The sequence below is a fragment of the Hemitrygon akajei genome, chromosome 12, assembly GCF_048418815.1.
Source record: "Hemitrygon akajei chromosome 12, sHemAka1.3, whole genome shotgun sequence".
NCBI classification, from domain to species: domain Eukaryota; kingdom Metazoa; phylum Chordata; class Chondrichthyes; order Myliobatiformes; family Dasyatidae; genus Hemitrygon; species Hemitrygon akajei.
In genome coordinates this window covers 20,161,347-20,297,435 of record NC_133135.1, presented here as the reverse complement: position 1 = coordinate 20,297,435, position 136,089 = coordinate 20,161,347, and the positions used below count along the sequence as shown (strand labels likewise).

At 40.2% G+C, this 136,089-nt stretch overlaps 2 protein-coding genes across 3 annotated transcripts in view; both read right to left on the bottom strand.

The window, feature by feature from the left end:
* Positions 1–39,034, bottom strand: part of ephx4 (epoxide hydrolase 4) — a 58,226-nt gene extending 19,192 nt beyond the window's left edge. For both annotated transcript variants that reach the window (XM_073062666.1, XM_073062667.1), the window contains exons 1-5: positions 38,535–39,034; positions 24,479–24,564; positions 14,454–14,611; positions 9,963–10,091; positions 848–951 (exon numbers count right to left, since the gene is read on the bottom strand). In XM_073062666.1, coding sequence (XP_072918767.1) covers positions 848–951; positions 9,963–10,091; positions 14,454–14,611; positions 24,479–24,564; positions 38,535–38,777 — 720 coding nt within the window. In that variant the 5' untranslated portion in view covers positions 38,778–39,034. The remainder of the gene's footprint in view (positions 1–847; positions 952–9,962; positions 10,092–14,453; positions 14,612–24,478; positions 24,565–38,534) is intronic.
* A 6,972-nt stretch (positions 39,035–46,006) lies between these two features.
* On the bottom strand, positions 46,007–132,521 carry LOC140736764 (bromodomain-containing protein 3-like). Its single transcript, XM_073062665.1, has 19 exons — positions 132,226–132,521; positions 127,325–127,462; positions 127,120–127,249; positions 116,810–116,955; positions 114,755–115,108; positions 97,953–98,081; positions 93,316–93,498; positions 90,619–90,806; positions 85,460–85,752; positions 85,240–85,359; positions 85,021–85,152; positions 73,203–73,264; positions 72,917–73,124; positions 69,282–69,373; positions 69,077–69,185; positions 60,316–60,404; positions 55,679–55,899; positions 49,972–50,128; positions 46,007–47,733 (listed from the first exon to the last, which is right to left on the bottom strand). The coding sequence occupies exons 1-19, from the start codon at positions 132,427–132,429 to the stop codon at positions 47,665–47,667; spliced, it is 3,024 nt and encodes a 1,007-aa protein (XP_072918766.1). The 5' UTR covers positions 132,430–132,521; the 3' UTR covers positions 46,007–47,664.
* Between the last annotated feature and the right edge of the window lie 3,568 nt (positions 132,522–136,089).

The following is a 136,089-nucleotide window of genomic DNA, read 5'->3' as shown; positions in this document are numbered from 1 at the left end:
ACCTATGGACTCATAGTCAAGATACTTCATCTCATGTTCTCAATATTTCTTGCTTATTACTATTAGTAGCAGTATTTCTTTCTGTATTTGCACATTTTGCTGCCTCTTACACACTGTCTCTTAGTGTAGTCTTTCATTGATTTTATTATAGTTAATGGATTTATTGAGTATGCCCACAAGAAAGTCAATCTCAGGGTTGTATATGGTGACCTATATGTACTTCGACAATAAAATGTACTTTGAATGTTGGAGTTTATCTAAGCATTTCAATGAAGTACATGTAATACATGCATGAACCAAGATCCAACAGATTCAAAATAACGTAAAGATATGCTCCATAGTCAGGCCTCATGGTTTGTATTGCAAACAATAGCAACAATTTACTCAGTGAGTTCATTACTTGTGCTAATATTATTTTGTGACTGTATGTGATGGATTGTAATTATATACTGTGTGGGACTACATGTACTGTGTTTTGCATCTAGGCCCCAAAGGAACGATGTTTCATTTAGCTGCATGCATGTGTATGGTTGAATGACAATGAACTTGGACTTGAAGAGCAAATCAAGATTAACAAGGGGTGACTTAACCCCAAATTTAAATGTGGGAGACAAACTCCCAACTATAATCTATTAGCAGAAAGTAAAGCAATGTTATAATTGCCCAGATAAACCTTTTCTATATCATCAACAAGGATACAAAACTCATACAATTTATTACTGGCCTAAAATAACTGTAAGTTCTTGGATTTAGAAATTAAAATTAATGAAATCATTAGTTTTGTTTACACGTTATAAATTTTAATGACCCTTCCAATCAATTCTCCTGTGTCTGAATCACAGCTCACCTTGAAGTCACTTATGGTTAGAGCAAATTCAGGAAGCCACGGCACTTGGCAAAAGAAAAAATAACTCGATTTCATCAGCTGGGAGGGATGTCGCACCAGATAATCTGAAAAACAATGTATCAATAGAATGCATTCAAATTTGGGGAGTTTCTTTAGGATGCTTTAACAATGAATATTTTAATGCAACGTACACTCAGTATTATTAGGTACACCTGTACTCCTGCTTGTTAATGCAAATATCTAATCAGTCAATCATGTGGCAGCAACTCAATGCATAAAAGCATGCAGACATGGTCAAGAGGTTCAGTTGTTCAGGCCAAACATCAGAATGGGGAAGAAATGTGATCTAAGTGATATTGACCGTGGAATGATTGTTGATGCCTGACAGGGTGGTTTGAGCATCTTTAACTGCTGATCTCCTGGGATTTTCACGCACAGTGTCTAGATTTTACAGGGAAATGATGTGAAAATTAAAAAGCACCCAGTGAACTGCAGCTCTGTGGGCAAAAATGCCTCGTTAATGACAGAGGTCGGAGGAGAATGGCCAGACTGGTTCAAGCTTCCAGGAAGGTGACAGTAACTCAAATAACCATGCAGTGGTGTGCAGAGAAGCATCCTTCAGTGCACAGCATGTTGAACCTTAAAGTGGATGGGCTACAGCAACAGAAGACAACACTGGGTTCTACTCCTGTATCTAATAAAATGGCCACCGAGTGAATAGCAACAGTGGTGACCGAAATAGATGAACTGCAGGCGGTGGTTGAAAATATCTATCTGGAGCAAATGTTTTGCTGATTAAAAAAAAAAATTCTATCAATACAACCTCTACTAAGAAAGGAGGAGGTAGCAATTTTAATACAGACCTGGAAGTTACATTGTGTTAATGTAATGACCCTTGTTTCTGACCCCAAAGAAAATTGCTCCCATGGATCCAGCTACCTAGCTTCTTACCTGTCAGTTATTTAGTGAAATCTATTACAGCAGGTTCAGAATTTTCTATCGACTTGAGCCAGTGCATAAATCCCGAAGTTGTGTTCAACTTCCTGTTACATTGAACGAAAACAGCTTCACGATGATAAGGATAAGAGCTAATCAGTGATTTAGTAATTATCTTTACTTTGTAAAAATCCAGTGATTAATTGTTCATTGTGTGATCGTCTGTGTGAGAAGGCTTCAATACTAACAAATTACTGGGCACCTTTGAAAGCTTCTGAACATCACGTGACGTACCAGTATCGGTTCGTTATTGTCACACGTACTGAGACACAATGAAAGCTTGCCTTGCATACTGTCCATACAGATCAGATCATTACACAGCGCACAGCTAGAGTAACATAAAACGATATCAATAAAGAGCAAACGCTACCAAAAAAAATGCATGTAAGATCATAATGAGGTAGATTGTGAGGCCAGAAGTCCATTTTATTATACAAGAGATTCGTGCAAAAATCACATAGCAGGGGGATTAAAGCTGTCCTTGAGCCTGGTGGTATGCACTTTCAGGCTTTGCATTGGGAGTCTGTAAATATTCCTAACTTGTGTAAAAAAAAATCCTCCTGGTGTGTTACACAGAATATTTGAATCTGGAGCCTCATTTAAGCCAGACTAGGTATAGGTCCTAGTGACCTTTATGAACGAATATTATGCGTCAGTTTGACCTCAGGCAGCCTGTCATGATAAGATTTGAAGTCCAACAGCAACTTCCATTTCATGGCACCTCTGATGTACAAAGTCCTCCAAGATGTTTTGCAAAAGCACCTTCAGACAAAACCTGATACCAAATCACACTTGGAGAATCCCGTTCAAATTTGGCTACCATCTGCAGTTAGTTAACGTTGCTAACCTGATCTTGTCCTCCAGACACTTTGGCACTTTGCAGACTAGGATCAGGCAAGGCTGTGTCATTACAGTAATCCTCCCCTCAATTGTGCTCATCAGAACGTTGTACCTCACCATCAATAAACTTCTGGCTGAAACTGAGCTAAAGTACACTAATACACTTATTGGATAGTCAGGACCAAAGGTTTAACTCAATGACAAATTAAATTTAAACACAGACAGTAAAAGAAAAAATACAGGAAGTGAAAGAAGGGAAGATCAAAAGTGAGTGGAGAGAAAAGATAAAAAGCAATTAAAAATGCAATTAATCTCAGTGTATAAATAAGTTATGATGTAAATGCAGAAGTGTATCTTCAAGCTTTCAATCATTCCCTTTCTAGGCTTCCATAAACCAGAAATATTAGAATCATTCTGTCACAGAAAATGGCCCTTTGACCTACCCAACTGCACCGACTAACAAGCAACCAATTACACGAATCATAATTTCCCCCCGTCAGCTCCCCCAAGATTCCAGCACTCACCTGCACGCTTGCTCTTCTTCTACCCAAGGTTCCAATGCATGAGACTCTGGCCTGGACTTACAGTACATCAGCTTGGCACTCAATGCAATTTGTATATGAAGCTTACAACCTGAATGCATGTAAAGTGTTTCTTCATATTATAGAACATAGAAATCTACAACACATTACAGGCCCTTCGGCCCACAATGTTGTACTGACCATGTAACCTACTCTAGAAACTGCCTAGAATTACCCTAGCGCATAGCCCTCTATTTTTCTAAGCTCCATGTACCTTTCTAAGAGGCTCTTAAAAGACCCTATTGTATCTGCTTCCACCACCGCCGCCGGCAGTGTATTCCACACACCCACCACTCCCTCTGTGAAAAACTTACCCCTGACAGCCCCTTGGTACTTATTTCTAAGCACCTTAAAACTGTACCCCGTCATGTTAGCCATTTCAGCCCTGGGAAAAAGCCTCTGGCTATCCACGATCAATGCCCTCATCATCTTATACACCTCTGTCAGGTCACCTCTCATCTTCCGTCACTCCAAGGAAAAAAGGCCAAGTACACTCAACCTATTCTCATAAGGCATGCTCTCCAGTCCAGGCAACATCCTTGTAAATCTCCTCTGCACTCTCTCTGTAGTATCTACATCCTTCCTGTAGTGAGGTGACCACAACTCCAAGTGGGGTCTGACTAAGGTCTTATATAGTTGCAACATTACCTCCTAGCTCTTGAACTCAGTGCCACAGTTGATGAATGCCAACACACCATACTACTTCTTAACAACACTGCCAACCTCCTAAGGACACAGACCCTGAGATCTCTCCACACTACCAAGAGTCTTACCATTAATATTATATTATATTCTGTCTTCAGAGTATTTTCTTCTAGAGATTGCTTAAACATAGTCATGACGTGTCCACATTAAATTTCAAGTGGTCTGAAAGTAGGAATAAGAAAATGCCATGCAGCCAATCTGTGCTACATGGCATATGAGTTTGTGCTTCAGACTAGATCCGACCTCTCCTTCAACTCCCTGCCTCCTTCCTTTGCACCGCACATCAAACTCTCTATGCCAGGAGGTCCCAACCTAGGGTCTCCGGACCACTTGGTTAATGGGAGGGGTCCATGGCATAAAAAGGTTGGGAACCTCTGATCTATACTAACGTCTGATCAGTGCTGCATTTAGAATAGTACTAATTTCATGTGACCAATTCTTGAACTTCCTTCATGATTTAAAACTCATCTTTCATATGTGGCTGTCAGTTAGTAAACTAATTATTCTTTCTGAAGGACCTTTAATGGATGCTATATAGCAGAAGTTTAAGGAGAGATCCCTGGAGAGTCCACTGATTAAAGGTATTCCATACAGAAAAATCAACAATGTCAATTATAATTTCCCTTTGTCATTGGACGAAGCAACAATCAAACTTAATAAGGTTTGACTTAGAAGTAGAAGTAATGAATTCATAGTTAATTTCTTACCTAATCTAATAATAAAAAACTATTTCAGAAATTAATCTCCTCCATGCATTGATTAATGAAATGGTGTTACATTTTTATCTGTGTTGTTTTAACACAACAGTTAATCTACTTAAAATAAACAGGCATTTTAACACAGTGTTGCAGGAAATCACTGTGGGCTGGCGAGAGGAAATCAAAGCCCCAACATTTTTTGCTTCGCATTCCTTTCATTACAGGGTAGGAAATATACACCTCCTGAGAATTTTCATTAAAAAAAACATTTAATATGATGTGCAGTTTAGTTCTGTACCTACGGGAGTTGGTAATCAGAAATCTCAGATTTAAGATAATTGACAAAAGAACTGCAGGGGAAATGAGGAGAAAGTTCTAAATGTAAAAAGGTTGAGTTAAGAGGGGGGAGGAATTAAATTGTTTTTATTAAAAGGAGCATTTAATTGGATGTGTCAATTAGTTCCCATCACACGGCACAAAGTGGAGCAAAGTAAATATGCTTCTCTAAGGCTGGCTTCATTTGATCTTTCTTGCCATGAATGCCTTACAATGACTCTTAGATTGATAGATTCATCTGGTTAATTTCAGAAATAAGTAGGTAAAAGGAACACTGTTTGACCTTAACAAAAATATCTTCCAACTTCCTCTGGGTATATGTATATATTGGAAGTGTGTTGCCATGATATAATCATATTTGACCTTGAGTATTAAAAATAGATGTGAAATAATCTGTTTTTGACACCAGGACTAATTTTCAATGGATAGGAAGGTCAACCCATATTTAGCAGAAAGAGAGCAAGACTTTATTCTATTTCTGTGACAAACTGCAACTTGCCTGATGTAGGAGCCCGGTGTATAATGTCCACTCATTTCCTTTACAAGTGAGCCATGGAGGATATACTAATGCAAATATTTCTCGTTGCCAACTAAAGTAGCGGCTTTTAACGTGGCAAACCTAAATTAACTGTTGGGTTAACGATGCCTCCTCCCTGCTCCCCACCATGCGTGAAGGTTAGGGTTTAACTGGTCAATGTTCTTTAGGTAACCAACACTTATGGACAGGTATCTACATGGATGATAGAAAAATGGAGGGCTATGTAGGAAGGAAAGGTTAGATTGATCTTCATCATTATGTGCCATGTCATATGATGTAGACAGTCATGGTCCCACGACCATGATTCTTCTTGGCAAACCTTTCTACGGAAGTGGCTTGCCATTGCTTTCTTCTGGGCAGTGCCTTTACAAGACAGGTGACCCCAGCCATTATCAATACTCTTCAGAGATTGTCTGTCTGGCATCAGTGGTCGCATAAACAGGACTTGTGATATATAACTGCTCGTATGACCATCCACCACCTGCTCCTGTGGCTCCACATTACCCCGATCGGGGGGCTAAGCAGGTGCTACACCCGGCCCAAGGTTGACCTGCAGGCTAGTGGAGGGAATGAACGCCTTACACCTCCTTTGGTAGAGATGCATCTCCACCCTGCCACCTGAGACTGATATCACAATAAGTTATAAGTTCGGCATAATGTTGGTAACTATTGGGTGCCAGGTGTATAGCTGCAAGTTCTAAATAACTACATTGATTTTCCATACTCATCAACTCTATTTTAGGTGCAGATCTCCTGCTATTTTTTCTAAATGTGCACTTTGCTCCTTTGAATCTATTCTATGGTGCAGGGTCAAAGAGCGGAGAAACAGATCCTGCAGCTCAACTCACCAAAAGCCCTCGAAACCCCTTCCATCCAGGTACGTACATGTTGCTGATTTGCTCACCACGATTATTACTTCTGGCAGCTCATTCCAAATACGCACCACGCTTTGCGTAAAGAAGTGGCTCCTGATGTCTCTTTTAAACCTTTGGCTTTGATTCTTAAACCTTGTTTTCAGCACCTCCTTCTGGGGGAAAAGATTATCTGTTTTTACCTTGTCTATGCCCCTCATGATCTTCTATACCTCAACCTTTTACATTCCAGGGAATAAAGTCCTAGTCTACAAAGCCTCTCCTTGAAAGTCAAGGCCCCAAGTTCAGGCACCATTCTAGTAAATCCTTTCTGCACTCTTTCTATTTTAAAAACACTCTTTCTTATAACAGGGTGACCAATACTGCACACAACACTCCACTCCACTTGTGGCCTCATCAATGACAGATATAACTGCATCATAGCTTCCAAAATGCCACACACAGTGCTCTGGCTGATGAAGGCCAGTGTGCCAAATGCCTTGTTTGGCACACTAGCTACCTTGACTACCTGTGACGCCACTTTCAACAAACTATGCACATGTTCCATCTGTTCTGTAATACTCCCCAGGAACCTACTATGCACTCTACAAGTCCTATCTCATTTTCATCTTCCAAAGTGCAAAACCTTACATTTATATTTGACAATCCTCAGCCCACATGCCAACCTGATCAAGATTCTCCCCCTGCAATTTATCATAATGTTCTACACTATCTACAACATTATCTATTTTAGTATCATCTGCAAACTTAATAACCATTCAATAATGTACTTTCACATTTGAACTATTTACATACATAACAAACAACAAAGGTCCAAGCATTGACCACTGAAGGTTTAACTTTGAAGCAGAGATCCAGATTTGTTAAGTAAAATCTCAGATCAGTGCTGTGATAGAACACAGAACATGGAAAAGTGCAGCACAGGAACAGGCCCTTTCATGTATTATGTCTGTGTCCTTGAAGAATCCTTGAAAGTGAATCCATAGGTTGTGGGAACAGTTTAGTGTTGGGGTGAGTGAAGATATCCCCTCTGGGTTCAGGAGCCTGATGGCTGAGGGGTAATAACTGTTCCTGAACATGGTGGTGTGAGTCCTGAGGCTCTTGTACCTTCGTCCTGATGGCAGCAGTGAAAAGAGAGCATGACCTGGGTGGTGGAGTTCTTGATGATCGATGCTGCTTTCCTGCAACAATGCTCCTTGTAGGTGTGTTCAACAGTGGGGAGGACTTTACTCGTGATAGACTGGACTGCATCCACTGCTTTTTGTAGGTATTCCCATTCAAGACCTTTGGTGTTTCCAGACCAGGCTGTGACGCAACCAGTCAGTGTACTTTCCACCGCACATCTATAGAAATACCTCCTCCAGTTGTTGGCATTTTCACCCTGGGAAAAAGACTTGACTCTTTACTCTATTTAAGCTCATAATTTTATAATCCTCTATCAGGAATAAAGGTATCAGGAATGTAGAATTCTATTCTGAATTATATTTCATATCACTTATTGCAGTAGTTTTTGCATTAGGTATAATTTAGTTACTCAGATTTAGCTATGAAATGTCATACAGGATACACGAATGAACCAAATGAATTTAAGGAAACAACCTTAAAAATAGAAATTAATTAACACCAATCAAATGAAAGCACCACAAGGAGGATGAGAAAGAGAGATGATTCATTTTCAGAAAGTCTGATTCCTAGGGCTGAAATGGTGATAACTAGAATCAAGGCATCTCCTCTATTAAAAAATAATCTCCATGATGGCAGGGCTTTATGACATGCAAATGGAACACACGTTGAGCTGATCACCCAAATGGAAAACAGGACATGCTTTCAAAGCTCTGATGGAAGATATGTCAATGCTTCTTCCCCCATTCCCAATGAAGAACCCTCCAGAGGACAATGTTTAGACCATAAGACTTTGGAACAGAATTGAGCCATTTTGCCCATTGTGTCTGCTCTGACATTCCACCATGGCTGATTTAATATCCCTCTCAACACCATCCTCCTGCCTCCTTCCCATAACCTTTGACACCCTTACTAATCAAGAACCTATCAACCTCTGCTGTAAATATACCCAACGGCTTGGCCTCCACAGCCATCTTTGATAATGGATTCCACAGAGTCATCATCTTCTGGTGAAAAAAATTCCTTTTCATCTGTTCTCTTTAGATTTCTTGCCTAATCAAATTACTGAATAAACAGATTAAACGAATGTTTAATATCGCTGGGTCTGTACTTGAAGGAGTTCAGAGGATGAGGTGGTATTTCATTGAAACCTACCAAAAGGCCTGGATAGAGTGGATCTAGACAGGATGTTTCCATTAGCAAGAGATTCTGAGGGCACACCCACAGAATAAACAGACGTCACTTTAAAACTGAGATGAGGTGAGGAATTTCTTCAGCTAGGAGACATCTTATACCATTGGGGATAACTTCAAAAGCTGATGCTGCAAAAAGACGGCATCCATCATTAAGGACACCCACAAGCCTGGACACATCCTCTTCTCATTAATACCATCAAAGAGGAAGCACAGGAGCCTGAAGACACACACTCAACATTTTAGGAACAGCTTCTTCCCCTCTGCCATCAGATTTCTAAACATAAAATGAACCCATGAACACTACCTCACTGCTTTTTCACTACTTATTTATTTTTTAATAGTTTTTATTACAATATATGGTATATTTTATATATATTTATACTTTATAAATATATTGTACTACTACTGCAAAAGTACAAATTTCACAAGTGTCAGTGTTAATAAACCTGATTCTGATACCTTTTATATCAAAAAATTGCTTAGCCTCATGCTCTTTTTTCAAAGACCATAAGACATACAGGAATAATAAGGCCATTCAGCCCATCAAGCCTGCTCCACCATTCTATCACATCTGATTTATTATCCACCTTAATCCCAATCTCTTGCCTCCTCCGTGCATTCTTTGACTCCCTTACTAATCACAGACCTATTAACCTCCACTTCAAATATACCCAATGACTTGGCCTCCACAGTTGTCCGTGGCAATAAATTCCACAGACTCACCACCCTCTGGCTGAAGAAATTCCTCCTCATCTCCATTCTAAATGGACGTTCCTCTATTCTGAGGCTGTGCCCTTTAGTCCTAGATTCCCCCACTATAGCAAACATACTCTCCACATCCTCTCTAGTCAGTGAGATTCCCCTTCATTCTTCTAAAATCCAGTGGGTACAGGTGCAGAGCCATCAAACACTCCTCATACATTAACCCATTCATTTCCAAGATCATTCTCCTGAATCTTCTCTGGACCATCTCCAATGCCAGCATATCCTTTCTTAGATAAGGGGCCCAAAACTGCTCACCGTATTCTGAGTGTGATCTGACCAATACCTTTCAATCATTTCAAAAATCCAGTGGAGGGACACAGCAACCACCTCCCACAGAGGTCAGCCATAGAGAAAGGACGTTAACCCCTTTGCACTGTTAAGCTTGGCTTTCACTGGATAAATCCATTAACCCTTCAAGGGCGTCAGTCCATCGACCATTTATCATTAGATTTGAAATGGAACTCACCACAAAGAACTGCAGGGTGTGGGCAGTTCAGAATAACAACCTTGTTCAGCATCTCTGGGTAATAGATGGCAAAACACCAGGCAAGCAGTCCACCCCAGCCGTGGCCAACCAGGACACACTTCTTGTAGCCTGCACAAAAGGTTAAAAAGCAACGGCTTAGTCTGTGCGTGAGAGAAAAGGAGTGTAAGAAATGTTGATTAAAACCAGAAGCGTGACAGTGCTTAATTATCGGCTCTGTAATATTGCATCCTTTCTACAGATGTTCCCGAGATCGGGTTACATTTGGCTGCAGGCTTTGTTCTTACTAATTCTGTCGGTCTCTGCAGTTGTTGTTGTGAAAGTGTCTCCATGTCCACATCCTGAAAGCCAAGTAAAACCAGATCATGAGTTGCTACAATCAGCTGGTTCCCACGGCCGATATGTTGACTGGCTTCTCAAAGGCTTGAGAATCTGAACCTTATTTTTCTGGGATTCTGTGGGATGAACACATTTAGAAATATATATCCTCAGATCGTTGGGTTTCAGCAGGGAGAAGCCACAAACATCCATTAATAATTGTACACATTTCACTGCCCAGATTTTTGGGTTAGTGGTGAACAAGCACCTAACAGCCACTCATCAGCTAAACACTTAAGCACAGTGAATTCTATGGGACCTTGAACACGAAATTGAGGGGTAACTTTTATTTAAGGAGAACTTATTCACTCAGAGGGTGGTGCAAGTGTGGAATGAGCTGCCAACAGAAGAGGTGGATGGGGGTTCAGTTGCCAAGTACATAGACGGGAGGGCTATGGAAGGCCATGTATCAGGTGTGGGTTGATGGGGCCAGGCAGAATAACCGAGAGGCCGAAGGACCTGCTGTAGTGATCTATAATTCAGTAACCAATCTTTAAAGAGCTATTTCATCCTGATATTTTCTGCAGGATTTATGGGACAGTGCGAACAGCCCAGGAATCTTTGGTACTAGTCTCACTGTAAGAAATATCCTCTCTGCAACCACTCCATCTGGGTCTTTCAACATTTCATAGGTTTCAATGAGATTCCCCCCCCTTCATCCTTCTAAACTCCAGCGAGTACTGACCCAGGGTCATCAAATAGTCCTCATATATTAACCCTTTCATTCCCAATCAATCTCCTCTAAACCCTCTCCACTGTCAGCACAATTTTCTTAGATAAGGGGCTTAAAACTGCTCACAATATTCCAAGTCAGGCATCATTAGTACCTTATAAAGCCTCAGCATTACATTTGTGCTTTTAAATTCTAGTCCTCTTGAAATGAGTGCTAACATTGCATTTGTTTTCCTCACCCCTGACTCAACATACAAGTTAGAGAATCTTGCACAAGGACGCCTGTTCTTTTACACGGTAGATTTTTGTATTTTTGCCCATTTAGAAAATAGTCTATGCTTTTGTTCCTTCTACCAAAGTGCATGGTCATACACTTCCCGACACTGAATTCCATCTGCCACTTCTTTGCCCATTCTCCTAATCTCTCTGTCCTTTTGTAACCTCTCTGCTTTCTCAACACTTCCTGCCCTTCTACCTGTCCACTCGGGATCAATAAAGTACTTATGATTATTATGGTCCACTAACTTGGCAACAAAGCTATCATTTCTGTCATTCAAATCATTGACATATAACATACAAAGAAGTGGTTAACACTAACCCCTGCAAAACACTACTGGTTGCCAGCATCCCACCAGAAAAGGCTCCCTTTATTCCCACTCTTTGCCTCCTGCCATTCACCCAATCCTCTATCTATACGAGTTTCCTTCCTGTAATACCATGGGCTCTAATCTTGCTAAGTAGCCTCATGTGCAGCACCTTGTCAAAGTCCTTCTTAAAATCCAAGTGCACAACACCCACCAATTCTCCTTGATTATCCAGTGATTATGTTGCTTATTATTTCCTCAAAGAATTCCAACAGATTTGGCAGGCAAGATTTTCGCTTAGGGAAACAATGCTGACTTTGGCCTATTTGATCACCTGCCTCCAGGTACCCTGAGAGCTCATCCTTAACAGTCATCTCCAACATCTTCCCAACCACTGAGGCCAAACTAACTGGCCTATCACTTCCTTTCTTCTGCCTTCTTGGAGTGACATTTGCAATTTTCCAGTCCTCCGGAACCATGTCAGAATCTAGTGATTCTTGAAAGATCATTACCAATGCCTCCACAATCTCCCCAGCCACCAGAAAACAAATAATATCACAGATGAAAATCCTGATGAGGGGTCTTACCCTGAAATATTGTCTCTCCATAGATGCTGCCTGATTGGCAGAGTTCCTCCAGAATTTGTGTTATATCACAGATGGACAACTGATAGATTGAGAAATCTATCTGAAGTTGTACAATTTAATATTGAAACCAGAAAGCTGCAAAGCACCCAGACAGAAGATGAAGTGCTTTTCCTCACCCATGCTGGTACCTTATTGCCACAGGGTACCTGAGTCAGAGGAGGACAGGGATGGAAATGTCAGGCAACAGGAAGCTTAGGATCTACGTTTGGCTTCTTTGATGTATTTTGTGTGTGTGTGTTATATCTGATACACACTGAGAACAAGGTTACCTGACTATTGATTTAACATTGAGATCTAAAAGCTGCAATGTGCCCAGACTTTTCAAAAGCAGCAGTAATCTTGCCCCACACCAATAAATGTGATTAAGAAGTTCAAAATGTTCAAACTGAATTAAATTGCAGCTTTATAAATGTATCATTGAACATTTAGTCTGCATATTGTAGATTCAGAATTACATGCAAGAATATGCATATAAGGGCCTTTCTCAAATTTAGTTTTATTAACAACTGCTTAATGGGGATTTTGGTACCAATGGTAATTGTGCCAACCAACAGATACATTGTATTTTCTTCAGGAATTTAATTAGGTTAAAGCAGAGGAATTTACTACAACAATTAAAGCAATTATTACCTCACTGAAGGATTAGGAAATTGACATACGAGGCACAGAAAGTAATGTACATGAACCTTGTATTCTTTGGAATAGTCACCCAAGGAAAATACCGAAGTTGTGAATTTTTCCACCTGATTGAAATTTTAAAATTGAAATATAATATTATATTAAAATAATATGCTGGACAGTTTCCCAATTTAGTAGAGTCATACAGCACTGAAATAGTGGTCCATGACAACTAAGATGCCCCATCCAAGCTCAACCCATTGTCAGAGTTTGACCCATATCCCCCTAAACCTTTCCAGTCCATGGATCTGTTTTTCAAAAACTTGTTTAAAAACTCTTCTTCTGGCAGCTTATTCCATGTACATAGCACCCTTTATGTAAAAAAAAAGTTACCCCTCAAGTTCTAATTAATTCTTTACCCTCTCACCTTAAACCTATGCTCTCTAGTTATTGATTCACCAACACTGGGAAAAAGTCTGAATGTGTTCATCCACTCTATACCTTTGATGATTTTATATACTGCATTTCCATCAGATCACCTCTTGGTCTTCTTTACTCTGTGGAACAAAGCACTCACCTGTCCAACCTTTTCCTGTAAGACAGCTCTTCAAGTCCTGACAACATCCTTGTAAATCTTTTCTATGTGCTTTGTAGTCCTATAGCATCTTTTCTACAGTTGGGCGACCAAAACTGAACACAATACTCCTCATGTGACCTCACCATTGTCTTGTAAAACTACCCCTTGAACTTCCAATGTTTATACTCAATGCCCTAACTTATGAAGGCCAGTATAACAAAAATCTTCTTCACCACACTATCTACCTGTGACACCAGGTAGTGTTTAGATTGAACGCTTCAGCAAAACTTTTCCTTAATCAGTTCTCCCAGTCTGCAAAGGACATTTTTTGACTTCCATGGTCTATATCAGGCATATTCCCCATATGATGCTGATGGAAGCGGTGTTCTAACACGTTGTAATTGTGGGAGCGCAGTTTCCTCATTACTGCCATTGAACTAGAATTGCATAAAACTACTTGATTGGGGTTAATTAAATTAATGAACTTTGAAAAATTAGTCCCTTTTAGAGAATACAGAACAATATAATTCTAATTGCTTGGAAGAAGCTCTTTGCCTGAAGCACGATTAGAAGTTTGCTCTTCAGTCTAACATAATTGTGAACATTTATCTACTTAAAGCAGAAAATGAAACTTTGCCTGCCCCCAGTTAATTCTAACTGTGAAACAATGTGAAGGTTCATAGATCCGCAGTTCTTCAGACTTCAATAAACTTTAAAAAAATCATCATTACAAATCAATGCCAAACTGTAAAGTGGTAACCATTGGCACTGTGTCTGCATTTTGCTGAAAGAGCGAGGGGGGAGAGGGAGAGAGAGAGGGGAAAAGGGGGAGAGGGGAAGAGAGAGAGATAGATAGAGAGAAAGAGAGAAGAAAGAAGAGGATAGAATTTAGCAGAAAGAAGGAAATGAGGGGAGAAAATGCTAAACCTTCTGGCGATTCAGCACAGGATTGTACGCCCCAGGGAAAGCAGATCAGACAGCCTGTTGAAGAACTCACCCAGGGAATCCACAATCTCCTTAATGTCGGTGATTAAACAATCCAGTTGGTAATTTTCACGACCGATGGGTGCATCGGATTCCCCGTATCCCCGTAAGTCAACTGCGATAACTCGGAATTCGCACTTAAACTCTTGAAGCTGATAGCGCCAGGAGAACCTGCATTGAAGAGTAGCGTTGTTATAGGGTTACTTGAATTGAGGCATGCTGATACATTTTCAGACCTTTAATCCACCTAGAATTTTAAACATATGACAATTTTCTTTTCCTGTACAAACCCTAGACTTTCTCATGTACTCGAGAGGAAACAGCTATATTTTTAAATAAGTAATCTGTATTTTGGAGGTCCACTAATGCAGCCTGGTGTTCAAAAGTAGCTGAATTCTAACCCCCTGACAGGTCCAGAGATTCTGTTCCACCTTGTTATGCGTCCAGTATTTGTTTTGCCATTTCCTTCTCTTATGGCATCTGAACAATTTGAAACCTGTAGGGGTAAACTCACGAGGACATGAACACAAAGTATTCTGCAGATGCTGGAAACCCAGAGCAGCACCCACATTCAGGTCCTGATGAAGGGTCTCGGCCCAAAGCATTGACTCCTTATTCCCCTCCGTAGATGCTGTGTAATCTGCTAAGTTTCTTCAGCATTTTGTGTTCATGAGGAATCCTTTAGAATGATACAATCATCAAGATGATTGTGGTTTGTGAACAGTCATTTAATTTAAAAACTTACTGATTGATTGGTTTCCTGTCATATCCAATTGATATGTCCAGTTGTTCTGTTGGGCAACCCTAAGAAACTTAGTGCGGGAGAGTTTTTCAATTGGCAAGCCATTGCACTGGGCAGTTCTACTCTCTCTACCTCGGAAGTCTGGGCCCAGTGGTGTGACTAGTCGTTACAACTGTGGTCTTCCTTGGTTGCAGTGAATAACCATCACTTCTTCTGTGCCTTGTCTTGCCCTTCACCTCCACGAAATGTTGCAGAGCCACCTTCCTGGCCATTGGATCTCACCTGCACAGTACACCAGAGATGATTTTGCGTGCTAGAACAGGTATTCCCCCTATCTCACTGAGGTATGAGGTCCGCCAGCTACCTTCACTTGGTGTAGCCCGCCTTTCAAAGTGATATTACCAACATTTTGTTGGATGTAAAATCATTCAAAATTAACTTCAGTTTCAAATTTACTGAATTATTGAGTAATTAAAATTACTCCCTCCTCCCCGCCGCTTCAAATCAATTGAAACACTGGGTATGGCTGCTGTTTAACTTAAGATCCACTCTCATTAGTAACTGTGGTGCACTACTATGATCAATCCCACAGTTCCAAGAAATGACTTTAACATCTGAGGTCCATCCATTGCAAACTTTTCCCTATGATGTTTGTAAAGAAAAATGTGTAACCTAGAAACAAGGTTGAGTCATGGGCATTGGTTGGATTAGTCATGGCATTTGAAAACTCAACCAGGGTTGGGCAAGGGGAGGTCAGACTAACCAATAAAGGATCAGAAGATTGAGACACTGGACTGTTGAGGTCCTTGTGTATCAGAGGATTATGGTTTCAAGGCATCGGAAGTTAGAAACCATCTGAGGGTCAGGACCACCTAATGATTGTGATGAGACTGTGGGACTGGATTGACCAGAGCCCAATGACTCAAAGAGAAATTATTTTAACTAGAGACACCACATTAACTTTAGATGTGGCCTAAATAAAAGAGGATAAAAAGGCTCGATTTTCACAAGGGATTTAAATTTTGGATTATAGGATAGAACCTGACTGAAAATCAAAGAAAAAACTTCAGATGCTGGAAAGGCGAAATAAATTCAGAAAAAGCTGGAAACACTCAGGCAGACAGCATCTGTGGAAAGTGAAACAAAGCTAACATTTAAAGTTGAAGCAAGCCCCTCAAAGGGTCTTTGACCTGAAATGTTAACTTGGTTCCTTTTCCCATGCACACACTGCCTGGCCTGCTGAGCATTTCCAGCATTTTCTAATGTCATAAACTCAATCTGACTGGTTGGGTCAAATACTTTATTTCAGTGTTTCAATTTACATATAAATTATGTGTAATTTTCCATATTCAATAGCTTATTTTGGATTGGAAAGTTTAATTGATTGCAGGATATACAAACATTTTTGTTAGGTAATTCTAATTCAAAAATTGCTAACGATTGTCACAAGTGGTATTCTGGAAAGCTCAACTCTATTCGAGTGAATATAATCAGCAACATAATAAATTGAACCGGAATTCTAATGTGCACAGTCTTGGGAACCAGGAATGTTTAATTTTATTTCAAGTTATTTAGAGATACAGAATGGTAACAGGCCCTTTTGGCCCAATGTGAGAGGAAACTGGAACTACCGGAGCAAATGTACATGGTCACAGGGAGAATGTATAAACTCCTTACAGAGGCATGAATTGATCCTAGGTCCCTGGATCTGTAATAGTGTTACGCTAACTGCTACACCAGCACGTCACCCTGTAATTTATATAAATATTCCTTTAAATGAACTTTAATCTCAAACTTACAAATAATTATAGCTAAGGCATTGACACAGTTGGCCACCCATTTCAATTCTGCTTGTCATTCCCATTCAGACATGTCAGTCCATGGCCTCCTCTACTGCCACGATGAGGCCACACTCAGGTTGGAGGAGCAATACCTTATATTCCGTCTGGGTAGCCTCTAACCTGATGGCGTGAACATTGATTCTTCGAACTTCCAGTAATTGTCCCTTTCCCTTCATCATCTCCCATTCTTGCTTCCCTCTCACGCCTTTACTTCTTACCTGCCCGTCACCTCCCTCTGGTGCTCCTCCCCCTTCCCTTTCTCCCGTGTTTTTCTGTCCTCTCCTATCAGATTCCCTCTTCTCCAGCCCTTTATCTCTTTCACCAGTCGACTTCCCAGCTCTTTACTTCACCCCCCTCCTCTCCCAGTTTCACCTCTCACCTACCACCTTGTATTTCTTCATCCTTAACCGCGCCTTCTTATTCTGACTTCTCCCCTTCCTTTCCAGTCCTGATAAAGGGTCTCATAAGAACATAATAAATAGGAGCAGGAGTCGGCCATCTGGCCCGTCGAGCCTGTTCCGCCATTCAAGAAGATCATGGCAGATTTGGCCATGGACTACCTGCCTTTTCCCCATAACTCTTAATTCCCCTACTATGCAAAACTCTATCCAACCTTGTCATAAATATATTTACTGAGGTAGCTCCCACTGCTTCATTGGGCAGAGAATTCCACAGATTCACCACTCTCTGGGAAAAGCAGTTCCTCCTTATCTCCATCCTAAATCTACTCCTCCAAATCTTGAGTCCATGTCCCGAAACATCGACTGTTGACTCTTTTCCATAGATGCTGCCTGGCCTGCTGAGTTCTTCCAGCATTTTGTGTGTGTTGCTTTGAAGCAGGCGTAGAGACCACTTAGTTACTGTTATGTTACTGTGAGTAAATTTTAAATTTTTATGCTGAATTTTACACACACATGATACAAGTTAGCTTATTCTTATTGACTATGATTGCGGTACATCTGAGTGCTACAGGATGTCATATATAGGTCACTTGACTTTAAATATAGAATGCCCTTGTATTACAGTATTTTATGTAGGACAACCCTTTGTAAATATATTGCAAAGGTCATTGCATTCTATCCAGATATGAAGGCCATCTTCACGTTAAATATAGATTGACTCACTATCAGAGTCTTGTGTCCCAGGTAGTAGCTTATCAGGGGACAGGCAGAGTAATAAAGACAGCTGCCTTATAAGACTAATTCACCTGTCTAAACTGGCAAGAATAGAGAAATTTTATTTAAACACACAATGAGCGAGAGATTTTCCAATATGTCTGTTCTAAGAATATAACTTCAACAGCTAATGTTGAACTGTGCATGCAAGAGAGAGCAGTCAGCTAATTAAACCGCTTGGAAAATGTCTTCATAGGCAGGGCAAGTGACGGCCACAGTTTTGTCTAACTAAAGCGTTCAGCTGATAAGGAGCAGAGAGACACAGCAATCTTTGTGTTTTCAGAACAATCACTGGCATATGTCCCTCAGCTCGGCAGGATTTCTTGGAGGCCACCCACTTCAATTGAACTTCTAATTCTGATGAGTGAGCCCATGGCCTCTTCTGCTCCGTGATGAAGCCACTCTCAGGTTTGAGGAGCAACACCTCACCTTTCGTCGGGGTTGCCTCCAACCTGATGGCATGAACATCGATTTCCCTAACTTCTGGTAATTTCTCCCCTTCCCTCTTCTCTCTTTTTATCTTTCCCCATTCCAGCTCCCCTATCACTTCTTTTCTTCTCATCACCTGCCCATCTCCTCCCTCTGGTGCCCTTCTTCCTCGTTCCCTTCCTTCCATGGTCTACTCTCCACTCCCATCAGATTCTTTCTTCTTCAGCCTTTACATCTTCCACCTATCCTCATTTCTCACCCCCTCACCTCATTTCACCTATCACCTTTGGGCTTTACTCCTTCCCCTCCTGCACCTTCTTATTTTGGTTTCTTCCACCTTCCTTTCCAGTCTTGATGAAAGATCTTGGTCCAAAATGGCGACTGTTTATTCCCCTTTATGGAGGTTGCCTGACCTGCTAAGTTCCTCCAACATTTTGTGAGTTTTGCTGTGGGCCATATTTATTTTGGGAACAGAGGAAGGTTCCGATAAGACATAAATCCTTCACCTCTAGTCCATTAGATTAAGTTCAGGGCTAAGAGATCTTGGCTATAAACTGCCAGATAGAGTTTTGTTATTTCACTGCTGGTCCAGTGCGGATATTTGCAATAGCAAACTGCAGGCCTTGATAACAATAACCAGGTGTTCCTGAGAACTTAGATTCTTTCCAGCTGCTAAACCTTTTGTTTGGCTCATTTAGTTTTGACCATTGAGCTCAGCAGAAAGTGCAGTTCAATGGACAGCTTGCAATGGGAAAGATGCTGCAACCCATAAAATAGATGTTGCTGGGAATCATCAATAACTGACTAGTATTTATTACTTAGGGATACAACACAGTAACAGACCCTTCCAGCCCAACAAGCCCATGCTGCCCAACTACACTCATGTGTCCAATTAACTTATTAAACCACACGTCTTTGGACTGTGGGAGGAAACTGGAGCACCTGGAGGAAACCCATGCAGTCACAGTGAGGAATGTGCAAACTCCTTACAGACTGCAGTGGAAATGAACTGGTCTAACTGGGTTACACAAACTGCTACGATACCATACTGCCCCTTTTTACCAAACAAATTGGAAAGGCCGATTTCACTACAGTGGTAAAGGATCATTTCCTGAGGGAGTAAAGTAAGCCCCACTCTATTGTTCATTATTATCAATAGCTTTGAAGAATTATACTCCCTTTGTGTTAGGGTTAGTGCTGGGGTTTAAATCAGGGCTCATCGTGGCAGAGAAATCCTTCATATAGCCACAATTCAATATCAGCTTTATTTGTCACATGAGCATCGAAACATACAGTTTCTTGCATTAACAATCAACATACTCAAGGGTGTGCTGGGGTAGCCTGCAAGTGTCACCACATATTCCAGTGCCTACACAGCATGTCCACAAAGTTACACGTGTACAACTTCAATATACATGTGATAAATAAATCTGAATCTGAATCAATTTTGTCTGCATTCACCATGTGCTTTTCCTCCAGCAAGCTTCACTACAGACCTCAGCGAAGTCTGGCCCAGTTCTCAACATAATTGATAAAAATGAGAGACAGTGAAACTGACCCAGGTTCACTGCTCTACATGAAAGGGGTATTGATATCGCTGTACAATGATCACTGCATAATCCATTTCAGGAAATGGTTAGATTCTCAATAAGATCAGAATACTAAACACTATCTAATTTCTTCAATAGTGGATAGAAAGTACCACTGGGTTAAAGGCTACTTCAAGTAAAGGATTTTCAATTTAAATAAAGTATAGGCACAATATTATGATTTGTACAAACATCAAGGATTGCGCCGCAGTTTTATCCTTCAGCAGCTTTTGGGATGGTGGATTATGGGGTTGGATTGGGGTGTAGAATTGCTAATTTTACTTGTACTTTAGCTTTCCTATACTTGCTTGTATTTTTATATAATCTCCTATATACATGTAATTCTTCAGTAATTACGGTACAATTGCTTCTGTATTTTTCTAGAAATTTCTTGGTTTTCTGTAGCAGGTGTCACGCCACTTGAATCTGGCCATGTTATAGGTTGATTGTTCTCACAGAAATTTGCTGTTATCTTTCGATTGATATGAGATGAACACAACTACTTTTTAGTTTGGTCTTTTCGCCGGATACTGCTACAATACAGAGATCGCCCAAAAACAAACCTTCATGAAGATCTGCTGGTTGGATTGCGCGACCTCGGCTTGCTGAGGGAATCGGGCCTGGAGTCCTCGGAGTCGCCTGATGCTGGTGGCCAGAGATGGAGACGTCGTAAGCGGTGTGCAAAGAGGCAGAAGCGAGGCGAGCGGGCAGGAGTCCGTGCCAGGAAAAAAGCAAACCCTAGCCAGCCGGATCTCCCATCCATTCTGCTCCCCAATGGACATTAAATTGGACTACATCTGTGGCAACGAAATACTCGGCAGGAGTACAGAAACGGACAGAATCCTGGATGCCGCCATTCAGCTGATTACTTATGTAACAGATTTTCCCCCAAGCCATCGGACTACCAACCTTCTGCCCTCTGCTGTGCCTATTGTCTTGTTTATTATTTATTGTCATGCCTGCACTGTTCTGTGTACTTTATTCAGTCCTGGGTAGGTCTGTAGTCTAGTGTAGTTTTTGTGTTGGTTTACATAGTTCAGTGTAGTTTTTGTACTGTTTCATGTAGCACCATGGTCCTGAAAAACATTGTCTTGTTTTTACTGTGTACTTTACCAGCAGTTATTATTGAAATGACAATAAAAAGTGACTTGACTTCTTTGTACTCTTGACTTTTCTTCTTATTCCTTTTTGCTCTTGTAACGTTAAAGGAGGAGGAGGAGCTTAGGAGGGTTAATGGCACCTAATGACGACTCCTTTGCTTGCATCTTCAGAAGCAGCTCTATTTCCATCTTTAATATCTCTATTTGTCCCTTTCAGGGTTCTTTTGAAGACCCTGACCTGGAGTTACATGCTGACTGCGGTTCTTTGTGGGAATGGGAACCGTTTTTGGGGTTTCATGAATGGCCGTTGTTTGGCACGTCAAGGGCTTGGCCTAAGAGCTTCGCTCATCTTCGGAGGACTGAGTTCTTGTGGCTCTGGAGACGGGGCGGGGGGGGGGGGGGGATCAGAGGTCGGCAGAAGACCGGTGTGTCATGGGAGATGGAAGATCCAAGGCTGTGTGCCCAGAGACCCGAGATCTTTGGGCACAGAACTCAGAAAAAGCGACGCAACAGACTTTTAACATCGTAAACCAGCGAGTTGTTTGTTATGTCTCCCCTCTCGCTGTGAAATGGAGACATCCCTTTCTCCCTTATTAGGGAGAGAGGGAGAGCCTGTGGTATGTCGAATACCGGGTGAATGAGTGGTCTCTGGGGTAACGCAAGTCTGTGTCTTTGCTGTTGCTTTGCTCATGCTTGAGAGCTCGGTGGTGGGTGCCGATGCTTTTTACGCTGGTGGGGGGAGGGGGATCGTTGTTTGCTGCTGCTTACGCATGGGAGGGAGTGAAGCTGGGGAGGACTTTGGGGTTCTAACATTTAATTGTCATGCATTCTTTGGGGGCACTCCTCTGTTTTTGTGGATGGTTCTGAAGAAAAAACATTTCAGGATGTATATTGTATACATTTCTCTGACATTAAATGTACCCATTGAAACTTTTGAAACATTTGAAATAAAATGGCCATAAGCAAGAAGTTTGATGCCTCATTCTTAACTTCAAAAGAGTCCATGGATCACAAAGGTATCAGGAAGCAAGAGTGGAGTAGTCCACAGTGGAAACAACCTTCTCATTATGATCTTGCACTGCACTTTTTCAGGAGCTTTTACACTCGATTCAGCATTGTTATTGTTTTACCTTATTCCAGCCCAATGCGCTGAGTAACGATTTGATCTGTAGGAGCATTATGCCACGCGAGCTTTTCATTGTGTCCTGGTACATATGACAATAATAAACCAATAGCAGGTTCTGGCCTGGTGGTCGGTGGAGTGAGTGAAAATGTTTCTGCCTCCTGAAAGAACAAGCCTACTGGATTTGAATTCATGGACCTCGTTGCAAGTGAGTTTACCACCGGATTCGTTTGCCTGGAAGGAGATCCTTTCAACACCATAATCAGAAGTCTACTAAAGCACAAAGTGCATCTCGACTCTACTCACATGTAGCAGGTCGACAATTGGAAAGGAAAGAGCAAGTCAGGATCCTGTTGGATGAGGATGGAGAGAGGGGAGAAGTTTACTTCCCTGCCAATGCTTGGAGAATACAAAAGCACCACGTTCTATGGGCATGATGTGACATGGCTGAGGCTGGTGGTACCTGGAATGCCTGCAACAGCTGGCTGTATTGCAAGAGGTCCTTTAATAAAGTTCCCAATTCTGATGTTTGGTCTGAACAACAACGGAATCTCTCAACCATGTCTGTATCCTTTTATGCACTGAGTTGCTTCCACACGATTGGCTGATTAGATCAGACCATAAGACATAGGAGCAGAATTATGCCATTAAGACCATCGAGTCTGCTCGGCCATTCCATCATGAAATTTGCAGTAATTAACATTGTACCTAGTAAAGTGGTCTAAGAGTAACAAGGGTGAGTGTAGCTCTTTATATCTGAGTCTTCTCTCAAATGGTGCATAGCACATAATACCACATTCTTCCAGGTCAAACATCATAATGGCTCTAGAAGCAAATATTGAATGAGCATTTAAGAATATGTTATTATATTTAAATATGAAAAATATACTGCTTTGGACCACAGCTATCACATTACATCATGAGCCACAGGTACAACCTAGAATGTAACAGCTGCTGTAACATGAACTTTGGAAAGGAAAGCAATCCGCATCTACACTGGGACTATCTGTGGGATCAGGTTAAGAAATCACATTATTTTAAGTGCACTGAAGAAATAACTTTACCGCATGATTCAAATTGCCATGCACAATAACAATAGTGGTTTCATAAGAGGTAAAAGCAAATGAACGGAAGTGTGGGTTTGTAAGTTTGCAGATGTCATGAAGGTTGGTGGAGTTGTGGATAGTGTGGAGGGTTGTTGTAGGTTGCAGTGGGAAATTGACTGGGAACAGAACTGGGCTGAAAAGTGGCAGATGGAGTTCAACCTTAAAACTGTGAAATGATTCATTTTGGAAGGTCAAATTTGAAGGCAGGCTATAGGGTCAATGGCAGGATTCTTAGCACTGTGGAGGAACAGAGAGATCTAGGGATTCACATCAATAGATCCCTCAAGGTTACTAAGAAGGCGCAAGGTTGTTGGAACTGAGATAATGTTGCAGCTCTATAAAATCCAGGTTAGACCACACTTGGAATAGTGTGCTCAGTTCTAGTTTCCTCACTAGAGGAAGGATGTGGAAATGTTAGAGAGAGTGCAGAGGAGATTCACCAGGGTGCTGCCTGGATGGGAGAGCGTGTCTTATGAGGATAGGTTAAGTGAGCTGGGGCTTTCCTCTTTTCAGCAAAGGAGGATGAGAGCTGACTTGATAAATGAGTAAGATAATGAGGGGCATAGATCGAGAGGACAGCCAGAGACTTTTTCACAGGGCGGAAATGGCTAATACAAGGGGGCATATTTTTAAGGTGATTGGAGGAAAGGACAGTATAGGGGAGATGTCAGAGGTAAGTTCTTTACACAGAGTGTGGTAGGTGTGTGGAACGGACTGCTAGCCGCGTTGGTAGAAGCAGATACATTAGGGACACCTAAGAGACGCCCCTTGAATAGGCACATGGATGATTGAAAAATAGAGGGCTATGGAGGAAGGAAGGGTTAGATTGATTGTAGAGTAGATTAAAAGGTGGCATAACATCATGGGCTGAAGGGCCTGTACTGTGCACAATGCTCTATGTTTTATGAATCAGAAAAGAAGAAAAATCATTACCAGAACTCCGGGAATCCATGCAGCAGTAGCATTAGTGGTTTGCCCCTTTCTCCTGCAGCAACATAGTGGAATCTTAATCCAGACTCCTGGAAATTCAGACGGAAGTTGGAAATCAATTAGAATAAGTCAACAATTTTGAAAGTGAGAGTGCTTTTTTTTAAAAACTGTTTCTGCACAGACAGGTATGACTTTATCCACTCCACTAGAGCGTGCAGTTACCAAAGTACACAAACTGCGTTGATAGATCAGGTCGCCAGGAGAGAATGAAAATGAGAAGCAAAGAATTTTTATTCTTCTTGATCTCTATGGGGTCAAAATGAAGGAAAGCTTTCAGTCAATTAACAACCACTCATTAACTGAGAGCATTAACAAGGTTTGTTTGGAGACACGTTTAGGAATGTATTCTATTTTACTTAGAGATACAGAATGGTCCAACGAGCCTGCACTACCTAATCATACCCATGTGAGCTACTAACCTACTAACCCAGATGCCTTTGGAACGTGGGAGGAAACCGCAGGAATACATTCGCATACAAACTCCTAAAGACAGTGGCAGGAATTGAACTTGAGTCATTGACACCGTAATAGCGTTACACTAACACTACACTATCATGCCAGCCCTGCCCTCTCCCCCAAGGCTTATTTGCCTTTAAGACCCAGGCAGTACTGGTAGGGCATAATTTATTGACCATCCTGTAAGATCAATAGAACAGGGCGAGATTAATGGTTTTCTTCCCTAAAAGACACAAATGGAATATCTGATTATAGTTTGCGATAGTCTGGTGGATCTCACAGTCCCTCTTTCCCACAAAGTTTGAAGGACACATAGATATTATATCAATCAAGGAATATGGAGATAGTGCAGGCAAGTGGCAGAGGCAAATTGTCAGCCATGATCTGACTGAATGATGGAGTTCTCATCTTCTCACTGATATTATGTTTCCTAGTGCTGCCCAATATCACATTGGTAAAACTACCTTATTCACAGGCCCTCATTGGAAGATTAGATGCTACTATTCTGACACAATGAGAAAACACTCACATCTGGCTGAGAATGAATTAAAATAGACTCCTTTCATGGACATGTAATCCTTCTCCTAGTCTCTAGGGGAACATTTAGTCTGGCAGTGGAAGTCCAGTCCATCATCTCGTCTGGCAAGCAACTCTGATGGTCCAACTTGTGGAATGCTGAAACCATAGAAAGGGTGCAGAGGAGATTTACAAGGATGTTGCCTGGATTCAGGAGCATGCCTTATGAGAATAGGTTGAGTGAACTCGGCCTTTTCTCCTTGGAGCGACGGAGGATGAGATGTGACCTGACAGAGGTGTATAAGATGATGAGAGGCATTGTTCGTGTGGATAGTCAGAGGGTTTTTCCCAGGGCTGAAATGGTTAGCACAAGAGGGCACAGTTTTAAAGTGCTTGGAAGTAGGTACAGAGATGTCAGGGGTAAGTTTGTTTGTTTGTTTGTTTTTTTTTTTAAACACACAGAGTGGTGAGTGCGTGGAATGGGCTGCCGGTGATGGTGGTGGAGGCGGAAACGATAGGGTCTTTTAAGAGACTCCTGGATAGATACATGGAGCTTAGAAAAAATAGAGGGCTATGGGTAACTCTAGGTAATTTCTACGGTAAGGACATGGTCAGCACAGCTTTGTGGACCAAAATACCTGTATTGTGCTATGTTTCTATGTTTCTAATTTTAGCCCTTTAGCTGTTTGGCATGGCATAGATTTTTACAGAAATTAGAGAGCACATTATGCTTATACTGGCCCATCTCTGTAAATAACTAGCGTATTAAGTCTCATTTCCCTGTCGTTTATATCATTATACCCACTAATTACTTTTAATATTTTTTATCTACATTCCTTTTAATGCTATTAGGGATTTCCCTTTATTCCTTTTTTATCTAACATAACTTCAATGCTTCAAATATACAACATTCTTCTAACATTTTCCTATTTGTTCTGTGATCATTTTAAACTTGTATTGTCCGATTAGGAATTCACCAAACATAGGAATGACTATTTTCCCCACTCAAAATGATTCATAATTTGAACACCTCTGCCAGGAATCCTTTTAACCACTTTTGCTCAAATAGTAAGAGCTTCAGTCTATAGCCAGCTTCCTGAATAAAGATCCTATATCTCTGGTATAATCCTAATTATTATCTTCTCTTTTTAGTCCGTGGTTTTGACATCTTTGCAGGGTGTTAAAAGTTGAAAGTTATTCCGTACAGTCCAAACCAAAGATTATTGCTATTTGGGGACACAAGAATGGAGTCAGAGGATCACAGAACACTACAGCACAAACATAGGCTTTTCACCCATCTAGTCCATGCTGAACAATTAATCTCACTGGTCCCATTGACCTCCATACTCCTCCCATCCATATGCCTATCCAAATTACTCTTCAAGTGTTGAAATCCAACCTCCATCCTCCACTTCCATTGGCAACTGTTTCAATTTTATTGATATCTTTCTGGTAGGTAGATGGCCAGAACTGCATACAATACTCCATGTTAGGCCTCACCAAAGCCGTATTCGATTTCAATATAACATTCCAGCTCCTGTACTCAATACTTCGATGTATGGCCAATATGTCAATAGCTATCTTTACGAACCTATCTACAGTACCTGTGATGCCACTTTCAAGGAATTATGTATGGATCTGTATTCCCAGGTCCCTCTATTCTATCGTACTCTTCAGTATCCAACCGTTCTCCATGTAGGTTCTACACTGGCTTGTCTGCCCAAAATGCAACATCTCACACTTATCTGCATTAAATTTCACCTGCCATTTTTCAGCTCATTTTTCCAGTTGGTCGAGATTCTATTTCAAGCTTTGACCACTACATCCTGCAGATCTGCTGGTCTGGTTTACTACATTATCATCCAGATCATTGACAGAGATGACAAACAGTGGACCCAGCACTGATTCCTGCGGCACACTAAAAGTCACAAGCCTCCAGTCAGAAAGGCAATCTCTGCTTTCTCCCATGGAGCCAATGTCTAATCCAATTTACTACTCATCCTGAATGCCAAGCAACTGAACCTTCTTGAGCAACCTCCCATGCAGGACCTTGTCAAATGCCTTGCTAAAGATTCCGGAATCTGGAGCAAAAGCAAACTGCTGGATGAACTTAATGAGTGAGGAATGGAACGTCAATGTTTCAGGTTGAGTCCCTTCGACTGGACTGAAAGATAGAGGGGAATAGCCTTGTTCAGAGGTGAGGGGAAGGGATAGAGCTGGCAAGTGATAGGTGATTCCAGGAGAGGAGTCATCTTAGGTGATGGAGGGAGGGAAAGTGGAAATATTAGAGGAACTCAGCAGATCCGGCAGCATCCGTGGAAATGAACAGTCAACGTTTCCACGGATGCTGCCCAGCCTGCTGAGTTCCTCCAGCATGTTGTTCGTGTTGCTTTGACCACAGCATTTGCAGTATGCTTTGTGTTAAAAGTGGAAGCATTGATAGCAACTGGGAGGTGATAATTGGAGGCAATGAAGGGCTGTAGATGATGGAAACTGGAGGTAAGGAAGGTGGAGCATGGGACCAAAGGAAGGAAGTTGGGTGGGGCGAGGGAAACGGTAGAGGAATGGAACCCAGTGGGAAGACAGTGAAAGTGATGGACAGATACAGTTGGTGGAGGAGGGCAAAGTATAATTGCCATTTTCCTTCCCTGCTTTACACTATTACTTATAAAGCTGAAGATCTCATATAATTTTTCAACTTAACAGCCATTTAAAAATGTGTTGCTCTGCCTGCAAGTCTTCCTGTAGATAAATAATATTAAAAATAATTTGTGTGTGTGCTGATACAGGGAAGCTCTAGGGGAACAAGACTCCAAGACTTAATTTGCAGGTTATTTAGAGAGATGGGCCAGAAAGACATTATGTCTCTTTAATTTATATAAAAATCTATGCCATCTTTATTCTATTTTTTCAGTTCAGAATGTGATGTTTTACAATCCCTCATGAAATTTCCTGTATCTGATATACTATCATACCTACTTGTTCCCATGGTTACTCTTCAGAGGTAACATTACTCTCTTTTTTTGGGTCATCACTTCAAGTCCATGTTATGTATATTTCGAGGGAAGTAAAGATGTCAGTGTTGATTCCAAGACTATCATTGTAGACATAATCTTCTCAATCCATTAAAGATTGGATGATTTTTTGTCCTTAAGTAACTATGCTGTTATATTCTCTTTAACAAAATGTTCTTCAATTTATCAGCCTATTCAAAGACAACTTCATAGATACACACCATTCACTGTGTTTCTTTTACTGATGCATTACTTTATTGGCTCAACCATCTGCTTGTCAGATATAATTTGCCATTAACAAATCTGTGTTGGCTTTTGTTAAACACTATTAATTAATCCTCTGCTAAATTTTATCAGAATTTTAACTTCCAGAAGTGAAACCACTTAGCCTCCAGTTTATTCCTTTCTCTTTTACAAACAGATTACATTACCATAATACCATGAAATAGGGGCAGAATTGGGCCATTCTGCCCATTGAGTCTGCTCCACCATTCCATCATGGCTGATCCATTTTCCATATCAACCCCGTTCTCTTGCCTTTTCTCCATTACCATTGATGCTCTGACTAATCAAAAACCTATGAAGCTCCACTTTACATGTATCTAATGACTAGGCCACCACAGACATTTGGGCAATGAATTCCACAGATTCATCATCCTCTGGCTAAAGAAATTCCTCCTCATTTCTGTTCTAAATGGACATCTCTCTATTCTGAGGCTGCACCCTCAGGTCCTAGATTCCCCCACTATAGGAAGCATCCGCTCCACATCCACTCTATCTAAGCCTTTCAACATTTGATAGGTTTCAAAGAGATTCCCCCCCTCCCCCAGCATTCTTCTAAACTCTAGTAAGTATAGGCCAGGAGCCATTAAATGTTCCTCATATGATAACCCTTGCTTCCCAGAATCATTCTTCTGAACTTCCTCTGTACTCTCTCCAATGCCAGCACATCTTTTCTGAGCTAAGGGGCACAAAATTGCTCACAATACTCCAATGCGGTCTGAACAAGGCCTTATAAAGGCTCAGCATTAATCATTGTTTTTATATTTGAGTCCTCTCAAAATGAACTCTAGCATTACTTCTGCCCTCCGAACCAGACTCATCCTGCAAGTTAACCGTTAGGGAATCCTGCACAAGGACTCACAAGTCCCTTTGCACCTCCAATTTTTAAAATGTTCTCCTTGTTTAAAAGATAGTCTAAGCTTTCATTCCTTCTACTAAAGTGCATGCCTATACTCTTCTCTACACTATATTCTATCCGCTACTTCTTTACTCATTCCCCCAATATCATTCTACAGGCTCCCTGCTTCCTCAAAGCTACCTGCCCCTCCAACCATCTTTGTAACAATTGCAAACTTGGCCACTAAGCCACCAATACTGTCATCCAAATCATTGAGATATAATGTGAAAAGAAGCCATCCAAACACCAGTCTCTGCAGAACAGAACCCCTTTCTTTATACTCTTTGCATCAGGCCAGTCAGCCAATCTTCTATCCATGCTAGTATCTTTCCTCAAAGAATTCCAACAGATTTGTCAGGCAACATTTCCCCTTAAGGAAATCATACTTATCTTGGCCTCTTTGATCCTATGCTTCCAAATACCCCAAAAATTCATCTTTATTAATGAATGCCAACACCTTCCCAGCCACTGAAGTCAGGATAACTGACATTTTTAAACTTCCTTTTTTCTGACTCCCTCCCTTTTTAAAGAGTGGAGTGACATCTTCTATTCTCCAGTCCTCCAGAACCATGCTAGAATCGAGTGATTCTTGAAAGGTCAATACTAATGCCTCCACAATCTCTTCAGCTATGGTGGTGCTAGAAAGTTTGAGAATCCTGAAGAATTTTCTCTATTTCTGCATATATATGAACTAAAATGTGATCAGATCTTCACATGTCCTAAAACTAGATAAAAAGAACCCAATCAGATAAATAACACTAAAACATTATACTTGTTTTTTTATTTCCTGAGATTACTACCTTTGAAGTCCTGCTTCTCAACTCCAAACAACATCCTTGTAAATCTCCTCTGCACCCTTTCTATAGTTCCTACATCCTTCCTACAGGCGACCAGATCTGAGCACAGTACTCCAAGTGGGGTCTGACCAGGGATCTATATTACCTCTCGGCTCTTAAACTCAATCCCACGGTTGATGAAGGCCAAAGCACCGGATACCTTCTTATCCACAGAGTCAACCTGCCAGCAGCTTTGAGTGTCCAATAGACTCGGAACCCAAGATCCCTCTGATCCTCCACACTGCCAAGAGTTTTACCTATATTCTGCCATCATATTTGACCTACCAAAATGAACCACTTCACACTTATCTGGGTTGAGCTCCATCTGCCACTTCTCAGCCCAGTTTTGCATCCTATCGATGTCCCGCTGTAACCTCTGACAGCCCTCCACACTATCCACAGCACCCCCAACCTTTGTGTCATCAGCAAATTTACTAACCCATCTCTCTACTTCCTCATTCAGGTCATTTATAAAAATCACAAAGAGAAGGGGTCCCAGAACAGATCCCTGAGGCACACCACTGGTTACCGGCCTCCATGCAGAATATGACCTGTCTACAACCACTCTTTGCCTTCCGTGGGCAAGCCAGTTCTGGATTCACAAAGCAAGGTCCCCTTGGATCCCATGCCTCCTTACTTTCTCACTAAGCCTGCATGGGGTACCTTATCAAATGCCTTGCTGAAATCCGTATACACTACATCTACTGCTCTACCTTCATCAACGTGTTTAGTCACATCCTCTAAAATTTCAATCAGGCTCTTAAAGCACGATCTGCCTTTGACAAAGCCATGCTGACTATTCCTAATCATATTATGCCTCTCCAAATGTTCATAAATCCTGCCTCTCAAGATCTTTTCCATCAACTTACCAACCACTGAAGTAAGGCTCACTGGTCTATAATTTACTGGGCCATCTCTACTCCCTTTCTTGAATAAGGGAACAACATCTGCAACCCTCCAATCCTCTGGTACCTCTCCCATCCCCATTGATGATGCAAAGACCATTGCCAGAGGCTCAGCAATCTCCTCCCTCGCCTCCCACGGTAGCCTAAGGTACATCTCGTCCAGTCCTGGAGACTTATCCAACTTGGTGCTTTCCAAAAGCTCCAGCACATCCTTTTTCTTAATGTCTATATGCTCAAGCTTTTCAGTCCTTACAATCACCAAGATCCTTTTTCGTAGTGAATACTGCAGCAAAGTATTCATTAAGTACCTCTGCTATCTCCTCCGGTTCCATACACACTTTCCCACCGTCACACTTGATTGGTCTTATTTGCTCATGTCTTATCCTCTTGCTCTTCACATACTTGTAGAATGCCTTGGGGTTTTCTTTAATCCTGCTCGCTAAGGTCTTCTCATGGCCCCTTCTGGCTCTCCTAATTTCATTCTTAAGCTCCTTCCTACTAGCCTTATAATTTTCTAGATCTCTATCATTACCCAGATTTTTGAACCTTTCGTAAGCTCTTCTTCTTAACTAGATTTTCAACACCCTTTGTACACCACTGTTTCTGTATCCTACCATCCTTTCCCTGTCTCATTGGAACGTACCTATGCAGAAAGCCACGCAAATATCCCCTGCACATTTCCCACATTTCTGCCGTACATTTCCCTGAGAACATCTGTTCCCAATTTATGCTTCCAAGTTTCTGCCTGATAGCTTCATATTTCCTCTTACTCCAATTAAATGCTTTCCTCACTTATCTGTTCCTATCTCTCTCCAATTCTATGGTAAAGTAGATAGAATTGTGATCGCTATCTCCAAAATGTTCTCCCACTGAGAGATCTGACAGCTGACCAGGTTAATTTCCCAATACCAAATCAAGTACAACCTCTCCTCTTGTAGGCTTATCTACGTATTGTGTCAAGAGACTTTCCTGAACACACCTAGCAAACTCCACCCTATCTAAACCCCTTGCTCTATGGAGATGCCAATCGATATTTGGGAAATTAAAATCTCTCACCACAACAACCCTGTTATTATTACAACACGTACAACAAGCTGGAGGAACTCAGCAGGTCGGGCAGCATCAATGGAAATGAGCAAGCTGAGTTCCTCCAGCTTGTTGTACGTGTTGCTTTGACCACAGCATCTGCAGTGTACTTAGTGTTTACGATCTGTTATTATTACACCTTTCCAAAATCTGTCTCCCTATCTGCTCCTCGATGTCCCTGTTATTATTGGGTGGTCTATAGAAAACACCCAGTCCAGTTATTGACCCTTTCCTGTATCTAACTTCCACCCAGAGACTTAGTAGACAATCTCTCCATGACCTTTCTGCAGCCGTAACACTATCTCTGATCAGCAGTGCCATGTCCTCACCCCTTTTGCCTCCCTCCCTGTCCTTCCTGACACATCTAAAGCCTGGCACTCTAAGTAACCATTCCTGCCCCTGAGCCATCCAAGTTTCTGTGATGGCCACAACATCATATCTCCAGGTACTAGTCCATGCTCTAAGCTCATCCACTTTGTTCATGAGGCTTCTTGCATTAAAATAGACATATCTTAAACCATTGGTCTAAGCATATCCCTTCTCCATCACCTGCCTATCCTCTCTCTTGCACTGTCTCCAAGCTTTCTCTATTTGTGAGCCAACCGCCCCTTCCTCCATCTCTTCGGTTTGGTTCCCACCTTCCAGCAATTCTAGTTTAAACTCTCCCCAGTAGCCTAAGCAAACCTATCTGACAGGATATTGGTCCCCCTCGGATTCAAGTGCAACCTGTCCTTTTTGTACAGGTCATGCCTGTCCCAAAAGAGGTCCCAATGATCCAGAAATCTGAATCCCTGCCCCCTGCTTCTCAGCTTCCTTCCTAACTCCCTGTAGTCTGTTTTCAGGACTTCCTCCCTTTTCTACCTATGTCATTGGTATCAATGTGTACCACAGCCTTGGGCTGTTCTCCTTCCCACTTCAGGATATGGTGGATATGATCAGAAATATCCCAGACCCTGACACCTGGGAGGCAAACTACCATCTGTATTTCTTTCCTGCGTCCACAGAATCACCTGTCTGACCCCCTAACTACAGAGTCCCCTATTACTGCTGCCTTCTTCCTTTCCCTACCCTTCTGAGTCACAGGGCCTGACTAAGTGCCACAGATGTGGCCACTGTTGCTTCTCCCAGGTTGCTGTTCTGCTGTTATCCCTGCTAGTGTCCCCTTCCAATCAACTTTGACCAGCTCCTCTCTCAAGCCTCTGTAATTTCCTTTGCTTCACTGTAGTACTGATATATCTGATTTTAGCTTTTCCCTCTCAAACTGCAGGTATTAGAATCACTACTCCTAGGGGTTCCTTTACCTTAAGCTCTCTAATCAAATGAAATGGTATTACATTGCACTTCCCTCATCTTATTCTGCACTACTCTGTCTTTTTGTCTCAATTCTCTCTTTATTCATCACCCCCTTCTCTCTTTTCTGCATTCCCCACGCAGACATCCTTCTTCCCCTTTCTCTTCTCTTCACCTGCCGATCACCTCCCTCTGGTGCCTCTCCCATGGTCACTCTGTTCTCCAATCAGATTCCTTCTTCTTCAGCCCTTTATCTCCTCCAAGAGGACCACGTCATTGGGTTTGAAGACTTGTGTACCTCAATGACCTAGAGAGCTCTGTTGGCTGGAGTCAAGTCATTATGCATCACCCATGCCAAAAAGGTTAAATGTTAGAGGTCAGACTGAATGGTCCACCTGTTCTCCAGGTTTGGGGGTTCAGCTCGGGGCTAACAACCCTGAATGGAAACAGCAATGAAGAATTCTTCTACATCTGTGTGTGATGGTATTCCTGTGTCTCTACCTGGGACTTGCATGACTGACAGTAGTGAAAACAGAGAAGAAGCTACTGACATGATGAAGGAAGCCTTGAACACTGCCAGAGAATGAAGGACTTTCATTGCTGTCTTAAGCGCCAGTGGCATAATGGGCAGTTAGTAAGCCTTTTATCTCTTCCACCTTTCCCCTCCCAGCTGCTTACTTCATTCACCTTCTCCTTCATCTGATCTCATCTATCACCTGCTTGCCTGTACTCCCGCCCCTCTGTTCCACCTTTTCATTCTGGCTCTTCCTCCTGCCTTTCCAGTCCTGATGAAGGTGCTTGGCTGAAACAACTACTGTTCATTTTCCTCCACAGATGCTGTCTGACCTGCTGAGTTCCTCCAGCATCTTACGTGTGTTGTTCCATATTTTTAAATTGTTTTGATTATCAACTGCTCTTCTTTTAAATTTGCTACATTAGCCCTGTTGGAGCAGATAGGATCTGTGTACCCTGAGATTACTTAAACATTCCAATACCTAAACTATCTTTTCTTTTAAGTTAACCTTTTATGTAAGTATTTCACAAATATAGGGTGGCATTGTAGCGTAGTGGTTAGCACAACACTTCAGTACAGGCGACCCAAATTCAGTTTCCACTGTTGCCTGTAAAGAGTTTGTATGTTCTCCCCTTGACTACGTGGGTCTCCTCCGGGTGCTCCTGTTTCTTCCCACAGTCCAAAGGTTGGTTGTAAACTGTCCAGCAATTAGGCTAGGATTCAATTGGAGGGATTGCTGGGTGGGTGGCTTGAAGGGCCTGTTACATGCTGTATCTCAATAAATAAACAAACTAATTAATAAATTAATAAATAAATGTCATCCAATGGTTGAAGACCAGGATAAATAAGATTTTAGCCTCCCATTCCACAAAACCTGTAACAATAATTTTTACTGCTGATTCACAATGAAACCTATTTGTACTGAAATTGGATCTACACATTTTGGACACATCACCAAATTAACATTATTCACCTTTAAAAAAGCTCTCACATTGCACGCTCTCATCTGTTTTAAGAGTTCAGAACACATTATATAATTCTACTTGCTACCAAACTAAAATCATTTATCAGAAATAAAGATTTAAAACAGATTACAGTGATAGCAGTGAATAAATTAGCAAAAACAATTCAAAAAGCCAGGAAGCACTCATACATTGTTAAGTACAGATTTAACAACTATTATGACTATTATGCACCATGGTAACCGATGAGGAACAGGAGATCCCAGTGGCTCCAGATTGCAGTATGTTCCTCCACTTCCTTCATCTTTTACACCCACATTCTCTCTCTACATATACACTCTTTATTAGTGGAGTGTGGGAAAGATGAGCTAGAAGATGATTATAGGTCATGGATGCTATACTTTACATAATAATATTATCAAGAACTGCTAATTTAAAAATTAATTTGGCCCTAGATAGCATGCTGCTTGATCTGTGTCACCTCTTATGCCCAATTTCTTCAAGATTCACATTGCTAGGCATTACAGGTATTCCCATCCACCTTCTCATCATATGCTCCCCTTTTCACATAGACATCACGATTTCGGTTTCTGCTTGCCACAAATTTCAAAATTCTGTTCCCTTTACACCTCTTATCTCTTCAGGTTCTCTCCAGCTAATCTCCGGTCACACTCTGTGTCCTTTGTATTCTCCATTTGTTCAGACTGTAGTATGTTCCTATCCTATTGGCTCACCTCCATAGTATGCTCCTATCCTATTGGCTCACCTCCAGTCCTATGGCATGCCTCTTTATAAGCCCCACCTATTGAACTTCCACTGCATCATTACACACCACTTTTGTCATTGGTGTTGTCAATTTTATCTAGAATCCCTTTACATCCCTCAAATGTGGCCTGAACTTGTCTACTAAATGAGTGACTCACATTCAATTGTGACGACTACAGACACTGGGATCAGTGTCCTTGTGGACTGTTCTGGAAATATGGCCCAATGAGGTTTTCTATTGCACACCCAGCTTACTTTGGAGTGGCATATCAAGCTGACTTCTCATGTCTTTCGAATCACTAGTGCCAAGGGGATCAGTTCATTTCTACACCATTTTTTATTGGAGGAACTCAAGGGATAAGTGACAGAGAAGGGTCGGCCAGCTACAACAGCTCTGAAGAAGGAAGGCCACCTGAAACCAGGGCTCACCACAGAAGAAACTTAAAGCAAAGATTAAGACACCTGACACAGATTGCTTTATCCATTACAGGTCAAAGGAAAACAGTAACTACTACTTCAGAAGTACCATGCAGCAAAATATATTCTTTAGCCAGAGAGTGGTGAATCTGTGGAATTTGTTGCCACCGGCAGCTGTGGAGGCCAAGTCTTTATGTATATTTAAGGCAGAGGTTGATAGATTCTTGATTGGTCAGGACATGAAGGGATATGGGGAGAAGGCAGGAAATTGGGGCTGAGAGGAAAAATGGATCAGCCATGATGAAATGGTGGAGCAGACTCGATGGGCCAAATGGCCTCATTCTGCTCCTATATCTTATGATCTTATATACAAGAAATATAACAAAATGTCAACAAGTTGACACAGACTCAGATTCAGTCTGCTTTCCAATATTCCTGTTGTGACATTAAATGCTCATCAGCATTCTGATGTCTATTAGGAACACCAAAAAAATGCCAGAGCTTAATCAGACTTGCGTTCAATTGACAAAATATGCTGCAACCTTCATTTCAACCATAACATAACAAGATGTTCAAAGGCAGTCTTTTGTAATAAATTATATATTTTTTCGTTTCTACTTGTATTTTCCTAATTCAACAATTAAATAATAAGAAATAAGACAGGAACTATTGGCACTCTTTGTCATCAATGATTTGGGCTGTTAGCCGTGTTACCAAATGTTGTAAGCACCGATCAGTACGAAACAGAGGTAAAATTTTACAAGATTTCAAAGCTGCTTTGTTTTACCGTCGAGGTGCAGGTTATACTGTATGGTGATTGGACCTTTCTGAACCTCAAGGCCATTATTGATCCAATTTCAAGCACCATAAGCAACAAATACCGTTACTTTGATGAGCCATAAAACACATGCTACCAAATGAGATACTGTATATCATTAACACGTCTATCAGAAAATCCAATCAAACACATACCCTGCGCAAAATGTCACATACACTGTTGGAATTTTGCATGCTCTCTTAATTAAAAAAAACAACATTAATAAATATTTATATTCAAGGTCTTCAACGTATTGGTTGGGTCCTCTGAACATTGCCCTTAGCACAGGAACAGGCCCTTCGGCCCATTATGATGTGCCAAACCAATTAAATTAGTAATCAAATGACCAAACTAATCCCTTCTGCCTACACGATGTCCATATCCTTTCATCCCCTCACATTCATGTGCCTATCTAAAGGTGTCTTAGAAATCCCTAACGTATCTGCCTCTACCACCACACCTGACGGCGCATTCCAGGCGCCCACCACTAACATCTCCTTTGAACGTAAACGTTGTTCCGAATAATAGAGGAGCGGAGTAAATAGGTTTCAGAATTCTGCGCCGTTAAAAGTCCCAAGGACTGTCTAACCCTCCACGAGATTTGGCTTTGAAACACTTTTGAAATTATTATTCCAGTAGCGTATGAACCAAAACACAGCCAGGCGTGACTTGCAGCGGGAGAACGGGTCTGCCAGGTAAAATCCTTCGACCTTTTTGTTTCTAAAGGTAGTTGTAAGTCGGGGATAACTGCTGTGAACTGGAACAACCAAATCACATTGAATATTTCATAGGTCGGTGGTTGGGGTGGGGAATTGACTGGGATTACAAATTCACCTTTTTTTAAAAAATCCTGCAGCCATTATTTAACGAATTAGTTCATATTATTAAAAGCCTGGTTGCCCGTACGTATGCCCGATTCTGAGTTCCAGGGGAGCTGTCCATCATTTCAGCATGGTTTTGTCGAGCCGGGATAAACATTGGACAGACACCCTTCTGCAACCGGCAGAAATATTAACGTGTCGCAAGGAACTGCAATGCACATAGTGCAGATTGAGGTCCGCAGGAACTCCTCTACTACCACCCCTACTGCCAAAAAAGAATCATTGTTTTGTTTACAGTTCAATTGCTCAGCCTCGACTTCCGATCTTACACGTAAACCGCCCTGTTCCGAGGGTGATCAATGCAGGCGTGGAGAAATTTGGGAAGAATGGTCCCTTGTTGCACCGATCACCGGCTCTTACCTTGATTCGTACGTAACAGTGAGTTCCCAAGGACGTGGCGTTCAGGCAAGCGGGGAGGGCTTCGCGTTCAGTCCGTTGGAAGGATTCTGCCGGGTTCCTGATGATGTGCCACAGAAGTTTTAACACAATCAGACAGGTACAGAGCCCGCAGAAACTGTAAGCAAGAGCCCAGAACAGGAGGTTCTTGATCTTCCCAATTACTCGGGTTATACACATCAGGAAATCGCAAAGAGCTTTCACCATAGTCCGGGTGGGAACGGGAGCTTCCCCCGGCACCGGCGCCTCCTCTCTCTACCTCTCTGAGCTGGTCAACGTCGTCTCATTCAGATCGGAACCTTCAGCTGTAGACTGTGCCGGCTGAGGAACATCCCTTAAACTGAACTCATGGAAACCACCAGAGATGCAAACGTAAAGAATTACGCCTACGTAAAACGCATTGAATTTTAAATAGACGTTTTCATTGGCCCGGAGCTTCCCAAAACACGTCAAACATCTGCACTGAGACGTCAACCGAAACATCCTGGCTGCGTGAAACAGGTAGATGGGCAGACGCAAATTCTGTCTCCAAAGCCCGTCATTACCGCGCGAACTGTCCCAGAGTGAGTCTGCACTACGGAGAAGCAATCCAATCAAACAATCATATTTAATCGTCACCTCCCGCATGGAATTTTCTATGGCTGCCCCTCAGGAAAATCACTCCGGGGGACCCGGGAATTGCCGGTGAGGGTTGTTGCCCGTCTCCCATCGCTTCACTGTTGCAGAACCACGTCCCTGGCTTGCTGCGTTTGTTACTGCAAGTGCTTCTACAGTGCAGTTGTAGGGAGTTCTAGAATTTGGTTCCAGCCAGATAGCAGAATTACAATTTATTTTGAGTTCAAACCTGTAAAGTGTGAAGTGATTCACTTTGCAAGCTGGAACTCGAAGGCAGAATACAGGATTAATGGCAGGATACTTAACAGTGTGGATGAACTGAGGGATCTTGTGGCTCGCGTCCACAGATCCCTCAAAATTGCCACACAAGTTTTTAGGGAGGTGAAGAAGGCATATCATTAGCCTTCATTAGCCTGGGATGAGTTCAAGAACCACGAGGTATTGAGTTCAGTTCTGGTCTTCTCAATATAGGAAGGACGTGGAAGCTTTAGAGGGTGCAGGGATGTACCAAGATGCTGTCTGGATGACAGAGCACGTCTTATGAGGACAGATGGAGCAAACTAGGGCTTTTCTCTTTGGAGAGGAGGAGGAAGAAAGGGGATTTGATAGAAGTGTACAAGATGATAAGGGCAAAGTTCAGGTGGACAGCCAGAGACTTTCCCCCCAGTGCACAAGTAGCTAAACCAAGAGGGCATAATTTTAAAGAAACTGGAGGAAAGTATAGAAGAAATGGCAGAGGTGGGTTTTGATACACAAAGTGGGTGCATGGATTACATTGGCCAGGATGGTGGTAGAGGTAGATACATTAGCAAAATTTATGAGCCTTAGATAGGCATATGGATGAAAGAAAATGGGAGACTATGGGGCAGGAAAGGATCTTGAAACAGGTTAAGGGTCATGGTGGGTCACAGGTGTACCCATTGACAGGAAAAACTTACGGCTGGAATCCCTAAAGGCAGTCCTACACTAAGTTCAATGTTGACAGGCAACTCATAAGACGCTGCTGTATTTCCTGAGGAGATTGAGGTCCTTTAACATCTGCTGGACGATGCTGAAGATGTACTACGAGGCTGTGGTGGCCAGTGCTATCATGTTTGCTGTTGTGTGCTGGGGCAGCAGGCTGAGGATAGCAGACACCAACAGAATCAACAAACTCATTCGTAAGGCCAGTGATGTAGTGGGGGTGGAACTGGACTCTTTGACAGTGGTGTCTGAAAAGAGGATACTGTCTAAGTTGCATGCCATCTTGGACAATGACTCCCATCCACTCCATAATGTACTGGTTAGGCACAGGAGTACATTCAGCCTGAGACTCATTCCACTGAGATGTACCACTGAGTGTCATAGGAAGTAATTCCTGCCTGTGGCCATCAAACACCCTGGGCCAATATGGTTATATTTTGCTATATTTCTACCCTATTCTTGGCTGGTGCAGCTGTAACAAAGCCCAACTTCCCTCAGGATCAACAATGTCTGTCTGGTACCAAACTGTATCAGTCTCTGCCACTCCTTTGGGTTCATCAGATGCCTGGAGAGGGGAAGCTTACTACATGGACAATAGCTTGCTCTCCACATCATATTGCCCAGGCATATCTAGATAGTTAGGACACAATACTCTGACTGACAGAGGCCCTCACTCGCATAGTGGGTTGAGGGGCCACTGTGCTGCACTGTCCTGTGTTCTATTTTCAATTAAGATGGTGTGAATCTTGGAGTTGAATAACCAGATTAGTCCTTGCCCTTTCAGGTGGTAGACCTCACAAATCTGAGGGATGTAATCCTTCATGAATTGGTTCAATGCATCTTGAAGATGTCACACTCTCCCAGCAGTGTGCCAGAGGTAAATGGGAAGTTACTCAAGTAGGGTCCATTTTTGGTGCTGCCTTATACAGTGTAGGAAAGGCCTTGAATCCACAATTAATACATGGCTAATCCATTTAGGTTTCTAGCCTAGACCTACAGGATGTTGATGGTGGGTAAGTCAGTAGTAAAAAAAACCATTGAAAATGAAGGCAATTAAACTGAATTGGATATGTCCTTTGTACTTGGGGAATATTTGATTGATGTAGAGATATTCAATGCAGAATCAGTGAAGTTATGAAACTAATCCAAGATCCCATTATCTTTAAACAATCTGCAGATGCTGGAAATCCAAAGCAACACACACAAAATGCTGGAGGAACTCAGCAGCATCTATGGAAAAAGAGTAAACAGTCGAGATTTTAGGCCAAGACCCTGCCTCCTTATCTATGCTGCATCCAGTACAGTCCAGCCATTTCTTGATATCATACTGGAATGAACTGAATTGGCTTTTGTATTGAAACTGAAATGGATCATCCACTTGGCATCTTTGGCTTAATGGGGCACAGATGCTATAGCCTTATCACCTGGGCTGAGCTACGCACGTTATACAGCACAGAAATAAATCCTTCAATATGTCATTTAATCCTATTTTCTGCATTTGGCCCATATCCTTCTCAACCAGTGGTTCCCAACCTGAGATCCATGGACCCCTTGCTTAATTGTATTGGTCCAAGGCATTTTAAAAAAAAGGAACCCCTGCTTATAAACCTTACCTAGTCATATACATACCCAACCAAATGTTTTTTTTAAACCACTTCCTCTAGCAGTCATTCTGTATACACACCTCCCTGTAATAGTATATACTTGCCTCTGGGGTTCCATTTAAATATTTTCCCACTCACCTTAAACGTGCCCTCTAATTTTACTTTTCCCTACCCTTGGGAAAAAAACTGATCTTATCTTTGTCCCTTATGATTTTATCAACCTCTATGAAGTAATTGCTCAACCTCCTTCAGACCAAGCTCCATCAGAAGGAGATTAGCGGATGAAGGAAGGAAAAAATTCACAGGTATGCTCAAAGACTCCTTGAAGAAATGCAATATCACCCCTAGCTCCTGGGCAACTGCTCTCTGATCCTCAGTGTGGAGCAGCCTACAGGTTAGCATTGGGAATCTCAAGTTCAGGCATCGATTGCACACAGAAGCCATGTGTCAGAGACCACCTCACTATCTATCAACTGACCTGCCCCCTCATGTCCATTTTTGTGGAAGGGTTCCCACAAGCCTCATGATCTACCTCAGAACTCGAGAGCAGAGTACAAGCAAACCTTAAGTGATGACTAAGAATCATCAGTAAACAGGCTCATTATGTTTTGTGCAGTTTTTGACAAAATTTCAAACTCTTCATTGAACCAGAACTGAGCTCCTGACTTGATGGTATTTTATTTTCTTTCACTTTAAGGATGCCCAATTATCTGTTCAAAATGTATCATATTCAGCAGTGGAGTACAGCCACACTGTGAAGATGGTTTCTCTTCACAAGGAGCCTCCTAAAACTCAGTTTTGACATTTGGTATATCACCAAACACACTAGCAAATTTCTACAAATGTACTGTGAGAGCATTCTAACTGGTTGCATCATCATCTGACTGGATAATGAACTCATGAACACTATTTCACTGTTTTTACTCTTTTTGCAGTACATTAAATATATAATATAAATAATAATTTATAGTTTGTGTATTGCCTTCTGTTGCCACAAAACAATAAATTTCACGACATATGTCAATGATAATGAACCTGATTCTGATTCCTATTAAAATTGTGAGAAATAGAGGTAGAGTGTAATACTGATAATGTGGCTAAAAAAAAATTATTACCCTTACTCTCTCACCTGTCGCACCTTGGCCAAGTCAAGCCAAGACTTGCTCGTTTTCATTCTTCAAGCTTCGTTCAAGCAGTACATCAATGTGGAGAAGTATTGATTTGTCCAGTAAAGCAATATAATTACTTCTAATTGGTCATATGATGCAACCCAAGTTTGCTTATTCATTTGTAGGATGTAGACAGCAGTGCCAAAGTTTTCATTTTTGTTGTCCATGCTTAATTACCCTGGAACTGAGACAACATTTAATAGTCAACCACACTGATGTCACATAATGGGAAGGAATGGTAAAAATATTTTGCTGATTGTTTTCCCCCCATAATAAGCCAGCTGCCAAGTGGGGTTTTAACTCGTGTGTTTGATCAATAGCTCAGAACTCTGGCTACTGGACTATGCAATTGTAGCCAAGTTCATTTATCCAAAGTAAACAAAACTGCCCTAATGCATGTACAGCAAACCTTTAGCAAAGGCAAAACAATTCCATTTTTAAAAATGCAGCACTATGCTAAATTCTGTTCGCAATGACTGAAGATCACAAAATAGGGAAAAGATTTGCAAAAGTTTTCCAATTTTTCATTAATTTAATTTTTATTCTCCCCATTAAATAGAAAACTTACTAATCTAGAACCAACTATTTCTCTAGATACAACTTGACCTATTGACCATTTCCATTGTTTTCTATTTTATTATAAGTAGATGAGGCTAAAGACTAGCTTGACAACATTCCTCATCAGGTTCAACATACACCTGCAGGGATTGTCATACAACCTTGCAATAAGACTGTCCCTGGTCACATGACACCACTTCATAGGATATCGATTACCTGGACTCCACGTGTCCAAGCGCAAGTGTTGCCTGCATCCTATCGTTCTAGGATTGAGATTGGTGTACAGTATATACAACAGGTTTTGGAATGGAATAAATTTAAGTTGTTGATTAGATTAGCTTTATTTGTCCAATGTAGATCAAAATATACAGTGAAATGCATCACTTGCATCGGGGATGTGCTGGGGCAGCCATCAAGTGTCATCAAGCTTCTGGCACCAACACAACTCTTCACAATTTACTCACCCTAACCCCGGGGATCCCAGCCTCTTTTTTGCCATAGATCATACCATTAAGCAAGAGGTCTGTGAACCCCAGGTTTGGAATGCCTGCCCAAACTTGTATGTCTTTGGAATGTGGGAGGAAACTAGAGCACCTGGAGGAAACCCACATGGAGAACATAGGCAACGGCAGACATTGAACACTGATCTTACAACTGGTGCACCGTAAAGCATTGTGCTAAGCACTACACCAGCATGCTGGCCAAATATAGTCATGTATGTTAGTTCCATTTCACTGGGAAGCTTGGTGAAGGTGAGGAGCAGCTTTGCAGTGAGAAAGCATGGAAATGTCAACACCAACCTTCCTCAGCACTGGTATGCACTGATATTGTTCCTGCTGTGGGCCATTGGTTAGGATCATGGCTTGCATGATGAATTTCTGTGGTTACCAAGTTTGAGCAGGGTATTCTATTGTACCTTCTGGCTAACAGTCAGAACATTTCATGAGCTTGAACATGGCCATGTATAGTGGTTGTTACTACTCTCTGTATTCTGCATTTCTCATCCCAGTTGTTGCTAAGTGAGCAGAATTCACACTGGCATACCACTTCCCATCTCCTAGTGGTCAAGAGTGCAAGGCTAGAGCAGGCAGGTTGCAGAGGGATGAAATCAAGCTCAAAATGAACAAAGGGAAGATTGAGGTCATTTTGTTTCTTCCAGCTGATGCTGAATGTCTTTTTGTCCTTGAGGATTTCAGTGTTTTTTTTTTAAAAAACCTACATATAGACATGAATAATGTCTTTATTATTCCTTGTGAAGTATTTGAGTCACTGCTTTGTATTCTACTTCATCTTCTATCCGTCAAGTCATTCCAATTCAAACTATACAGTGAGAAATCACTACTTCAAATTTCTCCTGCCTATTCTGCAATATTAACTTTACCACCTTGAATCAACTATTTTCAAACAAATCTCAACTTAGTGCAAAATAAATATTCTAGTTCTAACAGTTTTCAGAGTTATGTTAAATATCAGTCAAGTACCTGCTTTCAGAGTAAGACTACATTGACACTAACTACAAGCTAAAACTATACGGCAGCATGGTAGTATAGTGGCCTGCATAATGCTTTACAGCACCAGCAATCAGGGTCCAACTCCCACTTGTAAGGAGTTTGTGTGTTCTCCCTGTGACTGAGTGAATTTCCTCCAGTTTCCAAACAAGAGAAAGTCGCAGATGCTGGAAATCCAAGCAACACACAAAATGAAGTATATTTTATGTATTGCACTGTACTGCTGCCACAAAATAAAAAATTTCCCTGCATACGTCAGTGATAATAAACCTGATTCTGATGGGTTACCTAGTTGAGGGGGAGTGTGTTTCTACCCCAGAACAGACACTAGCGATGGAAGCCACACAAAAAGATATGTATAGTCAATGAGGAGTTTGAGCTTTGTAAACTTCAGCTATTGGTCTACAGAGCTGGACTCGAGAAAATATATCTTTAACATTTTTGTTAAATCAAAGAGTTATTGGTAGGTGGGGAGGGGAGAAAAGGAGTACAAGTTGGAGGATGATAGGTGAGGCCAGGTGAGGGGGAAGGTAGGTGAGTGGGTTGGGGGGGGGGGGAAGTGGAGAAGGAGGATGAGGTGAGAAGCTGGGAAGTCATTGGTGGAAAAGGTAAAGGGCTGAAGTAGAAAGAACCTAATAGGAGAGGAGAGTGAAGCATGAGAGAACAGGAAGGAGGGGGAGGGGCACCAGAGGGAGCTGACAGGTAGATGGGGAAAAGAGAACAGGTAAGAGGGAGTCAAAATATGGAATGGGAAAAGAGAAAAGGAGGAGTGGAGAGATATTACCAAAAGTTAGAAAAGAAAAATTGATACTCATGCTATCAGCTGGCTACTTAAATGGAATGAGGTGTTGCTCCTCCTCATGAGATTGAGTTCTTCCAGCACTTCTTGTGTGCCGTCTTAAATAATCTAACTTAAAGGCAGCAGCAAGGATTATATAATCAGGTAATAATCAAACATATTGAATGCAGAACTTCTAAGTTTTTGCTACTGTTTATTGCAAAGTAATTGTAACAAATAATTCAATAATGAAAATAGAAAAAAAATTCTGGAAATACTGAACAGATCAGGCAGCATCTGTGGGGGAGAGAAACAGAATTAACATTCCAAGAAAACGACCTTTAATCACGATGACTTCAGAACATCAACTTGTAATATTAACTCTTCCTTTTTCTACAGATTTGGTCTGAATCCCATATTTGCAGTATTTTGTTTTTCCAACTCCGTCATCTACAGTTGTTTAAAAACTTAATAATTGAGCAATAATTTACATTGCAAAAGAAAACTGGAACCCAATTGGAATGAAAGTAAAATTAACAAGTATACAATTACCCTTGCATTGGACTCATTAAAGAAACCTACTGGGAAATTTGAGACCAAACAAATGATCAGTTTATCTTTAAAGTTAACAGTGATGTTTTTGATGCTTGGTTTCTCAATGAAATACCAAAAAAATGCGATATTTTGTGAAATTATCAAATTTAGGAAGTTTTATTTACCTTGATCAAATTCAGAGCAAATCTGAGATCACAAAACATCAAACAGCACCAAGTACACCATGTTCTTACTAAATGAAAATGGTTAACTTGAAAAGACACAGCGGACCTGAAGCACATGAACTGACAGAATGACAAGAATCATTCAGTCATTGCAAAGATGATTACCAAAAAAAAATGACTTGAAGTTTGACTCATATTCTAAAATTATCCACACATATACAAAACTATAGCCCACTATTTTCACTGAAATGACAGGTGCAGACTAAATGCACCCACTTAACACAAATACTGCAAATTAGAAGTGATGCTGTTCAAGGATAATCAGACTTGGAAAGGGCATTGCAATGAAAGGGACATGGAGAAAAAAAAATATTATCATCTGTGGGAAAAAAAAACATACTGAAACACTGCACCTTGAACTGAGGTTCCGACCACATTACAGCACAGAATGTAATTAGCTCTTCAGTGGTCAAATATTCTTTGTGCAAGTGCTAGCAATTGCAAACAAGCTGTCAATAAAACTATGAAGTTACAAACTGGAAGCACAAAACTAATTACAGAAATATTTTGAACTGATTCATAGAAAGTTTAAACACATTTTAAATGTCAGATTTCAAGTATGAAACAAACCTTCATATTTACTAATTCTGGAAATGCCATCAAAATGTTTGGGTAGAGAAAAATTATACCATTACATCTTTGCACCAATATTTGGAAGAAGACTGATTTATCCTTAAGATAAATTTAATGTTATTCCTTTTCTTTACATTTTTCTTCCAATAGCAGTGAATGAAATCACGTTACTGCAGTAAACTGACTTCAGTATAGCTAAGTCTCAAAGGTTTTATTAGAGCAATAAGCTGTAGAGTTATTGATTATATTTTCATTTCAAAACTTATTGTCCAGTTATTTTTAAATTTACAACATATCACTTTAAAAATTCTGATTTACTAATGGAAGCTGCACAATTTATTTCATATATCTGAAAAATGTTGGCAACGTACAAGTTCTGTATCAATGCATATTCTTCAATCTCAGAACATTGATGTCGTGGGAGATCAAACTATAGCGGTTTGGTAATTATCAGTCTGGTGTCCATAATATACTTGAAGACTCAAAACTCTATAGTCAGTTCCAATCGTTTCAATCATGAAGAAAGATTAAATCATTGCCAAAATTTCTAATACAGATTTTCTTCAAATGTTGCCATTATATCACTCTGTAAATTCATGTCAATAGTTGTTGCCATCTGCAGAGAGATGGAAATGCACTTTTGAACAGCATTCATCTTCAACAAATCAAATTCCTAAATTCCCCAAGGTGAAAAAAAACTCTTCCGAGTAGAAAGTTGTTCACTTTAAAGCAAATAAACTCCTGGGGGTGGGGAGAGGGGTTGAACTAGATAAATGTGAAACTCCTGCAACAATACAAAATTCAGCTCGAATTTTCAAGCAATCATTTACATTTAAAACTCTTGAGAAAAGAAATATTTTGCATTCTGTTTCCAAAGTCACATATATTACGGCATTATTTTAATGACATTAGGGTTTTAATGATATTAGACTGACCAGATTTTAATCATATGCTTTCCTTCTGTAAAAATAAAATTGCTCTATGTTTTAAGTAGCAAAACCAGGATTAAACAAGATAGAATGGAAAACAATTTTTAAAAGGCATGTATTATTATATCCATTATCCCCAGAGAGTTAATCAGTTTGGTTTCATGGGACAGTTCCTGAAAGTTTATCTAAATGTTAAAGGTAGATAGATATTCAAAGTTATGAAGAGCTGAATGTGATCCATTATTATGGTTTAAAATTTGAGGGCTAACGCAGTGTGACAATGTCAAAAGACCATAAGGAGCTGGATTTGGCCATTCAGCCCATCAAGTCTGGGGCTCCATTCCATCATGGGTGAAAGTGGATCCCACTCAACCCCATATACTTACCTTCTCACCATATACTTAACTTCCTGATTGGTCAGGGCATCAATCGACTTCCCCCTTGGATATACTCACGTATTCCTCTGCTGCAGTCTGTGGCAGAACATTCCACAGATCTGCTATTGTCTGGCTAAAAAAATTCCTCCTCACCTCTGTTCTAAAGGGTCAACCCTCAATTTTGAGGCTGCGCTCTCTAGTTCTGGATACCCCCACCATAGGAAACATGCTCTCCACATCCACCCTATCTAGTTCTTTCAAAGTTCAGTAGGTTTCAATGAGATCCTCCTGCATTCTTCCAAATTCCAGTGAGTACAGGCCCAAAACTGCCAAAAGCTACTGATATGTCAACTCCTTCATTCTTGGAGTCATCCTTGTGAACCCCCTCTGGACTTTCTCCAATGACAACACATTCTTTTTGAGATATGGGGCCCCAAACTGTTGACAATACTCCAAGTGCAGCCTGACTAGCATCTTATAAAGGCTCAGCATTATCGCCTTGCTTTTATATTCTATTCCCTTTGAAATAAATGTTAACATTGCACTTGCTTTCTTTACCACAGACTCAACCTGTAAGTTAACCTTCCAGGAGTCTTTCACGAGGACTCTCCCCATTTACATAATAGCCCACACTATTGTTCCTTTTACCAAAATATATCATCATACATTTCTCACTGTATTCCATCTGCCACTTTTTTGTCCATTCTTCCAGTTTGCCCAAGTCCTGCTGCAATCACATTGCTTCCTCAGCACGACCTACCCCTCCACCTATCTTCATATCATCTGCAAAATTGCCACAAAGAGGTCTAAATTACTGACCAACAATGTGAAAAGCCCCAATACTGACTCCTGAGGAACATCACTAGTCTCTGGCAACCAACAAGGCCCCCTTAATTCCCACTTGCTCCCTCTGGCTTGTCAGCCATTCCGCTATCCAAGCCAGCATCTTTCCTGTAGAGCCATAGGATTTTATCTTGTTAAACAGCCTCATGTGTGGCACCTTATCAAACACCTTCTGAAAATCCAAGTAAATGACATTCACTGCCTCTTCTTTGTCCTATATATGTGTCATATATGAGGGGAAATTCATAGTTGATAGAAAGAATTCTGGTGGGTATGGAAGCCAATACATGGCAAAAAGTAACCATTCTTCAAGGAAACCAAGATGATTAGAGCAGTACAATTAATTTGAACCAAGTGATCCCTTGTAATTTTGTGTGAGCGACAAAATAAGCTACCAGAAATTGCCACTAGAGCAGAAAGGAAATATGGATGGTTTTACATAAAGTAAAGTGTTGGAAACATTCAGGTCAGGTAGCATCTGTGAAAATAGAAATAGATTTCAATGTTTCAGACTGAAGACTTAGCTCTGACAAATCCTAAAACATTTATGTTTCTCCTTCCACAGATGCTGTCAGATCCACCGAACATTTCCAGCATTTCCTTGGTTTTTAATTTTACATTTCCAACACCTGCAATTTTTATGACTTTCAAATTCAAGTTAATTTTGAAAGTGTTAGTTGGAATGAACGGTCTCATGCTACTCACTGCTTCCCTCCTCCTCCGTTCTTGCTCCAGCTTCCTGGCTAGCTTTCGGTCTTGCTGTGCTTTCTGCTCATCATGCGTTTTCTGTTCAGCCGCTTTCTCACAGAGCCCGCTTGGATCTCTTGGAGTGGATTCCAGAACAATTTCCTTCCCAGGTTCTCTGCAACACAAATGTCCCTTCGGTGTGATCGCATTAGAAACAGTTAAAGGTGACTCGGCCCTTCAAATCCGTTCAATTAATGTGCTCATAGACGACTCTCCATCACAAAATATTTTATTTTCCTGCTTTTAACTCACTCCCCCACCCACTTACTGGTTTTTGCATCTAGCAATCTATCCACCCCCTTCTTAAATATATCCATAAATTGACTTCCAAGCTCTTCTGAAATAGCACAGGGTTATTTTCCCTGTATTGTGAATGAGTAGGCCTCTCCTTATCTTAGTCATAAATGTCTTGCTTCTTATCCCAAGACTGTGACCTAATGGTTAGAATTGGCAGCCAGAGAAAACATCCTCCACACATCAAGTCTACCAGCCACATCATGATTCCCCCCCCCCACCCCCATTTCATAATTTTATTCTTCTGAACTCCAGATAACATTGGTTCAGTGAACCGAATCTTGAGTCATATGATAATTCTGCTATCCCAGGAATCTGTCTCTGGCTTGCCGAGGGAATCGGGCCTGCAGTCCTTGGAGTCGCGTGATGCCGGTGGCCGGAGTTGGGGACGTCTGAAGCGGTGTGCGAGGAAGTGGAAGTGAGGTGAGCGGGCAGGAGTCCGTGCCAGGAAAAAAGCAAGCCCTAGCCGGCCAGCTCTCCAGTGGACATTAAATTGGACTACACCTGGGGCAACGAAACACTTGGCGGGAGTACAGAAACGGACGGAATCCCGGACGCCACCATTCAGCTGTTTATTTATGTAACAGATTTTCCCCTAAGCCATCGGACTACCAACCTACTGCCCTCTGCTGTGCCTATTGTCATGTTTATTATTTATTGTAATGCCTGCACCGTTCTGTGTACTTTATGCAGTCCTGGGTAGGTCTGTAGTCTAGTGTAGTTTTTGTTTTCATTTACGTAGTTCAGTGTAGCTTTTGTATTGTTTCATGTAGCATCATGGTCCTGAAAAACATTGTCTCATTTTTACTGGGTACTGTACCAGTAGTTATGGTTGAAATAACAATAAAAATGACTTGACTTGTGAACCTTTCGCAGTATTCCCTCCAATAACAAGTATGTCCTTTCATATGCATGCAAACAGTACTGCAGGAGTGGTATCAGCAAAACTCTATTTTATTTTAAACCAAACCATCTTTGCTTCTGCCCTCCACACCTTTTGCATACACTAATCCTTTCTCTTCATGCTGCTTGCTACATTTGTAGATTTGTTTGCAGTGACTTGTGCCAGGGCACCTACGTCCCTTTGTGTATCAACATTTCCCAGTTAACTTATCACCAGCCTTTTTGCTTTTCATATTGATGTATATTGTGAGTAGATAGGCTTCAAGCGCCAATTTTTGCAGAACCCCATGACCTTCAGGAATTCCTGTTTATTCCTATTCCCTACATCCTATGCAGTTTTCAATCCACAGGAGCATGTTCTCCTCAACCATGCAGTTTAGTTTTGTATTCCAATCTCTCATGGAAACTTCTACACACATCTCATCTACTGGTTCTCTGTCAATTCTACAGAGATAAAAGCTTGTCTAACACAATTTCCATTTCATAAATCCCCGTTAATTGTCTCTACTTGACTGAAAGTTTTCTAGGTGTTCGGTTATTACTTTCTTGGAATAGACTCTGCCAAGGTAAAGCTAGATACAGATTAGAGAAACAGCACCTCCTATTCTTTCTTGATCATCTCCAACCTGACAGCATACAGCATCAATTTCTAACTTCCAGTAACCACTCCTGGCTGTTTGCATCACTCCCAATTCACTTCTCCCCCATCTACCTACCCTCCCCCTCTCACCTGGATTCATCTTCCACCCTTCTCATACTCCTCCCTTCTTCTGCCCTCTCTCTTTCCAGTCCTGATGGACAGTCTCAGCCTAAAACATTGACTCTTCATTCCCTCCATAGATGCTGCCCGACTTGCTGAGTTCCTCCAGCATTTTGTTTGTTGCTTGGAATAGACTCCAGCACTTTTCTGTTACTTGAGTCATGTCTGTCACTGCCCATTTTCTCTCTTCCTCGTTTTTTTTTCTTATACAATTAGAGGAATTAGTGTTGGCGCGTGGCCAAGCCATTAAGGTGTTCATCTAGTGACCTGAAGGTTGCTAGTTCGAGCCTTGGCTGAGGCTGCGTGTGTCCTTGAGCAAGGTACTTAATCACACATTGCTCTGCTACGACACCGGTGCCAAGCTATATGGGTCCTAATGCCATTCCCTTGGACAACATCGGTGACGTGGAGAGGGGAGACTTGCAGCTTTAGCAACTGCCAGTCTTCCATAAAAAAACCTCACCCAGGCTTGCGCCCTGGAAACTTTCCAAGGCGCAAATCCATGGTCTATCAAGACTAACAGAGGCCTACATACAGTGGAATTACATTTGACACCTTCCAATCTACAGGAAATCTCTATAGAGTTTTCTAAATTGATAACAAGCGTATGCACAATTGCCATAATTACTGAGGAAGCAGGTTCATGGGTTTGGCAAGTGAGACAGAAGACACTTGATTTCAAAAAAGCTCATGAACCATTTACTTACAGACTAACAGTAAAACATTCAACCAGATATCCAAGAGAAACAACTACTCATCTAAGCCACCCTACATTACAAAAACTACAGCACTGGACATTCAGTAATATTTTAAACTTAAGTACTTTGCTAAGTCTCCCCAGATTACACAACTATAAAACTAAACATTCAACAGATACCTAGCTAAGTGTACATGGGTGCTTCCTAAAACTGCAGCACACATTCCCAATGGTTCCTCAGCACTGGTTGTGACCTCAGAGCGAAGATGAGCGCCTGGAGACAAAGCAAAGCCAACAAGCCTCTTGCATGTGCTGTTCTTATACCCCTAAGGCAGCTGGAACCAGACAATGGTGTGGGGTCATGCAAGGCAACCAATGGGAAATACCTGATGCATCTCTCGAATGGGCCAATCAATGACTGGCATGGCAGAAGCAGCTTTTGACTGGCAAGAGAACTAACCCTTCACATTACATTACCTCATTTGGTATTCTGGGCTACAGATGATTGGGGACTTTTTAAGCTTTCTTTTCAATTAATCTCCAATACACTTATTGATGTTACTAATTCAATTATCTTATTCATTGAATTGTGTTCGCTGATATTAATTTCCTTTAATTCTTCTTTCCAGTACTAGGAATTTATCTGTGCCCTCTTTCTAGAAGCAGAAACAAACTAGTTGTTTAAGTATGCTATCATTTCTATGTTCCTATTGCAAATACTCCCATTTCTTACAACAGGGGACCAATATATGTGTTTATTAACCTTGCCTTTTTATCTACGCAGAAACTTTTACAATCCACTCAAGTTCTCTGCAAGTTTATTTTTGTTCTCTTCACCAAACTCTACATTAAAATATTGACTATTAGAATTGCTTGTAAAGTAACAAGCATTGCTCAGACACCAAATAACATCAATCTAATTTTGAAGACACTGTAATATCATAATCCTTTTTCCAAATAAAATGGATCTTAAATCTTGCATTATATTCACATAGTATTTCATACAGTGAGGGAAACACTATAAGAGAATCCAGTTGCTAAACCATGGCATTGCACAAAAATCTGCAGTCGAGACAGCAAGACCAGCTTTGCAAAAGTGCAATTAATATTATGCATGCTATGCGAATACGACCCTTCATATTTCCTTCTAACAGAGGTGGCCATTCTATCAATCAAGTTAGTGCTAATTTGCATTCCCCATTTATTTCCCTATAAAAACCCATTCTCACCAATACATCAACTTTCCTCCCTCCCACCATATTTTTACTACCCACCTACACAAGGAATAATTTACATTAGCCAATTAACATTAACATGACAATGACATATGGGAGGAACCTGGAGCACCCAGGGGAAATCCACATAATGAAAGGGAGAACAAGCTCCATACCCACAGCACCTGAGGTCAGAATCAAACCCAGTCACAGATAGCTCTGTAGTAAGCAGCACTAACTGCTGTACTAACAATTCTGAACAGAGCATGCAAAGACAATCATATTGTAGGAGCTTCAATTTATATATATATATAAAGAAAGCATGTGTGTCCCTTACAGATTGAGAAAGGAGAAATTATTTTCAGATAATAAAGAAATGGCAGTGGCATTAAACAAATACGTCACCTTTTTTCATTGAAGGGACAAAATTAGTGGAGGACAATCTTCAAAGAAAATTGAAATATGGTTCCAGAGCCACAGCAGTTGTCATCTTTAAAGATCGTATAGATTCTACAGTAGTTCTGAAGGTCTGTACACAGACTGAAGTGAAAGACATGATGACACTGGGGAGGGTGCAGAGCAGTTAGCAGGATGTGGCCTGGGATGTAGCATTACGAGAAGGCTAGTTAGGTTTTCATTGGTGTGGCCGAGGCAGAGGACTGGCTTGATGGACTGAAAGTCACAGATAGGATCTGTGCCTTTCCTCAAGGAGGTACCCAAGATAGAAATCGCTCCTCGATGAGGTATCCAAGATGAAAAGCGATTGGTTTTTGGCAAGGGATTTATCTGGTGAAACCGAGGAAGAATGTTATCACCCCAAGGTCAGTTGCAATCTGGAATGCATTGTTCAAATGGGTAGCGGAGTCAGGTACACTCAACATTTTCATATGAGGATCAGAGGGATCTTGGGGTCTGAGTCCATAGGATGCTCAAAGCAGCTGTGCAGGTTGACTGTGGTTAAGGCGGCATACGGTGTATTGACCTTCATCAATCATGGAATTGAATTTAGGAGCCAAGAGGTAATGTTGCAGCTATATAGGACCCTGGTCAGACCTCACTTGGAGTAATGTGCTCAGTTCTGAACGCCTCACTACAGGAAGGATGTGGAAACCATAGAAAGGGTGCAGAGGAGATATACAAGGATGTAGCCTGGATTGGGGAGCATGCCTTAGGAGAATAGGTTGCGTGAACTCAGCCTTTTCTTCTTGGAGTGACGGAGGATGAGAGGTGACCTGATAGAGGTGTATAAGATGATGAGAGGCATTGATCATGTGGATAGTCAGAGGTTTTTTCCCAGGGCTGAAATGGTTGCCACAAGAGGACACAAGTTTAAGGTGCTGGGGAGTAGGTACAGAGGAGATGTCAAGGGTAGGGTTTTTTTTTTTATTACACAGAGAGTGATGAGTGCGTGGAATGGGCTACCAGCAATGGTGGTGGAGGCGGATACGTTAGGGTCTTTTAAGAGACTTTTAGATAGGTACACAGAGCTTAGAAAAATAGAGGGCTATAGGTAAGCCTAGTAATTTCTACGGTAGGGAAGTGTTTGGCACAACTTTGTGGGCCGAAGGGCCTGTATTATGCTGTAGGTTTTCTGTTTCTATCTAGGTGAGCACATGACTTTCCAAGGCACAGGAAGTTACACACCAAGTGCTGCTAAATGCACATTTAGGTCAGGATGCACATGGTGGACTGAAGGGTCTGATGTGAAGATCATTCTAATCCATTTAACAGGACTATTCCGGATGGTATAAGGTGGCTACTCTTATCAATTTCTAATCCATTCACTTTGTACATTACCTGTGGTGCTCTGTCACCTTACTCCTTTCTCCACTCTCAGTTTGCTCAGGGTTGAGTCTTTTGATTTCTGCCCGAGCTTTTAAAGCTTTTTCATGTTCTTCCTTTTCAAGTGCTGCTTTCCGGAACAACTTGAAGCTTTCACTGCAAGATTTTATCGCTGATGTAGGTGTCACTATTTTGCCCAAATTTGTCCAGCAATTTACATTCTTGACCTCAATTTCCTAATTTATTGAAGCAAAATATTTTGTGAAATGAATGGCTTAAAGTATAGTAAATATTTTAATATGCTAATTAATCATTTATTATTCCAAGAGTAGCCAGCACATTTAATCATGCAACAAAATAAAAAATTTCTAGATTTAGCTTTGAGTTTGCAAGTCAACATAAAATGGGAACTTTAGAAAGACCGTGAGGAATTGACACATGGTAGGATGTGTCCAAAGGGAGTTACATCCATTAAATATTCAAAATCAGAGGGAATTGTAATAATTTGAAGAGCAGAATGACTAACAACTAGTTTTCAGAAGTCATAACTATATACTTGAAAGAAAAAAAACAGCATTTAGACCACAATACCATAAGACACAAGAGTAGAATCAGGCCATTCAGCCCATTGTCTGCTGCCCCATTTTAGCATGGCTGATCCCAGATCCCACTCAACCACATACACCTGCCTTCTCACCACATCCTTTGATGCATTGACCAATCAGGAACCTTATCAACTTCCATCTTTAATATACACAGACTTGGCCTCCACTGTAGTCTGAGGCAAAGCATTCCACAGATTCACTTTTGAGTTTAAAAAAAATTCCTCCTTACCTCTATTCTAAAAGGTTGCCCCTCTAGTTCTGGATACCCCCACCACAGGAAACATCCTCTCCACATCCACCCTATTTAGTCCTTTCAACATTCGGTAGGTTCCAATGAAATTCCCCCCACATTCTTCTAAGTTCCAGTGAGTACAGGCCCAAAGCTGCCAACGCTTCTCATATGTTAACCTCTTCATTCCTGGAATCATCCTCGTGAACCTCCTCTGAACTCCCTCCAATGACAACACATCGTTTCTGAGATATGAGAACTTTTTTAAAAAGCTATTATTAATGCTTTTTGAGAGAGTGATTTAGATGCATATCATATTTTTACTGAGTTAAGTATTGTATGTAATTAGTTTTGCTACAAGTGTATGGGACATTGGAAAAAATGTTGAATTTCCCCATTGGGGATGAATAAAGTATCTATCTATCTATCTAAAACTGTTGACGATACTCCAAGTGCGGACTGACTAGTGTCTTATAAACACACAGCATTAACTCCTTGCTTTTATATTCTATTCCCCTTGAAATAAATGCCAGCATTGCACTTGCCTTCTTTACCACAGACTCGACCTGTAAATTAACCTTCTGGGAGTCTTGCACGAGGATTCCCAAGTCCCTCTGCATTTCTTTTGTTTGAAACTTCTCTCCATTTAGATAATAGTCCGCACTATTGATCCTTTTTCCAAAATGCACCATCGTACATTCTCAACACTGTATTCCGTCTGCCATGTTTTTGCCCATTCTTCCAGTTTGTGTTAAGTCTTGCTGCAATCACATTGCTTCTTTAGCACTACCCACCCCTCCACCTATCTTTGTATCATCCACAATCTTTGCCACAAAGCCATCAATTCCATTGTCCAAATCATTAACAATGTGAAAAGTAGCAGTCCCAATATTGACCCTTGAGGAAAACCATTAGTCACTGACAGTCAACCAGAAAAGGCCCCTTTTATTCCCACATGCTGCCTCCTGCCTGTCAGCCATTCCTCTATCCATGTCAGTATATTTCCTGTAATACCATAGGATTTTATCTTGTTAAGTAGCCTCATGTGTGGCACCTTATCAAAAGCCTTCTGAAAATCCAAGTAAATGACATCCACTGCCTCTTCTTTGCCCACCCTGCTTGCTACTTCCTCAAGGAACTCTAACAGATTGGTCAGACAAGATCTCCCATGACAGAGACCATGCTGACTTTGACTTATTTTATCATTGGTCTCCAAGTACCTTGAAACCTCATCCTCAATAATAGACGCCAACCCTTTCCCAACCACAGGGGTTAAGCTAACTGGCCGATAATTTCCTTTCTTTTGCTTTCCTCCCTTCTTTAAGAGAGGATGATATTTGCAATTTTCTAGTCCTCCGGGACCATGCCAGAATCAAGTGATTTTGAGAGATCATGACCAATGCATCCGTTATCTCTTCAGCAATCTCTCTCAGGACTCTGGGATGTAGTCTATTGGTCCAGGTGTCTTATCCACCTTGTGCTTTCAGTTTGCCTTGCACTTTTTCCTTTGTAATAGCAATGGCCCTCACTCCTGTCCCCTGACACTCACGGACCTCTGGCACACTGTTGGTATCTTCCACAGTGAAGACTGATGCAAAGTACCCATTAAGTTCATCTGCCCTTTCTTTGTACCCCATTACTACCTCACTAGCATCATTTTCCAGAGGTCCAATATCAACTCTCAACTCCCTTTTACTTTTATATAACTGAAAAATCTTTTGGAGTCCTGCTTTATATTATTGGCTAAATTGCCCTCATATTTCATCTTTTCCCTTATAGTTTTTTTTGGTTACCTTTTGTTGGATTTTAAAAGCTCCCTAATCATCCAACTCCCCACTCACTTCTGCAACCTTATATGCCCTTTCCTTAGCTTTTATGCAGCCCTCAACTTCCCTTGTCAGTCATGGTTGCCTACTCCTGCCATTTGAGAACAACTCCTCTGTGGGACACATCCTGCGTCTTGTAAACTCTTCCCAGAAACTTCAGTCATCTCTGCTCTGTCATTGTCCCCGAAAGTATCCTCTTTCAATCCACCTGGGCAAGCTCCACTCACAGGTCTCTGGAATTCCCTTTATTCCATTGCAATACTGGTAAATCTGACTCGCACTTCTCCCTCTTAAATTGCAGTAAGAGTTCAATCATATTATGATCACTGTCTCCTAAGGCGTCCTTTACATTTAAGCTCCCTAATATCTCTGGGTTATTACACAACACCCAATCTAAGATAGCCTTTCCCGAGTATTCTCAAGCACAAGCTGCTCTAAGCAGCCATCTTGTAGGCATTCAGCAAATTGCCTTTCTTACAATCTGACACCAACCTGATTTTCCCCAATCTCCTTGCATGTTAAACTCCCCCATTACAATGACATCATTACCCTTATTACATGGTTTTTCCAGCTCCCTTTGCAATCTCAACCCTACAGCTTGGCTACTATTTGGAGGCCTATATTTGATTCCCATAATGGTTTTTTTTTACCCTTGCAGTTTCTTAGCTTCACACAAAGATTAACCATTGTCTGACCCCACATTACCTCTTTCTAAAGATGTAATTCCATGTGTTACCAACAGAGCTACACCACTGCCTACACCTTCCTGCCTGTCCTTTCAATACAAGGTATATCCTTTGACGTTAAGCTCCCAACTATGGCCTTCTTTCAGTCACAACTCAGAGATACCCACAACATCAAAATGGCCAGTTTCTAATTGCGCCACGTATTCGTCCACCTTATTCCGAATGCTATGCACATTTAAATACAGCACCTCAGTCCTGCATTCTTTACCCTTTCAAATTTTGCCTCTGAGCTACAATTTAACTCTTTGCTCTGTCTGCATTTATACCCAGTCATTGGTTTGTCCTTCCTTGCATTCATGTAACAGCCATCATCTACTTGTAAACCTGCTAGCTCATCCTCAGCTCTATCATACTGGTTCCTATTCCCTTGTCATATTTAGTTTAAGCCAGTCCCAACAGCTCTAGTAAATCTGCCCACAAAAATATTGGACCTCTCGGATTCAAGTGCAACCTGTCTCTTTTGTACAGGTCCCATCAGCCCCAGAAGTCGTCCCAATGATCCAGCAATCTGAATCCCTGCCCCTTGCTCCAACTCTTCAGCCACACATTTATCTGTCACTTTATTCTGTTCCTATCCTCACTGTTGCATGGCACAGGCAGCCATCCTGAGATTACTCCCCTTGAGATCCTGCTTCTCAGCTTCCTTCCTAACTCCCTACATTCTTTTATAAGGACCTCTTCCTTTTTTTAAAATCTATGTCACTGGTACCAATATGTACCACGACTTCTGGCTGCTCGCCTTCCCTTTTCGAGTATTGTGGATGTATTCAGAAACATCGCAGATCCTGGCACCTGGGAGGCGTCCACAGAATCGCTTATCTGTCTCCTAACTATAGAGTCCCCTATTACTGCTGCCATCCTTTTTAGTTTTCTACCCCTCTGAGCCACAAGGACAGACTTAATGCCAGAGGCACAGCCGCTGTTGCTTCCTGCAGTTACGTTCCCCCTCCGACCAACAGTAATCAAAATGGAGTACTTATTGTTGAGGGAAATGGCCATGGGGTGCTCTCCACTATCTGGCGTTCCCCCTTCCCTCTCCATGACAGTTACCCATTTAACTGTCTCCTGTAGCCTTAGGGTGACCACTGCCCTGTAGCTCCTTGTCTATCACTGCTTCACTTTCCCCAACAAGCTGAATGTCATCGAGCTGCAGCTCCAGTTCCCTAACACGGTCTCTAAGGAGCTGTATCTCGATGCACCTGGTGCACTTGTGTCTGAATCAATATTTCAGACCAGAGAGACTTACCTTCTTTGGGGTAAGTGAGGCTTTGGGCTCTGACAATAATTCCAAGTTACTATTTGTTTTTGTTTCTCTGGGATGGATATGCTCCATATCTGAAATATTTTAAAATGTTATAAAGATTAGCAATTTTAAAATAATAATGGGCAACTACCATAGAGTTATATTTGAACATTCATCTGAAATTTTGAAAATGGATATTACTCTTCAATGTCATTTAATACTTCATCAATCGTAGTGACTACAGATGGAAAATAGTCAGTTACAGTTTATGATCATCAACCTGCATTGAATACAAGGTAAAATGAAATTCCTATGACGTGTGCAAGATTGGATTCAGATTGTTAAATTTCAATCATAAGAGGTTGGCACTACTGCCAAATTTGCTTGTATTTGTTCATACCCACTCACACTTGAGGTGATGATGGTGAGAGGTGTTGGATTAAGGTGTAGAATTGTTATTTTTCTTGTAGTTTAACTTCCCTGTGCTTGCTTATACTTTTATATATTCACCTATATACATATAATTGTTTAGTGAATTTTCCAGCAATTATGGTAGAAGTGCTTCTGTATTTTCTAGATAGTTTATCTGTAGTACGTGTCACGACACTTTAATTTGGCTATTTAGTTAAAACACTGGAATTTTGTTCATCTCTAATCTGAGTATGAGGCAACCACAACTCTTTTTTTTGTTCTTCATTCTTGTAACACAACAGCCATAAGGAAGAAATTTTATGCCTCATTCTCAGCTTCCTAAACAGCATTGGATCACAAAACCATTCCAAATCCCATTCCTGTTCCGACATGTCGGTCTATGGCCTCCTCTTGTGCCAAGCTGTGGCCATCAGGGTGAAGGAGCAATGACTTGTATTCCATCTGGTTAGCCTCCAACCCGATGGCATTAGTATCGATTTCTCCTTCTGGTAAAGACATTTCACTCCGCCCCCCCCCCCCCCAACCATTCCCCACTCTTACCTTTCACTTCTCACCTGCCTCCTCCTCTTTCTCCTATTGCCTACTCTCCTCTCCTATCAGATTCTTCCTTCTCTAGCCCTTGACCTTTCCCACGCTCCTGGCTTCACCTATCACCTTCTAGCTAGCTTGTTTTCTCTACCTCTGCCTTTTTATTCTGGCATCTTCCCCCTTCCCTTTCGGTTTTGAAGAAGGGTCTTAGCCCAAAATGTCGATACTTACTCTTTTCCATAAATGCTGCCTGTCCTGCTGAGTTCCTCCTGCGTTGTCTATGTGTTGCTTAGGATGCAACAGTGGTTTTCTTCAAACACTGCAACCTCCCGGTGAGGCAATATTAATGGAACGGCAATACTCTGCCTGATCAGGATAGGACACAATGCAGGTGGAAACTTCCAGATGACACTGTACCGATGAGGCTGCTGCTCTAGTTTCTCTAGGTGCTAGAGATCACAAGATTTGGAATGCTGTGAAACCAGTCCAGGTTATTTGTTACAGTGTGATTTGTAGATGGTGCACACCGTGGATGTAGTTTGTTGGTACTGAATAGAACACATACTCATACTGCAGGGTGGGATGCCAACATGGATGGTGTGTAGTTTTATTTTTGACTGCAGTCAGGACTGTACTCAGCTAGGCTGTTACAATCCTTACCTAACTCTTTCCTGGTAAAGAATGGAAATAAGTGAATCCCTACAGAATACTAAATCTCTGAGCTTCATTAGTAACCATGGTATTTGTTTTCCTAACCCAGTAAAATTTCTGGTCAATAGCGACAACAGGACCTTGATGATATTCAGTGTTGGAAACCTCGAAGGCCTGGGATCTCACCAGTCCTCCGAGGATATTTGTTTCTGGCTGCAGAACATAAGCTCCATTTGTTTTCCTCAGATATAATGCTGCACCATTAACAGGGAAATAATCCTTTCATATTAGCACCATATATAATAACTAGTTATTGCATCACCCTTCAACCAGACTCCTGAAGCAGCATGGATAATTCTACTCACCTCAACACAAAACTGAGTCCACTATCTATAGAAGCAACACACGCAGAATGCCGGTGGAATGCAGCATCTATGCCCGGCCTGCTGCGTTTCACCAGCATTTTGTGTGTTGCTTGAATTTCCAGCATCTACAGATTTCCTCGTGTTTGCGTTTTTAAATCCACTACCTATAACTCACTTTCAAGGACTCTACAACTCATGTTCTCAGTTTTTAAAAAAACTTTAAATTACTTATTTATTATTTATAACCTATTTATTTGTATTCACACAGTTTGTCTTCTTTTGCATACTGGTTGTTTCAGTCTTTGTGCGTAGTATTTCATTGATTTAAATGTATTTCTTTGTGTAACTCTGAGTACCTGCAAGAAAATGAACCTCAGGGTAGTATATGGTGACATATACAGTGCCTACAAAAAAAAGTATTCACCCCCTTGGGAGCTTTCATGTTTTATTGTTTTACAACATTGAATCACAGTGGATTTAATTTTTTTTTAAACACTGATCAACAGAAAAAGACTTTCACGTCAAAGTGAAAACAGATCTCTACAAAGTGATCCAAATTAATTACAAATACAGAAACACAATTAATTGTATAAGTATTCACCACCTTTAATATGACACACCAAATCATCACTGGTGCAGCCAATTGGCTTTTGAAGTCACATAAATAGTTAAATGGAGATCTGTTTTTGGAGACCTGTGTGCAGTCAAGGTGTTTCATTGATTGTAGTAAAAATATACCCTCTTCTGGAAGGTGCAACTGCTGGTGAGTCGGTATCCTGGCTAAAACATTCCAGGCAACTCCACGAAAAGGTTATTGAAAAGCACAAGTCAGGGGATGGATACAAGAAAATTTCCAAGTCACTGAGTATCCCTTGGAGTACAGTTAAGTCGATCATCAAGGAATAGAAAGAATATGGCACAGTTGTAAATCTGCCTAGAGCAGGCCGTCCCATGCATGAAGGGAGGACATCTCAAGAGGCCCATGACAACTCTGGAGGAGTTACAGCTTCAATGGCTGAGATGGGAGACGGCATTGAATTGTTGCCCGGGTGCTTCAATGGTTGCAGTTTTATGGGAGAGTGGCAGAGAGAAAGCCACTTGAAAAAACCTCACCTGAAATCTCGGCTACAGTTTTCCAGAAGGCACATGGGAGACTCTGAAGTCAGATGGAAGAAGGTTCTATGGTCTGAGGAAACTAAAATTGAGTTTTTAAGCCATCATACTAAACTTCATGCTTGGCATAAGCATCATCATCAAAAATGCACCATCCCTACCGTGAAGCATGGTGGTGGCTGCATCATGCTGTGGGGATGCTTCACTGCAGCAGGCCCTGGAAGGTTTGTGAAGGAACAGGGCAAAATGAATGCAGCAAAAAAATACAAGGAAATGCTGGAGGAAAACCTGATGTAGTCTGCAAGAGAACTGCAACTTGAGAAGATTTGTTTTCCAGCAAAACAATGACCTCAAGCATAAAGCCAAAGCTACGTGGGAATGGCTTAAAAACAAAGCTAATGTCCTGGGGAGGCCAAGTCACGGTCAAGACCACAATCCAATTGAGATTTTGTGGCTGGGCTTGAAAAGAACTGTTCACTCATGATCCTCGGAGCTTGAGCAGTTTTGTAAAGAAGAATAGGGGGAAAATTGCAGTGTCCAGATGTACAAAGCTGATAGAGACCTACCTATCCACACAGACTCAAGGCTGTAATTGCTGTCAAAGGTGCATCTACTAAATACTGACTCAAAGGAGGTGAATACTTATACAATCAATTATTTTGTTTTATATTTATAATTAATTTAGATAACTTTGTTGAGATCTGTTTTCACTTTGACATGCAAGAGTTTTTTTCTGTTGATCAGTGGAAAAAAAATCAAATTAAATCTATTGTGATTCAATGCTGTAAAACATGAAAACTTCTGGGGGAGAGGTGGAGGGGTGAATACTTTTTATAGGCACCGTACGTATTCTGTTAATAAATTTACTTTGAATTTTTAGTTTCATGGTTTGAGTGACTTGGTCTTGAAATATTTTCAACAACCAGCAAGTAATTGTAAATTGATGTGCTTTCAATACCCAGTATAAAAGAAAATTCTATTTACGATATAGACATTGAGTTGACCGTTTGTACTTTTGATTCAGCTGGTCTGTTTTGTGTTGGGGGATTTAGAATTGATTCAACATAACCTGATAGCTGGTAAGCATTGCTAGGTAGAGCAGGTCATCACAGTGAAACTAGTTTTGAGTACATAAGTTTAGATTCCTGTGAACATTGGATTAATATAGTATTTTCAGGCCTGTGGTTATTCTCCTCAAAAACAATGGCATGTTTAATTAAGGTTTTTGGATTTATTGGTTTTTTTTCCCTGTTACTTTAGTAGTAGTCTGCAATATTGGATCGCCTTTATGCTAGAGTTGCCATCTCCTCAATGATAACTCTACCAGCACCACATTCTGCTGGTTTCATAGTATCAAGTTTGCTTTTTAATTCCAGAATTATTCTCCTTTTTCTCTGGTGTGGCTTTGCTACTATTTCTTTCCTCATACTGGATTTTTGTTATTTTGGGGGACTCAATCAAGAGACCACCCAACTGTCCAAGAGACTTAGAGGAACAAACTTGCAAAGAGATTGCAGATGGTTGCAAGAAACACAAGTTTGTTATAGTAGGTGATTTCAACTTTCCGCATATCGACTGGGAATCCCAAACTGTAAAAGGACTAGATGGGATAGAGCTTGTCAAATGTGTTTAGGCAAGTTTCCTTTATCAGTACGTAGAAGTCCCAACAAGAGAGCATGTGTTACTAGATCTGCTATTAGGCAATGAGACAGAGCAGGTGATAGAAGTTTGTGTGGACAACACTTTGCATTCAGTGACCACAATGCCTCTAAGTTTCAAAGTAAATATGCAAAAAGTCTGGTCCGTGGGATGTGATTCTAAATTAGAGAAAGGTCAATTTTGATGGTATCAGAAATGATTTGGCAAGTGTGGATTGGGACAGGCTGTTTTCTGGCAAAAGTGTTTTTTGGAAAGTGTGAGGCTTTCAAAAGCAAAATCTTGAGTGTACATAGCTTATACATGTATGTCAGAAGAAAAGTTAAAGTTAGCGAGTGTAGGGAACCTTGGTTTTCAAGAGATATCAAGGCCCTGGTTAAAAGAAAAAAGGAAGCACCTAGCAGGTATAGGCAGGTAGGAACAAATGAGGTGCTTATGGAGAAAACTTAAAATCAGGAAAGCTAAAAGGCGGTGTGAAGTTGTTCTCACAGACAAGGTGAAGGAGAATCCTACGGAAGTCTGCAGATATGTTAAGAGCAAAAGGATTACAAGGGACAAAATTGGTCCTCTAGAAGGCCAGAATGGTAATCCATGTGTGCAGCCAAAATAGATGGAGATCTTAATGAATTCTTTGTATCTGTTTCCTGAGTAAATAGAGATGGAAAGTCTGTAGAAGTAACGCAAAACAGCATCGACTGCATGGACCCCATACAGATTACAGAAGAGGTATTTGCCATCCAAGGAAAATCAGGGTGGATAAATCCCCCAGGGCCTGGCAAGGTGTTCCCTTAGACCCTATTGGAGGCAAGTGTAGACATTGCCAAGGCCTTAGCAGAAATATTTAAAACATCCTTGGCAACAGGAGGATTGGAGAATAGGCAATGTTGTTACACTGTTTAAAAAAAGGCTCTACACATAAACTAGGAATGTATGGACCAGTGAGTCTGACATGAGTTGTGGGAAAGTTATTGGAAGGTATTGTAAGGGACGGGATATACGAGTATTTGGACAGACATGGACAGATTAAAGATTGTCAGCATGGCTTCATGCGTGGTTGGTCACATCTAACCAGTGTTAAGACTTTTTCGAGAAAGTTACCAGGAAAGTTGATGAAGGCTAGGCAGTGGATGCTGTCTACATGGACTTTAGCAACTCGCATGAGAGGCTGGTCAAGAAGGTTCAGTCACTTGGCATTCAAGATGAAGAAGTGAACTGCATTAGACATTGGCTTTGTGGGAGAAGCCAGAAAAGTAGAGGGTTGCTTCTCTGACTGGAAGCTTGTGGCTAATGGTGTGCCATAGGGATCAATGCTGAGTCCTTCGTTGTTTGTCATCTCCATTAATGATCAGGATAATAATGTGGTTAACTGGATCAGCAAATTTGCAGATGACACAGAGATTGGGGGTGTAGTGGACAGTGAGGAAGACTATCATGGCTTGTAGAGGGATCTGCATCAATTGGAAAAATGGGCTAAAAATAGGGTATGGAATTTATTGTAGACAAGTGTGAGGTTTTGCACTTTGGTAGAATCAACCAGGTAGGTCTTACACAGTGAACGGTAGGCCACTGAGGAGTGTGATGGAACAAAGGGATCTGGAAATACAGGTCTATAATTCATTGAGAGTGGTGCCACAGGTAGATAGAGTCGTAAAGAGAGCTTTTGGCACATTGGCCTTCAAAAATCAATGTACTGAGTACAGGAGATGGGATGTTATGCTGAAGTTGTAGAAGATGTTGATGAGGCCTGATTTGGAGTATTGTGTGCAGTTTTGGTCACCTACCTCCAGGTCTGGGAGACCCGAGTTATAAGGAAAGACTGAATAGGTTAGGACTGTATTCTTTACAACATAAAAGAGCAGAGCAGATTTGATAGAGGTGTACAAAATTATGAGGGGTACAGATGGGGTAAATGCAATCAGGCTTTTTCCACTGAGTTTGGGTGGGACTACAACCAGAGGTCATGGGTTAAGTTGGGAAGGTGAGAAGTTTAAAGGGAACCAGAGGAGAAACTTCTTCACTCAGAGGGTCATGAGAGTGTAGAATGAGCTGCCAGCACAAGTGGTGCACGCAAGCTTGATTTCAACGGTTAAGGGAAGTTTGGATAGGTACACGGATAGTAGGGATATGGAGGGTTATGGTCCTGGAGCAGATTGATGAAAGTAGACAATTTAAAAGGTTTGAGCATGGACTAGATGGGCCAAAAGGTCTGTTTCTGTGCTGTACTTCTTTATGATTCTATAAACAATCCGAATGGCTGTTTGCTGATGAGTCGCTTATGCAATCTGTCATTTCAATTTTTCTATGAAACCCATTAAGTTCAAATTTGTTCTTTGTATCTGGCATGATGAGCAGAAAATTTTAAAAAGAGCACAAGAGCAGAGCCAGCGAGAGTGAATTGGGAAATGGTTATGGTATGCTTAGGTTAAACTGCTGCTTCCCTTGACTTCAAGCCTTTTAAATGCAAAGGTTACATCCAAATTTAATTAAAATATTGGCTATATTCTTTATTTATTGAATATTGTCAGGGCTGCAATTAACAGCTGATGGTTAGTCTATGTGCTTGTTTTTTTAAAAATGTACTAGTTTAACTCCTTTTGTGTTTCACTGAAATAGATCTTGGACACAAAAATTTGTACTTTTGGAAATTTACTTTCCCATTTCTGGCAGTAAATACAGTCGCTTAATTGCAGTCAGAGCACTCCACTTTCAGTGATCAATGTTTATTCAAAGTATTTTAATTACTGGACAAGATTCCAATTTACCCATTAGCTATTTGGCTCTCAAAAAACTGCCAATTCGCATGACTGGGTTCAGGCAGCTTTTTTAATTAGGGAGAGGTTAAAGTCCCAAATTATCAAAATATACTTGCTAACATGTAATTTCCAGATTGTGTTTGCTTATAGCCTTAATTAGTTTTGGATTGCAATTTTCTGGCTGGGTCTTTTGATAAAGACCTGGTTTGCCTTATTCAGAGATATACTTTTTTTGCTTCTTATTCATTCCCTCCCAACATCTCAACAACTTAAAGCAAACTAATTTTCTCTTTTCTCAGTTCTGAAGAAATCTTTGACCTGAAATTAACTCTGCTTATATTTCCAGAGATGTCATCTGGCCCATTGAAACTTTCCAGTGATTTCCTCTTTTATTTATGATTTTAACATAATTCTTTTGCATTCGGATGACTTCTGAACTACATTAGATCCTCATGATTAACCATGATGAACTGCAAGTACAATTTAAGCAATTGAAACAGGAATACTGAATGCCCAACAAAGAAGATAATCAACAGGTTGAGTGGAACAGTTAGAATTAGACACAATCTTGATGAGGGAGCACTTAATTACCCAACACTAGGTGCCCTTAAGTGCTGGTAAACTGCCTTTTTTAACCACTGAAGTCATATTGCACTGTATAAATGGATGTACTATTATAATTCAATGGCAAGTGATAACCATCTATGCTACAAAATGTCTCTGAAGAAATTCTTAGTTTCCTTCAATGTAGGTGTAGATTTCTAGCATACAATAGCTGCTGATACATCAAAAATACTGCAAGTGTAAACTGCTTTAAAAAAAGCTTAAATTTGGCAATCCTGCATTTAGGCTTCAATTTATTTTTAACAGCTTGCCTTGAGTGTTAGGCAAATACGTCACCTCAATGCTGAACTGACTCCACACCTATAGACTTACTTTCAAGGACTCGACAACTCAATTTCTCAGTACTATTATTTTTTTAAAATACTATTTGCATGATTTGTCTTCTTTTGCACATTGGCTGTTTGTCAGTATTTGTTGATGTGTAGTTTTTCATAAGCTCTGAATATCTGTAAGAACCTGAATCTCATGGTAGAATATGGTGACATATACATACTTTAATAATGAATTTACTTTGAGCCTTGAACTGAATTTGGCATAAACTCAACAACATCTCTACCCCGTATACTTCAAGGTTTCTTAACCTTTTAGCATTAACATGATTTTACATTCAAAACAAATGAATATCTAAAGCAGTAAACCTACTTTTTTGTAGTGTAATAGACTTCAGGTCACTGCTTGTTTCAGGAGTTGGCATGGTCAGATTCATTGGGAAGCATTTAACATCTTCTTCTATATTGTATGACCTCGATTCCTGGAAAACAACACTCAATGAACTACATTTAAGAATTAAGTGTTTCGAACTTGCATTTGTTTTTAATTTAAATTTCAGAAATGGTTTTTTTTTTACTTTTGGGTGACTGGATTGAAGAGAACAGTTCATTGATGGATGTGCAACTTTCAAAGGTGGTGACTGCAATGGCGATACAACTGGAGCAAGTCCTTAAAAATAAAACAAAAATAATTCAGATACAGCCAAAACATCTCTGGAAATGTTGGTGAAAGTAGACTAAAACTTTAACCGCAATACTTCAAAAATTTGTCAAATGATCTGAAGAGTTTGCTGCAGAATCTCTTGCTCCTATTGTTTATAATAGTACATTTCCTTACCTCATAAAACAACTATGTTTTATTACTCTTATTATATTATACATGCATAATATAAATTATGGCCAACTAAAAAAATACATTCTTTGGAAAATTATGGTGTATTTGCCCAAGAATACATCACAATCAGTATCGTCAGCAGTAAGTTCCATCTTCAAGATCACTGTTCCAGCCACAATTTAAATTGATAATTATCATTTGAGATATCTTGGACAAATCTAATTCCTGATAACGAATGGATAACAATATCCCCTTTCTGAGATTTACTCAAGGTATAGATTTCCTTTAAAGCAGAGAAAGCTGTCAATTTGCACTTAATATTTAGGCTCACTTGGACAGGTTTGCATTTCCTCTTCATTAAAGCACAACAAGACTGAAAAAAAACTTAAGAAGGTGTTGTGATGGAAAATAACTGGTTCTTTGAGTCTCAACAGTAGAGGCCTGGACACACACAGTTTTAATAATAATTAATTTATTTACAAGGGGAAGTCGGGTCAACACAAGCAACTACAATACACAGGAAGCGGTGTGGGGACAGGGTACGGTTACACAAACAAAGAACAAGGGAAAAGCACTACGACAGCTATCCCCCTTGACCTTGGATAGCTGCGGCTCCCTTACCAGGACAAACGATAGACCTTCCCAAACATAAATCAATGCAGTTACCTTCAATGAGGTGGTCTGTAAGAGAGGCCGATCCAGGGACAAGTCTCACCTTTTATAGGATGGGGCTGGGCGAGATAATCCAATTAAGGTGACCAATAATTTAGGTGTGCATTGATTAGTTGGGAGGGACCAAATGTTGATTGGCATGTGGTGTGTCCTCTGACCAGCCAGGTGGCAGTGCGTCTGTCACGTGGCCGGTATCTCTGGATACAGAAGGATACTCAGAACTAAAGGTGTGAAACATAGTTCCAACTCTGCAACTGCCAAATTGGAGCACAAGATAATAGTAATTGTAGTTGCATCAAAGGCCAATGTCACTTGCACGGTCACAGCATAGCTGGTTAGCGTATAACTTGACATTAGCCAGGTAGTGTGGTAGTGTGAAAAGCTAGAGACACCGAAAATCAAAAACATCCCTTACTGCAACATCACCTTGGTTCAGTATTTAAAGTATCCCAGGTATTCCATATGATGACACTTTAGTTTTGAATTTCTTCCTCAAAGAGTAGCTAATTCATCACAAAGGGGAGAAGAACACAAGCCATTACAAACTAAAGGTCCAAGGTTGCTGTGTAGATCCAAATATACCATATCATCCTCAAAGTCTTATAAAAAAAACCATCAAAATTAAAGTGAAATCAAAAACTATGAAGTACTGAATAATATTTACAATCAAAGTTACCAGATAAAAGCTGGAGTACTCTGCAGATCAGAACTTCTGTAGTTACTCCATTGAAATTCCAGCAGAGATTACTGATGGACAAAGGAACTACATGACAGACTCTCAACAAACTCAAAACATTGGACAATGCATGGCATCATCAGGACATTGATTAGTAGTATAATGGCAATATGGAGAGGTGCTACTGAGAAATAAAACTACAAATTATCAGTTTGACATAAAACACATTAATGGAAGAGAATCCACCATTTCTAACCAAACTTGTTGACTCTTAATGCAAATAAGAAAAACAATCAATTCTAGGTAAACAGGGTTAAATAAATGAGTCAATCTAGCTGTAAACAAATTCCAAAGAGAAATAATGAAACTCAAAATTTTTAATTGCAAACACTTGTGTATGACCCTTATTTTTAGCAGAGGAACAAGTCCTACTCCAAGTACTAGAAGAAGCTCTGAGAAATATTTAAAAGGTAATCTGAAATCAGTGCATCCAAACAACACATGGTGGCCACTTTATTAGGTACCCCTACTCGTTAATGCAAACATCTAATCAGCCAGTCATGTGTCAGTAATTTAAAAACATGCAGCTGTGGTCAAGAGCTTCAATTTCTGTTCAGACCAAATGTCAGAATGGGGGAAGAAATGTGATCTAGGTCACTTTGACCGTAGAATGATTATTAGTGCCAGACAGAATGGTTTGAGTATCTCAGAAACTCATTCTCACACACGACAGTCTCTAGAGTTCACAGAGAATGGTGTGAAAAACAAAAAGCATTCAGTGAGCAGCAATTCTGTGGGTGGAAACTCCTCGTCAATGAGGGAGATCAAAGGTCAGACTGGTTCAAGCTGACAGTAAGGCGACAGTAACTCAAATAACCATGCATTACAACAGTGGTGTGCAGAAGAGCAGCTCTGAAGCTACAACATAGGAGGTAACTAAAAAAGTTGTCTGTGTGTACATTTACTTTGTTAACTGGGATTGGGAGGGGAAGAGTGTGGGGAAATGCTGAAAAAAGTCCACAAGAATACAGTTTCTCACCAGTTACTAATAGAACAAAACAAAAAGTTGCTGAATAGCAATGATTTTCTGAATGCCCATCAGATATTGAAAAGACTAAGCTTTGATAATCTGAAATAAGATCTTAATATTAAGCAGCAGGGATGGAATTTTTAAAACCGTCTCCAAAGGTTTCTCTCTTGTGCAAAAGATGATAAATAATTCTTCCAAAGCAGTTTGGTGGGACAATTCTCTGTAATGTTTCAAAGGGCACCTACAGTACTTAGTACAGTGTGTAATGCCAACTGTGGTACCAGCTGTATGGGTAACAAAATCACCCATACAGAATTCACAAATCACTACCAAAAAAAAGTGATGAATAGAGTAAAAATTGTTTTACAGGATCTATGAGAAAAGTAACTAAATAAACACAAGAATAGATTGTTGAGGAATTGTATTGTGCATTATGGACAGTTTTCTCGGAACACAGCTCTCTGCAACAAAGGGATGTACTCTAACTGCAAGCCTCACTTATTTTAAGCAATCATTTCTCTCCCCCCCCCCCCCATTCCCATCTTCATCTCATTTTCACCATGCTTCTCCTTCCCCCATGCCACACCTGCAATTGCCCCAAGCAAACTGCAAGTAGCATCAGATGGCTGCGGAAATATGCATAGGCAGCAATATTCTTAGTTTATTAAACTACAATTCTTCTTTACTGTATCTATGGTATATGCTAATGATTTGAGAAATGTGGTTCCTTCCAATGACAAGGAAGTTGAAAACATTTAATCTTGATCCAGGAGTACCCACTGCTTAACAAAAAAAAAATGTCAGCCAAGTACTGTAGTGCTCACTGAGGAATAATCTATACTCTTTAAAACTTTGCATTCATTATTTATCTTCTGTCACCTTAACATGCAATAATATATTTGCATTGCAAAGTATACATCAATACAAATATACACTGTAACATCTTAAAATCTCATAAAAGTCCAGTTCAAAAAGATTCTTGAACAAGTAAAGTCATTACCTGGTGGTGAAATTATTATCTCTGCTGGAACAAATTGCTCTGGCTGAGAAGGTCGTATTTTTGTCTTTTGGCTATCAGATAAAATAGGATGACTATATGTTTTTGGTGATTCTGTTACTTCTCTGACATATAATGGCTGCACTTGAGGAAAATAATCCAATGCTGGCTGATACAAGGAATATTTCAACTTGTAATTTGGGTGACCAAGCTTTAGGAAGGGAAAAGACAAGTTTAGAAACCCAAAAGCATTTGACAATTCCAATGGCATTAATGTTCTTAAAGTTACCATTTCTTCCTCCTTAGTGAGAATATTGTTACTTTTGTTCCATTTCTTTTTTGAAATTGTCTCTGTAGAAATTAAACATTAAACACAACATTAAAGATCATGAAATGAATAAAATGAGTTAAAATCATAAGTTATAGTTTTTAAACATGGAAGGAAAAAATGGTCCAAAATGTCTTTTAGCTTAACTATGTACCACAATTGTTTGGAAATGATCTAGCCAAAGCAATTGTGTTTCATTACAGCCTCTTTGTCTGATAAGTACTGAAGACATTTGATGTGATCCTGGGTTTCATTCAGTTGGGGCTATAAACACAATTACCATGATATAAACACGATTCGGTCAGCTAATGCAACTGTGAAGGATATAGTAGGTCTACCAGTCAAGGCTAACATATCATGGCCAGTAAGGCTGATTAAACTGCTCAGTAAATTTGGAACTCTGAAGAGAAGTCAATGCACTTCAGAGATTAAATGGAGAAGCAAAAAATGAGTGAGGGAATAAAGATCTCTATGCCTTTTACAACCTGTTTAAACAGGGATGGTTGAGATGATGAGAAAACAAGGAGATGCTTTGATGCGATGTGCCAACATTTAGTATTTTGAATTAGCTCAATTGCATTATCATTAGAAAAAAAAATCTGGAATCCAACTGCTTTTCCACAGCGTTGGAGGCAGAAATAGCTTCAACTTAGTTGCTCTATTCATGTAAGAAATGTCTTTTAGATTCAGTCTATAAAAATATACAGACATATTGGAAATTAAACTATAAAGTTTATGGATAATTCCCCATTATGCAAATGAACACAAATGACAATAATATTCACTTGAACTATTTTCAATACCTTTTAGGTACCAAAACAGTTACTTGGATACAATACTACGAACATAACTGGAGTTCACACATTACAATTAGCCATTATTAACTTGTACCACAAGTTACCAAACCATCCCAACTTAAAAATGTATATTTAATATACCAAACATAATATCAAATATTTCCTGGCAATAACTATGAATCAATTAAGGCAGTCAGTTTTCAAATCTTATTATAGAATTTCTGGATCGAAACCAGAAAGTGGTAAGGGTATAGAGGACAGCCTTCTGAACTCTTAACAAAAATGAGAAGAGTCAGTCATACCACACAGAAAAACACCCTTCAACCAACAAGTGTCTCATCTACACACATCCCATTTACCAGCACTTGTTCTGGAGCCTTTGTGGCTTGTATAGTTAAGTGCTTGTCTTGCTCCCACTGAATATTCTGAGTACTCGCCTCCACCAGTCACACAGGCAGATCATTTGTTTCCAAACCCTAGGTGAAAAAAATATTCTTCTTCGGGTCCCCTTAAAAACATACTGCACACCTCAAGCTCGCGTGCATAGCCCAGAATTAGATATTACTGATATGCATTCAAGGTCCCTACCACCTTCCCCATCAATGTCCCTCAATTTAGTCCAACTACTACAACACTCAACCTCCTGTCCTCCAACAAAGACACCAAATGAAATGCTTCATCCTGGGCAACATCTCTCCAGTGTAATCACACTCTTACTGGCATGTGGCCATTTAAATTGGACACAGAATTCCAGCCTGGTCCAGCTCAATGTTATAAAATTGCACTATAACCTGCATGGCCCAGCTAATGAAAGCAAGTATCCTGCATGCCTTCTTTACTACCTTATTCCACTTGTGCCATCATCTTCAGTGATCCCCAGACTTGTATACTAAAGTCCTATTCCTATCCCGAATGGCTCTTCAAAAGTCCATCACCTCAAATGTATCCATCTCTTATTCCTCTGCCTATCTTATCAACAACATCCAAAAACCTAGTACCACACCACCAATGTTTACGTCATCTGCAAACTTACTAATTACACCCCCTGCATTCATTTCCATATTACTAATGTGTATAACAAACAGCAGGATCCAATTACACTCCCTGTGGTAGTCCACTGGTCACAGATTTTCAATCACAAAAACAACCCTTCACTATCACCCTGTAATGACTCTTATAGCCAGACCAATTTTGGATTAATTTGCAACTTGCTTTGCTCTCTAAAAGACCAATTTCCCATGTGAAACACAATTGGAGGCCTTAATGAACACTACATTAACCACGTTGACCTCATTACTGCATCTCAGTTACAAAAAAATCAAATTGTTCAGACAGAATTTGAGTTTTTGAGTTGCCCCTGCTTGTCCAAGTGCAGATTAATCCTGTCTCTCAGAATTTTCCATTAATTTCCCTACCACTGCCTTTTGTTGGCCCTGGGCCACTGTTGTTTGTGCAGAGACAATACTTTAGACTCATGGGTCTCTAATTACCTGGCTTATACATGATGCCATTCAATGACAAAAGACCATATTTCCTCTCCTCCAGTCCTCAATGGGCGGTGTAGATTTGCCAGCGACTGATAAGAGGTTATCTGTTACCCAAATGCATCTCATCAGACTGATTTAATTAGCTTTGACTTGCTAAGAAACCTAGTGTTTCCCTTTATGCATGCATTATGGGACCACTGCCTGAATTCTCCAGCTAAATTAACAATCCCTTGCCTTAGTAAATACTATAAGACATAGGAGCAGAATTAGGCCATTTGGCCCATCAATTTTGCTTTGCCATTTGATTATGGCTGATTTATTATCCCTCTCAACATCATTCATTTGCCTACTCCCTGTAATCTTTGACACCCGTGCTAATCAAGAGCCTATCAAATTCCATTTTAAATATACTAAATGACTTGGCTTCCACAGCCTTCTCTGGCCAGGAATTCCACAGATTCACCACACACTGCTGAAAGAAATTTCTCCTCATCTGTCTAAAGGGACATCCTTCTATTCTGACGCAGGCCCCTTTGGTCCCAGACTCACCATGTCCACATTATCTAGGCCTTTCAATATTCAGTAGGTTTCAATGAGATCCAACTCATTCTAAACTCTTATGAGTGCAGGCAAAGAACTACCAAATAGTTCCCATACATTAACCATTTCATTCCAGGGATCATTCTCATAAACCTTCTCTGAATCATCTCCAATGCCAGCACATCCTTTCCTAGATATGGAGTCTAAAACACCTCAATACTCCAGATGTGGTCTAACCAATGCCTTATAAAGCACCAACATCACATCCTTGCTTTTATATTCTAATTCTGTTGAAATGAATGCTAACATTGCATTTGCCTTTCTTACTACTGATTCAACCTGCACATTAATCTTTAGGGAATCTCGCACTAGGACTCCCAAGAGCCCTTCCATCTCTGATTTCAAGACCATAAGACATAGGAGCAGAATTGGGCCATTCGGTCCATCACATCTGCTCATGGGTGATTTAACAACTGACCACATTCTCTTGTTCTGCGGAGTTGCACCATTGCTTTCCTACAGGCTCCACTATTTCCCTAATTACCCTCTTCCCCTCAATACAATATACAAAATTCTTAAAAAATACAAACTTATAAAATGCTTTAAGGAATTCTTTTGTCATGTTCACCAGTGATATTTCATCTGCCCTGTTAACGTGAGTACTCCCACCCTCCTGTACTTCCTCTACTCAAGGGCCACACCTAGTTATTAAAATACTATGTGCAATAATTTGTACACTCCCTACAAAAGTGAAATTTTATGACATTGTTTCGAACCTTGTTTGCTTCAATCACATTTATAATGAAAAGAACAAAACACACATTAGCAACCTTGTGCCAGCTACATATCACAACAAAATGGTTCAGTGTTCACTGTGTCATTACAGCAGGTTGTGGGTCAAATCCCACACCAGATACTGCACTGCCAGGTGGCTGCCTTTCAGATCAGGTATTAAAATAAGAACCCACTTACCCATTCAGTTAGAGATTTAAAAACACTCAGATGTGTTGACAGAAGAGCAGGTTGTTCTGCTGGTCCTGGATGATGCCCGTCTGTTAACTAACACTCAAAACATGTAATCCGCTCATTAATGTCAGTGGGACTTCATGAGAGCTTGCTATGTACCAACAGGTTAACATTTTCTAAACTACAGCAATGATTGCACTAGTTATAAAGGTCATTTATCATCAAAAAATACCACATCAATGCATTTCTTTGTAATAACAAGCTAGCAATTGATGGACAAGGTAATTTTAAAATGCTCTGCAGTTTTTCTACAATACATTCAACTTAAGTGCAGGATACCATCCATACATTATCAAATTGCAGACAATCTGCAAATGCTGAAGATTTTGATCAAAACACAAGAAATGATAGAGGAATTCAGCAGGTCAGGCAGCATCTACAGCGGGAAATAAACAGTCAATTGCATTTTGGTTCTGTACAAGTTGAAGGCAAGGTATCAGTCAAAGGACAGAATAGATTCACAACTTGGTAGAAGGAAATAAAATACAAATCCATTTAAAAACTGAACTGTTTTTATTATAATGTGGGGAAAGCCACTTTATGAGATGCAGAATATTGGTTAAATGTGGAGGGCATTGACTACTGCTGTACACAGGAATCTGTACTTCCTTATATGAAATACAGAAAGCTGGGATTCAGACACAAGCAGCTATTATAGAAATTTACAGCACATTGCAGGTCCTTCGGCCCACAACCTTGTGCCAACCATGTAACCTACTCTAGAAACTACCTAGAATTACCCTAGCACAAAGCCCTCTATTTTTCTAAGCTACATTTACCCAAGAGTCTCTTAAAAGTCCCTATTGTATCCGCCTCCACGCACCCACCACTCTGTGTGGAAAAACTTACCCCTGACATCCCTTCAGAACCTACTTCCAAGCACCTTAAGACTATGCCTCTCTTGTTAGCCACTTCAGCCCCGAGAAGAAGCCTTTAGCCATCCACACAAACAATGTCTCAAATTGGGCAAACCTTCACCACAAAAGGGATAGAGTGTAAAAGCAGATATCTTGTAACTTTGTTTCCTAATTTGAGGGATACACTTGCGTTGGAGGCAATTCAGAAAGGTTTAAAAAAATGATTCCTGATAAGAAGTGATTGACTTAAGAGGATGGGTTGAGCAGGCTGTTCAAGTTTGAATGAAAGGTGATGAAAGATTTAAGTTAGATGGTACAAGATCTTCCCTTCAAGAAAGAACCTTGACCTGGGCAGCAGAGCTTCAGAATGAAGATTCACTCATTTAAAGGATAGATGGCAATGCCATTAGTGCCACTTTCATAACACAGCAAAGTATAATGGAGTAAATTGAAGAGCAACTTCTGGCAAGTTAAACATGGATACCTCTACCAGATGTGGCATTACAATGCAAGCAATGGAACCAGGTTGAAGATTTGACCACAATCTCCACAGAAGATGTCAGTAAAAGTTAGGGCTGCTGCTGCCAGGATTGTGTATTTTTAAAGATTCATTACTACAGAACCACCTCTTTGATTCTGAATATTTAAATTTACAGCTGTGGAATCTCAATCCTTTAGAAAAACATGTTTGTTTTTTTTTGTCTTTCAACTATTTCCTAATTAATTCATTCTAATTTTTATTTTCTGGTCTGTATTTGATTTGGATGTAATTTATGCTTTATACCGAGCCATTTTATGACTTAGTACCACTTCAAGTATTCTACAATCTAACTGGTTGATGATTGTTCCCTCAAAAAAAAAAGAAACTCTCCTTACAGGAACTGAGGGTGCTTCTGCATTAGATCAGAAGCTGTATTATGGAACACCACCAGTAAAACACATTATAATGTTTACAGCCAGCCGTATGCAAGGTGAAAAAACATCTACTGTAAACAAAATCTATGCCAGCTTCATGCTAACATCCAAGTGGCAAAAATATGAGTCATATAATGTAGACCTTGGTGCTCTGCTGCTTACAGCCATGCTCAATACATAAAGAAATCAAATTGAGCTAACTAACCACATTTGCTTCTCACAGACCGAGTGATTCTCCAGCATGATAGATGGATGAAATAGACAGCTTAACATCTTCAGTCAAGCTCACAACATTCTAAGGTGCCATTCTTATTGAGAACTTGACATGCAAGTTCGAAGATCTGCAAGGATCTGTTCTGGGTCCATTGTTGTCTGTCGTCAATATCAAAGATTTGGATGATAATGTGGTAAACTGGATCGGCAAATTTGCAGATGGCAATAAGATTGGAGGTATGGTGGACAGTGAGTAAGGCAATCAAAGCTTGCAAGCACATTATGGACCAGCTGGAAAAGTTGACTGAAAATGTCAGAATTCCCGGAAACCAAATTGGCAAAAAAGCCAGTAAGTAACTCAAGAAGGGAGTTAGGAAAGCCTGGAGGGCCATGAAAAGTCCTTGGCAAGTGGGATTAAGATAAATCTCGAGGTATTCTATATGAGCAAGAGGATAACTAGGGAGAGGGTATAACCACAAGTTTATGGGGGTAGGGGGGAACATTTGTTTGGATGCAGGAGGTGTGGGGAGATCCTTAATGAGTACATTACTTTGGTATTTACCAAGGACAAGGAGACAAAGGGCAGGGAGATCAGTGCTGAGTGTATTGACATGCTAGGGTGTCTTAAAGAGCATCAAGGTGGATAAGTGCCCAGGGCTTGATGGAATAAACCCCAGGTTATTGAGAAAGGCAAGACAGATTGCTGGAGCCTTGACCAACATCCTTGTGTCTTCTCCAGCCACAGGTGAGGTCAGGAGGACTGGTGGACAGCTGATGCTGTTCCATTAGTCAAGAAGGGAACCAGGGATCACAGTTCCCTCTGAACTGTGTGGGTGCATGGCCGCGGAGGAACTGAAATGCTCCCGTGCACATAGCCTTTGTTGCTGCACAGCTAGTATTTTCCTTTATACAATGTTTATATAATTTTGATGTTATGCTATTAGTTTGAAATGTTAAATTGTGTTAATGAATATAATCCATAAATTTTTAAAATAAACATACCACGTTTACTTTGAAACATTTTAGAGCTTCCATGTATTGACATTGACAGTGTTTCAAGTTACAACACTGTTACTAATTGTAACAAACAAGTCGGTAACTCAATATTAATAAATCACTAATCCATTGAACACTGACACAAAGTTTAAAAGTTTACGATACATGAAAGATTCTCTTTGTACTGTATTTCATTATATGCTTCAATAAATAATTTCAATTTGTATAGTGTGCATATTACAAAAATAAACATTAAGTGCCGAGCGGTTTTCTGGCCGTGTAAGAGTGTCCTGCTTAGAGCAATGGTTGGTCTGTGTGGGCAGTAAAAAAAAACTCAAGGGATCATTACTAGGGATAATCCTAGATAATCATAGGGCAGTGAATTTCACGTCAGTGGTAGGGAAGTTACTGGAGAGAATTCTTATGGATAGGATTTATCAGCATTTGGAAAAAGATGAGCTAATTAGGGAGAGCCAGCAAGTTGGGTCTTGCTGCTTTGATTGAGATTTTTGATGAGGTGACGAGAATGTTTGATGAAGGCAGAACTGTCAGTGTTGTCTACATGGATTTTAGTAATGTGTTTGACAAGTGACCTCATGGGAGGCTCATCCAGTGGATTAATATGCATGGGATCCATGGTGATTTGGCTGTTTGAATTCACAATTAGTTTGCCTATAGAAGACAGAGGGTTGTGCACAAAGGGACTTACTCTAGCTGAAAATCGGGAATTAATGGAGTTCCACAGGGATCTGTACTGGGATATCTGTTTGTGATGTATATAAATGATCTGGATGAAAATGTACTGTAGTTGGGTGGGTTAGTAAATTTCCAGATGATATGAAGATTGGTGGTGTTGTGGATAGTGTAGAAGACTGGCAAAGAATACAGTGGGGTACAGATTAGTTGTAGATATGGGTGGAGGAATGGCAGATTGAGTTTAACCCAGCCAGATGTATTGCACCTTGGTAGATCAAATTCCAAGAAACAATATACTGTTAAGGGCAAAATCCTTAACAGTGTTGATCAGCGGGATCTTGAGGTCCTAGTTTAAAGATCCCTGAAAGTGGGTAACAAGTTGATAAGGTGGTTAAGGCATGAAAGGTTGATTTATTATCGAAGTATTTATACAGTATACAACTCAGATTCATTTTCTCTAGATAGCCATGAAACAAAGAAAACCATGGAAGTCATTCAAAGAAAAACATCAACCCACCCCCTGCATTTAAAAAAAAATCACAAAACCACACCAAACGGCAACAAGAACATCAAACCACAAACCCACAACCCCTTCCCCTGCATAAAAAACAAATCGCACCAAACGACAACAAGAAAAAAAACTGGGTGAAACACAGAATGCAAAAAAAAATAGACTGAATCAAATCAATCTGAACAATTTGACAGTTCACAACCTAATTCATAACTTGCAGAACTTCAGAACATTCGACAACAGCATCAGGGGAATGAAAGAGACCACTTGAACGCAGAGGCTTTCCGAGGTCTGTCACAAACCGACACCTTATCCAGCAGCAGCGAGCAAGGAGCAGGTCGCCAGCACTGACCACTTGCTCACCTCCGCATTTGCCTTGATGCTTTAGTCACCCTCTTCGCCTTAATCGGTGAGAAATGGAGTCGATCATGGACTCGCATCCTCTCTGAGCTTCCTTGCCTCGAGTCCACTCGCAATCATCTCATGGAATTTTCTTAGAGGCAGGAAAGTGTTAGATCACTCAATCTCCATACTGCAAGCTGCAGGCTCCAACAGTTCCAGAAATACATTTAAGATTTTAAAAAATGTAGTAAAGTGAACTAAACAGTTCTGTGGATTATTTGGAAGATATTGCCTGAGGAAATGTTATTCGCTGGTGCATCTTGACTGGATCTTTATAGTCGAGGCACTGAGTTCAAAAGATAGGAAAATATGTTGCAGCTTTATAAAATTCTAGTTGCATACAGTTCCAATAACCCTATTATAGGAAGGATGTTAAGGCTTCAGAGAGGGTATAGAGAGGTTTACCAGGATGTTGCCTAGACTAGAGGGCATGTGCTATCAATGAGAGGTTGGACAAACATTGTTGTTTTTTTCTGGAGCAGTGGAAACAGAGGGGACATCTAACAGAGGTTTATAAGATTATGAGAGGCATAGATAGAGTTGACAGACAGTACCTTTTTCCCCCAAGGGTTGAAATGTCTAATACCACAGGGCATGCAGTTAAGATGAAAGGGGGCAATTTCTAAGGAGATTATAGGGTTAAGTTTTTATATACACACAGTGGAGAGTGCCTGGAATGTACTACCCTGGGGTGGTGGTAGAGGCAAAAACATTAAAGACTTCTAAGAGATGTTTAGATAGGCACATGAAAGTGAGAAAAATGGAAGCACATGGGCATTGGGTAGGCAGAAGAGATTAGTTTAGTTCGCCATTTGATTACTAATTTAATGGTTTAGCACAACATTGTGGGCCAAAGGGACAGTTCCGGTGCTGTACTGTCCATGTCCTACATAGACAAGTGAAGTGTTGCACTTTGGGAGGGCAAACCAGTGTAGTACTTACTGAGGAGTGCCGTAGAACAAAGGGATCTGGGACTACAGATCAAGAATTCCATGGAAGTGGTGACAAAGCTAGATAGAGTCGTAAAGTGAGCTTTTGGCACAATGGTTTTCATAAATCAAGAGTATTGAGTACAGGAGTTGAAGTTGTAGAAGATGTTGGTGAGGCCAAATTTGGAGTATTGTGCACAGTTTCCTATCAATAGGAAAGATATCAATAAGATTGAAAGAGTGCAAAGAAGGTTTACAAGGATGTTGCTGGGATTTAGGACCTGCGTTATAGGGAAATGTTGAATAGGTTTGGACTTTAGAATTAAAACATACATCTGGAACACATTATGGAAGTAATTGGTAAGATCGCTCAAACACTTACCTCTTCACTTAAGGGTGAGTGCATAACTTGCATATAAAATACTTGCAAATCCATGGCTTTTCTTTTATTTCCTTCAATTAAAAGGAAGCATAGTAAAAACTAACAAAAACCTTTCAAGGTTTCTTCTACTCTCCTTCAAATCAAGCAAGAATGTAGCTAATTGTATTTACACAATGCATTGTCACCCATGTCCTGAGTGACCATTTTTCCCTCAATGATTTTCAAATTTACATCAGATCTAACACAAGATAAATGATTTAAATCTATTTATTGCATGATCCATCAAATAGTGTAAACACTGAATGAGGAAAAGGTCTACATACTAAATTGCATTTTCACTAGACACATTTTAGAAAAAATTACCTCTGTAACATTTATATCTGTACAAGGTAAGTTTGTCTAACGGGTTAATTGGCTCCTTTGCTATCTGTAATTAAATCCTTAAATAATTTTGCAAAATCTCTTAAGAGGCAGAAAACAGGATAAAATTAAAAGCAGTGTTTCAATCAGTGCTTAAGTTCTCATTTAGTAGGATTTAGGTCACAGATTTTAGCTTCAGTAACCATACAAATGAAGTAACAATTACAATTTCCATCAATGTACTCAAGTTATAACTGTTCTTCTTGACAAAACAAGCTTATTGAAGATTTGCAAATACAGAATGCAAAAGGAAAATACTTGGAATCAGTCAAATGACGCCAGCAGAGGCCTAAACACAACAAAAAAACAGTTAGCGATGTTTTATCTGGAGAAAACACTACTTGCTGAATACTACAGTAATTTATAACTCTGACACATTAGTATCATAATATTGAATGACAAACTTATCATATTATAAAGATGATTATCTATCCATATTGCAGATCAGGTGTGATTAAGGAAGCTACAACACAGTTTGCCATCTACTAGAAACTCAAAATCTGTTAAAAGATTATTGTTAATATTTGTGCAGGTCTGAAAATAGAAAAGCAAATGCACTATCTTGTGATCTTTTTTTCTTAAAGAGATGATACAAATGCTCTGATCGTGTAGTCATCAAAATATTACAATCATTTAAATTATGTTCCTGTCATAGACTACTGCCTGAACCACTCGCTGTAGATTACTCACTATACATGGAGATCAGCTCTTCAATGTTCTGCCAGCCTATTTCCTTGCACCTAGCCATTCAAAAGGTTCATGAGTGTTATAATATTGTGCTGAAGGTGCACCGTAGAGAGCAAATAATAAAATATCACTTTCAAGTGACTTGTCACAATTTCCACATGGTTGACTGTCTTTTCATGTCATACTAGGCACTTTGCTACAAAAAGAAAATCACAAGTTACAAAAATGTAGATTGAACATAGAAGATTACAACAATGTTAATGGTGAACTCCAGTTATTTTTTTTTAAACAAGTCATAAGCATTTATATTTAAAGTTTTAGTCATTGCTTATTGATTGGTAGTAAAATGGGAAAAGGCAAGAAATGCTAAAAATACAAAGCTAGCCATCCTGAATTTCTGAAGAGATATGACAAAGTAATACATGATTTCATATGACAGGTGGAGATTTTAATCATGACTCAAGTTTCCCTTCAGAATTGCTGGCTTGATATGCATTTTCAGAATCTGTAGTTGTCTTTTTTGTTGCTTATTACAAAGTATACTACATTGCTCAAAATTCTCCTTCTGGGTGAAAACATTGACACATTTATTGGCTAAACATCAATTTTTAAAAAAAATACACATTTTGTTTTAAGATGGGGATATGACGGGCTTTTCCTCCCAATGTCTGAATGAAAGACATTGCAACGCCAGTACTGTATTGATGTGCACAAGAACATTTTCAATCCCCCCCCCCCCCACTCATTATGGAATCACTTTCAGCCTCCAATGTTGTGTCAAGCAGGACTGTAGTTAACCATTTCAGTTTTTCAGTAATGACTCCATGATAAACATTAAGAGTCACTATGAGCAACAGAGGTGGGATTGAAGTGATTAAACATCTGGCTGCATTTATTTGCACACAGAGGCTGACATCTAACCTGGTTCAGAATCACTGCTAGATGAGGAACTAGAGTCACTGCTGCTGCTGTCGCTTTCAGAGTCTGAGGAACTGCTGCTCTCACTTAATCTGGAAAATCCACCCGTTCCTTCTGCCGGATCATTCTTTTGAGCTGTTAAAAATAGTAAGAGGATACTGAATTCAAATATGAAAGGCCTGAGCAGAATAATATCACTGCATTTGTATACCAAGTACATACATATTTTTGCTTGCTTCTTTCCAGAATTCAGATGTCCGGTCATATCCTGTAATCTTTTCTCTAGCTCTTGTTTTCTTCCCAATTGAATTTCTTCCTTAGATCTTCCTGGTGCTTTCTTTGCTGCACAACACAACACAACACCATCAAAGAAATAAAAAGGAAAATAAACTACCCACCATTCTAAATAAGAAAATTACACACAAGAGAATTTAATACTCACAACCAAGATTTTTTTGTTTCTTTCTTAGACATGCCATAACATATCTTTCCAGTTCTCTTAGTGTTGATGGTTTTAAAGTTTCAAAGTCAATTTCTATTTCATCTGGATCAGAGTCTCTCAAGGATAGCTCCTTTGACTGTATTATGTGGACAACACGCCCCAGTCTGTCACCAGGAAGCTTATTTATGTCAAGACTCAGTTGCCTCTTTTCATCATAAGTCATTGGCTTAGCATTATCCTCTTCTTCTGAATCACACAAAACAGGAGCACTCTGCTTCGTTTTCTTTGACTGCCTGTATAATTAAGTACATTCACTAGCAAAGTTAGCAGCTTTAAATAGTCCTACTCAATATTTCAGCTAGAAATATTTAGTACATAGTGTAGTGGTTAGTACAACGCTTTACACTACAGGTGATCCAGGTTCAATTCCTACCGCTGTCTGGAAGGAGTTTGGATGTTTTCCCCTTGACTGTGTAGCTTCCTCCGTGTGTTCCAGATCCTGCTGGGTGCCCCAGTTTCCTCCCAGGTTCAAAAAAATGTACCAGTTGGTAGGTTAATCGGTCATTGTAAATTGTCCTCTGATTAGGCTAGGGTTAAAATTGGGGGATTGCTGGGTGGCATGGCTTGAGGAGCTTTAAAGGCCTATTCCATGCTGTATCTCAATAATAAAAGGAGGAAGAGAATTTTGTGCTATTATAGAAAAGATGTGGCTAAATTGGAAAAGATTAGAAAAGATTTATGATGTTGTGGTCAGGATTACAGGGCCTGCATTAGACAAATGAAGGGCAACCTTGAGAAATATTTGAAATTAGGAGAGGCAAAAAGTGGACAGTAACAATATTTTCTCTCCTGAGTGGGGAGTCCAAAACTAGGTAGCACAGCTTTAAAGTGAACATAGAACAGTATAGCCCAAGAAAAATAGAAGGTAATTGGCTGTGTACGAGGGCAGTATAGTCCTATTATTGCAGCTTCTACAACCAGCCCCAACAGCCAGTTCCAGGCATCCAGGCTGAGTTCAGTTCAACACTTAAAGTAAACTTATCAAAGTACACATAGGTCATCATATAGTTCCTTATCAGGTTGGCAGTGGCAACCTACAGCAAAGCTCTTGGGCAGCTCACAAAATTACTAGATACTTCATTACATACATTTCCTCTGAACTGCGATCATTGCAGTCTATAAGGGATGTACTTTTGAACAGTCTGAACAAACTGGTGATTTTGCGATTTCCTGGGAAATTTGGTGAACTAGACTCTTGAAAATGCATGTATGGCAGGGGCAGCCATCACTAGGGGTGGACACTGGATTGAGGCCTGACAGCAGAAGACAAACCTGTCCTCGGTTCCATTACTCTGCACCGATTAAAACATTGAGCAAGATTAAAGTCACCAGGCCGAAAGCAGAAGTTTTAAAATCTGCCTGCACTTGACTAGTCTCCCTCTTTTCTCGCTGCTACAACCAGATGGGAAATGCAGGTGCCATGGATCCCACACAGCCAGGTTCGGAAGCAGCTGTTGACCTGCATCCATCAGGCTCCTGGACCAGCTTCATGCGTCTCTGTGCTGAACTATCTCTACAGCCGTGGACTCACTTTCGGGGACACTGGAGTTTATGTTCTATGTGTTATTTTAGTTTTTTTAAAATTATTTGCATGACTTTTCCTCTTTTGCACATTGAATGTGTGGTGGTCTCTTGTGTGTTTTCTTGTGGATTGTATTTCTTTGTTTTCTGGCTGCCTGCAAGAAGATGAATCTGAAGATTTTATATGGTATATATACTTTGATAGTAAATGTACTTTGATACTTAAATGTTGAGCTTTGAGATTAATTTTCTTGCAGTCATCTACAGGGAAATTTTTTTTAAAAACACGAAAACTATATGTGAACAAAGACAAACAACCAATGAGCAAAAGAAGACAAACTGCACAAACAAAAATAATAGATAACGTGAGTTGTAAAGAGTTCTTGAAAGTGAGTCTGTCAATTGTAATATCAGTTCAGAGTAGTGGTGAGTGAAATTATCCGCACCGGTTCAGGAGCTTGATTGTAGTAGATAGATAGATAGATAGATAGATACTTTATTCATCCCCATGGGGAAATTCAACTTTTTTTCCAATGTCCCATACACTTGTTGTAGCAAAACTAATTACATACAATACTTAACTCAGTAAAAAATATGATATGCATCTAAATCACTATCTCAAAAAGCATTAATAATAGCTTTTAAAAAGTTCTTAAGTCCTGGCGGTTGAATTGTAAAGCCTAATGGCATTGGGGAGTATTGACCTCTTCATCCTGTCTGAGGAGCATTGCATCGATAGTAACCTGTCGCTGAAACTGCTTCTCTGTCTCTGGATGGTGCTATGTAGAGGATGTTCAGAGTTATCCATAATTGACCGTAGCCTACTCAGCGCCCTTCGCTCAGCTACCGATGTTAAACTCTCCAGTACTTTGCCCACGACAGAGCCCGCCTTCCTTACCAGCTTATTAAGACGTGAGGCGTCCCTCTTCTTAATGCTTCCTCCCCAACACGCCACCACGAAGAAGAGGGCGCTCTCCACAACTGACCTATAGAACATCTTCAGCATCTCACTACAGACATTGAATGACGCCAACCTTCTAAGGAAGTACAGTCGACTCTGTGCCTTCCTGCACAAGGCATCTGTGTTGGCAGTCCAGTCTAGCTTCTCGTCTAACTGTACTCCCAGATACTTGTAGGTCTTAACCTGCTCCACACATTCTCCATTAATGATCACTGGCTCCATATGAGGCCTAGATCTCCTAAAGTCCACCACCATCTCCTTGGTCTTGGTGATATTGAGATGCAGGTAGTTTGAGTTGCACCATATCACAAAGTCCTGTATCAGTTTCCTATACTCCTCCTCCTGTCCATTCCTGACACACCCCACTATGGCCGTGTCATCAGCGAACTTCTGCACATGGCAGGACTCCGAGTTATATTGGAAGTCCGATGTGTACAGGGTGAACAGGACCGGAGAGAGCACGGTCCCCTGCGGCGCTCCTGTGCTGCTGACCACCGTGTCAGACCTACAGTCTCCCAACCGCACATACTGAGGTCTATCTGTCAAGTAGGATAATAACTGCTCTCAGGAGGGGAAAATTTTAAGAGCACTGAGCGGCAGCATTTTCCCATACAGAGGGTGATGAGTATATGGAATAAGCTGCCCAAAGAAGTGGTTGAGACAGGTACAATAGTATTATTTAAGATACCCAAGACATGCCCTCTTCACACTATTACCATCAGAATGGAGGTACAGAAGCCTGAAGGCACACACTCAGTCGTTCAGGAACAGCTTCTTTCCCTCTGCCATCTGATTTCTGATGGACAACGAACCCTTGGACACTATCTCACTACCTTTTAAATTTTTTTGAACTGCTTTTTTAAAAAACTTAACCATTACATATATACAGTATATACACACTTAATGCAACTCCATTCTTTCCCTATTTATCATGTATTTCATTGTACTGTTGCTGTAAAGTTAACAAGTTTCACGACATACAATGATGACATTAAACCTGATTCTGAAGATCTATATTCTGCTGCGTTCTTTGGAAGTCCTACACAATTTTCACAACTCTACCAATCTTTGTGTTAACAAACTTACTAACCCACCCTTCTACATTTTCATTCCAGTCATTTTATACAGTATATCAAAAACTACAAAGGCCCCAAGTATTGTTTTCCTTTTGATTAAGATGCATAAACTTAAGATATAACGCTTCACATCTAAAGGATAATTAAATGCCTTTTGATAATCACTTAAAATATGACAGATGTAACCTGCTTAACAGTGCTCAAGATGACGAATGTTATATAGTCTGTAATTGAAAGCAATGTAATTTACAACAAAACTGCCAGTAGAATTCTTCCAGAAAAATATCTCAGTAACCATAACACTGAAATTAGAGCATTACAATTCAGATCTTTGTTCTTTTCCTTTTAACCAGTTTCAACAGTTACTGGAGCAGCAATGTAATGTCACTTCTTTGGCTTCATATATTTCTTGTACAACGGTTTAACTTCATGACAAAAAGAGGAAAAAATAGTGAACTTTTGCACAATAAACAAATTAAATGTAAATATAATCTGGATAGAAAATGGAATAAAGAAAATTGAAAATGGATTGAGAGGGAATAAGGGACAAAGGACAGAAAATGGCCAGGGTCCCTGCAGCTGTCACCCATCATAATCAACTCCCACCACCCAGGTAATGCTTTCTTCTCGCTGCTGCCATCAGAAAGGGGGTGCAGGAGCCCCAGGACTCTCACTACCAGGATCAGGAACAGTTATTACTGTGCAACCATCAGGGTCCTGAACCAGACGGAATAGCTTCACTTACCCCATTGACTGAACTGTTCCCACGTGTTCTTGATAATTAGTGCTTTTTTTAAAAAATTATTTCCTTTTCTCCCCCCTTTCTTTTTGCATTAGCACAGTTTGTCATCTTTTGTACACTGGCTGCCTGCCCTGTTGGTGCAGTCTTTCATTGATTCTATTATAGTTATCGGATTATTTACTTTGTAAATATACCCACAAGAAAATGAATCTCAGGGTTATACATGGTATCATATATGTACTTTGATAATACATTTACTTTGAACTTTTTCCAAAATGTTGCAAACTAACAAGAAGAGATCGTTGATATTTCAAGAGTCAGTGTTGGGGTGGGTTATAAGCAGCACAGATGTACTGGCCATCATATATTGTACTATAGAGCTCCAGATAAATGTGCTATAACATTTGTAATATTTGAAATACAGGACCAAGGTTTACATATTTTATGTTTACTGAAATTTTTTCTTTAATGATTTAAAAGAAGGTTGGTCAACATTTTCATTTTATCATCAAATATTAGTGAATGTTGAGTAAAGAATAATCTGCAGTCTCACCACAATAGAGTGGTTCCCAAGACTGTGGAGTACAAGAAAACCTCTGTTCATGTGAGATATATTTGTAATGCTACATTTCTCAGTCACCATATTCGGTGAGCTCTTAAATAATTCCAGCACTTCTGTCTGCACCAGTGCTTGGGAACTTTCCTATTCTGTATTAAATTAAAAAGCCCTGTTTCCTGGAATGGATGAGTGCAAGCAGAGGAACATAAGGGGGAAAAATGTATTAAAAGTTGACAGTACCGGCTTTCCAGAGTAGCTTTATTAGATTTCTTTTTCTGCGATTGCTTGGATTGTATTTTCTTCCATTCCAAATTTTTAGATTTATTTTTATCTTTTTTCTTCTTTTCCTTTCTGTCTTTGCTTTTTTTCTTCAACTTAGAGAGTGGAATCCGTGTTAATGCTGCAAGCTGCTCATGTACTGCTTTCAACTGGAAGAAATAATAGAATTACTCATAATATTGACAGACTCTTGATAAGGTGAATTTATATTCACAGGAGGGATTACTGAAGCTTTTTTGTAAACTTGCTTTAGTGTCTCTACTTAACTAACGTAGTTTCCTATAAATACATGCACTAATAAAACTTTACTTTGACGTGCCCAAGATGTTCCAGTGTGATACCCACAACCTCCATTCTTCAGGCATCAACCCCATATCTGAGTGGCCTTGGAAGTCTGAAACCAGAATTTGCATCATTTCTATTCTTACACACTTCAGGAACCCAGGATCGACCCCATCCAGACCAGGTGATATCTCGAACGTAACACAATCACCCCTTATAGTACTTTAGATATAGTCCTCCAAGTATTGTACCAGAGTTTTTAAATACATGTTGCTACCTTCCTCCATGTTTATTACTACTCACTTAAACACATTGTAAACAGAACTATTATGTCTTTTGTTTGAACCTGTTGTCTACTTTGCTATTTATTTCATGAGTATTGTATGCAGAAATAGAACAGGAAAATTGTAAAACTTTACAAATTCATTGCTGATATAGTCAATTATTACACTAAATTATTGCACTAAATTTATTTACATTTGCAGCTCAGTAATCAAATAATTCATGCATTGTACCAAATGTACACTAAACACATCCCAGCTGATAATGTCTCAAAATCTACACTACCACGTCTGATGCCTATGTTTCTAACTTATCAGTTCTAACACTACACAAACTTCAGTCCTCTGTATCTGTCCTTTAATGCTTAATCTAATTTGGTAGCACTTGGGAAACAAGATAAAATAGTCAGAAAAGGTAGAAGAGCTTCATATTTTAAAAGTGTACAAGAACTAGAACGCAGATTCAAGGCAGAAAATTACCAAGGAAGAAAAACAAATCTAATTATGAGTTTTTCCTTAACTATTAATTTTCACAGTAATATTATAGATCTATATTTGTAATGAGAGCAAATTGCTTTAGTAGATGATTTTATTTCCTCCATTTACCTTCATCCCAACTCTATTTATTATAATCAAGAATTGGTGCTCTAGGAAAACTCATGTCAAAATTCCTTAATAATTATTCTATCACCTTCTCAGTGCTGCTGTTTGTTTCATTAGGAGGCAGACAGCCATTAATCAAATCCTATGATAATACCCAAAAGACAATGTTAAAGAATCTAAATCTAATTCAAATAACTACAAGATTAATAGCTTATTTATTGGAAACAAAACATGGAAACAAAGTGGACAGTTTTAATTATCTGTTATTTAACTCTTGCCCATATTCAAAGTACAGTTATTATCAAAGTACGTACTGTATACAGTCCCGACATTTGTCTTCCCACAGACAGCCACAAAATAAAGAAACATCATGGAATCTGTTCAAAGAAAATGTTAAACATCCAACATGCGAAAAAAAACAAGTCACACTGACAGCAAAAAAAACTACAAAAGGAATTAGCTGTTGAAATCTGCATCATCAGCAAATCTCAAGAGAGCATGCCCTAAATCTCAAACCAAGGAAGTGGAGTACTGCATAGCTTACAAGCACATCATAGAGTAATGCATTATAGAAACAGGCCCTTCAGCACAACTGGTCCATGGTGACCAGGGTGCCTGTCTAAACCAGTCTCATTTGCCTACGCTTGGCCCTTATCCCACCAAACCTTTCTGCGGATCTGTCCAAGTCTCTCTTGCATGATGTTAATGTACCTGCCTCAAACACTTCATCTGGTAGCTCATTCCAAATCTCTCCCCTTTCACCTTAACCTATGCCTTCAAGTGCTCAATTCTCCAGCCTTGGGAAAGAATGTAATACAGTGCTGATTAACATAACACAAGAAATAGGAGCAGGAGTAGGCCATCTAGCCCGTGAAGCCTGCTCCATAAGATCATGGCTGATCTGGCCATGGACTCATCTCCACCTACCTGCCTTTTCCCCATAACCCTCAATTCCCCTACTATGTAAAAACCTATCCAACCTTGTCTTAAACATATTTACTGAGGTAGCCTCCACTGCTTCATTGGGCAGAGAATTCCACAGATTCACATCTCGCTAGGGAAAAGCAATTCCTCCTCATCTCTGTCCTAAATCTACTCCCCCAAATCTTGAGGCTATGGCCCCCAGTTCTAGTCTCACCTACCAGTGGAAACAACTTTCCTGCCTCTATCTTATCCCTTTCATAATTTTATGTTTCTATGAGATCTCCTGTCATTCTTTTGAATAAAGCCCCTTGGCTTAACTTGTCTATACTGACAACTAAGCTAGTCCCATTTGCCCCCAGCTAGCCAATAAGCTTTGAAATCAGGGGTTCCCAACTTCTTATGCAGTGGAGGTCAGTTAACCCCAGACTGTGAACCCTGGCTCTAAATCGTTCCAATCCAGTTGTTACAATATGCAAATGGGAAAAAGAATGAGTGAAATAAGTGGCACAAAGATGAGAAATTTTTAATTAAAACCTTCTAACAGTAGTCAAAGTACTTCTTTCCTTACCTGATCTTCAAGCTGAGCAAGGCGCCTCTTCTGTTCTTTAGCTGAGCTTTCAGAACTACTTTCAGAGGAACTCCCACTGCTACTTTCACTTGATGATTCAGCGATACGAGTTGTAGATTGTGCCAAAACTGTACTTTTTACAGGATTCTTACATACTTTTGCAAAAAGCATCTCAAAAACATCCTATATGAGAATGAATGGGTGGGGTAAGGGGAAGCAGGAGAGAGCGAGAGAGAGAGAGAGAGAGAGAGAGAGATAGAAAGAGGACATGACAAAGCTCTCTATGGCAGCTTATCTACTCATTCCACACAGTTCAGCAAATTTAAAGTAACCCCATTGATGAAATTAACAATTAGAACTCAAGCCTTTCACCAGACTAGTATTCTTCAGTACATAAATCTCAATTAAAGCACATTTTGTGGACATGATTATAAAGCAAAACAACCTGAGCACATAGTAATAATCAGATTGAAAGCTTCAGGTTCACGTGAACCAAAATCTTATCAGCAACTCAAGTAAGTGCATCTCTAGTGAAACAGTTGACCACAATTCACTCATATATAGAAATACTATGTTCTTGATATTAACTTATAATGCGTGGCTACACATTTTAAATCAAGTTTCTTAATTTGTTCAGCTTTAATACTGCAGTATTTTCAATTTACTGGTTGATCCTGTTACACAGAGGGGCCTTATGATGAAATTCAGTTGTAGATTGGGCTCAGCACATGGGGAGATGCCAAACTTTGCATCAAGAGATACAAAGAAGAGTGCAAGGACAATATAACATTCTCTCCCCCCCCCCCCCCTTTTGTCATGCCTTTATTTCCTCAGTTTAGAAACTTTTAATGAGGGGTTTTCCTTCTACAGAAAAGTAAGCACTTGGTTTGGATTTGCTTGTAAGGAAGGCAATTGGCAGCTGTTGGTCCATGATGTCTTCCTAGCTGGGTGGAATTGGAGTGCAGATAGCTTTACAGTGAGGAGAGAAAACAGCATGTGCATGTCTGTGGGTGCACAAGACTGAACATAGTAAAATGTGTATTACCTCCTACAACTTGATTATCAACAGCTTCTTCCTCTTTGTCATCAGATTTCTGAATAGAAAATGAATCCATGAACACTACCTCATTATATTTGCCTCTCTTTTTACACTACTTTATTTATGCACCCAAGTTCAAAGTAACTTCATTATCAAAGTATATATATGTCTCCCTGAGATTCATTTTCTTACGGGCATACTCAATAAATCCAATAACTATAATAGAATCAAAGAACGACTGCTCTAACAGGATGGACAGCCAGTGTGCAAAAGACAACAAATTGCAGATGAAAAAAGAAAAAAAATCCAAAAATAATAAAAAAAAACAAAAGTCGAGAACATGAGATGAAGAGTCTTTGAAAATGAGTCCATGGTTTGTGGGACCAGTTGTGATGGGGCAAGTGAAGTTGAGTGAAGTTAACCCCTCTGGTTCAAGAGTCTGGTGGTTGAGGGGTAATAACTGTTCCTGAACTTGATGGTGTGAGTTCCAAGGCTCCTGTACCTTCTTCCTGATGGCAGCAGTACAAAGACAGCACGTCCTGAATGGTGGGGATCTCTGATGATGGATGCTACTTTCCTGTGTCAATGCTCCATGTAGGTGTGTTCAATGATGGGCAGGCCTTTACTCTTGATGGACTGGGCCATATACACTACTTTTTGTAGGACATTGGTGTTTCCATACCAGTCAATGCGCTCTCCACCACACATCTATAGAAGTTTATCAAAGCTTTAGATGTCATGCTGAATCTTCACAGACTCCTAGGGAAGGTGCTGTTGTGCTTTATTCATAATTGCTCATGTGTGCTGGGCCCAGGACAAGTCCTCTGAAATGATAACACTGAGGGATTTAAAGTTGCTGACCCTTATCCACCTCTGACCCCCTGATGAGGACTGGCTCATGAACCTCTGGTTTCTTCCTCCTGAAGCCAATAATCACCTCCTTGATGCTGCTGACAATGAGTGAGTGGTTGCTGGTGTGTCACCGCTCAGCCAAATTTTCATTCTCCCTCCTATATGTTGATTTGTCACCACCTTTGTTTCTGCCAATGACAGTGGTGTCATCAGCAAACTTGAATTATGGCATCAGCACTGTGCTTAGCCACAGGACTAAGCACACAGCTTTGCAGTGCACCTGTGCTGGCGGAGATTGTGGAGATGTTGATAATCCAAACTGACTGGGGTCTGTAAGCGAGGAAATAGAGGGTCCAATTGCACAAGGAGGTATTGAGGCCAAGGTCTTGAAGCTTTTAAATTAATTTTGAAGGGATTGCCATCCAGATGTTCCAGGGTTGAGTGAAGAGCCAATAAAATGACATCTTTTGAGGACCTGTTGTGCTGGTAGGCAAATTGGAGCAGATCCAAGTTGCTTCTCAGGCAAGAGTTGATTAGGATTCATCACCAACCTCTCAAAAAACTTCATCCCTGTGGGTGCAAGTGCTGCTGGATGATAGCCATTGAGACAGGTTACCAAGTTCTTCTTGGGTACCAGCATAATTGAAGCCTGCTTAAAGCAGGTGGATACCTCAGAGTGCCAAAGTGAGAGGTTAAAGTGAACACTCCAGCCAGTTGATCAGCATGGGCTTTCTTTAATACTTGGTTAAGTACCCCAGACTGGCCAGATGCTTTCTGTGGGTTCACCCTCCTGAAGGATGTTCTCACATTGGTCTCAGAGACTGAAATCACAGTCATCGGGGACCGTGGGAGTTCGTGATAGTTCCTCCATGTTTTGATGGTCAAAGCCAGCATAGAATGCATTGAGCTCAACTGGAAGTAAAGCACTGTTGTCACCCATGTCACTTATTTTCACTTTATAAGAGGTGATGGCATTCAAGCCCTGTCACAGATATCAAGCATCCTTCATTGGTTCAACTTTAGTCTGGAATTATCACCTCCCCATGCGATTGCTTTCCTGAGATCGTACTTGGACCTCTTATAACTTTCGTGGTCACCAGACCCGAATGCCTCTGATTTGGATCTCAGCAGATTGTGGATCTCATGGTTCATCCAGAGCTTCTGGTTGGGGAAGACTCTGAATGATTTTGTGGGGACACACTCATCTATGACTATTTTTATAAAGTCAGTAATAACTGTGGTGTATTCATTGAGATCCAGAAACGAGTTTTTGAACATGGCCCAATCCACTGACCTGAAGCAGTCCTGTAGTCGATCCTTTGCCTCCTGTGACCGTGTCTTTGTTGTCCTAAACTCTAGAGCCTTGCTCTTCAGCCTCTGCTTGTGTACAGGCAGGACAGCCAAGTGATCTGATTTATCAAAATGCAGTCTGGGAATAGAACAGCAGGCATCCCTCATCATAATATAGCAGTGGTCTAGTGTGTTGGGACCTTTAGCGCTACAGGTTTTATGCTGAAGGCAATTACACAGGAATTTATTCAAATAAATCTGATTGAAATCCCCAACTATGATATGAAATGTGTCGGGGTGGGCTGTTTCTTGTTTGGTGACAGCATCATGCAGTATCTCAAGCGCTGAATTATAGTCACCCGGTGGTGGTATGCAAACTGCGGTGAAGATCAAGGAGAACTCCCTCGAGGGATAATTATCCCACTGCCAGCATAATTGCAATATTTCGTATTGTGTATTGCAGCTGCAAAACAAATTTCACAACATATGCCAGTGATACTAAACCCGATTCTAATTCTCAATTTGAGTACAGCGTGTCAATCCCAAGGGAAGATGAATCAAGACAACAGGTTGACTTTGACCAACATGTGTATGTCTCCTATCCCCACATATAGTGGATGAATATATGTCATCAGGCAGGGAAGTAGAAAACTGCAAGAAAATCCATAAGAGTTAAAATTCACTCCTTCTGTATCAGAAGAGCTGGAAATGGACACCAGAGATTGGATGAATTTTTAATAAAGTGATGGGCCTTGAACAAAGAAAGATCACACAGAAGAGGAACTACTTTCTAGTGAGGCGGTCATTTTCCAAGATTGAGATAAATACTACACTTTCCAAATCCCCAGGTAATAAATAGGTTCCGTTTCTACAGATGTTCATACGTTAGAAAATATCCAAAAATCACTCAATATGGCAATCATAAATCAATAGTATTTAATGAATGACATCAAAAGTGCCAGACAGATAAGAGAACGAGACAGCGTGAGTACTAATTACACTGGTCATAGGAATTAGTGAATGTACGTACTTTGGACATGAATGTTATAATATTATGGGAGCTTCTTTGTATATAGGGGTGTCCATATGTCTGACGTTCATAGCCCAGGAGTGGCCTGTAAATATTTCAGCTCTGAGATACTGGCATTAAACTTCAATTCATCTGCTGGTCAAAACAAAAGATCAAAAAGATGGAAAAAAACAAGTTAATATTTCAGGTTTAGTACTAGGAAATAAAGAAAAAGTTAGCTTTCAATAGCAGAGTTGGTAAGGGAAGTATATGAAGAAAAGAAATACCTTGAATGTGTGAGACCTAATGTATTATTAGTAGAATTTACCAGTTAGGATCAGATTATGCAACATTATCAATGTGATTTGCTGATAATAACAAGGCTGTGGAACATATCCAAATTATAGAATATAACTAAATTGTGTAATGGATACATTTCACTCTTACCTGAAGTTTTCGGGCCATAGCTACCACTTCATGGTCTGGTGGATTATACTTGTAACAATTCAAAAACATTAATCTCATGTCTGCTGCAAACTCTTCTCGATCTTTGTATTCTTGGTTGCCCAATTTTCTCTTAGAAGATGGAAAAACAAAACCATCAGAAAATCAAGTGTAGTAAAAGTTTAGTTACCAACATCCTAATTTAATCAGAATCATCACAGACTTGAATACACATTTATCATATGACTGAAGAACGCAATTCCACACCCACCTGACAGATTCGTGTGCGATGACTTGATGCAATGGAGTGTATGGCATTTACAGAAAGTGCAGATCACTACCCCTGTGAGTGAATATTTTGATGCATTTATAGGAATATTTTGGGCACATTTTTAAATCTATAGTTTTGAGTTCAAATCCAAATAATTCAAAAGGCCAAGAAATCGTGTACATGGATTGGGTAACTGAAATAATACAGCAGAAAAGGTCAATTAACAAGTGTAGATGTACACCCAGAGCATGATGGAAAAAACAAATACAAACCCTCGTAAATGACAGACCACAGAATAACAAGAAATGAACTCATCTGGACCTGAAAAAAAAATCTGCTGGAGGAATAGCAGGTCAAGCAGCAACTGTGGGGTGACAGCAATGGGGTAAGGAAGTTTTGGCTTTTCAGATTTTGTCCTGAATCAGGACTGAGTTTGAAGACAGAAGGGAGCGAACTTAAAGAACAGAGGTAAGACTGAAATAGAAGCCAGCAGGTGATTGGTGGGCTGAGGAGGGGTGAAGAGTAATGGGCAGATGAGGGAGTGGGAGAGGTGCAGTTGAGAGACTGAGCAGGCAAGTGACAAGTTTCTCTCATTTCTCTTGGTAAATTTGCATTATTGATTTCAGTTATCAACAGATAGTTAAACTCTTGGAAATACATTGTGGTATGTGAACACAGTAACTTTTCAAATTGCTTTGTTAATTTTTAATTGCTAGTATTTCTGGCAACTCTACAATTACCCTCCTCTATTATTGCCAAGGAGATGATAAACAGTCATACACATTGGTGGCTCTGGAGTCACCTACAGGGAAAACAAGGGAAACATGCCCAAAGGATCGGGTAAATTAGATGGATTTCAACAATAATCATTGCCAGGCTCAGGATGAGATTCCATGATATATATTTTTAAACTTCAAGTTAATTATTTATACAAATTTAAATTCCCAGTGATCATGGTGGGATTTTAACTGGCACTTCTGAATCAAGGGCCCTGAACTCTGGTTACCAGACCCATTACTTACCTGCTGCACAACTCAACAGTACAGGTGCTCCCAAGGTAACCGAAACTAAATCACGGCACAATCAAAAAAGGAGTTTATTGTCTGAAAAGACACTCAGACTACCTTTTAGTTAAATCTGAGTGGATTAGTAATACATTTCCTTTAATTCTTCTGACAGCAAAATCCAGTATTTACTTTTGATGTCTGACTGAATGCTTAATTCCAGCTTGAACACTCACATTGATCTGTGATTCAAAATGGATACATTAGGGGAACAAATCAATTTCAGAGATGGCTAGACACATCATTCAAACAAACAAACAAAACAAAAAGTTAGTTGGGATTTCAGTTTCCAGTTTTGGTTCAGATCTGGGATGTTTCATCAATTAATATTTGGCAAAATCAGATCATTTATTTGATAGCACAACAAAATCAAAATCCGTAATAGTCATAACATTAAACTTAATGTATTGTTTGCACACAGCATATTTCTCATAAACAATAAAACATACATGGATACAAACATGCACGTCATTTCTGCAAATGATGCCCAATATTTGAAAGTCAATCTGCAGATACCGATGCTATTTTCTTGACATTTCCTGACAACGCAAGTGAGAAAAAAGTATTTCAGATTTATGTAGATGCAATGCTCTGCCAATTCTAAAGGAAAATAAAACTTCTGCTAATTCTAGCCACCATGAACATCGAATTGAAGAGCATATTGGAGCTGCAACACACAGATTCACAGGGGCTGGGGTAAAAGAGATCTGAATGTATTACTTGTGCATCATCTCTTCATTGTCTTACCTTTCAAATACTGAACTGTAATCAAAGCTTTGACAAAGCTACTGTTAGCTATTAACCTTCTACACATTAACCGAAAAATGTCTCTTCACCAAAACATTGCAAATGCTTCATATCAGCATTGTCTTTGCAATATAATTTTTTTTATTTAAGCATAGCCTTAATTTACTCCAACCAAAAATTGTTCCAGCTGCCACCATCTGGGAAACTGTACCACAGCATAAAAGCCAGGACCAACAGGCTCTGGGACAGCTTCTTCTACCAGGCCATCAGTCTAGTTGGTTCACAATGACACAATTGTATTTCTAAGCTATATTGACTGTCCTGTTGTACATCTTACTGTACATACCATTTATCACAAATACTATAATTTGCACATTGCACACTCAGATAGAGATGTTACAAAGATTTTTACTCCTCATGCATGTGAAGGATGCAAGAAATAAAGTCAATTCAATTCAATTCTAAAACCAAGCATGACATAATCCTGTTGGACACTGATTTCTCCACATTCTGGATATGAAATCGAGGAATTGAGTCACAAATTCAAGATGTCAAAAATTATATCTTCAAAACTGATCTACATGCTCAGTCTGAAATATTTCACTCAAAGGAATATAAAACAGTACAGCATAGTACAGGTCCTTCAAGCTCACAATGCTGTGTCAACCTTTTAACCTGTTCTAAGGTCAATCTAACCCGTCCCTCCAACATTCTTTCATCCATGATACAGCAGATATTTTGCGAATGGTCATCGGTTGGTTAATTGGACATCGGGATTATTTTTTTTTTTAGTGCAAACCTCATTTGCCAGAAGATTGTAAAATAGGTTCCCTTCATCTCCAATGTTTATGTGAATAATGCAGCACCAGAAATGGTGGGGGGGGTGGGGGGAGTGGAAATCACCACTTCTGTAAAAGCAGAATTGTGGTCAGCTTTTTCATCATGTTGAATAAATGGCAGGGACCCACATGTACATTTAGTGGTCACTTTAGGCACAGGAGTGGAATCTGGTATGGTCTTCTGCTGCTAGAGCCCATCCACTTCAAGGTTCGATGTGTTGTGCATTCAGAGATGCTCTTCTGCCCACCACTGTTGTAACACGTGGTTATTTGAGTTACTGCCACCTTCCTGTCAGTTTTTACCACTCTGGCCATTCACCCACAGAACTGCTGCTCACTGGGTGTGTTCTGTTATTCGTACCATTCTCTGTAAACTCTAGAGACTGCTTTGCGTGAAAATCGCAGATCAGCCATCACTTGCATCTCATTTCTTTCCCCCATTCTGATGTTTGGTCCAAACAACAACTAAACCGTGACCATGCTTTTATGTACTGAGTTGCTGCCACGTGATTGGCTGATTAGACATTTGTATTAACAAGCAGGTATACCTAATAAAATGGCCACTGACTGTATATTCATCCAAACTCAGGCTAAGTAGGTTCTGAGTCACAGAGCAGCATACTACTTCCAGAATAAGTATACAGACATATCACATCATTTTTGAAACAAGTTCTGAACATTTCTGAGATATTTATCCAGAGGGGGAAGAATATTCTGACATGATTTTATGTCAGCCACTGGAGCATTTCTGCAACTTTTGTTCTTGTTATTGTAAAATATAAAAATACATTTGCAGGCGGATTGCCTCTGGGCTTTCAATGAGAATGATTATTTTTCTTACCAGCCATTTCAAGTTATTTTCCAAAACTTCTGGCAAATGCCCATTTTATGTGGTAGAATTTTGCTGCATTTTGTTCCCCGCGCCCCCCCCCCCCCCCCAAGTCCTCTTACTTGATTCAGTGTAGCCCCAATTTTACCAGAGCCCTAACAAATAAGTGGTCATCTTTCCCCATGCCTTCTTTTTCATAGTAGGTAGTTTCTGTAAACGAACAGATAGCACTCCAGAACCACAGGCTAGATTTTTAAATTATACAACTGTGAAGGTGAAGGTTTTATTTAAACTATACAAATGACAATTCTGCCTTATTTGTGGCCTAGTTCAATATTTTCCCATATTTTAAAATTTCAAACATAACACTTTTTCTTCTCCCAAGGTCAACAGGAAAACCTTTATTTTTCCAATTTTTTTTTGCAGATGCATAATATAAGCCTTTAGGACTTTAAAAAAAATCTTTTTCAAAGTACTCAAGCTCTAATTTATAACAATCTTCGTAACTAAAACAGTTCAACACAAGGACAAAAGAAAAATATGCCATTCAATGCTAGTCTCTTCCCCCAACCAAACCCCAATATTCAATAAGACCATGATGAACCACTCATCTTTTTGCAAATTTCCTGAACTAACTCCATATCCACCAATTCCATTAATAAATAAAAGAACCATCAGTCTCTGTTTTGAATATACTAAGAACCAGTCTCCACAATCTTAATGAGTAGAGAATTCTGAGTACTGTTTCTTCTAAGAAGGTAGTAGGGATATTCTGGGTAATTATAGACCAGTGAGCCTTACGTCTGTGGTGGGAAAGCTGTTGGAAAAGATTCTTAGAGATAGGATCTATGGGCATTTAGAGAATCATGGTCTGATCAGGGACAGTCAGCATGGCTTTGTGAAGGGCAGATTGTGTCTAACAAGCCTGTTAGAGTTCTTTGAGGAGGTGACCAGGCATACAGATGAGAGTAGTGCAGTGGATGTGATCTACATGGATTTTAGTAAGGCATTTGATAAGGTTCCACACAGTAGGCTTATTCAGAAAGTCAGAAGGCATGGGATCCAGGGAAGTTTGGCCAGGTGGATTCAGAATTGGCTTGCCGGCAGAAAGCAGAGGTGGAGAGAGTACATTCAGATTGGAGGGTTGTGACTAGTGGTGTCTCACAAGGATCGGTTCTGGGACCTCTACTTTTCGTGATTTTTATTAATGACCTGGATGTGGGGGTAGAAGGATGGGTTGGCAAGTTTGCAGATGACTCAAAGGTTGGTGATGTTGTGGATAGTGTAGAGGATTGTCAAAGATTGCAGAGAGACATTGATAGGATGCAGAAGTGGGCTGAGAAGTGGCAGATGGCATTCAACCTGGAGAAGTGTGAGGTGGTACACTTTGGAAGGACAAACTCCAAGGCAGAGTACAAAGTAAAAGGCAGGATACTTGGTAGTGTGGAGGAGCAGAGGGATCTGGGGGTACATGTCCACAGATCCCTGAAAGTTGCCTCACAGGTAGATAGGGTAGTTAAGAAAGCTTATGGGGTGTTAGCTTTCATAAGTCGAGGGACAGAGTTTAAGAGTCGCGATGTAATGATGCAGCTCTATAAAACTCTGGTTAGGCCACACTTGGAGTATTGTGTCCAGTTCTGGTCGCCTCACTATAGGAAGGATGTGGAAGCATTGGAAAGGGTACAGAGTTGATTTACCAGGATGCTGCCTGGTTTAGAGTGTATGGATTATGATCAGAGATTAATGGGGCTAGGGCTTTACTCTTTGGAGAGGAGACATGATAGAGATGTGCAAGATAGTAATAGATAGTGTGGACAAGGGCACCACTGCTTAATACAAGAGGACATGGCTTTAAGGTGAGGGGAGGGAAGTTCGAGGGGGATATTAGAGGAAGGTCTTTTACTCAGAGAGTGGTTGGTGCGTGGAATGTACTGCCTGAGTCAGTGGTGGAGGCAGATACACTAGTGAAATTTAAGAGACTACTAGACAGGTATATGGAGGAATTTAAGGTGGGGGTTTATATGGGAGGCAGGGTTTAAGGGTTGGCACAACATTGTGGGCCAAAGGGCCTGTACTGTGCTGTACTATTCTATGTTCTATGTTCTAGATGAAGAAATTTCTTCTCATCTCTGACCTGATTTATCAACCTTTACTTTGAGCTGAGCACCCCTGGCTTCAAACATCACAGTCAGTGGAAATACCATTCCATGTCTCCTGTCAAGCTAATATTGTGTGAGAATACTATGACTATTAGTCAGGAGATCACCCTCATTGACAGAACATCTAGATAAGCCCAGGAATGGAAAGTTTATTCAGTGAAATTTACAAAGTTCTAGGGTGTATCAATATTTCTTGCTAAAGATCTAGCTATAAATACTGGTTAAATTTAGAACCACTTATCTTTAAAAAAAAAAGCACGAGTTTTACAACATTGCAAAACAAGAAAACCAAATCTGGATTCGATCCCTCCTTACTTTCTGAAAGAGCATACGAAACAGAACCTTACCAAATGCCTTACTAATCTATATACACAACATCCACTACTCTACCTTCAATGTCTTTTGTCACATCCTCAAAAGAATTCAATCAGGCTCCTGACGCATGACCTACTTCTCAAAAAAAAAACCATGCTGACTACCTCTAATCAGACTAATCACAAACAATACAAAATCTGCAGATGCTGGAAATCCAAGCAAAACACACAAAATGCTGGGGGAACTCAGCAGGCCAGGCAACATCTATGGAAAATAGTATCGTCCACATTTTGGGCTAAGACCCTTCAGCAGGATTGGAGAAAATAAAAAGATGAGTCAGACTCTGATTCATTTTCCCCTCTAAAAAGTCTATGCATCTCCAAATGCTCATAAAATCCTAACCATTGCAATTTTCCAAGATCTGCTTCCTAATCTGTTCCTCAGAGTCTCTGTTACTAATGGGGGAAATCTATAGAATACCTCCAAAAGAGTGATTACTTACTTCATGACTTCCACCCACATTGACTGACTCAATCCCTCTGTGACTCCTCCCTATTTGCAGCTGTGATACTATCTCTGATTAGCTCCATCACTTTTACCTCCTTTCCTGTCCCTTTTGAAACATCTAATCCCAAGAACATCCAGCAGCCACTCCTGCCCATGTTACAGCCAAATCTCCATAATTGCCACAACATGGTGTTTAAACTGTGCTCAACACCACCATGGGATTATCTTCAACAAAAGGACAGCAAAAGTTCAAGGTGGTAGTGTGAGATAATCTGCTCAAAGGCAATCATAAACGGACAACAAAGCATAGTCTTATAAAGACTCGAAAATCCCTATAAATTGAAAACATAACATTTGTGTCCCTGTCTTCACAATGTCCAAATACAAATCGAGGAAGGAATAGACATTTATCACAGTTTTGAATTAGGTGACATAGTATAAAAAGCTGCATAGGTATGTTGGCAACCTGCCAGATTGAATTCAATGTGGAGAAAACTGAAAGGTTACTCAAGATGAAAAGATGAAAACATCTTATAAATGGGATTTCTGGATGAGCAGAAAGATTAGAGAATTGCAAAATGACAGACACAAAGGTTAATGGAACGATAGCTTTCATCTGATTGGAACTAGAATATTTCAGGTGAAGCTTTGCAATCTTTTTTAATACATCTGAAATTGTGTGTTTAGGTCACACCATCCTGAAGATAATACCAGTGAGAGGACTATACAAGTTCACCAGTAAATTAAATTATAGTGAAGGTTACATAGATGAGACAGAAATCAATTATTTACAGTCTTGCAGAAGCCTGGTCTATATAACCTGCCCCCATAATTTAACCTCACTGTCGTTTAGGATCCAGGTCACACCACAGCAAGCTTTGAAACATGTAAATGATCAAATTATGCATGCAGATATTTTACAAAGCACCAGTGTTGCAACTACTAATGTAGGGACTTCCTTAAACCTCAGTTATATCTAGTGTACAGTAAAAAAGTTTTCAATCATAGCTTCTTTTCATTGTATGTATTAATTGTACCCACATTAGAACTCCATGGAAGACGAGACCACAATTAAAGTCTTCTTCCTGTCAAGAAAGCCTTTATTCCAGACAGGATCGTCGTCAAGAATGCGTATCAAATCTGAAAAATGCCTGAAAAGATTACATTACACTACGTGTATAAAACAGTAGCTGCAAGAGCAAACCAAGCACTTATGCCTATCAACAGCATGCCACTCAACCAAGCACATGGGGCACTATACTGTGATGCAACCTGTCTCAAGTGAAATAGACCTTAGTAAATCAAATTGTTGTCAAAATTGTCACTAAGACTATAATATCAAACACTATCAGTACCAAATACTATCAGTACCAAATACATTCATGCATTCTTTCTGCCAACACTTTACAACCAGAAACTTATAATCACAGCAAAAAGAAACTATTACAACTCAAAGAAATGTAATCCAGAAGCAAATGGAGTGATGGAGGGATTACCTTGCCATGTTCAAGCCAAGCAAGAGAGATCCCACCAATACTACATGACACCAGCTACGGGACAGGAACCCAAATGGGATAAAAAGGGAAAATGGCCTCCCATGGAATGTGTACAACAAAAAAGGGAGAGTGAGAGGCTGGTGAGGCAGGAGACAAGACAGATAATAAAAGTCTGAAGACTGCGCAAGCAACTGAAATTGCTAAAAATATACATCTCCCTTGAAGGTCATAAGGGTGAAAGACAGCTGGAAAATCAGCAGCAACAGCCTTCTAAACATCTTGCTGATAAATATACTTCTGAACATAGAAGATCAAGGCATGATGGAATTTTATTTAAATCAGGAGCACTGAGAGAAATTATTTCCTCTGGCAAGAGTTTAAAACACTTAAAATTAGAAGCAAACTGTTTATGGATAATCTCACAAATAATTGAAATAAATACATTCTTCCCCCACCCCTCCCCCCAACCAAAAACAGAAACAGAAAAATATTGAAATTTAAACTTGTCATTAATTTTTGATTGGTAAAGCTATTGTAGAATGCATAATTAAAGCAAGTAAATTAGAATTAAGATCACCACAACATAATGAAATGGCAGATTAGACTTAAAGCATTAAAGTTCCATTCTCATGTTTCAAAGCTCCAAGGCAATTACTTTGGTACATTTACTGTGTTAAAGATAACATGCAGCATAAAAGTCCAAATTATGATCACACCCAGTAATGAAATTCTTTCCTCCCACCCAAGCTGGCCGGGTCTCAAGGTTTGGTATCTAACTCAGTACAGTAGCTAGATACTTCGGCCAATTTGAATGCTTATACATTTTAAATTTACATTATTTGCAAGTTTACTACTGCTATCTCTCTTTGATATTTTAATTCTTGACATCCATTCATTTTTACGTTCTTGAATGGAACGGGTAGCAGATGAGACCATAATTTGGCCAGGACATCTCAACAGTTCTGCGCCATAAGTGGCAATGTTATCAATACTCCAAAAATGGTTTAACAATTTCCCAGTCATAAATCTTAATTAACTCTAGAAAGGACAGCGCCAAGCTGAGTTGTGGAAGGAGGAGGGTTGGGCATGCTAGCAACCCTGTCCATTAAAAACCCAGAGCTACAGAAATGGCAACAGAAGTTCCAAAGACCCTGAGAGGGGAAGGATCTTTGCCCAGAAGATGTATGAAATCGTGTGGTGAAAAATTTGCAGATTGTATTTTCACATCTGTTAATGTATATGTAAGAACAGGATAATTTTTTTTCTTAAAGATCTTCAAGATTTTAGGTCTGCTTCAAGAGCAGACAAGAGGATTAGCCACAAAGATCAATAAAAGTCTGGACTTGGACACCTGCTTGCAAATACGGTGACTACGTAGATCCAACAATGACAAATCACACCATTCATTAAAAAGACTTGAAGGTTACATCAATTAAGAAAGTAAGCAAAAAGAATAGCAGATGGATTTAACACTGACACAGCATGAAGTGCTACTTTCTGGGAAGTTAAACCAGGGCAGGAAAAAACAGTGAATAGCAGAGACATGAGGGAGTTTTGTAGAACAGAGAAACCCAAGGGTACAAGTACATTGCTCCCTGAACAAGGGAAAGGAAAGTAGCTATACAATTAGACAGGGTAGTGAAGATGTATGGATGCTAGCCTTCACTGGTCTGGGTACAAGAACTGGAGCATCATCTTACAGCTGTACAAGATTTTGGCAAGACTGAGCTTGGGGTAATGTGCACTGCTCTGATTTCCATACTATAGGATGGATGTGATTAAACAAGAGAAGGTACAGAAAAGATTCACAAAGATGTTGCTAGGACTTGATTTATTAGGACGGATTAAATTGGCTGGGATTATTTTCCCTGGAGTGAAGGAGACTGAGGGGCAACTTGAGATTTATAAAACCATGAGATGCACAGATAAGGTGGGTGCTTCTTTTTCCCTCTCCAGGGCAGCAGAGTCCAAAACTAGAAGTCAAAGTTTTAAGGTGTGATGGGAAAGATTTAAAGGGGACCTGAGGGGAAAGTCCTTCCCAAATGAGGGTGATGGTTACAGTATATGAAATAAGCTGCCAGGTGAAGTGATAAGAGCTAGGAACAAACACAATGTTTAAATGACATTTAGGCAGGTAAGATCCAGAGGGATATGGGATAAACACAGACAAATGGGACCAGCTCAGGCAAGTACCTCGGTTGCCATGAACAAGTTAGGTTGAGGGACCTGTCCATGTTGTATAACCCTATGATCCTAACATTTGAAATGTCCCAATTTAATTATCCAAGAATTTTTGTTGGCATTTTGGAAGCAATATCCAATCCAAGACCTGGCAGTATCATGAAATTAAATTTTAATATGGTTATGTTGTCACTATAACCATTTTCAAAAAAATCTTCTTAATCTGACCTTGGATTGGCATCACAGAAGATTACATCTATTCCCGGTAGCAACATCTATTTTTGTGCTCAGACAGAGTGCTTGGGGAAAGAAGTTTTCCATTTGGGCAGCTGGTATCAAGATGCAGCACCATAATTATCAGCAGAGTTAAACAACTCTGCCTGTTCCTTGAACTCATCAGACTGTATTCAATTTTAAATTACTACTTCTTACACAAAATCATGATTATTACCCAGTCAATTGTCAAACTGAGCAGAATAGTAAACAATTTGTTTGGAAAAGCACTTGGGTTCTGTGGGGTTTCATTTTATTGTGCCATTTAAATCCTGAAGCAAAGGATCTGGATTTGTGCAGCTTACATTTTAGCCACATGGATCATATTGAAGGATGCATTGGATGTTATTTACTTTGTGTTCAAAACATACATTTTTTTTCCTTTTTCAAGGAATGATGTACTTGTAACCCTTAGGTCTCCCTGTTCTACAAGACTCTTGAAATTAATGCTAACATCGCATTTGCCTTCCTCACCACAGACTCAACCTTCAAATTAACGTTTAGGGAACCCAGCACAAGGACTCACAAGTCCCTAAACAACTTAGATTTTGGAATTCTTTCTCCATTTAGAAAATAGTCTATGCTTTTATTTCTTCTATCAAAGTGCATGACCATACACTTCCCAACAATATTCCATTTGCCACTTCTTTGCCCATTATCCTAATCTGTCCAAGTACTTCTGTACCCTCTCTACCATCTCAAAACTACCTGCCCCTCCACCTATCTCATTCTGTGTCACCAAGTACTCCATATCTGCATCCTTCACAATTGACTCCAACATCTTCCCAACCATTGGGGTCAGGTTAGCTGGTCTATAATTTCCTTTCTACTGTCTGCCTCCTTTCTTAAGGAGTAGGGTGACATTTGCAAATATCCTAGGCTATGATATGATTTTAAGATGAAATAATATCAAAAATAATATTTAACACAAGAGGAATAATGAGAGAAGCAATGAAGGTACGCCAGATTGATTCCTGAGATGGCAGGTTTATCATAAAAGAAGAAATTAAGCACATCGAGCTTTTACTCTCTTAAATTTTATAAGAATGAATGGTAATTCCATTGGAACATACAAAATATACATATTGTACAATTTGACAGGTTAAAAGCGGGACTGCCTTTCTACAAGCTGGGGTGCATAGAACCAGTGCTCAGTCCTAAAATTAGGTGCCAACTATGCAAAACGAAGCTGAGATTAGAGGTTATTTTCATCCAGATTATTCAGCTGATGAATGTAGACAATAGATTTTCACTGTGAGAGTGGTTAAAAGATAGGTGTTTAATACAGGAAAATGTTGCTGACGTGAGAGATCTCACTGAATTCTGAAAAAGCCCAGACCTGATTCTATTTCTTATGGTTTTGAAACTCAATACCCTCTTCATCTCATTTAACCTCTATTAAAATTCTCTGACCCAATGGACCTCCAGTCAGAAAGAACAGTCCTCCACCAGTACCATTTGTCTTCTTACAGCCGTGACAAATACAAATCCAATCTACCCAGTTTCTGTGGATTCAATGTGCTTTAAGTTTCTAGATCAGTCTACCATGCAGACCTTATTGGATGTCTTACTGAAGGCCATATATACAACATTTACTGCCTTGCCCTCAAATATCTTCTTCATCTCCTCAAAAGACTCAGTCAAGTTTATAAGACATGATCTCCCCTCGCAAATAAACACTAACTTTCCCTAGCAAGACCATGCCCTGCCCGATGTGAGTAGACCTTTTCCCTCAATTTTATCCGGTAGTTCTCCGACCGCTCACCATTCTACAATTTGCTGGATTATTTCTATTGCTCTTCTTAAAGAGGGGTACAATTTTGGCTATTCTTCAGTCCTCTGACCTCACCCATGGCTAGTAAGGATTTCTGTCAAGGCCCCACGAATCTCCTCACTAGCCTCTCTCAAGTATAAAAGAGATTTCTTTAGCCAGAGGGTGGTGAACCTGTGGGATTCATTGCCATGGTCAGCCAAGGAGGACAAGTCATTAAGTATATTTAAAGCAGAGGTCACAAACAAGAGAAAATCTGAAGCTGCTGGAAATCCAAACAACACACACAAAATGCTGGAGGAACTTAGCAGGCCAGGCAGCATCAATGTAAGACAGTAGACAACATTTTGGGTCGAGACGTCAACTATACTCTTTTCAGTTAAAGCGGAGGTCGATAAGCTCTTGATCAGTCAAGAGCATCAAAGATTACGACGCTGTGGCAGGAGAATGGAGTTGACAGGGAAAATCAATCAGATACGATGGAATGGCAGAGCAGACTCAATGGGCTGAATGGCCCAATTCTTCTCCTATGTCTATGATCTTGTATCTTACCAGGCCCTGGGAACTAGTCCACTTGAATATTCTTCAAAAGACCCAATCCTACCTCCTTCATATCAAGATGCCTTTGAACATCAACACACCTCTCCCTGATCTTGCTCCTCACCATGTCCTCCTTCTTGGTGAATACTACTAAGAAGCTCTTGTTTAGAGCCCTGTCCATTTCTTCTGGCTCCAGGTGCAAATTCCCTTGGCATTCCTAAAGGAAAAAGTCAGATTTTTGCTTCCTAAACCATGTGCGTACTTTTTTCTTGCTCCTTATTGACTAAATTTGCACTGTCTCTCATCATCCAAGATTCTTAAACCTTACCATCTTTGCTATTTTTCTTCACAGGAAAATGTTTCACAAGACCGATTTTAAATGGGTCTAGTACTCAGGCAGGTCCTCAGTCAGCCATCAGCAGCAGCAATACATACCACCACAAATCTGCATTCTCAGAGTGGCATATCATTACACTGCAAGTATTGGCAACCTACTGGGTCAACTTGGATTCAATGAGTGCCAATGTGCATGGCAGAAGCAACAGCAAGTGTAGCTAAAAACACAAGATGTGAACCCTGTGAAACTTACAGCATATGCACCAGACAAAAGCAACAGCATCCAAACAAGCCATACAATTAAACAATCAACAAAACAGATCAAAACTCTGCCGCTCCTACACATGCAGTTCTCAAATGCTGCTATACAATTAAAACAACAGGAAATAGAGACTCCAAAGTTTCCCCATTGTCAATTATCTACTTTTGGTACTATTTTTGTAACTTAAAGTAATTTTTATGTCTTGCACTGTACTGCTGCTGCTGCAAACCAACAAATTTCACGACATATGTCAATGATAATAAACCAGATTCTGATGCCAAGGACAAGGCAGGAGCATTTGCAATCATCAATCTGCTGGAAGTGTTGAGTGAATGATCTTTTTTGGCCTCCTCCTGAAGTTCACACATTACAAAACACAATTATGAGCCAATTCAATACAATTTCCATGATAATGTGAAACAGTCAAAAGCGCTGGACACAGTAAAGCAAATGTGGCCAAATAAAAGTGAAATTGAAGACTTGCATACCAGACTGGCTTTTTCTGTGGCCAAGCTGTTCTAGTACAAGACTGAAAATTCTCCAGCTATACCTTGTCCACAAGAGGCATGATCAAACCAATCCAGCAATTACAGGGCAACACTCACAAATTGGTGGAGGAACTCAGGCCAGGCAGCATCTATGGGAAAGAGTAAGTAGTTGACATTTCAAGCCGAGACCCATCATCAGGACCCTGCAGCAATTACAGTTCTGGTCTGTTCTCAGTATGCAGTAAAGTAATAAAAAGGTTTAGTTAATATCGTTGAGGGGCAACTTCTATTTTGCTCTCACTGGTGTTCAGTTTGGGTTTTCAAAAAACCACTCAGTACCATCCTCATTAAAATCTTGGTCCAAGTGTGTACAAGACAGAAGATTCCCTAAGGAGAGATATGCATCAAGGTAATATCAGGCCATGAGAGAATAGCAAGAGGACATCGTAAAACTGGTGTAGTAACTGGAAATACACCGTGTGGCTACTTTATTAGTTAACTCCTTTATATTCATGGTCTTCTGCTGCTGTAGTCCATCCACTCCAAATTTCAACATGCTGCGCATTCAGAGATGCTCCTCAGCACTTCACTATTGTAACATGTGGTTAATTGAGTTACGGTCACCTTCTTGTCAGCTTGAACCAGTCTGGCCTTTCTCTACAGACCTCTCTTATTAAGAAGGCATTTTCACCCACAAAACTACCACTCACTGGATTTTTTTTTTGTATGTTCTTCATACCATTCTCTGTAATCTCTAAGAAACAGTTGTATGTGAAAATCCCAGGGGATCAGCAGTTTCGAGGATGTACAAACTACCCTGTCTGGCACCAACAATCATTCCATGATCAAAGTCACTTAGATCACATTTCTTTCCCTATTTTTATGTTTGGTCTGAATGACAACTGAACCTTGACCATATCTGCATGTTTTTATGCATTGAGTTGATGCCACATAATAGGTTGACTGATATTAACAAGCAGCTATACCTGATAAAATGGCCACTGAGTATATATCCAAGGAAAAGGAGTTTCTTAAAACAGCATGCTAAGTCTAACCATTATTAATGACCATGTCAGAAGCAAGAGAACATCAGGGAAGCAAGATGTGAATGAAGCCATGAGAGAAAGAGAGAGAGACAGAGACAGATGGGTCAGAATGGGAGTAGGATGGTGAATTAAGTATTTTATAGCCCCTTCTTTTTCAAAGTTCCATCAAGAGTCTCATCTTAATCATTATCCTTTAGCTCTCCATCCTTGTAAACTACCAGTATATCTCCAAACTACTTGCATGCACGGAACCGTGGAGAACTTTGGCTTACCCGAGGCTCAAAATATGAATCCTCTGACACACAAAATAATTGTTATTGCATCGCTGCGATAATGCAGAACAGATCAATATCAATGCACTGGAGATAAAGCTAACCAAAAATGCAGGTACTCTCAATTTGCTTTCTTCTTTTGATGGAGCCCACAGCATTCTCCTTCAAAATTTTTCCATGATGATCCTTTTGGATGGGGCGACTCTTGCTTGGTTCTGTTATTTATCCAGTCACAGTCAGAGAATTATTAACCACAGCTTATTTTCCCATGTAGTCTTTTCTCATGTTGTGTGTGAGTACATACGTGATCCCCTCTCAGTTCTCAAACACATGCTTATGATGCAGTCATCCACATTTTAAAACTCTAAACATTATAAATAATTTTTTTTCAGCATCAAGGTCACAGTTAGAACCAGGGAACACATTTGGACCGGGACATGAAAAAACACGCATCTCTTCTTATTGAAATAAGACTCTCTTCTTCATGAGCTTCCACCATGGCACCAAGGTCCAAATTTATAGTACAGACATCTGGATATTAGAGAGTAGGATGGAAGCAAGGAGAGGGGAATCATGGTTGGGAAAAGTGGGAGAGAGAGGAGAGGGAGTGGGAAGCACCAGTGACATTTTGTAATGATTAATAAATCTTGCCTCATGTCTCAGGGCTGGGTGTGTCTGCACTGCCATCTGTCCCACAACCCTCCCGTGGCTCTCTACCCTTGCCATTCCCAACATCCTTTGCTCCCACCAGATGTACAAACTCTCTCTCCATTCCACATTGACAAATACAGTACTGTGCAAAATTCTTAGGCACATTTATATAATTAGTGTGCCTAAGACTTTTGCACTGCGCTGTATAGTGGAGATCAGTCTACATTTTCTTAATTTATGTGTTACCAATAGTAGAATTCTAAGTTTAACAACTTTGATATACTTTGAATTTATCTTTACTACCTCAATACTTGCTCAAACTTTGAATGGTACTTAGCAACTTTCATTAAACATCTCTTACTTAAACTTTAGATTGCTTTTTGGTCCATTGGTCCAATTTCCTCAAGTTTCAGTCTGTCTGCTAGCGTCTCCACACACTCCTTTCCCAAAGTGCTCCAATTCCACAAAATACATACCAAAAATAAATCTAAAGTCCTTTAATTCCAAAGGAACATTTGGTGAAGGAATAGAAGAAATGTAAGGACATACCTTGGAGAAAAGCAGACATAGAGGGGGGAAAAAGTCACAATTTCAAAGTTTTTGACTCAATTTTAGCCAGATTGTATAGGATAAGCAGTATACAAAACCCAACAGGAAGTATGGAGGATGGACTATCACATAAAATAGGCAATAAACCACAACCTTGAAGTTTTATTCAGTATTTCAGATTTGGGCAGAGGGAGATGTAATTAACTTACTTTCACAGCACTAAGGTCCATGGGGTGTTTAATGATATTATGGTAATCATGAAGTCCCAATGCCTCAGCATCCACAGGTTCATAGAAAGGCCAAGCATACGCAACATGCTTCTTTGCAAACATTTCTTTGAGTATATTATTACAGTCTTGTAAATGTTCCATTATTTTTTCTTTTTTTCCAGCTTGGTGCTGTTGAGAATCCGGTAAATCCTTTGTATGCGCCTTGATGGACTGACTGGTTACCTTCTGGGAACAGATTTTTGTAGGCTTTCTTGGCAAGGATTTGCTACTTGTATTAGAAAATGAAGCAGTGGGTGTAGTAGTATCTGCCTTCCTTTTTACACCTTTCTTTACCTTAAATAAAAATAGTAATGAAGCACACAACATCAAAAGAGGAAAAGCTAAGCAATTATAATAAATTAACTCCTTGGCTAAATGAACATTACTTCAAATACTTGACAAAACAACAATTAACAAAAGAATGTATTTGCAGCCGTTCTTTTGCAATTAATAGCAAAACATCCTCAATCAGATCAGTTAAACTGCATTTGATCTGAATCGTTTCATACAGCAAGTTCAATATTATCACTATGTTGCTTGTCGTATCATGTAGGCAATCATAGTCCATGACGAAGTGGTTTGCCATTGCCTTCTTCTGGGCAGTGTCTTTACATGACTGGTGACCCCAGTCATTATCTATACTCTTCAGAGATCGTCTGCCTGGTCTCAGTGGCTGCACAACCAGGAATGGTGATATGCACCAGCTGCTCATATGACTATCCACCATTTGCTCCTACGGCTTCACGTGACCTTGATTGGGGGGGGGGGGAAGAGAGTGCGGGGGGGTGCTAAGCAGCTGCTAGACCTCATGCAAGGGTGACCTGCGAGCAAGCAGAGGGAAGGAGCACCTTACACTTCCTTTGGTAGAGATGCATCTCCACCCCACCACCCAATATATATTTTTTAAAAACCCATGTGTTGGAAGCTTGAAATAAAAACAGAATGTGCTGGAATTGCTTAGCAAGTCAGGCAACATTTGAGAAACAGAGTTAATGTTTCTGGCCAATAACCTGATGCAATTTCTGATGAAGTCACTGACCTGGAATGTTGACACTACTCTTCTCCACAGAATGCCCTCATCCTGCTTTATATTTATAGCATTCTCTGCTTTAAATCCAATTTATAGTTTGACAAAGTGTTCCTCACTGGAACTCAGTGTTAGGCATGCAATCCCACATTATGGAGGGGTTACTTTCTTAGAAGCCTACCAAATCATGGTTTTACACAAATTAAAATCCTATTTCACATTGAGCCCTGTGTTTTAAGTGTAGATGGGCTTCTATGGGATACTTCTCTTTCAAAAGTATTACTAGTACCACAGCTGCTGGTTCATAGCTGAGGTGCCACTTAAAACAAACGAGATTTTGCAGATGCTGGAAGTCCTGAGCAACACACACAAAATACTGGAGGAACTCAGCTGGTCAGGAAACATCTATAGAGGGGAATAAGGCCAAGACCCTTCATCAGGACTGGAAAGGAAGAGGGTAGAGTAAGGATAAGGTGGGAGAGGGAAAGGAGTACAAGCTGGCAGGTAATAGGTGAAACCAGGTGAGAGAAAAGGTAAGGGGAAATGAACTAAGAAACTGGGAGAGGATAGGTGGAAGAGGTAAAGAGTTGTACAGGACATCTAATGACAGACAGTGGTTCATGGAAGGGAAGGAGGCAAGGAACCAGAGGTAATTGATAGGCAAGTGGGAAGAGAGGAGCCAGAATAGGAAATGGTCATGTTCTTGCCATCAGGTTTGGAGGCTACCCAGACAGAATGAGGTATTGGCTCTCATGCCGACCTGCTCCCTTTTCCAATCTTTATTTCAGCTGACTTCTAACTAAATTAATATATCTTACCTTCTGCATTTATTTCATTAAACTGCTATCACATTGCCTTCTCACTTCAGAGCTCCAAGTTTGTAAATAATGAATGACTTAACAGTTTTCAGCAATAACAAGTAACAAATCTTTTGAAATCTTTTAAAATTCCAAAACAGAAGCACTTACTTTTGTAACAGGTTGGCTTGCTGAAATTAGAGGTCGAATTGGAGTAACTGGTAGTAATGTTGATTTTGTCCCAGTTGATATTATTGGTTTCTGAACTGTAGCTTCAGAAGCAGGTGGACAAAACTTTGATTGCACAGTTGAGGACACTGTGGGCAGCAAACAGATGGCACAACTACATTCGTAGTACAGTAATATCAATATCTATCCTTATAATTACCTTCCATGTTATAATTCATGACCCAAGACAATTATTACCAGATAAACTAAAACTTTTCCGAAGCTAGTAATTCTTTTAAATAATAGTTTTAGATATAAATATACTGCCAGTTATTTTATATTAACCCCGCCCCTATTAAAATATATTTGCATACAACTAGGCATTCAAACCCTTATTTCCCCCTTCAAATTTAAAGCTGTCAGCCATGGCATTTATATTGGTTTATTATTGTCATAAGTATCAAGATACAATTTGCATACAGTTTATATAGATCAAATCATTGCACAGTGCGTTAAGGTAAAACAACAATGCAGAATAGGATGCAAAAACTACCAAAAAAAAGTGCATTGTAGGTAAATGATAAAGTGTAAGATCATAACAAGATAGATTGTGAGGCCAAGAATCCATCTTATTGTACAAGAAGACTGCTCAATAGTCTGATAATAGTGTGATAGAAGTTGTCCTTGACCTGTCAGGCTTTTATATCTTCTGCCTAATCCTAATGGGAGAAGGGAGAAGAGAGAACATCCAAGGTAGGTTGATTATCTTGATATAACCTTGATAATAGGTTGATAATCAAGGTCTTTGATTATGCTGCCTGTTTTACAGAGACAGGACCCATAGAGGGGAAACTGGTCCCTGTGATGTGCCAAGCTGTGGCCACAATTACACAATTTCTTGCTGTCATGTGCAGAGCATGTTGTCATAACTAAGCTGTTCTGAATCCAGACAGGATGCTTTCTACAAAAAGAGGCATTTGCAAACAGTGTGGGAAATTCTTTTAGGCACCTTTGGCCAAGAAACTTGCACATTGATTATAATCTAAGTGGTCTTCCCATTTATATTGCATAATTCTCAATTCTGATTGAATAACAATCATGGGTTAACAAATATCTGAAGTTCTCAATACTTTTCAATGTAATATATAGTAATAGTAGTGCAAAAATTAGATGTTACTGTGGCATTTGGGCCATGTTGTCTTCAACTCCACAATCTTTTGTCCACAACAGGCCAGGAAAAGGACACAAGTCCGAGATAAGTGCAGTAATTATCCAATTTTACACAAAAAGTGATCATGTTAAAGATAGAATATTATGAGCAATTTAGGGCATGTTTTAATTTAAAAATCACATACATAAGTACACCAACAAAATTGAGAACATAAAAGGCTACCATAATAATAAGCTATTGTAGAAAGCTACAAAGAGAATGATTCTGAGGTGAAACTTAATCATATGGGAGTTGTGAGGATCAATAAGATGCATTAAATGAGAAGTCAAGTTAAGAGCACAAGGTTAAAAGGAATAGAAAGAGAACTAAAAAAGTACATCTAGACCTTATATACCAGCATAGATCAGTCAGGCCTATGATGTGCTTTGTGTGCCATAGTTTTTAGTTCTTATGTACATGTAGCAGAAAATAACAAGAGACTACCTTTTGCATGCCACAGTTCCTGAGGAGATATTGAATTGAGTGGAGGGAGGAAGAGGTTAAAAGAAGCGAGCAGGGGGTAGCCAGCGCATTTTTTGTATGCCACTGTTCCCAGGGGGGCATCAGATTGTGCATAATTAGAAACTTGACAAGATTGAATAAAAGTCAGGTTTAAGCAGAGCTGCCATTGAATGAGTGGGCCAGTGTTAGAGTGGGGAGTTGAGGCTTTGACAAGGAGATGCATAGGCCATAGGTAGATATTTTTCTTCAATGTTTATTCTTTAATTCTTATTGCACATTTGGAGCAGTGAAGATGCCAGGCAGGATAATGAAATGCTCCTCTTGTGGGATGTGGGAAGGCAGAGAGGCCTTCAGTGCCCTGATGACTACACCCAAAGTGCAGATCACAGGGTGACCATCAGGAAGGAGAAAGGGTACAGGCAGCCAGTGCATAATACCCCGTGGCTGTTCCTCTCAACAACAGGAATACTGCTTTGGATACTGTGGGGGTGTTGGCACCCTACCTACTGTGGAGGTCCTCCTAGCAGAGGAAAACCACAGCAGTCAGGTCTCCAGCACTGAGTCTGGGTCTGGGTCTGTGGCTCAGAAGGGAAGAGATATGCTGTAGTGATAGGAGATTCATTGGTTAGGGAAACAGGAAGGAGGTTCCGTGGATGAGAACAAGATTCCCGGATGGTATGTTGCCTCCTGGGTGCCAGAGTCAGGGACATCTCTGATCAAGTCCTCAGCATTCTTAAATGGAAGGGTGAACAACCAGAGGTCAAGATCCACAATGGTACCAATGACATGGGTAGGAAGGGTGATGAGGTCCTACAGAGTGAGTTCAGGGAGTTAGGTGCTAAGTTAAAGGACAGGAACTCCAGGGTTGTGATCTCAGGATTGCTATCCATGCCATGCTAGTGAGTCTAGAAATAGGAAGATCACAGTTTGAGAAGCAGGAGGAGGGAGGGCTTCAGATTGTTGGATCATTGATCCAGCAATCTCTTTCAGGGAAGGTGGGATCTGAACAGAACGGACAGCTTGCATTTGAACTGGAAGACTAATATCCTAACAGGAAACTAATACCCTAACAGGAAACAGGAAAAGGGTTAAATATGGTGGGACAAACATCCTTAGCTGCATATATTTCAATGCAAGGAATATTGTAGGAACGGCAGATGAGCTTAGCACCTGGATCACCATGTGGCATTATGACATTGTAGCCATTAGTGAGACAGTTGCAAGAGGAGCAGGACTGGCAGCTCAGTGTTCTGGGCTTCCATTGTTTTAGATGTGATAGAGCAGGAGGAGTTAAAGGGGGAGGGGGTTGCATTACTAATAAACAAGAGAGTGTGCAATACTTGATCCCCTATTAAGGAATGAGGTGGGTCATGTGACAAAATTTTGCTTAGGGGAATACTTTGCATCTAGTGATCATAATGTCATTACTTTCAAGGTAATTATGGAAAAGGATAGGCCTGGTCCTCGGGTTGAGTTTCTAAATTGGTGAAAGGCCAATTTTGGTGGTATCAGACAGAATCTAGTAATTGTGGATTGGGAGAGGTTGTTTTCTGCCAAAGCTGTACTTGGTAAGTGGGAGACCTTCAAAAGTGAAATTTTGAGAATACATAGTTTGTATGTTCCTGTCAGAATAAAAGGCAAGGATAACAGGTTTAGGGCACCTTAGTTTTTGAGAAATATTGAGGCTTTGGTTAAAAAAGCAGTAGGCAGCTGTCAATCCCAGGAGATCATGGGTTTGTGCCTCTGGTGGACTGTGTCCTCTCCAGCTCACAAGCCCAGACGGGAAGATTTGAAGAGCCGGCTGTTGCCCATGCAGTGGGTTCCCCCTCTCCACGTCACTGATGTAGTCCAAGGGAAGGACAAGCACCGATACAGCTTGGCACCAGTATCATTGCAGAGATTGCCAGTGTGAAGTTGTAAACAACATCAAACTGCCTTAGGGACCCCGGCTTCAGATTTCTTCCTCGGGGTTTACTCCTGAAGCCTTTCTCATGGGTGGGTATGGCCACAAGACAGTGGGGGTTTAAAAATCAGAGTTTTCCTTCTCCTAGGTGGGTCGCCATCCAAGGCTGACAAACCCCACCTGCCCAAAGCAACTGGTTTTGAGGTGCCAGTGGTCCGCCTTTGCCTCTTCTCGTCAGTAGTTCTGCCGGGTCTAGTAACTAAGCCACACGTGAAGGCCAAGAGTTGGACTTGGTTGTCAGAGGCTGTCAGAGTCACATGCAATTTGGAGCACTTTATAGGTACTGGGAGCTTATCTGCACTACCACTCCCAGTTAAGAAAAATAAAGCAGGTATAGGCATGTCAGAACAAATGAGGTATGAGGACTACAAGAAATGCATGAAGACACTTAAGAAAATCCGGACGGTTAAAATAATAATAAATTTATAGAGCACTTTTCATACGGATGATATAGTTCAAAGTGCTTTACAATGGGATAAAAGTACAAATATGAAAACAAAATAAAAAAATTAAAATAAAAAAAGGACAAGAAGATTTTTGTTAAAAGGTTAAAAAGATCAGTAGCTTTTGATCTGTTTAAAAGCATCAACTGAGTCTGCATCCCTTGTAGTTTTAGGTGTTGAATTCTAGTTTAAGAGTGTAGTTCAAAGAAGCTGACCTGCCAATTACCTTTTCAGGGAGATTAAATTTAGAGACCAACGGATGAATACCTGAGAGCTCGAGCAGGATTACAAAAGGAAAATAGTTCTATAATGTACTCCAGTCCCAGACCACTAAGAGCTTTAAACACAAGTAAGAGAACTTTAAAATCAATTTTTAAAGATACAGGAAGCCAATGCAGTATAGCTAGTACAGGAGTGATATGCTGCCTCACCCTAAATTTGGTTACAAGTCTAGCAGCGGTATTCTGAATGAGTTGAAGTTGGTCAATTGATTGCTTGGAAGGCCATTAAAAACTGCACTGCAGTAATCTAGTCTATTCAATATAAAGACGTTAATTAGTTTTTCAGCATCATTACATGACAGAAACAAATACACCTTTGCAATATTTCTTAAGTGTAGAAATACTACTCTGGTCACTTTCTTTAAGTGAGATTTAAAATTCAACCCTGAATCAAAAATAACTCCCAAGCAGGTTATTTCTGATTTTACAAGGGGAGCCAATTTCCCAAGTTTATCAAGTAGTTGATCTATTTTGGCTTTGGAACCAACCAAAAGTATTTCAGTTTTATCTTCATTTAGTTTGAAAAAACTTTTGCTCATCCATTTGGTTATTGCAGCCATACCAGAAGTCAAAAAGGACAGGGTGTTATCATCCTCAGGCTTATCCGAGATATACAATGATGTCATCTGCATATCTGTGGAAATAGCGCTTATTGAGGAATTGATGAGATTTTTTGCTCCTCGTGTATATGAAGGATGTAAGTAAGGACATGTTCGACACAACTTTGTGGGCCACAGGGCCTGCACTGTGTTTCTATGTAATGAAGTCAATTCAATATACTCTCTAATCATGCCTCCTAAGGGGAGCATGTATAAGGAAAAGAGTAGGGGTCCAGGACATTTTACCTGAGTAACACCAAAGGGTTCATAAAAGAGGGCAGGTGGTTGCTCAGACATGAAGGTGAACCCCAAGGGTTTCTACAGATATGTTAAGAGCAAAAGGCAAGGGACAGATTGGTCCTCTGGAAGATCAGAGTGGTCATCTATGCACAGAGCAGAAAGAGATGGGGATTTTTTTTTTTTTTACATCTATACTTGGGAGATGGACACCATCTACAGAAGTGAGGTCAAGGAGTGAGGTCATGGACCCTATTACAGATTACAGAGGAGGAGATATTTGCTGTCTTGAGGCAAATTAGGGTGGATAAATCCCTGGGGCCTAAGCAGAGGTATTTAAAACATCCTTAGTCAAGGGTGGTGTGCTGGAGGATTGAAGGATGGCTGAAGTTGTTCAAGAAAGCTCCAAGAATAAGCCAGGAAATTATATACAGTGGCAAACCTGACATCAATCATGTGCAAGTTATTAGAATGTAATTAAAAGGACTGGATGCAAACTATTTGGATAGACAGGTACAGATTAGGGGCAGTCAACATGGTTGTAAGTGTAGATTGTGTCTAACCAATCTTATAGAGCTTTTTTGAGGAAGTTACCAGGAACATTGATAAATTCAAGGCAGTGGATGTTGTCTACAAGGACTTTAGCAAGGTCTTTTGACAAGGTTCTGTAAGGGAGATTGGTGAAGAAGGTTCAGTCACTTGGCATTGTAGACATGGTAGTAAATTGCATTAGACATTGGCTTCAAGGGAGAAGTCAGAGAGTGGTTGCCTTGTTGACTATAGGCCTGTGACTAGTGTATTGCTGCAGGGATCGGTGCTGGGTCCATCATTGCTTGGCATCTATATCAATAATCTGGATGATAATGTGGTGAACTAGATTAGCAATTTTAGTCCGGGTGCAGGTTAATGGGACTAAGCAGATTAATAGTTTGGCATGGAGCAGATCAGTGAAATGGCCTGTTTCTGAGTGACAGTGTCCTATGACTCTACCAATGGCTTAAACTGAGGTCATTTCTATTCACTGACCTGGAAAGTTAAGTAGGGTATCTTTATTTGTTGGAGCTCTTGCAACATTTAGGAAATAAACATTTGTAAGAGACCAAGGATAATGAAGAGAAAGAAATTTGGATTAATTTTGCAAGATTAAAGTCCATCTTCATTATCCACTCACTCACAAGGACGCCCTCAGATCCCCATGTTGAAGTTTCTTAAAGCCATCAAAAAGATTTGTAACACCTTGAAAAGAGCAACACATTTCACGACACAGGCCGGTGATAATAAACCTGGTTCTGATTCTGAAAATGCATGCTGATCATGTGTGAGCATCTGCATTGCAATATTTCATCATCTATCTCAGTAAGCATTGGGTGAACCTTGCATTCAAAATTAGCATGTTAGTCTACGTTTTGGTATTTTTAACAAGTGAACCACTGAAAATATAAGGGGTGCCGACATAAGTTTATACAGTGGAAATCTTAGATAAACTAGCTAGTAGCTTAAGTGAAGCCATGGTCAACAGGTTGTGTATGGTTAATGAGTCAACCATTCATTTAATCAATTCTAAAGCAAAAGAAACTCGTTCAACTGTAGCTTTGAGAGGTCTGAAATGTGCCATATTGTGGAAAAACTAAGGTGAAAATGGAAAGAGATACAGGTTTGCGAATAGAGGGCATTAAGAAAATTTTCCTGTAGATCTTGCATTCAAGCAAGATTACAGAATTGCACGGAGACAGTACAGGGCTGGTGACAAGCAAAAAGAACACAGAGTTAGCAGCAGGTGGTTCAATCATCTCACAAAGTTTTTAAAGCTATATAATGCAGCATGAGGTGACGCAGTTGGGCAGCTGGTGAAGACTTTTTTTTAATGGTCTGAGAATCATTTTTAAGGAACAGAAAGCAAGAACCTGCTGCAAGGCAACTCAGAGGGCTCTGTGGTTTCATAATGAAGATTATAGGTTGAAAAGGCAAAGAGTTTAAGAAGGAGGAATCTGCCAGGAGAGGATAGAGGACTCTGGGAAAATTTGAAGTAGGGCACCAGAGGAGAGGTGATGGGCAGGTAAGCAGAGAGCCAGAATGGGGAATGGAAAAGAGAAGGGGAAGGGGAGAGAAATTAATGAGGTTAGAGAAATTGATGCTCATGCCACCAGGTTGGAGGCTATCCATATGGAATGAAGTGTTGCTTTTCCAATCTGGGAGTAGCCTTATTGTGGCAGTACAGGGTACCACAGAACAGCTTGTCAGAATGGGAATGGGCAGTGGAAGTAAAATGGATGCCAATAGGCAAAGCCCACCTTTTTATGGCAGATGGGGTGAAGGTTCTCAACAAAGAAGTGCCCCAATCTATCAAGCACCGGATACCGCCCTGACAGAGTCAGAGGTGAAGTGTCGCATCGGCAGGAAGGATTAAATGGGGTCCTATATAGTGGTGAGGGAGGGGCAGCTGTAGCGCTCGTCTTCCTTACAGGGTTAAGTACCTGGAGGGATTGGGTTTGGTTGAGAGGACATAGGAATTATGTAGAGAGCCATCCCTGCAGAGAGCATGGGGTGGGGAGGGGAGGAAAACGTGCTTAGTAGTAGGACTTCATTGAAGATAGTGGAAGTTACTGATAATTAGGTGCTGAATGTGGAGGCTCATGGGGTAGGTAAGGACAAGGGGAACTCTAAACCTGTTATGGTGGCCAGGAGGTGGAGTGAGTGCAGATGTCCAGGAACTGGAGGAGATTCAGGTAGCATCAATAGTGGAAAAAGGGAATGCTGTTTCTTGAAGAAGGACATCTCAAACATTCTGGAATGGAAAGCCTTGCCCTGAGAACAGATGTGGTAGAGACAGAGGAACTGAGAGAAGGGAATAGCATTTTCACAAGTGACAGGGCCAGAAGTAGTAATCGTCTAAGGAATCAATTAAACACAAAAACGAGGCTGAAATCCAGATCTCGATGCTTAACAGGACAGTGAAAGCCACAAACATCAAAAGCATTGACATGCTTATTGTTTCAATTAGATCCATCTTTTGAGGGTAGCATAAGAGTTAAAAGGGATATAGACAGTGCTTTGAATCCTTAAGCAGAAATGCATGATGAAATAAAAAACTTCACAGCTTCCTATAACAATAATAAAACCAACCCATCAATAAAACCATTGGAACAAACAAACCCATGCCCCTCCTTTGGAAAAATATTACTCTCAGCCTCTCCTCCCTTTCTAGCCACTTAACCTCAACAGTTGGTAGCCCAAAGTTATTAAGATTAGCACATTGTGGGCTGAATAGCCTGTCCCACACTGTACTGCTCTAAGTACATGTAATCTTTAACACCAGTGGTCCCCAACCACTGGGCCGCAAAGCATGTGCTACTGGGCCGCGAGGAAACGATATGATTTGGCGATATGAAATGATACGAGTCAGCTGCACCTTTCCTCATTCCGTCACGCCCACTGTTGAACTTGAACGCACGCAAGGTCATTACACACGCAAAGTCATTACCCACGTGAGGTCACCAGTTGCCTAAATGCAGTGATAACCTCGCACCAGGGATCACTGGTTGGCCTCGGGTAACCAGCCGACGAGAAGTGCTGTTACTACTGGCCTGGAGCGCGGACAGATGGGTACCGCCTCTAAACCTGTTTAGCACACCGAATGTTCGTGGGGAACCCAGTGCTAAAATATTCGCAGACAACCTAACTTGGGCTCAGGGCTCCGTAAGTAGCAGAGCAGCTACCTCGCTGCGATCTACTGAAAGTCATCCCTCGAGCCAAACTTTTGTCAGCCGATAGATCCTACCTACCTATTGGGGGGGGGGGGGGGGTGAGCGTGCGCGCATCCTGTTGCACTCCTCGCTCGGTTGCTCTCTTCAGACTGCGACCGCCGCGGCCCCAGAACGGGGACCTCCGGCCCTTACCTTGTCCCTTCACTGGCGTGTTGCAATGATTTTATATGTTCATACGAGGAAAATATGCGCTGTGTGTTTAATATTAAATTCGTTCAATAAACCCTTTTAGAAATGAAATTGAGTGTATTAGCCACTTATAAGTGACTTACAGTTAACTTTCCAATTATATTGCAGTCGGCCGGTCCACAAGAATATTATCAATATTAAATCAGTCCGCGGTGCAAAAAAAATGTAGGTGACTCCTGTTTAACACCACCATCTCACCCACACAATAACATCAATCATTAGTGTAGCATTCAGTATGATGCCAGGAATGGCTTCTCATCTTTCTCAAAATTGCTCTATTAAAAGGATTTTTTCTATTGCTTTGCTAACTCTTATTATCTTTATTAGTCCTCCCAGAGTGTCACATCTCACACTTAACTGGATGAAATTAAAATTAGTCCCACTATCCTGCAAATTGGAAAGACAGCAAGCACAAAAATAGAAAGCTCAAGTTGAAACCCGGGTTTTTCACAAGTGGACCTTTGGTTATCAAACACGCTGCAAGTGTTCAAGGTGATGTAGCATTTAATAATACCATTGTGAAGATTACAATTATAACATTTTAAAAATTTCCTGCAGTTGAAACAATGAAGATTTCTCCAGGAATATACAACTCCCCCTCCATTGTCCTGCCTTATCAGTTTCTTGATAAATTCTCAGATTCCTTTAAAACAATGGTTTGGAACCTGGCATCCTTGGCTAACAGCATTGGTCCATGGCATAAAAAAAAGTTGGGAAACCCAGCTCCAAAATGAGGTGATACTATTTGACGTCAACCCAATGATCTACTTATAATTCAACAAAGATGTTCTAATTGACACATCAACTGCTTTCATCATTTTAGGTAACTCAGACCATTACATATTTGATAACAGAAAATAGTAAATCTAAAACAAAGAGAATTGTTGGAAGCACTCAGTAGGTCTTGTTATCTATTGTCATTTCTATCTCAACAACGCCCAATCTCTGAGTCTTTAGATGATGGGGGGAAACTACTAAATCAGTCAGCCTCACTCAGGAGTTTGTGCCTGAGATTTTCAATGATACACATCCTATGAGCTTTGTAATAATTTTGGAAATCTTACCAGACTGAGACTATACTATAGAAAAAAACTGTCACCTTTCTTTCCACCAATGTACAGTTACAATGCTATACATAAGATGAGAAATATATCCAGCTGATTACCTGATCCTTTTCCATGAGTTGCTTTTTTATTAGCCACTGGAAGTTCTATTTCCTCTTGAGGCATTTTTGCCACCTTCTGTAAAAATAGCTTCTCTAATGTTTGTGCCATTAGAACTATATCATCACCTGGCTACAAAAACATTGGTTATATTGATAACAATCAAACCATTAAAACTTTCACAGAACAAATTAAGTAATTTCATACCCGATTATATACGTAACAGTTGGTAAACATTGTAGTTAAGTCTTCTATACACTCCATTGCTTTACAATAATATTTGTTTTCCAAGCGTTTTTTGATTGTACCCAGATCCATTGGTTTCTTCGTTATTTGATAATAATCCTGAGAGGAAGAAAACATTGATGTTGAGATTGGAACCAGTTTTAGTTATTTTTTCTCCATTTATTAGTTCATCAATTTAACAGTACAGTCTTTAGATTAAGAAAATACAACTCAAAAACATCCCAAACAAGTTAAACTACAAATCTTTGATGTTTATTATCCAAATATAAAATTTGAATTTCACTCAACATATGATGAAAATAATAATTCAAACATTTTAATTTTCCACATGATGATGCAACATGGTTTTTTTTTAAAAAAGGAGGACTTATCAAGTAGAATGCAGTACCAAGACATCAGGAAATGAAAATGGAATCTCAAAAAGTAGGAGGGAATGCAAAATAATTTTGATCAAAGGTTTCTAAGGTACATTTAATGTCAGAGAAATGTATAAAATATACATCCTGAAATTCTTTTTCTTTGCAACCATCCACGAAAACAGGGAAGTACCCCAAAGAATGACAGTAAAATGTTAGAACCCCAAAGCCCCCCACCTCAGCTCTCCCCTCCCACGCGCAAGCAACAGCAAAGTAACAATCCCCCCTTCCCCACCAGCAAAAGCATTGGCACCCCCACCGAGCACTCAAGCGCGCAGCAAAGCATCATTAAAGACACAGACTTGCAGTACCCCAATGACCACTCATTAACCCAGTAATTCAATATACCACAGGCTCTCCCTAATAAGAGAAAAAGAGGAGTCTCAATTTCAGTAAGCACCGTTCATGTTTCAGTACAACAAGAACTTCTGAAATGTAGAAATTATGAAAGGCATCCTAATGCTTACCAATGATAAAGTAATGGGTCTGGATTGAGGAAAATGTGTCCATAATGTTGAGAAAACAAAATGTGACAATATAAACCAGATTACAGAAATACATTTTGAAACGAAAACTGAATACTTTCAAAGATTTCAAATATAACTCTCCACCCATCTCGCAACCACTCAGAGGCAACCCGACATGCTCAATATTGCAATTTTTATTTCAGAATTCCAGTATTCGCAGCAGTAGTCCAATTTACTGGATGTCTGGATTGAAATATTTCCTGGAAGTGCACATGCTAACAAATAAGTGCAGATTAAAAAGTGATAAGACCAGATTTTGGTAGAGTTGTTGTTGTTCTTTGTGCCATGTGGCGCATCGGGCAGCAACCTTGCCATTTCTTTCACATTTGTCTATTGTTTTTTTTAAAAATAAGGCTAAGTTGCTAGCTCAATGCTCAACCCAGCACGAATAGAGAGCGTGCAAGGAGCTGGCCAAATTTGAACCCAGATCCGCTCACCTCCGGTGCCAGTGCAGATGCCACTGCACCCATGGTGGAGTAAATTAGCTATATATTTCTGCAAAAGATAATGTATGGATCTAGACTAATTACACAGAGAACACAAATTCAAATCCACCATTGGGAGCACTTATGAGATTTTTTTTAATATAAAAAAATGGATAATGGTAATAATTTGATTAGAAAGTTGTCATATTAGTTACAAAATTCAATAATATGATGACATCCTTGACAAATCAAACCTGGAACTTTCAACTCTGGTTTACTCTTGCACAACATCAGAATTTATTCCAATTATATCTGCAATACATCAAGGCCCACCACCATCTTTTCAATAAAGTGAACTCACCCTTGAATTCCCCCATAAAGAATAGCTGTTTTTAAAATCAAGGTTATAGAAAATTTCCAATACTGTGGCATGCAAAAGTTTGGGCACCCCTGGTCAAAATTTGTTACTGTGAATAGTTAAGTGAGTAGAAGAAGAACTGATCTCCAAAAGTCATAAAGTTAAAGATGAAATATTCTTTTCAACATTTTAAACAAGATTAGTGTATTGTTTTTGTTTTGTACAATTTTAGAATGGAAAAAAGGAAAGGAGCACCATGCAAAAGTTTGGGCACCCCAAGAGACTTGAGCTCTCAGATAAATTTTACCAAGGTCTCAGACCTTAATTAGCTTGCTAGGGCTATGGCTTGTTCACAGTCATTGTTAGGAAAGGCCAGGTGACGCAAAGTTCAAAGCTTCATAAATACCCTAACTCCTCAAACCTTGTCCTAACAATCAGTAGCCATGGGCTCCTCTAAGTAACTGCCTAGCAATCTGAAAATTAAAATAAATGATGCCCTCAAAGCTGGAGAAGGCTACAAGAAGATAGCAAAGCATTTTCAGGTAGCCGTTTCCTCAGATCGTAATGTAATTAAGAAATGGCAGTTAACAGGAATGATGGAGGTCAAGTTGAGGTCTGGAAGACCCAGAAAACTTTCCAAGAGAACTACTCATAGGATTGCTAGAAAGGCAAATCAAAAACCCGTTTGACTGCAAAAGACCTTCAGGAAGATTTAGGAGACTCTGGAGTGGTGGTGCACTGTTCTACTGTGCAGCGACACCTGCACAAATATGACCTTCATGGAAGAGTCATCAGAAGAAAACCTTTCCTGCATCCTCATCACAAAATTCAGCATCAGAAGTATGCAAAGGAACATCTAAACAAGCCTGATGCATTTTGGAAACAAGTCCTGTGGACTGATGAAGTTAAAATAGAACTTTTTGGCTGCAATGAGCAAAGGTATGTTTGGAGAAAAACAAAGGTGCAGAATTTCATGAAAAGAACACCTCTCCAACTGTTAAGCACAGGGGTGGATCAATCATGCTTTGGGCTTGTGTTGCAGCCAGCGGCACAGGGAACACTTCACTGGTAGAGGGAAGAATTAATTCAATTCAATACCAGCAAATTCTGGAAGCAAACATCACATCGTCAGTAAAAAAAAAAAGCTGAAGATGAAAAGAGGATGGCTTCTACAGCAGGATAATGATCCTAAACACACCTCAAAATCCACAATGGACTACCTCAAGAGGCGCAAGCTGAAGGTTTTGCCATGGCCCTCACAGTCCCCTGACCTAAACATCATTGAAAATCTGTAGAGAGACCTCAAAAGAGCAATGCATGCAAGATTGGTCAATTATGGATAACTCTGAACATCCTCTACATAGCACCATCCAGAGACAGAGAAGCAGTTTCAGTGACAGGTTATTATCGATGCAATGCTCCTCAGACAGGATGAAGAGGTCAATACTCCCCAATGCCATTAGGCTATACAATTCTACCGCCAGGACTTAAGAACTTTTTAAAAGCTATTATTAATGCTTTTTGAGATGGTGATTTAGATGCATATCATATTTTTTTTACTGAGTTAAGTATTGTATGTAATTAGTTTTGCTACAACAAGTGTATGGGACATTGGAAAAAAAGTTGAATTTCCCCATGGGGATGAATAAAGTATCTATCTATCTATCTAGATGCCCCAAGAATCTCACAGAGCTAGAAGACTTTTGCAAGGAAGAATGGGTGAAAATCCCCCAAAGAATTGAAAGACTCTTAGCTGGCTACAGAAGTGTTTACAAGCTGTAATACTTGTCAAAGGGAGTGTTACCAAGTACTGACCATGCAGGGTGCCCAAAATTTTGCTTCGGGCCCTTTTGCTTTTTTTGTTATTTTGAAACTGTAAAAGATGGAAATAAAAAAGTAATCTTGCTTAAAATGTTAAAGAAATGTGTCATCTTTAATTTTATGCCTGTTGGAAATCAGGTCATCTTTTTCTCACTTAGTTATTCACAGTAACAGAAATTTTGACCGGGGTGCCCAAACTTTTGCATGCTACTGTATAGATTGTTTAAATGATGTCAAGTATCAGAGAGGAATAAAGTGTCTATGGATAAATTTTTCAAATTGTGGTGTTATTTCCACTGCAGCCAAAGTCAAAAGAACTGTGTAAAGTTGCTGGCAAACTAAGATCAATCTAACTCTTCCCTCTGACATAGCAACCACCCTAAGTTTCTTAATGCCCTTAATGTATCTGCCTTTACCACCACCCTGGCAGGGCATTCCAAGCACTCACCACTCTGTTAAAAACTTACCTCTCAGTGTTTAAAAAAAACCTACCTCTGACATCTCCCCAACACTTTCCTCCAATCACCTTTAAATGATGTGCTCATTTCCATTCTGGGTAAATGTCTATGGCCTTTTATCATCTTGTACCCCTCTATCAAGCCCTAGCTTGCTCAAGCTATTTTCACAACTCATGTTGTCTAATCCAGGCAGCTTTTCGTAAATCTTCTCAGCACCCTTACTGAAGCTTCCACATCCTTCCTATCATGAGGCAACCAAAACTAAACACAATATTCCCAGTGTGACCTAGCCTGCATTTTTATAGAATTGCAGCAATACCCTATGGCTTCAATTAACATTGGCTCAAATTGACTCCTATGTTCAGGTTTGTTTTCAGAATTCCTGCTGCCCACACTTATCCAACAATCAAATAAGGCAATGAACTTTCAAAGTCTTCTAACATTTGAAGTGCTCTACCTCACCATGCAGGTCAATTCTTCTTTCAGAGAAAGAATTAACTTGTGCAAAACTTGCTCATCGAAGACAATTAGAAAGAACAATGGACAAAAATTTAAAATCCGCAAGAAAATCCTATCAGCACCATGGTAGTGGGTACCCACAAGTGTAAAATGCTTGCGCAGATAGTTTTATTATATAGTATTTACTACATTGGTGTCTGCTGCCAGTATTACTTACAATTGCTACAAAGACAGCCTGCCCATATACCCAAAATAAAACAGTTTAATTTTGTTATAGATACAGTTCAAATGTTTCATCTTCAACCTCATGACTGATGTACTGAGCAGCTTGTTAATTGTGGCTGCTGAATAAAACAGGATGGTGTAAGAGTGTTGTGAACAGATAAAAATATACTTACAGGCAGGTTTAGCTTCACAGCATCAACAGGTTGCTGGAATGGCCATGCAAAATGGTGTTTCCATAAAGCTTTAACCACCACGTTCTGCAAATATTGCAGCTGATTTGTCATGCGGCTAGGTTTACTTGGATCACAGTATACTGGTGGCTGTGGATTCACAAGCGTATACTCATGCATAGCCCTTTTATCTTCAGTTGATGTCATTTTGAATTTAAGTTCTTCAAAGCCAATAGTTTTTGCCTACATTTCCATTCGATGACCTTGGCCATTTATTAAACCCATTACTTCATAAGGTATCTGCTAAATGTGAACAGTACAGATTTAGAATCATAGCAATTGTTGAAACTAAGCAGTTTAGAAAATAAAATGCAAATAAATACTACATCTCAAATTAATAGCCTCAACTAGCACTGAAATCATGGTTGCATAAATACTAAAATTACAGAATTACCACTGGATATTAAACAAGCTTCAGCAACAGTTTCAATTTATAGCAATGATGAAAATGCCAAAACACAATTTTTTTTTTTTTAAAAAGGCATTTTGCTTTTGTCCTTTTGGAGAAATCAGAAATTTTAAAGGCTGAAAATCCTGTAAGCATCCCATTAATATGGAACAATATTGAGGTGGATTTAAATACCATTATGATCGCTTGAGATATACTGTTAGGCAAACAACTGGGGTAAGAAAAAAAGCTTAAAAAAGTCACCTGGCCTGGACTGCTTGCATCCTCATTGAATTTGTTAAGGGTGCGACAATACAAATTGATAAAGGTAGAGCACTAGATGTGGTGTATGGGGATTTTAGTAAAGCATTTGATATGATTCCCCATGGTAGGCCCTTTCAGAAGGTCAGGAGGTATGGGATCCAGAAAAGCTTGGCTGTGTGGAAACAGAACTGGCTTGTCCATAGAAGACAGAGGTTGGTTGCAGATGCACCTTATTCTGCTTGGAGGTTAGTGACCATTGGAGTTTCATGGGAATCTGTTCCAGGACCCCTGCCCTTTGTGATTTTTATAGTGACTTGGATGAAGAAGTGAAAGGGTGGGTTAGTAAGTTTGCAGATGACACGGAGGTTGGTGGAGTGGTAGGTTGCAATGGGATATCGACAGGATACGGAGCTGGGCTGAGAAGTGGCAGATGGAATTCAGCCTGGAAAACAGTGAAGCAATTTACTTTGAAAAGGTCAAATTTGCAAGCAGAAGACTTCAAAAAGGTGAATTCAAGAAACACTCACCAATCCGAATTCAGGGGCCATTGGTGGAAAGCTTGTGTAGTTTCAGGTTCCTGGGCATCAGCATCTCTAAGGATCTATTGTGGGCCTACCATACTGATGCAATTACAATGAAGGCGCACCAGTGATACCTCATTCAGAGTTTGAGGAGATTTGGTATGTCACAGATTAGCAAATTTCAATGGAAGTACCATGGAGAGCATTCTGACTGGTATCATCTTGTATGGAGGTACCAATGCAGAGGATTGAAAGAAGCTGCAGAGGGTTGTAGACAGCCAGCTCCATTATGGGCATCAGCCTCCCCACCATCAAAGGCATCTTTCAAAAACTGTCTCAAGAAGGTGGCACTCACCATGCAGACATGCTCTCTTCTCATTGCTAGCATCAGGCTGCTGGTATCGGAGCATGAAGACCCCCAAAATTCTGGGAACAGCTTCTTCCCCTCTGCTATCAGCTTTATGAATGGTCCATGAACAATACCTCACTCCTTTTTTGCACTATTTGTATTGTAACTCACTGCAATTTTGCTCTGCCTGCACTTTGCTGCTGCCACAAAACAAATTCTGACGAAGAGTTAATATAGAATTAGATCTTGTTGAATTACACCCTATCCTCGTTATATGCATCTTCAGTAATGCGGATTCACAGTTAAACAAGGAACCTATTTCTACCAACGTCTCCTTATATGCGTCCAAAACTCAGTTATGCGAGGAGCACTGCTTTCCCGCCAACACAAGTCACATGCGCATGCCTCACAGTCTCACTGTTGGGATGAGAAGCACCACTTTCCCGCCAATACAAGTCAGGTGTGCGCGACTCATAGTCTCACTACCGCCAGTCTCGCATTGGTTTTGGCAGTGTGTCGATGTGTGATCTTGCGCTCTTAAACTTTTGAGTTTTTAACCTATGATGCAGTGATTTTGTGCTTGAAATAGTTAACTGTGCCTCCTAAGTGTCCGATGTCAATTCCTGGGCCATCAGCCAAGTGGCAGAGAACCACTTTAACACTTGAAAAAATGTTGGAAATTATAAAGAGGGCAGTGTTAGGTGGAGGTAACACAGTTCTGGGACACTACTGCCAGGAACTGAATCTTGCCTTTAAAGTTCTTTTGTTGCTTGACAATGTGCCAGCCCATCCTAAACATTTCAACAGCATTCATCCTAACGTAACAGTGCGTTTCCTGCCTCCTAACACAACATCGCTGATTCAACCACTCAACCAAGGTGTGATCTACATTCATGGCGGTTTTTTTTCCGTTTTTTTTTTTAAACGGCAAACTATCGCTCAGATGCTGCAACAGACGATTTTGAACATCCCGGGAATTTACCAACAGTGAGGGAATGGTGGAAGTCGGAACACTTGGCGCAAATGGCGATGGACGTGGACCGAAGTTTAGAATGGAGTCAGCATTTTAGTTGTTCCCTGCAGTCAACCCTTTTTTCCCTACAAGCAAGTTTATGCTGAAAAACAAAATGCTGCCAAGCAAACAACCCTCACTACTTTCTTCAAATCGGTGTCATCTCCTGCTGCCGGCAGTTCTGAAAGATCTGTGAGTCTTCCTTCACCCCTTGCTGTGCTTGATGATCCTGATGACCCACAACCATCCACCTCATCTATGTAAAGCTTCCCAACACCACAACAACCACTCATCTCCTGGAGCGAACACACCTGGTGAGTACTATACACCCTAGTATGTTAACTTTCTATGAATTATTATGTTGAATATTATCTTAAATTGATGAAACATAATACAAATGTTGCCTTGTGGTACTACTTGTGTTGTATTGGTATGAAAATGTCAATTACAGATAAAGCATATTTAGGAAGCCCCCTGGAACACATCCCTATTTTCTCCATTTAAATAATTATTCACATTGTGCGTTTCATACTATGCGTTGACTGTGAGGAATGTATCCCCTGCATATAACGAGGATAGGGTGTATCCATTTTAGGTATAGTACTTGTCTCATGACCATTTTGAGACCAAGTCCCCTAGTACCTGTCTCATCTACCAGTGTCAACAACTTTCCTGCTTTTATCTTATCTATCCCTTTCATAATTTTGTTTCTGTAAGATCTCTTCTCATTCTTCTGAATACCAATGAGTAGTCCCAGGCAACTTAATCTCTCCTCACAGGCCCATCCTCATCTCTGGAATCACCACCCCCAAAGTTAGTACATCTTTCCTTAAGTCTGTGTCTGAGGTCTCCGTCAATCAGAGTTGGCCATAGATATTATGTCCTAGCTGCCTAGATGCACAAGCCTGGGCAGTACGATATGGAGAGCAAGCTGTTGCCCGTGTAGCAAGCTCCTCCTCTCCATGCATCTGATGAACCCAAAGGAACGGCAGAGACCAATACAGTTTGATACCAGCAGTATCGCAGGAGTTGCAAATTAACAGTGAACTCAATGCAAGACCGCCTTAGGGACTCCAGCTCCAGATTTTTCCTGCTCGGGATTTACTCCCATAGCCTTCCCCATGAGTGGGTATAGCCGCAAGGCAGCGGAGGTTTGAGATCAGAGTTTTTCCATCTCCTAGAAGAGCTGCCAACCATGGCTGATGAGCCACATCTGCCTAATGCAAGTGGTTTTTATGGCACCAGTAACCCACCTTTGCCCCTTCTCCTGTCA

Coding starts and splice junctions, on each gene's coding strand:
- LOC140736764 (XM_073062665.1), bottom strand. CDS start 132,429: ATGACATCAACTGAAGATAAAAGGGCTATGCATGAGTATACGCTTGTG. Junction 98,082..114,754: donor TGGACCTTAGTGCTGTGAAA/GTAAGTTAATTA, acceptor CCATCTTCTAAG/AGAAAATTGGGCAACCAAGA. Junction 73,125..73,202: donor TCACTAAGGAGGAAGAAATG/GTAACTTTAAGA, acceptor CCCTTCCTAAAG/CTTGGTCACCCAAATTACAA.